Source organism: Molothrus aeneus, chromosome 4 (genome assembly GCF_037042795.1).
Source record: "Molothrus aeneus isolate 106 chromosome 4, BPBGC_Maene_1.0, whole genome shotgun sequence".
In the NCBI taxonomy this organism is placed as follows: Eukaryota; Metazoa; Chordata; class Aves; order Passeriformes; family Icteridae; genus Molothrus; species Molothrus aeneus.
The window spans coordinates 66,057,106-66,179,001 of record NC_089649.1 but is presented as its reverse complement, the minus strand read 5'-3'; the positions used below and the strand labels follow the sequence as shown (position 1 = coordinate 66,179,001).

At 43.1% G+C, this 121,896-nt stretch overlaps 4 protein-coding genes across 11 annotated transcripts; 1 reads left to right on the top strand and 3 right to left on the bottom strand.

Annotated features, from left to right (window-relative positions):
* Positions 1-6,911: 6,911 nt before the first annotated feature.
* On the bottom strand, positions 6,912-14,521 carry SLBP (stem-loop histone mRNA binding protein). The gene is made up of 8 exons (XM_066548740.1): positions 14,262-14,521; positions 13,823-13,954; positions 11,544-11,648; positions 10,953-11,012; positions 10,572-10,703; positions 9,840-9,989; positions 8,597-8,681; positions 6,912-7,884 (listed from the first exon to the last, which is right to left on the bottom strand). The coding sequence occupies exons 1-8, from the start codon at positions 14,303-14,305 to the stop codon at positions 7,768-7,770; spliced, it is 825 nt and encodes a 274-aa protein (XP_066404837.1). The 5' UTR covers positions 14,306-14,521; the 3' UTR covers positions 6,912-7,767.
* A 2,971-nt stretch (positions 14,522-17,492) lies between these two features.
* On the bottom strand, positions 17,493-36,418 carry LOC136555750 (uncharacterized). 8 transcript variants are annotated; one of them, XM_066548732.1, is made up of 19 exons: positions 36,330-36,418; positions 34,721-34,837; positions 33,376-33,480; positions 32,902-33,021; positions 32,021-32,170; positions 31,089-31,226; positions 30,361-30,480; positions 29,854-29,961; positions 26,372-26,488; positions 25,027-25,131; positions 24,553-24,672; positions 23,667-23,816; positions 22,735-22,872; positions 22,007-22,126; positions 21,499-21,606; positions 21,006-21,119; positions 20,576-20,689; positions 19,639-19,830; positions 17,493-18,773 (listed from the first exon to the last, which is right to left on the bottom strand). In XM_066548732.1, exons 1-17 carry the CDS (start codon positions 36,380-36,382, stop codon positions 20,584-20,586), a joined length of 1,989 nt encoding a protein of 662 aa, XP_066404829.1. In that variant the 5' UTR covers positions 36,383-36,418; the 3' UTR covers positions 17,493-18,773; positions 19,639-19,830; positions 20,576-20,583. The 8 variants fall into 8 exon arrangements, with proteins under 8 accessions (XP_066404829.1, XP_066404830.1, XP_066404831.1 ...); XM_066548733.1 differs by having other exon boundaries at positions 19,639-19,813; XM_066548734.1 differs by having other exon boundaries at positions 19,639-19,781.
* Positions 36,419-37,968: 1,550 nt separating this feature from the next.
* TMEM129 (transmembrane protein 129, E3 ubiquitin ligase) lies at positions 37,969-47,902 on the bottom strand. The gene is made up of 4 exons (XM_066549226.1): positions 47,541-47,902; positions 45,980-46,454; positions 43,628-43,787; positions 37,969-41,108 (listed from the first exon to the last, which is right to left on the bottom strand). The coding sequence occupies exons 1-4, from the start codon at positions 47,743-47,745 to the stop codon at positions 40,860-40,862; spliced, it is 1,089 nt and encodes a 362-aa protein (XP_066405323.1). The 5' UTR covers positions 47,746-47,902; the 3' UTR covers positions 37,969-40,859.
* Positions 47,903-49,452: 1,550 nt separating this feature from the next.
* Positions 49,453-69,233, top strand: TACC3 (transforming acidic coiled-coil containing protein 3). Its single transcript, XM_066549225.1, has 16 exons — positions 49,453-49,547; positions 53,091-53,271; positions 53,411-53,556; positions 55,890-56,972; positions 58,103-58,202; positions 58,660-58,852; positions 59,833-59,879; positions 60,743-60,876; positions 61,500-61,611; positions 62,310-62,462; positions 64,754-64,830; positions 64,921-64,964; positions 65,918-66,078; positions 67,399-67,505; positions 67,710-67,830; positions 69,062-69,233. The coding sequence occupies exons 2-16, from the start codon at positions 53,092-53,094 to the stop codon at positions 69,125-69,127; spliced, it is 2,724 nt and encodes a 907-aa protein (XP_066405322.1). The 5' UTR covers positions 49,453-49,547; position 53,091; the 3' UTR covers positions 69,128-69,233.
* The last annotated feature ends 52,663 nt before the right edge of the window (positions 69,234-121,896 follow it).

The window sequence follows — 121,896 nt, the reverse complement described above, 5'->3', positions numbered from 1 at the left end:
GCATGGCTACTCTCACGTCTGTGGAAACAAGAAACTTGTGTCACACTGGGAGCTGCATCTCGGAGCATCCCGAGGCGGGGGGCAGGGAGGGACAGTGTTACCTAGGAGCTCCGGGATTTTCTCCGAGAGACTTGGTTCATTTTCTCTGAAGCTTCTGTGTTCTCTTTTTTTTCCCCTTTCGCCCCACTTCTCTCAATGGTCTGGTGCCCTCAGAGAGTCCAGGAGCAGACACCAGCTGGCCCTAGCAAAGGCCACATCCCCCACTGCCTGTGTTGTTCTCCCCAGCTTGCCTATGTGGATCCCTTAATTGCATGCATGTCTTTCAGGCTATTCTCCATGCATGAGCTGTCAGCAAAACCTTGCTGGAAACACTGGAATTTCACATTTTTCATGGAGATTTTCCATATCAAATGGGCAGTTTCACATTTTCCATGAAATTCCTAATGACTACAAAAAAAATACAGCCCCAGTGTTTGGTAGGGCTTGCTCAGCTTGCCTTCGGGCACCGCTTGCGTGTTAAATGCATGTGTGTGAATTTACTTAGCATATCATTTCAGGGATGGGATTGGAATTTTTTTTTTTTTTTTTTTTTTGTTGCAGATGACAGGAGAGAAGCATGCATTCATCCATTCATTCATAAACCCAACTTGTGGCACGGCATGCTGGGGAAGGGATCTTTCGCATCATTTTTAAAACAGAGAGAGTGCAAAGCCCTGTCAACTGACAATATCCATCCAAGCTGTCATTGCCAATCACTTGAATGGACTGCAGCAGAGAGTATTTTCCACAATGAGATACCAATGGGGGTGACCATTAGGTCAGGAATCTTATTTTCTCAGCTCACCAACCCCTGCAAATAAATTCTCACCAAAAGGAGAGAAAAGCCTCATTGATTTGACAAGCGATCAGACACTGCAGTTGTCATTTTCCCAGCAGTTGCTGGCATATTTTTTTGCCTGGTGTGTGAGATATGAATTTTGTGACTTAACCTATGAAACTCTTAAAGGGATCATCCCTTTTTCATCTGCATCCTCATGAAAAGCAGAACTCACAGCAGCAAGACTCTGAAAGCAAAATACTGTTCTCAGCTTTAATATATTATTAGGTGATTTACAACAAAGTTCATGCAGAGGCTCTACTTTGTTCTTAATAGTCAGACATACTTATTTGACCAGCAAGAATGTGGATTTTTTCCCCATATCAATACCCATTTTAATTTGTAAAACACATTTTCCCAAAGCTGCTGGTATTGTTCCCTTATGAATGCATCACAGCCAAACCAAGAAAGGCTATGAAAGCAAGAAAAACGATATTCTTCAATGAAAGAAGTCCCATTTTCTTGATGTTCTTAGAGACACAAGTTTTCATAACTTTTAAAAATACTGCATTAATGTAAAACAAACAAGCAGCTTTATGCTGAATTCCAGCAAACAGCCTAAATTCTAACTGTGGATCCAGTGAAACAGATTTGTGCTGGCAGACAAAGTGTATCTTCTTCCACGCTGCTCAAATCTACTTCACCTCTTTGAATTAGAGATTGAAAATTCATCTCAGATGAATTTGGAGTTTTTCTGAGGCAATATCTTAGCAGAAATAATTTATTAACTGATGTAAAAACATAGAATTAGTGATGTATTTACAGGCAGCTAATTTACAGGCTTTGGGAATATTTTCTGACCATGAGGAGACCCTGGTCCCCAGCTAAGAACTTAGCTGATTTCCCACAACAGGCACATCAAGGATCTGAATCCAACTTCTGCAGTGATAGTTTTGCTTTTTTCATTAAAATCAGAAGTTTTGTCTGTATATATTTTTTACACCATGAGAAAGTTGTCCCTGCCCAGCTGTAGACACTTTCTGAGGAGCTCACCATCTGCTTGGACATAACTACTTCAACCACACTGGATTATGATTTGCAAAACTTGCAATTCCATCCATCCAGCCCTTCAGTTCCCAACAGCAAAACTGCACTAGATCTCACTTAGCCTATGGCATTATTATAATTCAGAGAAATAATGGGATCCACTCCTAGTGGAAGCACTTCTATCAACAATTCAGAAATTTTAAAATATTACATATATCTGTATCTATAATACATATATATATTTAAATTCCAATAATTGATGTATCTAAATTTACTATTGGCAGGACAATGTGAAATCAGAATGTTTCTTTACAAGTATTCTAAGGAATGGTCAGAATCCATTAAAAATAGATTAAGAATCAGGTTAAGCCTCACCCCTGTGCCTTACTCATGGTTTAGCATCAAGATTGTTGCTGCCAGTTTAGTTTCTCCAGTAAGAATGAGAGGAAGGAGTTTTATTCTCAAATGTCAGAAGAATAATAATTTATTATTTTGGTACATTGACAGGTCACTAAGTATCAAATTCTTCTAGGCACTATCAGGCCATTCTTTGTTAATCAATACTGCACATTTCTTACTAGTCTTATCATTGGAGTACATTGTTCCAGAAATTTTAGCAGCATATTGAGGCCTGAGTCTGCTTCCAGATAAGCCTGGCTGGCTTCATTTTTTGTCTTTTTCATTTCAAGATAAGTGCTGTAGTGCAGGGGCCCACCAAAACGACATTTTATTCCTGATACTCCTATCAATCCTAGCTTTGCCATATCCTTGCAATTCAGCACTCAGCTGCTCAGCTATGGGCAGTCTCTAGGAGGGACTGACTCTCTCTCTGTTCCTTTTTCTGATGTTCTTTCCTGTGCACACACGTGGTAACCTCACCAACAGCTCCTTTCATTGCTGCTAATTCCCTGCTACGATTTCACATCCGACACTCCAGCTACAAGGGGAATTTTAGCTCAGACAGCAATAGTTTCAGAGCAGTGAGGGCTTGGGAGACAAACTCTTTGTAACACATGTCAAGGAATATGGATTCAATATCCAAGAATATTCTGAAACAAGTCAGCTGTGGATAAAATCTTGAAATTAATTTTCCCTGGGAAAATCTTTACTCCTCAGGAAAAAATAGTTTTCTGTTCTTCACAAAAGTGAAGCTCAAACAACTTAAATAAGCATTTTCAGATACTTCCCTGTAGGATTTTAAATGTAAGCAGGCTCATACTGTCTGTCAGGAGAACTTTTTCTCCCCCCCTGAAGTCCATTTTTCCTCTGTCTGCTGTTAAGTTACTATTATCTTCCATTCTTTGTAATAATGGGCTTAAGATCAAGTGAAACTGGAAATGGAAAGAACAGTGAAAGATGACAGACTTGAAGGGGCTTTATTGGGACTATGGGTTGCTCCTGAGGTCAGAATCAGTAAGTATAATTAGATTCCTGGCATTTACAACAAATGTAAAGCAACTCAGAGCTCCCTTTTGTGTGCCTGTAATTAAACATGCACTTTTACTGCCCTCTGCAGTGCTCCAAAGTATCTTTGATTCCAGCACATGAAAGTGGAATGAAAGAGCAGGCCCAAATCTTCATCTCTATATGGCACTCATATTTCTGAAAACAAAGTATTTCTCAGCAGAAATGGAACAGCCCCTTTCTAAAGAAACACAAAAGGGAACGTTGTTTTTGCTAATAATTAGAGGCACTCCTGTACCTCCCAGAAACTTTCTCAATACACTTGGACAGACAGAAAGGTCCCAACACAGAGAGCTGGGCCCCACTCTAACCCACAAAACAAGTTCTAAATTTCCACTCCAAGTGAAGTTATTTCTTGAGTGTATGAATCAGCATTTTCTGGATAAATTACTTTCCTCTTGTGCTTGAACACAATCCAAGAGGTAAGTGACAAGCTCAGAGTGAACAGGACTGGTAATCAAAAAATACAGTGGGGGCCAGCAATGGCAGTTGCTAAATCTTGGTTCCTTGCATGCTTTGCATTTAGGTATTATCCCAATGCCACAAAACTAAACGGTGCACAACTGGAGTAAATTCTGCTTAGCATTATCACTTTCTCTAACTGAAGTGTATATATTACATTCTAACTACACTGTTTTCCTTGAAAGTAAAATGGATTTTTGACACTTCACAAAGTAACTTCAATCTCTTAACTATTTATATAATATTTTGGCAAATTTATCCCTAGTTGTCAGGAAGCACTCAAACTTAGTATTCAACAGCTAGCAAACAATCTTCTCACATTATGAGAAACCATATAGAAGAAAATAGAAGAGCAAGAACTTCTAGTAAGGTCAAAATTCTTTTAAAAGGGGTCTTTTACTTTATCAGTTTTGATAAAGAAGTGCCTGATCCCCCAGGTTTCCATACAGATCCATCCTCAGGTATATGCAGTTACTCTTACTTACACTAGGAACACCATAAAACAGATAATCCTGAAAATAACTCCAGTAAATACCTGCATGAAGAGAAGTTGTTTGAATGGTATTTTGGACTTAAAAATGGATTCATGGAAGAAAGCTGATTTTAGCTTGGCTTCCTTAAGAGCATTAAATTGTTGTACTGGCAAATCTTTTCCAAAATCTCTGTCCTGTCACTTCTAATTTTTGAACTGGCTGTCCAGGTACTGATCAGACAGGTAAATATGTTCCCTTATGGTTTATATGACAACAGCTGAGTGATGAAGGAAGACCCAGTTAATGCCCAAGTGAAGGACAAGCTGGGGCAGCTCAGCTCTTTCATGTTCTGCTTGCCACCCTACCCACACTCGTGTACCAATGGCCCAGCCAAAACAGATGGAGCTTTAAATTAGCCACAGCCAGGGCTGCTGTCAGCCAGGCATGGCATGAGGATGCTGAGAGGGGACAGGGCTTGGTGTGAAGGGAGTAAGAGAAACACAAACCAGAAGGCACAGGTCTATAAAAAGCAGGGTTGACAGGTTCTGCTGCCTACAGAACAACCTGCTCAGTTTTATTTTTAGAGGAATTTAACCTAATAAGGCTAAAATTTGACAGCAGTACTTGCCTGTTCTCCATCTGAAGCAAACTCCACTGCATGCAACTATGCACAACTGAACATATGGACATTGTTTTTCCATTAAGATTCCTCTGTTACCAGATACTGCCCTAAATGGATGGGTTAGCCCACGTTTAACCACTAGAGGGCTTAATTCTATTGCAAAAACTCTGGGTCTTTTTACAATTTGGTGTTCAGGAGCTTTGGAAAAACATCCAAACTGAGTGCTCTCTTTAAATACCAGCCACAAAAACTAAGTGATCTAAGTAACTGAGACAAAGGGGAATTGTTGTAGTGAAGACATTGCTGTGGATGGCCAGCTCCTTCAGGAAAAAGCAAAAATCTGAGCCTGTTTGACAAACAGCTACTGAACACAGACCAGCTACACTTCTAGTCTGGATCATGCCCACCTGGTTCCTGAGTGAGTGTGCTGCACAGAGCTGAAATCTGAACAGCACCTCAGATTGCTTTTAATGAGATCAACACTATTAAGATACCTGTAAGCAAGCTGGAGCACACCACAGGAAAACAAGGGATAAACTAGCCAAAAAAACTCCCCAACACAGTGACATATAATCTTACAGTCTGAAGCAGAAGTGACAGAGCACACTGAAAGGTGACAGAATAGAGCAGAGATGGAACAGAGTGGGCACAGTGAGAGGCAACACCCACCACAGCAGGGCAGGGTCATGCACAGGAGGGCACAGGCAGTGCAGGAGGGTCATGTCCCAAGGCCTGTGCTGGGAACCTTGTCTGAGTAGTAGCAGGTTAGTTGGATTAATCTCCAATTATATACCACATTATGGACTAACCACTGAGAAGTTACTCTGCAGAAATTTAAAAGCACCTTAAGCCATTTGCCAAAGGAGAATTATTTGTTGTGTTCTCCATTATAACAGAGAAGTGCATCCCAGTTGTTTGCCTGAACCCTGCCCAGGGATTAGTGCTCTTCACAAGGTTTTCCCCACATTCCAGCCCAGAGCTGGATGCAGCACTCAAGGTGGGGTCTCACAGAGGGGCAGAGTCCTTGCCCTGGTGGCCAGGCTGCTCTTGGTGCAGCCCAGGACACAGCTGCCTTTCTGGGCTGTGAGTGCACATGGCTGAGTCACTTCAAGTTTCTCATCCACCCACCAACATCCCCAGGTCCTTCCCCTCAGGGCTGCTCTCCATCTGTTCATCCCCCAGCCTGCATTTGTGCTCAAGAGATTGTCCCAAACCATGTCCTTCCTTATTTCAAAACCAGGTGTAAGTAACCTTACCCCTCAGAAGCCTCTAAACAAACTCCTGAATATCCCACTGATCCAACCTGTTTGGGTAGCTACAGGATAGAAAAACTTCTTTTAAATAAACCAATTCTAGTGGCAGTTCTGATACTCATCTACAGACTGACACAGCAAAAATACTTAAAAAGAACCAGGAACAGCATGGCCAGAAAATGTGACATGAGAAAAGCAATCTGGGAAGGACAGAGGGTGCAGAGTGCAGGTAGAAGGCAACTACCATTTTATTGCCTTCTCTGGTAAAAATACATGTTAGGAAGGCTGTCTCCTTAACATCAGAGCTGAGCACCAACCTTATCCCAATGCCACTGCTTCCTTCTGGAAGTTTCCCTGATTTCAAAACAAATCAGACAGATGTAAGCAATATTACTAGCTAAGGTACTCCCTTGAGTTGATGAGTTTAAGGGGTGTAACATCAACACACAGGAAAATTCATTTAAAGAGATAAAACCAGGTGAGGTGACTGTAAAAGATGTCCTGTAAGTGAAGAATTGTTCACCCAGCTCTTCTAGCAGTTTTTCCTAGAGAACAGAACTTGGCAACCAGCTAATGGACATCTACTAAACGAAATTGTCTCCAATTCACTCTGGTAGCCATGTAAATACATTTTAAGGTCTCCTCAAAGTCAGAGGATGGTGCTAACACAAATATATCCTGGCTCAGTTCCAATATCAGACACTTGGTTTTCAGCATTTCCCTGCATTTCATTATGCACAGAGCACTGCTAGCAGGAAATGAAGAGTCATATGTAAAAGTAAAGGCAGTTCTGTTTATTTTCCAGCAACATCCCACACAAAAGCAATAGAAACACGAACTGCTCTCAGCAGAAAATCTGTACAGTTGGTAACATTTACAACGGTTTTACATTTAAAACCAGAAAACTGAAAGAATCAAGCACTTTCCCTAGACATTGTTTTCTTGACTGCATTAATAAATGACTGATGACTATTTACAAATTTCAAGTTAAGGCTACTACTTCTAAAAAAACCCCAACATTACTGCATAGACTTTACCATGCTGACTTCCAATTTCTTGAGGGTATTAAACTTCCAATTGTTTCTGAGACATTTTTGCAAAAAAAAGTGGTTTTTGAAGGTAAGGTAGTTAAACTTCCAGTAACTGCAGCAGATGGGCTTACTAGTACTAATCAGCCACATGCACAGCACCACGTGCATTACTTCAGGTCAGGTGGGTTACAAGAGCCATATGTAAAAACAAGGAAACATAAAAAAAATCCCCCAGCTTGGCTCTTGATCTGCAGGTGGACAACTGAAATCATGTTCACAGTGGGGGACGGAGTGGGGGAAATTGGTAAGATCTTGCTGTGTTATTTATAATTACTAGAGGATAGCACTGCCATTGACTAGTTTTACTATTGAAAAGTTTTATAAAAAAATCTGATATACATAAATTAAAGTTAACAAGAAGTCACACAACTTAATTGCAATTTTACATAAGTTTGGTCTGGAGAATACCTAGACCAATCACAGCTTTGAGAACAGTCTTCAACTTTGCTTAAGCTTTCTTACTATTAACAGGTTATGGATCAAGCTAACCTCTCAAATTTAAAAGAAACTTTCTCTAAAACAGGTTGCACAAGACTATTTAACTCACAGTATCAAATTCTTTCAGTGGCTCACTCAAACACACTTCCAAGTCAAATTCTCCTTCTGCTTGATAGTCAACATGTCTAACTTTGGTGGGAGTGCCAGAACAGGTATCCTGGAAGGAAAAGGCAATTAATAATTACTAGCTAAGTACAAGTTATTAATACAGGTAATTCAATTAGCTTCTGTAATTCATTTAGACCACCCTATACCAAAGGCTTACAAATGCTTTAAAACCCATAAAACCTCAATGCCAGTCTTAATATTAAAGAAATGTAGGCTTCTGCCCATCCAAGCACATTTGGAGATACCTTGCAAGTGTTCCAAGGACCTATACATGCAAACATTAAAACATTATACAGATTTAATATTAGAAAAATAAATCCAGTAAGAAAAGCATTCCTAGATCTTTAATGCTCAGCTGTACCAAGTGCTTTCTGGACATAAAAGGAGCCTACTTCTGTGTGAGAAGGAAATGTTACCCTCTTTTAATATTAGATATTGCAATCTAAAGTAGTATTTCAACTGTACATTACAGTTCATAACTGATTTGCTTTCAACAAATAAATTTTCTTTTGTAAGCTATGAAAAAATGGGATATTTTTAATTTGAGATGATCACTTAAGTTCTAATTCTCTAAACCCAAGACTACAGACAGAATAGCTTTAGCTGGAAAATACCTGAATTTCAAGATTGCTCAGCTTTTTAAACAGTCCCTAAACAAAGCAGATGATGGGATCTGTGAGGTATTCAGGCTGCTCTGGATATAATTCTAAGCAATGAACCAATTATCAACAAGTAGTTATGCAAATGACAGATATACTTACATCATTATCTTGACAGCTCGTTTGAGATTCAGTAGAATTGCTTCCAACAGATTCTGTCTCCATCTCACCAAGGTCAACAGGACAACTGTAAAATCATTTAGAAGAATACAGCATAAAATAAATTGATTTTTTAGTGTTAAGATGAACTTTGTTGTGCAGTCCTGAAAAAAATGGCCAGGAGAGCAAAGAGACCTGCAGAGATCACAGGGACAGTGGTGGCAAACTGGGGAGACAAACAGAACTGCAGGACAGCTCAGTACTGCCAAAATGGCCAAGGACCGAATGAAGTCTTGAGACTGAATACTGCAACTTGTCAAAGACAAAAACCCAGTGCTCAAGAAATGCCTCAATGCAAATGTTACAGGAGAGGAATGAATTTTTTTTTCTCTGTTTTGCAAAGATTTAATATCCATTATACACAGCATCTGAAGGTAGCATTTCAACACCAATGCACACAGCAGGGTTCTGGCTGAAGGACCAACTCCCCTCACACTGATAGCAACTAAAGGGAAGCTGAAAGGAAGGTTTTCTTTTAGATCCTATTGCTCTGCAGTAGTTTTAAAATCAGCATTCCATTAAGGAAAAACAGGACTTTATTAACACAAAACTGCCTGCTGAGGAATTAAGTTCCATCTTTGTCCCCTTCATTCTCTACTGCCAGTTTTATGTCATGTTGCTGATCAGCTGTATTGCTTTCAACAAAGGAAAATAACTAGGGCATCACTCTACATCTTCTAGAGCTTGGGATGAGTTGACAATTCTCCCTCTCTGGAGAAGAAACATTTTACACCACTGTTCTTGAACTAACAAGTGAGAAGAGAGGCAGGTTCCTGTACACTGGATTAGTCCAAGCTCAATATTCAGACCTGCCATTAGTGAGAACACTCCAGCACTGCTCCTACCAGATAATCTGAACACTGGTCTGAAAGAATTGCCTCCTCTTCATGGTGTGGTGATTATTTTACAGAGCAGCACAGAACTGGCTCTGCTTTCACCTCACCTAAAGAGAGGGATATGGATGTTTGCCCTTCCAAGGACACTGGGCAAGGACCAGGAAGCTGTTGGATATTTTGATTGAGAAGGAACTGAGCACCACTAAGTGTGGATAAATAATTAGGGAAAACATTCAGCACTCACTGACTTGTCTCAAAAAGAACCATGCTGGGGGTGGTGTTTATTTCTTAAACATGAGACTTCACATCATAATTTCTGTAACAGCATCTTGAATACTCTGTGTACATACATTTCCTGCAGATCACATCCTCCTTCAGTTGGAGGATCCCAGGAATGCAGTGCAACTTTCCACAGTTTGATCTGCTGGTCCCATGACCTACGGCTGTACTTCTTAAATTTGTTTGGAGTTCTGGGATGAACTCCTGGTATACGATGGCATCTATTCAGATATCAGACATGAAAATTGATCAGTGCTTTATTCACACATACATAACATGCCTTTAAATGTTAACTACTTATTATTTATGAGAAAAGACCAACGTGCAATTCCAGCACTCGAGCAAAGGTTTGCCAGCTCCGTACAAACTTCTCAGTTTTTCTGACTCCAAGTCAAATGCAATAACAATAATAAAGAATTATCATTCATAGGTTTGAAAACTTAATTCCAAACTCAACAGCAACTGTAGCCCATTTTGTCTTGAAGTTAACTCATGTGAAAAATGACTGCAAAAAAAGCAGTTTCATTTCCTCTCATTGACAAGCACATCCAAAAGAACTTTCATTTCCATTTCAGCAGCATGAGGTGTTTCTTTTATACTGACTCATTAAAATAAACCCTAAGCCACATCTCAGTTGATTGTTAGTGTGATCTAACAGTTCAAAAATGTCTTAAAAGTTTACTTTGTAGATGCCTTCTATTTAAATGAGTATTATATACCAAGTTTAGTACATTAATGTGCTTATAAAGAACAGGTATGACTTGGAGGTGGACATTTATTTTCTAGAAAGTCAAGCAGCTTACCTAGGAACTTCTTTAATGTATCTATCATATGCAATCGTGTTTTTTCCATAGTTTATCTGTTTTTGTCTTCTCATCAAAACCACCTCATCTGTCTCAAGTTCTACTGCCACCGTGGACTCCTTTGAATCAGAACTGAAGGAAAAGAACATTGTAGGTTTGGGACTACTAGAAAACCAGTGACACTCAAACAAACCCACTTGTAAAAGGCTATAAATAAACATGTTAAAACTTCTCAAACAAATGCTCAGGGTGTTACTAAACCATGGTGTTGGAACAGACTTGAGATGAAGTATTTTAAACTGTGCGTTTTAAGAAACAACATTGTACAATCAAAATTCTATTTTCAAGATTTTCCTCAGCTAAGCTAGAAATTTAACCTACCTTCCTGAGGAGGACTTCCTTTCTCTGGAAAATTCATTTATCAGGAGTTTTCTTCTGTGTCTGTAAGAATTCAAATCAGTTTTAAGAAATTATATACACAAAAAGGAACATGAAGGCTGCACTGTCACAGCTCATGGGTGAATTAACTTTTCAGAAAAGCAGCAGCACCCCCAGACACTGCAAAGACCTTTTTGCTATGAAATGGATGTTTCAGTTTTCCCTTAAAAACCAATAAAAATACAAGGACTTTCTTTTCCTGACTATTTTTCCCTAAAGCAACTTCTTATAGCAATGATACAAAAAAACCCAGTCATTAGTGAGAGGGTATTTTAAGTAGTTTAACTAAGAGATTCAGGAAAAGCTTCTTCCAAAAGGGAGATATTTAGGGATACACATCCAATCTCCAGAGAGTATCCCATGACATTCCTGCAGGACTGAACCCAAAGCAGATCTGAAAGCAGCAGACAAGAGGCTAAGGTTGGCCTGATTTTACTACAATGGTGAAGTTAAAAATACAAGTTGAAACAGATTCTACAAGATAACTTCCGTTTCTCTTCCTTTTACCACTTCATCTTAGACACCCAGGCATACCTTGCAATTTCTTTGTGAACATTGGTCCTCATTTCATCTTCTTCCACTGCAGTCCCCCAGTCTAAACACCTGGGAAGGGGTCCAGGACCTTCTGGTGTTGTAAAACTAGAAAGAAAAAAAAAAAAATTAAGGCTCTATGTTAAAAGTTTGGGTTATTGTATTTACCACTCACAGCTTGATCCCTTAAACATGATTATTTACAATACTCAAAATGGCTGTGAAAACCTTGTGCTTTATTAAAATTTTATCACTGTAAAATTAAGCATCAGTTGTGACTCCCACCTCGAGGTTGTGTGGTTTGTGTTGGATTAAAATTGATGTAGGTATCTATAAAAACATACCACTGTAGCTTGATAACCCAGCCCATGCTTTCAGTAACTTCCAGCTCGTGTTCTTCAGAAAATGGGACATGAAACACCAACTTTATTCATTTACTCACTTGTTTTCACTCCACTAAATGACTCAGCAATTATTTATACTTTGATGACTGCAGACTCATTAGCTATATAAGAGATAAAAGGCTGGAGCACAGAATTAAGTTGCAAAGCTAATTAATGAAAATCACATGATAGCACCAGGAGTTGCTCCATGTGTGTATATGCCTGGTAGAGAAGGTAAAGGCACAAAACCATCCTATTTTAGCTAGGAAACAGATTTGCTGTGACTTTGCAAACTGGTTTAACAACTTTATTGCAGTCCTTTAGCATCACAAGCAGGTTCAGACTCTTGTGGGGAATAAGCTCATATCCCTTCCCAACTCTCTACTGCTGCCTGCATTATTCAGTGTTTCCCCTGCCTGTCTTCCTGATGACCAATTTCCCCTAAGTAAAACTCAAAACTGTATCCTACAGAGCAGAGCTTTTTCAGCAGATCTGGAAATGCTCTGGAGACTTTCCAGGATTCTGTGCAAACATGTCCCCTGGAGTCAGGGAATTAGGGCCATCTGCACTAAAACCAGCTCCAACTCCCTCCCTGCTCCTAAATTGGTTTGCACAACTTTGAGTGGTTTGTTAAATTCAAACTAAAAGTTATTTTTAGATGAAATCCAGTTACCAACTTGAAAAAAAAAATTAAAAATTCATAGCATACAGTACAGGTCCCTCTGCAAAGATTTGTTCAAGCTCCAAGGATTTTTAACTTTTGCTTATACCAATTTCTAGATTTGCAGAGAATACAGACCATGTTCAGTAATTGCTCTCCCATGGTAGAGAACAAACAGCAGAATCCCAGTTGGTCCCAACTGAATTTCTTCCTCAACACTGTGCTGTGATACCTTTTTATATTTGTTTGATTCTGTACCTGTGCTGTGATTATCAAGATGACCAAGCCTCCACCCTGATCCTCTTTACTTTTGGGAATTTTCATTTGACATGGTTGGATTAGCATAAATAAAGTTTTGGCAGAGGAAGAGAACAATTTCAGAGCTCAATCCAAACTGAAACCAGGAAGTATGTCTGCACAATTCAATACTGGGAGACACACAGAAGTGTCGCTTATTTACTTTGAAACTATCAGTAAAGTTCCATCCTTGTACTGCTGTTCAACTATGCTTCCTGGAATTAGTTTAAGCTACTCTGGATAATGTAACTTGAGCCACTGACCAACATGTTCCCTGCTTACTGTCAGCAAAGGAAAATGGGTGGGCACAACCTAGCCCTGTTCAAGAAACCTTGATTCAATCAACTGGGCTGTGGGGCCAACTCCCATCCAGAGATCAAAGTGATTAAAGAGACCATGGCATGAATAGCTCAGACTGAAAATGTGATATAAAATAAATACTTAAGTCTAGCTGTGCTGACAGACATGGAAGGCAGTGCTATGGGGTGACCTCAAAACTGCATCCCCCCACAAATGTGCTGAAATATAACACAACTTCTCTGTACTCCCTTCAGAAACAGAAAATAGATGATTTCTAAGAATTGAATTTTTGTCATTTACTTCAATTTTACCACAACTGTTTGTACAGCCTGTATTTACAAATATAATGGGCCTGTACAGTATTAATCCTCGATAAGCAGCAGTAAACCAACACGAAATAGGATATAAATTATCAAGGACATATATTTCAAGAGGTAAGAATGAAAAATGCTGACTCTTAAGAACTGACTCCAAGATAAGAGCCCTGCACTCGATCCTTTTCCCTCCTTTAAGACCAGCTATTTGTAGCTGATGAGCGATTGATAAACAGGCAGGGCTAGGAAAGCTGAGCAGAAGGGTCAGTGTAACAGCTCCGGGCGAACAGAAGAGCAGGAAGCCGCTGCCATTGTCACCATGCTCACCTGTCCAGCCGGCTGTCCTCAGGCCTGGCCTTGTTTTCCTCGAACACGGAGGACTCGGGCTCGTTCTGCCTCCGCCGCTTCCCATCGGCGCCGCGTTTCCGCTCCTGGGCCCAGCGGGGCGGGTGCTGCGGGCTGGGGACAGACACAGCGACACAAGAGAGCCCGGGTGGGCTTCAGGGCTTCAACCTCCTTCAGAGACCGCGCTTATTTACCGAGTGCACTGCCACCAAACGCAGGGAGGCGACGCCACTCGCTGCGGGCACCCTGAGGGGGCTCTGCGGGCCCTCTGAGGGGGCTCTGCCCCCCCCACTCCCTCAGAGAGCTCCGCTGCGGGACGGCGGGAGCGAGGCCCGGGGAATAAAGGGGGAATGAGGCCCGGGGAACATAGGGGGGAGCGAGGGCCGGCGCCGCCACCCCCGCCTCAGCCCGGCGGCCCTACCTGCTCTTGGTGCTGCCGTGCGGGCTCCTGTGGCGGAAGGACATGGCGCGGGATATCCTCGGGAGGGAGGGCTGGAGGCAGAGCCGGGCGCGGGGAGCTGAGGAGGCCGGAGGAGGAAGGAGAGCCGGGCGGTGAGGCAGAACTGGGCGGTGAGGCAGAGCCGAAGGAGCGCTGCCTCCTTCCCGCTCAGCCCCTTCGCATCTCCCGCCGGCGCTGAGCGACACGCCCGCTCCGCCTCCCCGCGGGGCGCCTCCACGGGGACAGGTGCGGAGGGGGGGAGAGCGGGAAGGCGCAGCGGCCGCCCCGCGCCCTCAGACGCTCACACACATCCCCCACCCCCCCGCCAGGGCAATGGCTCAGCCCGCTCCGCCCGGCCCCGCCCCCGGGGCGTGTTGGCGGGAGAATCGAGCGCGGCGGCGCGCGGTTTTGGCGCGCTGGGGAGGCGGGACTCCGGTGAAACAACAGGGAAAAACCCAGCCCAAACAAAAAGAAAAATACAAATTCCCGCGATTTAAATATGAAGGATGACGGTCCGCGGTGTGAAAAATGCGTATTTTATGATTGGCTTAAAATGAATATTATATATCTTATAAAGTTAGAAAGTTATGCTGTATTAATTTTCTTAAGTGGTGTGTTAAATACAGTTTTAGGTTATAACATAATGTTAAAATAGAAACTATGCTATGAAAGGTACTTTAAAGAAAGGACTTGCATCGAAATAGCAGCCTAAATCTTCAGAGAAAAAAATTCACTGCTCTCTTATCAGAAGAAACTGATTTCTTCCTGCCTCGCTCTGAAGATGTGATTAGGATTAAGAAGTTGACACTGACCAGACAGAATCCTGTATTTGAATGGAATTTATGCATAATGTATGAGGTGTATGAATATGCAACAGGTTATTGCTTTTAAGGGTTAATCCTCTGGTAACGTGGGTCCTTTTCCGGGCTTATTTTGCCCAGAAAAAGGTACCTGGACTGTCTGTAACTCTTTGTTTTTATTGTCTCGTACTGTCCTAAATCCTAATTGTCCAAATTTAATTATCAATAGTGAAGAAGGCTGGGTAATGGCATGAGGTGGTTATGCCTTGGTTCATGGACCTTTTTACTTGCAGATGCATGCACAGTGAGATCGTGTTGGTCCTGCTATTGGGCATACACTCATTTTAGAACAGTAATTTAGAAACAACCTGGAGAACTCCAGCAGAACACAAGCAGCTTTAAATAATAATAAATTTGCAGCCTGAAGATGGGTGGGACACTTCAGAGAGATGGTTTTCTTCTGGCCTTACAATGGCAGGATTACTAAGGTTGAAAAAGCCTTACAATAACAGGTTCATAAAAGTTGGAAGAGCCCTCTAAGATGATCAAGTACAACCATTGTTAACAAGGCACTGCTAAGTCCATTGCTAAACCATGTCCCCAAGTACCACATCTGGTGAAACAGATGGCAGAAGTAGCAAACAAAAATTTGTTTGGTGGGTTTTTCTAATCAGCTTAAAACACTAAAGCAACTATCCAAGTGCAGCAATGGTTTTGGAGAAATTTTCTGAGCACACAACAACAGGTGGTGTTTGGTTTTGATTTTTTTTTTTTTAATAAAGATACACTTCAGCCTTGCTATGCATGAAGGTATTTACATTGAAAATTCCATTCCTGTTGCCTGGCCTTACTGTGTTAAATTTTGTACAAACTCACACATCTTCTGTGGGGCATCTGCATGAACATCCACATTCCTGCAGAGAAAAGTCTGCTCTGCTGGCACCTCTCCTTTCCCACACACTACAATGGAAAACAGAACTGTGTTCTTGCACCAAGGTCATGCTTGAGGTACAGCAGAGCTTCAAAACATGCACAAACAAACTCCCCTCCCTTCAGCCTGGCTCTGACAAAAGCTAGACCAGCATGTTTACCTGAACACACCCAAGCAAGGCAGACAGAGGACAGCTACAGCCTGGAAGCCACACTGTACTTTTAGCACAACACAATCTACAAAATAAATTCAGTTTATCCAGCAGAACTATCTGCTGGGACACACCTCAGGGCTTAACAGCTGCACTGCATCTTTGTGTCCTTGTCAGCAACAAAAATCCTTCAGAAAAGCTGTTTCACACCACGGTGGGAATTGAAGGGGAGGAGATATCAGGAGATACCCTCAGCTGTGACCTCAAAGGAGTTTTAGAAACAAAATGAAGTACACACAGCCCGTGGTGTTTCAGAACTGGCAGTGAAGGATGGTTTCCACAAACACAGATAATGTATCATCTATAAGGAGATTCTCCCCGTGGAAGCATGCCAACAGAAGATACTTGTTACTGCTAGGGAGAAATTGAAACCTGTCTGCTGAAGTTCAGGGTGTATTTTGGTTTAATTATAAACTGAGCACAGATTTATGCAGGGGAGATTTAATTAAGTTGGGTAAAATTAAAGGAAAAACTGGGGGTGGAGTGCCAGACTTCTGCTTCACTTAGTTGCAAGCTCTGTGTCAGACAGCCTTGGGTAGGTAAACAAGTGCATGGCCAGGTTGCATTCCAGTTTTGACTGCTCTATTTAGACTAATGAGGTTACTAATTAGAACACAGGATGATTCTACATCACTGGCAGCACTGCATGAAATCACTTCAGTAGATCTCAAACTTCATCTGCTGTTTCATTCCTTCCCTTGTGCTACCACAGCTTGTTCAGGCACACAGAATCTGGGTTAGGGAATAAACCTGCCCAAAATTTAACTGCCACAGGCAGACTGGTTATGCTTTGTCTAGTCTAATATCTTCAACCAAGAAATACAAAGATCTTTTAAGGACCGCTGAATTGCAAAATCCTATGGATGTGTCCCTAAATCCATTGCAGGCCCTGTCCATCACAGGCAAAAGCTTAAGGGCTCTTAATACTCATAAAATACTTGAGTTTAAGTATTTCTCAACAGCCCAGTACTCTCACCTAGCAGTTCCACCTTCTCCAGCAGGACCCCCTTCCATGGCAGAATGGGTGCTGGGACTTCAGCTGCTCCCTCCCACCAAGTTACAATGCCTTGAAACTGAGGGGTTGGACAAAACCAGAATTGTAAACTGCCTTCAAGAGTCTAACTTGAATCTCTGAAGACTCCTCTTTTCCACTTTTAGCAAGGACTAAAAATCCAAAATCGCTACCTAAAACAAACAAGAAAGGACTACTGAACCCACATATTCCTTTTATAATCAAACTGACAATACAACTGCAAAAGCAGACTAGCAAGGATTTTTAATTCAAGTCTTTAATTCTTCTGCATAAAGGCAAATTGCCAAAAATGTAACACATCCCCTTATTTACAATCATCATAAATCACAAGGAAACATGCACACTGGAACAACAAGGTTCTAAATATTACCTCTTAGAAAAGTGCTGTACAGATGTGTCCCTTGTACACACACATGCTCTATGGTGTGTGACTGATACACCCTTGTGTTGGGAAAAATGCCTGAGCATGTCTGGAAATTACATTCTGGGAGTGAGAGTAGTTTCTGAGGAAGCAGCTTACTTCAAAATCAGCAGCACAATGGGCTCTTGCCCCTGGGTACTGCCAGCCCCATAGCAAGGGAAAGCAAAACCAAACTCCTGTAGAGAAACAACCCCCAGCTCTAGCAGCCATTGGTATCCCAGTACATGCTACACAAGGACTGTAAAATTCTTGTAACTGGCACGTGGATTTAGTCCAAACCACTGTAGCCACAGCTCTCACTTCAAACTTCTGCACACAGTGCTAGCAGAACAAAAAAAAGAGAGTCTATCCCAACACCATCACAACCCTTAGCCTGGACAAGAGCAGCTCCACACCTGCAAATACTGCTATTTATCCCCAACAGTTGTGTGAACAACAGGCACTGAATGCATCCTCTCCTACCCTTTAACTGTAGACTGGCTCTTTGGGTCAGGCTGCAACACACATAAAAGCAAAATCCAGATATTTGAGCTGTGCTGCTCAGTCACTCAACCCTTTCAAGAAATGGATCTGATTTTGATAAACCATCTACCTTTCCTTTCTCTTCTCTCACCTGGTTTAGGCAAATGCCACCTTAATACATCTCAGAGAACAATAAATATGCCAAATGGGTGATCACCCAATCCAAAAGTTATGAACAGCTTGTCTTTAATGGCTGGAGGAAGGCTGAAATGATCTACATTCTTTTGAAGCAGTTCTTCAGGCTGGATGTCCAGTTCTGGTCCAGGGGAGCAGAGGAGATTCCTTGGTTGGAGGGGTTCATTTTTCAGTCTGACTTGACTCTGGTGAAGCATCAGCACATCCTGAGGAACAAGACCTCCAGAGGAATGGCAGGATCCATCACCTGAAGCAGCTTTTGAAATCTAATGCACATTATATGATGTGTCACCTGCCAATGCAGGCACAGCAGCAATGTCCTCACAAAAGCTTTAAGGAACATCCATTGTCATTGCAGCACAGGTTTCACAAAATCTGGAGTTTTACACTTGAGGCACAGCTTGCAGAAAACAATCTATCCTTATAAAGATCTGGAGAAACCTAAACAAAAAAGCAGGTAACAGCATTTTATAAACGTGCTATATCCAGGCATTAACAACAAAATATTATCCTCTTTTCCTCTTTTAAGCTGTAGTGTTACAGTAGCAGTAAATGGAAGAGAGCATATGTGAGCTTCTAGCACAGTATAAAGGAGAAACCCATACTGCCCATACTAAATACAGTGTTAGAACTAGTATGAACATTTTGAGAACATAAATCACTGAAAAAATACACTACTAGATTCTCTACATTCCTGAAGCATTTGTCAGAGAGAAAAGGAAGCAGCTGAGCCTATTCTTCCCAACCCCCTGCATCATTTTTGTCTAAATGTCATTATTAATTCATAAAACAAACTTTTATCTCAATTCCAATTAACAAATTTCTGCCATATCTTAAGTGTCCTATCGACTAAGGTTTCTTCCCTAGAAATCAACCAGATATATTCACATTTACTGTTTAAGAAAGAAATTTTCTTTTAGCAAAAGGGAAGGTAGTGTGGAATTCTACAATGTAAACCACTATCTGATTTTCAAGCAAGATTAAACTTCCACATATAAAGTTCCTGACACTTGAGAGTTAGAGCCCATCATACCTAAAAGCCAAGGTTAAAGGCAATGCTGCTCTGAATACTGATCTTTCCATCCCAGAAAACCAATGTATTGCTCCACAGAGAAGGCATTCACTTCATATATTCTACACTACAGAGCCTTTTTTCCAATTAGAACAAGTGATTACAAACCCACTGCATATATACACTCCTTAATACAGCCTAATTTACAACAAAGACCACTGCAAAAAAAGCTAGATATCAACTATGTGGAAACCAGACAGGCTCTTAACTGTGACCCAGAGATGCTTCTTTTACCTGAATAATTTCACCTTATGTTGATTGCACTTATGCTGACTGTAAATCTCTTCCCTTTCAGTGCAGGTCTTACATGACAGCACCAGTTTTCCAAGACTTGATCTGCTGATCTCAGAATACATCCCTATTCTTCAAGTCTTTTTCTGTTACAGGAGAAATTCTTTCTTCAATATTTCTATATACAAAGAGAGACTAGATATTTTCAAATATTGAATTAGCACTTTAAAAAAGTGGAAGCATGTTAAATCTTATTAATGTTCAAAGAATTTAAATTAAAAATCAATAAAGTCAAGAGAAAAATGTCATCAGCATAATTTTTAAAAGCTCTAGCTGCCTTTTCCTCACGCTGCTATAATCCAAAATCTAAGAGTAAAACTAATTTTGGCCATATTCTTAATGAGTTTTATAAGGACTAAATTTTCAAAGATCACTGATTAACAGACATTTATATCCTAGTCCATGTTTCAGAGCCTGCACCAAATGTAGATCAAAGACAATCTAATTACACAAAAGACTAACTGCTAATAAAATCTGTTTAACTCAGATTACCACCATCCTATTAATGCACCACAGGAATCTACAGTACAAGAGAAAATTTTCACTAAAATCTACTGCTGCAAATGCCAAGTTGTTACTTCTTCACAAAAATATTAAGAGACAGAAAAGGTGCTACTGAAATACTTTAAAATTGGCACTTTTCATTTGAGAGATAAAAACACATTTTCTGGCTGACAGGTAACACTTTCAATTTAGCAAGTCTGAAGCATTAGGTCTTTTAATTAAGGTGCTGTATTAAGTGCAAGAGGATGGGATAAAACACTAATAAAATAAAAGAGAAACTGATCTGCCTGAACTGAACAGTTGCATTTGGCAGAATGATCCTGTGGATGGGTGACTGAAACAGAAGAGATCAAGTAAGCAGTCAGCACAAACTCACCTTCATATTTAGATTTTTTTCCTCAGTATTGTATCTGCAGCATTTGCACTTTCCCATTTTCTGTCAGGGTATTCTGACTGATGTCCATCCAATAAACTGCTACAAAGTTTAAGCCTACAAATAAAAAAACCAAAAACCAAAGACTAAGTGGCTTTACTATGGTAACTTTTGAATACTGAATACAGCTACAATCCTTTTACATTAACACAGACTATAACATGAAAACATAAAGACAGAATTTTACCATACAACATATAAATATTGGTAAACATATCTCTAGGATAAATATTAAAAAATAGCTAAACAAAAATTAAAAACCATATGTTTATAATAAATGCTTGGATTGAATTACAGCAAGAAAGCAACTAAGCTACTAAAATAATAGGCAAAAATACCCCTCAAACCCCAGCTGATGAGCTGCCTTTGATACCTCTCCAGCCTGAAGTCTGCATCTCTGCAAGTCTTGCTGTCAGGCAGAAAGAAGCTGGATTTCTTCTGTTTTGGATTGTTCCATACTGAAGAACAACTGGCTGGAATCAAGCCACTGCATAAAAATGAACAGCTATCGTTGTTGTCACTACAAAACAATCTCTAGGGAGACAGAGAGGAAACTGCCAGCTCTTAGGCTGAGGAAGTGAGAGGCAAACTTGCAATTCTTGCCACAAGACAGAGTTTGAAAGGGGGTCATCATTTTCCAGCATCACCTGGGATGGCAGAGGCAGCAGAAAGCAACAGATGGAGAGACAGACTGGAAAAAGCCAAGTAAACTCAAAGAACAGAAATAACAACCAAACATACCATGTGCTGGAGGAAATGTAAGAAGGGGAAAAGAAAAGATAGAAGGAAAAGATGAAAAAGAAAAGGAAAGGACACCGCTACAGCATAAGCAATAAACAGAAACAAAAAATCACTGGGGTATTTACCTTGTTATTTCTATACTTTGTTGCACTGCCATGACTTCATCTTTTGCACCAAAGGCTTCCCATTCTGAGCACTTGGAAAAAGCATCCTGATGTCCTGAGGCAGTAAGGCTGGAAAGAAAATGAAAATGCCTGAGTCCATACACTGTGGTAACACAGTTCCTCTTAATTTTTCAGAAGGGGGCTAAGCAGAGAGAAGAAACCATACCTGCAGGAACATTTTCACTAAGGTTAGTGTGAAATGTCTACTAAACTGCCAAAATCCTTAGTGTTGCCGAAATCTACACACAAAACACAAGCTGTGCTGTGTCTTCTGACACTTTGCAATGGAGTACTGTAAATATTTGCTATCATACAGCACAATTATTCTGACACGATCTCCCTTCCTCATTAAATTGTACATATTTAGATAAAATTAAAGCTATTGACTAAGGGAGAGAAAAATAACAGTCATGTTCCAAAAGTCAGTTCATGGTATCAATGATTTCCCACATGGAGAATCACTTCATACCTTTCCAGTGCAGTGTGGTACATGTGCAGATAATGGTTTTTGCTCTCTGAAACCACAGAGGAGTCAGAATTGTTTCTTCTTCTGCGTTTCCATACTGGAGAAGAATTGGGAGAACAGGAACTACAAAAACAGATTTTACACACATAACACTTCTTATCTATGTTTAAATGTTTATCACTGTCCTGCTAAACAAGAGCATATGCTGCTGAGGAAGTTTTCTTTTGGGCTATGATTCCTCAGTCACACAGAGGAACACTGAGGAAATCTCTCACAGTTTGGAAACAAAACCATTTTGGGCTTCACACACATCACCCCAGGACAAGATATTTCACTAAACAGGGAAGTGCCTGTCACGGTCAGCCTCCCTGCTGTGCTCCAGACAGGCACAACTCTAAGAACGATGGGGACTCCTGCTCCTGGAAAAGCTCCTCTACTTTCAGAACATACCAGCAATGGTTAAAGAAACCTCAGTACTCTGCTGTATAAACTGAGAAGCTGAAAAAACACTGCATTTCCTTCTGTTAAATCATGTAATTCAGCAATGCTGGTAAACTTTCCATATTTATTGCTCTGTACCTGTGATGGATTACTTTCAACAGCAAAGGTGTCAAACCCCAGAGCTGAGTATTAACTGCCCTTGCACACTAAACATTTCCTCCAAAAGCCTGACAGCACTGACCTGTACAGAATTATTTCCCTAAGTTAAGCACAGAAGTTTGCTCTGATACCTCTCAGGTGTGTGGGCAGTCTGCCTGCATTCATCTTCACACTCATTTCTCATCTGCTTTTCGTCAAACACAAAGGAGCCAGGAACATCCTCATCTTTGCAGAACCATTCCTGGGAACTACCTGAAGGTTCTGTACTGCTAAACACAGCAGGAAAAGAGAAAAAACTTTTAAAAACTATTAATCTGGCTTACTGCTCCAAACAGAAAACAATTTAGCTGCAGTAAGAAGTAACAGTTAATCCCATATGACACCCAAATGACAGAAAAACTGCAACTTCTACCACAGGTCAATTCCAACACAGGTAAAACTATTTCTAAAGTGCAGTAACACAGGCAAGAGAATTCCATTCACTCTTCTCCTCCCAATTTACTAGTCCAAATCTTGTAAGGAATGACGTGGCACTAAGTAGCAGAACCAGCCTTGATATGGAAAAGATAAAAATATTTCCTTCTTGAACACAGTTGCCACCATCCTGCAGAGAGCACAGAAATCTCTCTCTCAACTACTTAAACATCTCCAATCCTCTCACATATTGTCAGTGTAGGAGACATGTGGTTCCACTGACATCAGAGAAAGGAAAGATGGAAAGTTATTCAAGTCAAGGAACAATAATTGCCAAGTTTCTGCTCGTGTCTGTCGCTTTCCAGAGAAGTAGCATTACCTTGTGCCCAGCAGTGTAAATACAAAGGGGAAGGGAATGTGCTGCTGCAGGCAGACCAAATGCCTTTCTCCCCATAACACCTGACTGCAGAGTAACTTAGACTAAATAACTGCAATACCTTGAAGACTAACAGAATGGAAAACAAAGCATTCAAGGCTACTCCCATTGCTGAGTCTGGCCTTTTCTCTCCCAGTCAGGAATGCTCTAAAGGAAGTACAGAGCCCACCCTAAATTCCTCAAGCCCTGACTTGATTGCCCCACAGAACATACACAGGCTGCAGATCCCAGGTTTCTTCAGCAGGAGGATCCCAGGCATGCAGTGCTATCTTCCACAGCTTGATCTGCCGGTCCCAGGACCTGCGGCTGTACTTCTTGAACTTGTTGGGAGTTGTAGGGTGAACCCCTGGAAGTCGCTGGCTCCTGGAAACACACAGTGACATTTGTTATTTCAGAGCATAAGGAGAGTTTTTCTTAAGAAGAATCCTCAGTCCTTCAGGTCACACAACCATCAGTGTTCTAATAAAGAAACATTCATATTTTTAATCACTTCACTGAAATGTGTTACCAAAACTAAATCACAAAAGCAACAACACACCATAACGTGCTGAGTCAGACTGGAGGCTCATCCAGTCCAGCACTCTGACAGCTGCCAGAAGCAGAGCCCCACTGCCCATGAACAAAGATGAAACAGAAGCATAACTCACTCTGCTTCAATATTATCCTAACCTCCAGCTCCTCCTGCTTTACTTTTCCTAAGTGTAGCTTCTTTTATTTGGTATTGTACTCAGTCTCTCAAGGATGGAGTTACCTTCCTCCCCAGCAGTCTCTGTAGTGCTGTGTTTTGTACTAATCACTAAAACAGTGCTGATAAACACACTGATTTTTGGGCATGACTGAACAGTGCTTGCACAGCTTCAAGGTCTTCTCCTCTCCCCACCAAACACACAATAAGGTGAGAGGGTTGAGAGGGAAAAGTGCTGGGACAGCTGACTCAAATTACCCAGAGATATCACACATCATATAATGTCACACTCAGCTGTAAAAACCACAGGAAGAATTTCAAGAGAGCTAAGGTTGTGTGCTATTCTACACACACAAACACCCACCAGGAACAACTAAGGGTTCAGCTGGAAATCTGCAACACAGAGCAACTTACTTTGGAACTTCTTTAATGTATCTGTCATATGCCAGAGTATTCTTGCCAAAATTGATCTGTTTTTGTCTTCTCCTCAGGACCACCTCATCAGTTTCCCTTTCTGCTGGATTGGCAGAGTTGCTTGTAACAGAATTTGAAAATAAAAATAAAGTTGAAAAGAACCTTAATAGCATTATAGGAAGTTTAATAAACACATATTCCAGAACTGCTCTGTATTCTTAATGACAGACAGCGAGCACAACTCTTACCTCCCTAGTTCACAGAAGTGAAAGCTGTACTAATCAAATCACACAAGTAACTTTTGAGTTAAAACCTCTCAGTGCTACTCCCTCCCTAAAGCATCCTTCAAGCTTGATATGAAACAGCCTGTCTGGGGTTTCAAATCTTCATTACTGCATATGAACGAGTCAGGGACCATCAGATGGTTGTTGCTAAAACCAATACAATAATAAGCAGCAATAGCTCAATACCTACTGGGTCATTTTTTTATTTGAAGTCCTCATTGCTTTGCCTTCTTCAGTTCTACCTTCCCAATTCAGGCAACTGGAAAGTGGCCTAGAATGTTCTGATGTTGCAGAGCTAAAAAATAATGGGAATTCAACACGACTATTGGTTGCATGTTACACAATTAATCAACAGAAACATCAATAATGGACAAAACCAGCTCCACAACTGTAAAACCCTGGGCATGTTCCTTCTCTATTTCAGTTCTAAGTCACCTTCAGCCTGTCCTCTTCTGTCAATTTTAAGGCCTCAACATTCAACAAGTCATGTAAATAATACAGAAGCAGATTTAGCTGACAGTCTTACTTTCCCTAAATGGTTTCACATCAACAGATGAAATTACCATGCAAGCTGACAATCTCATTGTAACACAGGACAAAGACTCCACACTGAAAAGGAACAAACCTACTCAGCAAAAGAAAAACACAAAACACTGCTGGCACATCCACTTAAGTCTCACACTCATGCCCTACTCTCAGTATTTTTTATGACCACATCAAAGACACAGAAAACACTCCTGAATACAAGGCCTTTCCTAAGCTCTTCAAAACATTCATTCCTTAACAAAGCAATATTAAACATGCCATCAAAAATTAAAATCACCTTCATACAGTGGAATACTCAGAAATGCATGAATTACATAGAAAATATTTTCATGTACCCTTAGTAAAACACATCCTCTTACATTCTGTTCAGTTTGCTGCTCATATCTCAGCACTCACTACTTTTCACCCTTGTTATCAGACACTAACTCTCAACCAGTCTCAACCACCTCCTCCACCTTGGGTCTTTAGTCTAGAATATCCAAAAGCCAAGAAAATATTCATAGAATTACCTAAGTATAGAGTTCTAGCTCATCTCAAATTGTCCTCAGGAATGGACTACAGGAAAAAAAAGGTGCTCACTAAAATCTGTAGTACAGCTCAATATACCAAGTGGACTGTGAAGAGACAAAGATGGTCTGCTCACATTTACACAGAAAGATGCAGGAGCAAAGTGTAAGAATAACAGCAAATGGCTTCATTGGGAGTTTTATACTAATATTGAAGACTTCAGCAATAAAAGGCTTCAACTACTGCTTCAGCACACAGCCCTTCTCCCTTTCACTTTGAACACTTGCTAATGCTGTGGCAGGTATTTCCATGAGACACACTGGATGGTCTGCTTTAGGCATGATGCAGGTATCATCTCCTCACTCTGTGCTACTCCATTACAAGAGAACACTCAACCTAAACACATCCAAGCTTTTCTTGGAGTCCTAAAGAACAGCCCAGCAAAGGAGAGATTTAGAAAAAAATGTACACTTGTTCCTTACCTCTCCAGCCAGTGGTCTGAATGGCCACATTGATATTCCTCCAACACCAGAGAATCGGAATCATTGCAGTTTCTGTGTTCCTGCTCCTGATGCCAGCAGTGTGGATGTTGCACAGAACTAGAAAAGAAGAATTTTCATCTGAAATCAAGTCACTGGTAGCCACTGAGCATGGCCTCTAAAAATCAAAGATGGACAATTTGATTTGGCATACAGACACATGATTCATATCAGCTTACTCAGGCAACACATACTTAACAAAGGTGTTGGCGCAATTGCTGAGAAAATAAATAACAGAAAATAAGTACAATTAAGACATCAAAATTATCAATTAAACACTTAATATTTTGATAACAAAAAAATAGACTCTTTTTGCAAACAAATTGGTGGGGAAGAAAAACCTAATTGAGGACTGCCAGCAGCGTTTATGGATTTGTGGCCATGTCCGTCCTCTGTCAGCAGCGTATTATTTGATATTTAATTACTGTTCCATCCAGTAGTAAACTCACAGAAAAGGCAAGTCCAGAAACTACATTTCAACATAATGGCTAGGGAGAAGTAGGTCAAATGTTTATGTGGAAACACTTTTACACAGGAAATTCTGGAGCCCTCACAAGGAAACGTGGGACAGGGAGCTGCCTCTAGTGCTCACAACACACTGGCAGCTCAGCCAGGGATTGCTTAAGGCTTGAGCTGTCTACATTCTCCTCCTTGGTTCTGGAGGCTTTGACACCTTAAATGACAGCTTACTAAACAAAACACAACCGTAGCATCTCCCAACACCTGAGGTGGCTTCTGGGCTGAGGACGGCAGCTGCAGATCCACCCCACACCTGCCTGAGAGAACGCTCTGGCACAGCAGCCTCTGCACTCTAAATCCACCATGTTTCTGTATGTGTGGGTTATAAATAATAAATGTAGTTATTGGCTTTCACAGTTATGTAGTAACTTTTGTTTTGCATGATACTATTGATCAGAAAAATCCTCATACAGTAAAATTTGTAATTACTGCTTTTGATAGAGTATAATCTGTCTGTTTATATATGTACTGTATAGCTTTTATAAATAGTAGTGTAATCTATAATATTTTAGACCATAGCATAACAGAGACTGTGAAATGTTGTAGTGATTTTTCATTTAACTAGCTCAGAAAATGGTGTAAAATGATTAGGTGATTTCCCACATTCGGGGACTGTCTTATCTAAAAGACAAGATAACTGAAACAGAAACCAGAGCACCAAAAAGAAGAAGAATTTATTAAATCTCATTATCAGGGAGTGAAAATACAACAGGATGGAACCACAAGAAGAAATAAAACACATTAGTTTAAGCTACACGATGGCATGAAGACAAGTCAAAATTTAAAACCAAGCAAAAGAACATCTAAACTCAAAACATTGTTTGAATATATATAAACCCTTATCAATACTCATGTACCACCTGCAATGAAACAGAATATAGAGAACATGGTTAAAGTTAACTGTGGCTTTTGTCAAACAGCCAAGCACCCCAGAGCTGGATTTTAACACTCTTATCCCTTAATAAACTTTTAAAAAATTTTAAATAGCGAGCCATGTTACTCACACGATTAAAAAAATATTTTATATATGACACACCATTGCTACAATGCCAGTGCTTCCTTGGAAAAACAAATTTTGAGTCATTGCCCCTGCTGATTTCATGACATCCAGTGTCACCCCTTCCCATCTGGTAGCTGTGAGAAGTATTTGGAGGCTTTTTTCCCCCTGAGGTTCTTATAGAGATTTCATATACACCTTCTTCCATTTATGCAAGCCTCTGCATTCAGGCTGTAGTAGGAAAGGCCATCCAAGGAGGATTTAGCATGAACACCTTTAGGAGAATTTAAGTTCTATTTGTATTTATTCCCATGTTCTCAGGTAAGACACTGCATACAGATAAGCCAGACTGATTTCCACTCATATAAAGTTTTACCTGGTAAACATAACTTTAAAATTAAAGCCAGACGTCTTACAAAGAACTGACTGTATTTTTATTGAGCTCTTCAAAGGGTTTTAACAATAACTGCATGGATTCATTAAGTCTTTTCCCTAAGGGCTATCCAAATAATACTGCTCATTTTAAACAGGCAAGCTATCTAGCAAAAAACCCCACCAACCCCAAAAACCACAAATGAGAAATCCTGCAGGATGTCTTTGGAAGAAAATGTCTTGTAATCCATGTAAGAGCTTGAGTATTTCTATCTCAACTCCTTAAACAGCTCAAAGTCCACAAACATTTAAAATTTAAAAATTTAAAATTTAAAAATGGCACTGAGAACCTCAGTCTTACTGAGGTTTGTCCTGAATGGAATGGTGCTTAGCTGCAGTCTAGCAAGTTTTACAATATCAGAGAAAGGTTTGACTTGGAGGTGACCTTAAAGACCATCCAATTCCCACCCTCTGCCACAGGGACACCTTCCACTAGACCAGGTTGCTCAAAGTTCTGTTCAATCCCTTTAGCACTTCCAAGAATGGGGCAGCCACAACTTCTCTGGGCAATTTAATCCAGTTTACAAAGACACAAAAAGCCCCTCATACTTTAGAGATTACATGATAACTTGGTATGTTGGTTTCAGGCTGTGCTAAACCTCACAGTAGAAAAACTGTACTCATATAATGGATTAAAAATATCTTCTGCTTGGGAAAAAAAGGTTTTTTTGGGTTGACAAATTATGTTAATGTAAAAAAACAACAGGTAAGATATTTCCCCAGTATGCTCTGGAACTACAAACTGTGGAAATAAGTAATATAGCCATAAGCCATGTTTTGAGAAAGACCTGTTGAGCTGCAGCAGACTGGGAAATTTGGGCTATCCATGATACAAACATATGGGGTATTTGCACTGACACAGTCCACCCCACAGACTGTCTTTAGTTTAATTACATCACATTTATATAATATACTTCAGATTACTGACATTGCCCACCCCCAAATCAGTGATGTGGAAAAGGATACACACAGGTGGAAATGCAAAACGAAATCACTCTTAGTGATTTACACACAAAAATAAAAAAAAATAAAATTCTTTAAATAAATATTTTAGTCACTTGTGTTACTTAGGGATTTTTCCTGGCGTTTTTTTCCTTAGTTTTTTCGTTTGTTGGTTTGTTGCAACAACAAAACAACTTAACCTCTAGGGAGACAGATGGAGGAAGCTTCCAGCTCATAGGCTGAGGAAGTGAGAGGCAAACTTTCCACAAGACAGAGTTTGAAAGGGGGTCATCATTTTCCAGCATCACCTGGGAGGGTAGAAGCAGCAGAAAGCAACAGATGGAGAGACAGACTGGAAAAAGCCAAGTAAACTCAAAGAACAGAAATAACAACCAAACATACCATGTGCTGGAAGAAAGGTAGAAAGGGAGGAAAAAAAAAAGTAGAGACCAATGAAGGAAAAGAAGAAAAAGAAAAGGAAAGGACACCGCTACAGCATCAGCAACAAAAACAACAAAATCACTGGGGTATTTACCTTGTTATTTCTATACTTTGTTGCACTGCCATGACTTCATCTTTTTCACCAAAGGCTTCCCACTCTGAGCACTTGGAAAAAGCATCCTGATGTCCTGAGGCAGTAAGGCTGGAAAGAAAATGAAAATGCCTGAGTCCATACACTGTGGTAACACAGTTCCTCTTAATTTTTCAGAAGGGGGCTAAGCAGAGAAAAGAAACCATACCTGCAGGAACATTTTCACTAAGGTTAGTGTGAAATGTCTACTAAACTGCCAAAATCCTTAGTGTTGCCGAAATCTACACACAAAACACAAGCTGTGCTGTGTCTTCTGACACTTTGCAATGGAGTACTGTAAATATTTGCTATCATACAGCACAATTATTCTGACACGATCTCCCTTCCTCATTAAATTGTACATATTTAGATAAATTAAAGCTATTGACTAAGGGAGAGAAAAATACCAGTCATGTTCCAAAAGTCAGTTCATGGTATCAATGATTTCCCACATGGAGAATCACTTCATACCTTTCCAGTGCAGTGTGGTACATGTGCAGATAATGGTTTTTGCTCTCTGAAACCACAGAGGAGTCAGAATTGTTTCTTCTTCTGCGTTTCCAAACTGGAGAAGAATTGGGAGAACAGGAACTACAAAAACAGATTTTACACACATAACACTTCTTATCTATGTTTAAATGTTTATCGCTGTCCTGCTAAACAAGAGCATATGCTGCTGAGGAAGTTTTCTTTTGGGCTATGATTCCTCAGTCACACAGAGGAACACTGAGGAAATCTCTCACAGTTTGGAAACAAAACCATTTTGGGCTTCACACACATCACCCCAGGACAAGATATTTCACTAAACAGGGAAGTGCCTGTCACGGTCAGCCTCCCTGCTGTGCTCCAGACAGGCACAACTCTAAGAACGATGGGGACTCCTGCTCCTGGAAAAGCTCCTCTACTTTCAGAACATACCAGCAATGGTTAAAGAAACCTCAGTACTCTGCTGTATAAACTGAGAAGCTGAAAAAACACTGCATTTCCTTCTGTTAAATCATGTAATTCAGCAATGCTGGTAAACTTTCCATATTTATTGCTCTGTACCTGTGATGGATTACTTTCAACAGCAAAGGTGTCAAACCCCAGAGCTGAGTATTAACTGCCCTTGCACACTAAACATTTCCTCCAAAAGCCTGACAGCACTGACCTGTACAGAATTATTTCCCTAAGTTAAGCACAGAAGTTTGCTCTGATACCTCTCAGGTGTGTGGGCAGTCTGCCTGCATTCATCTTCACACTCATTTCTCATCTGCTTTTCGTCAAACACAAAGGAGCCAGGAACATCCTCATCTTTGCAGAACCATTCCTGGGAACTACCTGAAGGTTCTGTACTGCTAAACACAGCAGGAAAAGAGAAAAAACTTTTAAAAACTATTAATCTGGCTTACTGTTCCAAACAGAAAACAGTTTAGCTGCAGTAAGAAGTAACAGTTAATCCCATATGACACCCAAATGACAGAAAAACTGCAACTTCTACCACAGGTCAATTCCAACACAGGTAAAACTATTTACACAGTGCAGTAACACAGCCAAGAGAATTCCATTCACTCTTCTCCTCCCAATTTACTAGTCCAAATCTTGTAAGGAATGACGTGGCACTAAGTAGCAGAACCAGCCTTGATATGGAAAAGATAAAAATATTTCCTTCTTGAACACAGTTGCCACCATCCTGCAGAGAGCACAGAAATCTCTCTCTCAACTACTTAAACATCTCCAATCCTCTCACATATTGTCAGTGTAGGAGACATGTGGTTCCACTGACATCAGAGAAAGGAAAGATGGAAAGTTATTCAAGTCAAGGAACAATAATTGCCAAGTTTCTGCTCGTGTCTGTCGCTTTCCAGAGAACCAGCATTACCTTGTGCCCAGCAGTGTAAATACAAAGGGGAAGGGAATGTGCTGCTGCAGGCAGACCAAATGCCTTTCTCCTCATAACACCTGACTGCAGAGTAACTTAGACTAAATAACTGCAATACCTTGAAGACTAACAGAATGGAAAACAAAGCATTCAAGGCTACTCCCATTGCTGAGTCTGGCCTTTTCTCTCCCAGTCAGGAATGCTCTAAAGGAAGTACAGAGCCCACCCTAAATTCCTCAAGCCCTGACTTGATTGCCCCACAGAACATACACAGGCTGCAGATCCCAGGTTTCTTCAGCAGGAGGATCCCAGGCATGCAGTGCTATCTTCCACAGCTTGATCTGCCGGTCCCAGGACCTGCGGCTGTACTTCTTGAACTTGTTGGGAGTTGTAGGGTGAACCCCTGGAAGTCGCTGGCTCCTGGAAACACACAGTGACATTTGTTATTTCAGAGCATAAGGAGAGTTTTTCTTAAGAAGAATCCTCAGTCCTTCAGGTCACACTAGCATCAGTGTTCTAATAAAGAAACATTCATATTTTTAATCACTTCACTGAAATGTGTTACCAAAACTAAATCACAAAAGCAACAACACACCATAACGTGCTGAGTCAGACTGGAGGCTCATCCAGTCCAGCACTCTGACAGCTGCCAGAAGCAGAGCCCCACTGCCCATGAACAAAGATGAAACAGAAGCATAACTCACTCTGCTTCAATATTATCCTAACCTCCAGCTCCTCCTGCTTTACTTTTCCTAAGTGTAGCTTCTTTTATTTAGTATTGTACTCAGTCTCTCAAGGATGGAGTTACCTTCCTCCCCAGCAGTCTCTGTAGTGCTGTGTTTTGTACTAATCACTAAAACAGTGCTGATAAACACACTGATTTTTGGGCATGACTGAACAGTGCTTGCACAGCTTCAAGGTCTTCTCCTCTCCCCACCAAACACACAATAAGGTGAGAGGGTTGAGAGGGAAAAGTGCTGGGACACTTAAATTACCCAGAGATATCACACATCATATAATGTCACACTCAGCTGTAAAAACCACAGGAAGAATTTCAAGAGAGCTAAGGCTGTGTGCTATTCTACACACACAAACACCCACCAGGAACAACTAAGGGTTCAGCTGGAAATCTGCAACACAGAGCAACTTACTTTGGAACTTCTTTAATGTATCTGTCATATGCCAGAGTATTCTTGCCAAAATTGATCTGTTTTTGTCTTCTCCTCAGGACCACCTCATCAGTTTCCCTTTCTGCTGGATTGGCAGAGTTGCTTGTAACAGAATTTGAAAATAAAAATAAAGTTGAAAAGAACCTTAATAGCATTATAGGAAGTTTAATAAACACATATTCCAGAACTGCCCTGTATTCTTAATGACAGACAGCGAGCACAACTCTTACCTCCCTAGTTCACAGAAGTGAAAGCTGTACTAATCAAATCACACAAGTAACTTTTGAGTTAAAACCTCTCAGTGCTACTCCCTCCCTAAAGCATCCTTCAGGCTTGATATGAAACAGCCTGTCTGGGGTTTCAAATCTTCATTACTGCATATGAACGAGTCAGGGACCATCAGATGGTTGTTGCTAAAACCAATACAATAATAAGCAGCAATAGCTCAATACCTACTGGGTCATTTTTTTATTTGAAGTCCTCATTGCTTTGCCTTCTTCAGTTCTACCTTCCCAATTCAGGCAACTGGAAAGTGGCCTAGAATGTTCTGATGTTGCAGAGCTAAAAAATAATGGGAATTCAACACGACTATTGGTTGCATGTTACACAATTAATCAACAGAAACATCAATAATGGACAAAACCAGCTCCACAACTGTAAAACCATGGGCATGTTCCTTCTCTATTTCAGTTCTAAGTCACCTTCAGCCTGTCCTCTTCTGTCAATTTTAAGGCCTCAACATTCAACAAGTCATGTAAATAATACAGAAGCAGATTTAGCTGACAGTCTTACTTTCCCTAAATGGTTTCACATCAACAGATGAAATTACCATGCAAGCTGACAATCTCATTGTAACACAGGACAAAGACTCCACACTGAAAAGGAACAAACCTACTCAGCAAAAGAAAAACACAAAACACTGCTGGCACATCCACTTAAGTCTCACACTCATGCCATACTCTCAGTATTTTTTATGACCACATCAAAGACACAGAAAACACTCCTGAATACAAGGCCTTTCCTAAGCTCTTCAAAACATTCATTCCTTAACAAAGCAATATTAAACATGCCATCAAAAATTAAAATCACCTTCATACAGTGGGAATACTCAGAAATGCATGAATTACATAGAAAATATTTTCATGTACCCTTAGTAAAACACATCCTCTTACATTCTGTTCAGTTTGCTGCTCATATCTCAGCACTCACCACTTTTCACCCTTGTTATCAGACACTAACTCTCAACCAGTCTCAACCACCTCCTCCACCTTGGGTCTTTAGTCTAGAATATCCAAAAGCCAAGAAAATATTCATAGAATTACCTAAGTATAGAGTTCTAGCTCATCTCAAATTGTCCTCAGGAATGGACTACAGGAAAAAAAAGGTGCTCACTAAAATCTGTAGTACAGCTCAATATACCAAGTGGACTGTGAAGAGACAAAGATGGTCTGCTCACATTTACACAGAAAGATGCAGGAGCAAAGTGTAAGAATAACAGCAAATGGCTTCATTGGGAGTTTTATACTAATATTGAAGACTTCAGCAATAAAAGGCTTCAACTACTGCTTCAGCACACAGCCCTTCTCCCTTTCACTTTGAACACTTGCTAATGCTGTGGCAGGTATTTCCATGAGACACACTGGATGGTCTGCTTTAGGCATGATGCAGGTATCATCTCCTCACTCTGTGCTACTCCATTACAAGAGAACACTCAACCTAAACACATCCAGGCATTTCTTGGAGTCCTAAAGAACAGCCCAGCAAAGGAGAGATTTAGAAAAAATGTACACTTGTTCCTTACCTCTCCAGCCAGTGGTCTGAATGGCCACATTGATATTCCTCCAACACCAGAGAATCGGAATCATTGCAGTTTCTGTGTTCCTGCTCCTGATGCCAGCAGTGTGGATGTTGCACAGAACTAGAAAAGAAGAATTTTCATCTGAAATCAAGTCACTGGTAGCCACTGAGCATGGCCTCTAAAAATCAAAGATGGACAATTTGATTTGGCATACAGACACATGATTCATATCAGCTTACTCAGGCAACACATACTTAACAAAGGTGTTGGCGCAATTGCTGAGAAAATAAATAACAGAAAATAAGTACAATTAAGACATCAAAATTATCAATTAAACACTTAATATTTTGATAACAAAAAAATAGACTCTTTTTGCAAACAAATTGGTGGGGAAGAAAAACCTAATTGAGGACTGCCACCAGCGTTTATGGATTTGTGGCCATGTCCGTCCTCTGTCAGCAGCGTATTATTTGATATTTAATTACTGTTCCATCCAGTAGTAAACTCACAGAAAAGGCAAGTCCAGAAACTACATTTCAACATAATGGCTAGGGAGACGTAGGTCAAATGTTTATGTGGAAACACTTTTACACAGGAAATTCTGGAGCCCTCACAAGGAAACGTGGGACAGGGAGCTGCCTCTAGTGCTCACAACACACTGGCAGCTCAGCCAGGGATTGCTTAAGGCTTGAGCTGTCTACATTCTCCTCCTTGGTTCTGGAGGCTTTGACACCTTAAATGACAGCTTACTAAACAAAACACAACCGTAGTATCTCCCAACACCTGAGGTGGCTTCTGGGCTGAGGACGGCAGCTGCAGATCCACCCCACACCTGCCTGAGAGATCGTTCTGGCACAGCAGCCTCTGTTACACATTTTTGTATGTGTGACCAACAGCAAACACGCTGCTCTGTACGGGCCAGGTCTCTGCCCTTAACTCAACAAGGAAGAAAAAAGGATTTCTGATGTTTTACTCCTTTGTTAACCGCCCATGTTTTCTTTTCCTTCCTCCCCCACCCTGCCTGGCTTTGGGTATTTCCTGCTCCCAGAGGGCTCGAAGTTACCAGCACCACACAGCACAAACAGCACAAACACCTTCCCCAGAATCACAGACCAGGCAAAGGCTCCACTTTCCAATCCGCTCAGTTTTCAGCAAGGCAATAAACGATTACAACCCATCCCTAACCACCTTAAACAATCACTCGGTTTAACGACTTGAAAGAAAACAATTTTTAAACCAGCTTAGGTACACTACAACACACGCCGTAAGTACGACACTGTTTGTAAAGGGAAATGATGACCGAAAATTCTGTCTTTTAGAAACATTCCCGTATTTGCTTTGCACCGCCCGCCCACTCCAGCCTGACACCAAGCCCCAGTGCTACCAGCCGGGCTGGGGCGTCTCGCCGAGGCCACACGCCCTGCCCGGGGCTGCTGGCGAGTCCCTCACTCGCCACTGACAGAGGAGGCCGCAGGAGACGGGGCCGTTTGCCGGAGGAGCAGGGGCTGCACACCGGCACTGCCTCCGGAGCCGCTCCGGACGGGCAACGCCGCACCCCCGCCCGCCCAGCGCTGCCCGCCCCGCTCTCCCGTGCCCCCGCGGCCGCTCTCACCTGCGCAGCCCGCCCGGCTCCGCTGCACCCGGGCGACGCGGCCCGCCGGACATGGCTGGGGCGGGCGGCGGCCCGACCCGGCCCGGCCCGGCCCAGCCCAGCCCAACACGGCCCCGGCCCGGCCCGGCTGCGGCGGCAGCGCAGGCGCGGCCCGTCCTCCCGCAGGGAGCGCAGGCGCGGCCAGGAGAGCCCAGGACGGCAATGGTGGGGAGGGAGCGCTGCTCGGTCCGGAGGAGAGAAAAGCGTCCGGCGCCCCTGTGAGGGCACCGGCGCAGCTTCCCTCACACCAGGGACACCAGTGCCCTCACACCCTCTCCCTCTGGCTGCATCCTCGGCCCACTCCGCTCGCAAATGCAGGGAAAACCCAGCTCCCACATCACGGCGTTACCTCACGCAATAGCCAAGGGTTCATTTTGGGACAAGTAATGTTTCTCCTAGATGTCGTGAGGGCTTGGTGGCCACCACAGTGTACACGCTATAGGAATGTATTCCACATTTCATACCATTAATGGAATCATAGAACAGTTTGGCTTGAAAAGGACCCTAAAGATAACTTGCTCAAATATTTATATCTCAATTCCTTAAATAGCTCGAAGTCAACAAACATTTCTTAAGAAAGGCACTCTGAACTTTAGTCTTACCATTCTGACTGGAATGGTACTTAGCTGCAGGCTAGCTAGTTTCACAAAATCACAGAATGGTTTGGGTTGGAAGGGACACTGAAGACCATCTCCTTACAACTCGCCTGCTATGGGCAGGGACACCTTCCCCTAGAGCAGGATGCTCAGAGCTCCATCCAGCCTGGCCATGAACAGGATCCCTTCCAGGGATGGGGCATCCACAGCTTCTCTGGTCACCTCTGCCAGTGCCTCACCACCCTCACAGTAAAGAATTTCTTCCCCTGTATCTAATCTGAACCTACTCCCTTTCACTTTAAAGCCATTCCCCCTTGTCCTATCATGCCATGGCCTTGTCAGAAGTCCCTCTCCAGCCCTCCTGGAGACCCTTTAGGTAGTGGAAGGTGCTCCAAGGTCTCCCTGCAGCGTTCTCGTCTCCAGGCTGAACACCTCCTGCTCTCTCAGGCTGTGTCCACAGCAGAGGTGCTCCAGCCCTCTGAACATCTTCATGGTTCTCCTCTGAATGCACTCTAATAGGTCCACTACCACAGGAATGTGATATAGGAATGTGATAGATTCTTTATTGCTGGTGCTCAGTAATAAATCTGAGCAAAGTCACAATGAAATAAGTGTTTTATATATGACACACCATTGCTACAATGCCAGTGCTTCCTTGGAAAGACAAATTTTGAGTCATTGCCCCTGCTGATTTCATGACATCCAGTGTCACCCCTTCCCATCTGGTAGTTGTGAGAAGTATTTGGAGGCTTTTTTCCCCCTGAGGTTCTTATAGAGATTTCATATACACCTTCTTCCATTTATGCAAGCCTCTGCATTCAGGCTGTAGTAGGAAAGGCCATCCAAGGAGGATTTAGCATGAACACCTTTAGGAGAATTTAAGCCCTATTTGTATTTATTCCCATGTTCTCAGGTAAGACACTGCATACAGATAAGCCAGACTGATTTCCACTCATATAAAGTTTTACCTGGTAAACATAACTTTAAAATTAAAGCCAGACGTCTTACAAAGAACTGACTGTATTTTTATTGAGCTCTTCAAAGGGTTTTAACAATAACTGCATGGATTCATTAAGCCTTTTCCCTAAGGGCTATCCAAATAATACTGCTCATTTTAAACAGGCAAGCTATCTAGCAAAAAACCCCACCAACCCCAAAAACCACAAATGAGAAATCCTGCAGGATGTCTTTGGAAGAAAATGTCTTGTAATCCATGTAAGAGCTTGAGTATTTCTATCTCAACTCCTTAAACAGCTCAAAGTCCACAAACATTTAAAATTTAAAAATTTAAAATTTAAAAATGGCACTGAGAACCTCAGTCTTACTGAGGTTTGTCCTGAATGGAATGGTGCTTAGCTGCAGTCTAGCAAGTTTTACAATATCAGAGAAAGGTTTGAGTTGGAAGGGACCTTAAAGAAATGGCCCTGTGGCTCTTTGGATGATAACCTGAAGCTATCACATTGAAAAATGCCTATTTTTGGACTCTATTATTTTCATGTTCATTTGGAGTTTTACCAAGTTGTTTCTCTAACACAGCTTTTAAGAAGCTCACAAATGTCAGAGGCATGTCAGATTACTTTGAGAATTTACTTGGGGAAAACTACTTGTTTTAAGGAATATAAGTCAAGTACTATCATTAACATAAATCATAATTTTGTTTTGGTAATTATTACTAAGTTTTTTAAGAGGCACTTCTGTGCATTAAAAGATGCAAGGGTATAAAACACTAATGACTGTTACTCTGTTGTACTTTTATATTGACAAAAGAGGTAGGATGAACAAAAGCAAAATTCCACTGAAGTGAAAACTTCCAGTCAACTCAGAGTAGATTCCACTGCAGTAGAAATTAGGAATTTAAAGCTTTTATTACATGAGATACTATTGGCAACTGACCTGGCTTTAGTCTATAAAACCATCTGCAACTACCAGCATCTGAGATTCTCAAGGCCTTTATGATTTTAGCCTTACATTCTTTACAACAAATATTTTTATTCTGAACAGGCAAAGTGCTGTAGGAACTGAATGGGGGTGGCAAAACCACAGCTCCAAAATCATACCCTCTCTTCTGCAACTATTTCAAGGACCACATCCCTTGTATTGGTGACACATTATGTAAACTTTTCAGAAGCAAATGTTACAAAATGCTTATTTGTGAAGGCTGTTGTGTAGTGATAGGTGCATGTCAGACACACCACCCTGCCCTGCAAGAACCTTCCAAAGGTTAAAAAATCCTGCAGAGACCATTTTAAATCTGGAAATAACTTTCCCACAGAAGTACTAAGGAAATATTTTAAATTCAATTACTAATTGACTTCTAGATTTTTTTATTAGTTTTCAGACTTAGCAACAAATCTGCCTGAAACTCCAGAACTCCATTTAATTCTATTCAGATGAAGAGTAACATGCCACTGAAGATCTCTTTGGGAAAGAGAGATAAATCCACACAACCTGTCTCAGTGTCAAATTTTCACTCTGTACATCCATAAAATCCAAAACAGCAGGTAATGGAAAACAGAGAAGCCACTGTTATTAACAGGTAATTTACTTAATTGCATAGTAGATGTTGTATATAAAGCAACTGAGATATGCTGAAGCAATAAGTGTTCTTTAGCTCAACCAGTTTGGATTTTTACAAATGAATATTATTTAAAAATTCCAAAGTTAAAATCCAACACCACCAATTAAATGTTAGTTTTCAAGCAATGCTGTTGGACCTGTCTTCAGTTCCTTACCCCTCTATGAATTCTTGCTTGCAGCCACATTTGTAACCATTTCCTGGCTGGTTGCAAGTGCAGGTAGGTGCATTCACCACCTGTAGCTCAGCTAAGACTCATGAAATGTTTCACAGCTGTGCTTCCACTACTTGTACCATTTTTACATCCTGCCATCTGATCCTGCTCAAACCAGTTGCCTGTCATGGTAATCAAGAGGTTGTCATGTAAGCACTGGCATGCCACCTCTGCCCATGATTTACTGGTGAGATCCTTGTGATTATTCAGGTGGAAGGTATTAAGAGCTTTTATTCTTGTAGACCAAAGCTTTAAAGTATTTCTTTCTCTATTTGTCCCACCTGTGATATTAATTTACAAATTAAAGCTCAGATGTTTGCTGCACGCTCTTCAAATGTATGTAAAAAAAAGTCCAATCACCTAAAGAACATTGAAACCCTAAGCAATGTAGCTCCTGGAAACCAACAGATTTTAACCATGTATTAGCAGTGGAGGTAAATGGGTTGACAAATCCTTTCTGTTTTCAATAAAGTCATCCATCAAAAGGTATGCTAGAGGCAAATTATTGGAATAAAAGGTCCATACAGGACTTGTAAATCTTCAGGGATTACATTTCTCAGCCTACAGCAACCCTTTGTGGTAGATGTAGTGAAAGTAGCTCCTTCCAGCTGAAGGAACACAACTGGTGCACTTGTTTGAAAAACAACTGCAAAGATTAATAATAACTTTACAACTGGATTAAAGAATAACAAAAGTATCAATGAAGTCTAACCAAAGCAATTTTCTCAGTTAGCCCTTTATTAAAAAATCAAAACCCAAGTTAAATTTAAAAATAGAAAGAATTTAACCTATGTTAAAACCTGAAAAAACAACGGTACTGCAAATATACGATAACCTTATTCCATCCAAAAGGTAAGAAAGGAAAACAGGGGTTTAAACAAAATTAAAATCCAGAAGCTGACATCGTGTGAGTAAAATCCAGATAAGGTAAAAGTGGAAAGGAACTGAAAAGATTTACGTCCGTTTTCAACACTGTAAAAGAAACGTTTAGAGTTTGTACCCTGGTCGAACATGAAGTCTCAGAAACAGATCTAGCAGGCCTTAAACCAAACCCACTATGAAACACAGTCAAATTTAAAAAAGTTAAAACATACCCAAGTTACTACTCATCGTATTAGGCAAACATCTAGAATGCAAAACTTGGCTCGGCAAGTCGGGCAAGGCACTTGGCTCGACAGCCAGGTCTCTGGGTGCTGCTGGTCCTGCCTGCTGGCAAACCACTTGCCCATGCAGGTGAGGCACCACATGGGCCGGCAGTAGCACTGCTGGCACTCCCCCTCGTTGGGCTCCTGGCAGTTCTTGATGAGCTTGATGTTGGCAATAGTCTGCATACAGCCTATGCATGGCTCCAGCTCCTGAGGGAGGAGAAAAACCATCAAAGTTGTGAACTGCACAGAATGGTTCCTGTTACTGCTTTTCTAAAGGCTTTTAGAAAATCATCTGTGGCAGGACTGCCCCACCACAGGGTATCAAATGGTTTTACTAGAATGCTCTCTAACAAATGACAGCAAAGCTCGTCTCTGAACAGAAAACTCAGAACTGCTGCATGACACTAATGATTAAGCATAAATGACTGAAAAATAAATGTTCTTTCACTCTCTGAAGAGCTTCCAGCAGCCACAGCAAGCTAAGCAGCCAGCTTTGTCATTCAAGCCGTTTTTCGAAAAATGGACCAGTATAAAGTAAGGAAAACAAACCTTAAACACTGAATCAGCAAATGGCTGTTCCTATCTTCCATCTAAGTAAGAGGCATAAATGAGGAAACCAGGGCTGTACTGAACACAAGGATGCTCAACCTGAAGGTCCAGAAATGTACTTAATTTTTTTTGGATAAAATTGGAATAACTGATTTTGCCCACAGTTAATAATGCCACATGAACTTGCAGTTGCCTATGGGGACAACATCTTGCTATGAAGTGTTTTACAATTAATAAACAATTATTAGCATTTCCCACATCTTCCAGCTGTCCAAGAACTTGACAAAGCTCAAAAGACAGCACACTGAATAGGCACAGAGACCTGAATCTGTTCAAAATGCTCCTGGTAGAACAAAAATCAGCTCTCTATGTGGTCTCTAGTTCCCATCTCCAATGACTCTTCCCTTGTCAGCTCAAGTGCCTGCTCAGCTGCCCTGTGAGCTGGGCTGTGGAGCAGATCCAGATGAACAAAAGCTACTCAGATTTAACTTGTGAAATTAGGTCTTAGCTTTTAAGCAGGAAAAATTCTATCACAGAAAAATTCTATCACAGAAAGATTAACTAACTTTAAAAAATATTAATGGAGCTTCAGAATAGGGAAAAATTCAATATTGTATTTTTAACATCCTTATCATCATCTGTGATGTAATTTATCACCCAATGTCAAACCCAAGTTCAGTAGCTCAGCTGCCACTTAAATGTGTCACAAATTAAATGCTCTGCAAGAAAGCAGCTTTAGTATATTCTCTTTACTGTGACCATCTCTTTTTGCTGGCAGTGCAATCACACACACAACATAATGTGCAGACACACCTGATCCAGTTTTATTTTAGCTAGCTCACAAACCATATAAGCTGCACAACACTGCCAAAGATACCAACCCCTCACTCCATGAGCTGAACCAGTGGGCACAGACTCCCTGCAGGGTCACCAGTACTGGTTTAATTGGTTCCCTCTGATACACTGGACAGTGCTGCAGTCACACTTCAGCTGCTGCACAAGTATAATAATGACCAGGTCTCTGTGACTATTACTGGAAGTAGGACTCTGTGCTGTTATAATTAACACTGTATACTAATAGCCATAATAATTATAACCAAAGCAAACCCCAATTAAGAATCAATAGTTTATTTCAGCAGTAGATCCAGCAAAACCTGGCTGTCTAGAAAAGCAAGCTGTATTGGAGCAAACTGCCTAAAGAACAGCAACAGCAGCTGTGGCTCTGGCTCCCCATAAATGATGACCCTGCACTTCTGCAAGTGCAAGGTCATCATTTCCAAATGTGTTCATGTAACATTTTAGTAGCAATTATTACAGGGGACTTTATTTCACAATGTCATTTCTCATGTCTCAAAACCATAATGCTCACAATACAGTTTGTTCCTCGTAGCAGGAACAGAAGTAGCAGCCAGAGTTAAGGTTTATGATGAGTTTACTGACACAGCAGGTGAGCATTTGTGAAGGAAGCATCACCCTGACTGAGCAAAGAGCACTTGGGTTCCTGGCATCATTGACTAGGATGCCTGACTGGAGCCAGCCTTGGCTGTGCACACCCTAAGAAATTGTGCTTGGCTGTATCTTCTCAGAAGTTAAGGAATCTAGGTCATGTCTTCTCAGGGGCTTATCAGTACCACAAGATGAAACTCTAAGTCCTACAGCTGTACCCACAGCCAGGGGCACTTTAACCACCAGTCACACTCTAAGTAAGTGACTGCAGCTCCCAAGCCCATAGAGCTCTCCTGTAGGGCAGCCTCAGGTAGGTAGGAGACCTGACTTAGTATCCCTTACTTGGTATCTGTTATCTACAGAAAGGAGAGTAACAGTTTATATTAGATCTCAAACATATTTTATGCAAGCTAGCTGAATTATTAGAAATGTAGAGAGTAGCAGGGTGTTTAACTGCTGTTCAATTACCATTTAATTACTGACTGAATACTGCTTAATTATTAAATGAGGATTATTAAGCAGTAATCACATGATAAATATAATTTAATCATAATTTGTTATTTAATCCATATTTTTAATAAAACCTTTTTTTTTAACCTCACAACCATGAATTCTCTTAATAATTCACTGGAGATAGCCCTAGGTAAACATTTATCATTTACACAGTAATCACAGGTTCATCTATACTGAAAGTATAATTGTTACAGTCTCACATGGATAGAAAGTTTCACCTGAGTGCTTGGAACGTGGTATGTCTGGTTTATTTCCACCAGAGATGTAAAGGTTTCTAAAAACAAATCACTAAGGCTTTGATGGATCACAACATTAGCTGCATTGCTGATAGGAGCACGGAGCTTCTCCCGGAGCTCCCCATACTCTGTGGAGTTCAACCTGAAGAAGAGAAGATGGAGCAAAATGTTACCATGATTATCCACCCAAATACCTTGATAGTACCTTGCAGAGGTTAACATCTGAAGTGAATCCACAGGAAAGCTGGTACTTATTAGTCAGAATAAATACACAGAATTGTGTTTTCTTGTTTTCTTCTGCTATTTAGTTATTGGTTTTGGCACAACGTGGTCAACAGAACGTGCTGTCCTCATTCATATCTGTGTAAGATTGCCAGCAGGGTATGTCAGAGATCAGCTAAAACATCATACAAAACCAAAGGATTTTGAAGTAATCAGCATCAACAAAAAGCCATGTAGGTATGTAAATCATGCATTAACTGCACAGTGCTGTTTGCACCATTTCTGTCACCTTTTTAATGCCTATTTACTTAGACAATATCTAAATTCTCAATTATAAACTCCTGAGGAATTTAATTAAGAGAAATTAGTTGTATCATGCAGCAGGCATCACAAGGTGATACAGTTCTACACAAGTAGCAGAGGAATGTCAATCTATCAGGTTCTGTGATTTTATGATACAATCTAAATCACAGAAATTTCACAAAGGTCACAAACCACTGCTGATTTAAGGCTGCAGCAAGCTGTGTTTCACACCAGCTGCTTCTGTAAATTAAATTTAAGTGATGTCCACAGCACTCAAGTGGCACCTGAGACCTCACACAAATCCTACAGTGATATATTCCTGTTGTCATCCCTTTTTTAAGAGTTCTGAACTGTAGTGTCAAAACTCTCCAGTTCAATGTTTCCACTCATTAAACAGCTTTCAGGGAGAAGTCCCTGGAAGACTGCCCTCATTTTCCTACCACTCTCTGAATTCCCAGAGACCAGCACAATGCAAGGCTGGCTTAGTTTTTACTGCTACAGGATAATGTCACTTAACAGATGCTGTCCATACAAATCAGAGACATTTATAACCAGAGGAACAATTCACACTGAACATGCAGAGAAATGTGGCCCACCTGCACAAAAGCATTTTTCTTCCAGAAACACCTCACTATATTTGATTCTGGATATATACAATGACCCTGTATGATTCTGCTACATTCTAGCAGAGATTTACTATCACTGACATCTTATTAGAACAGCTTTTAAACACTGTTCTTGATGCTAATCTGTTTAGTCACAAAATACAGTTTGGGCTTAGGACTTTTTTTCCATAAAAGGAATTGTCAAACAAGTCATGTTTTTCTCAGCTGTGGTGTATTCTGGCACTGAAGGGCTTGCAGAAGAAAATCATTAGTTGTTTAATACTAATTTGGTCATCACTGTCACAGGTCTACAAAAGTCTCTTTTCTTAGCATTGTCATGCTTACCTTAACCACCCTCTTGTTCTGAGTTCTGTTCACCTGGATCTCTACTATAATCACCTCTTTGCCTTCCTCGTGCTTGTCCCATTGCACACCTACAAGTCTGGTGATCTGCATGCTTTTAATTACCTAATAAATGCTCCTGACATACAAATTTACAGCAAAAACACACCTTTTCAAATGTAATTTTAGGAGCACTAAGATGGCTTTTAATAACACAACACCAAAGACTTGAGCATCCTTCTACTCAGAGGTTTCTGCCAAACTTGTACTTAAGCCTGGTTACACAGAGACCGATGAGATAAACAGCATGGGCCCTTGCAAAACAAGCCCTCACAGTTCACAATTGTTATGATTTATTGTTATGAGAACACCTAAGTCAGAAAGGGACCAACATTTCTTCCTTGTTTTAGGGGCAGTTGGCTTGCAGTAGCTCAGTGAGAGCTCTTCTGAGCAGTGATGAAATTGTGAGCAGAGGGAAAATCCAAAGTCGTGGATGAACAACAGTTTTAGACAAATAGCTATTTCTCCTCACCCAAAATTTAAAAGACTAAAAAATCTACCTTTCATTCCTGTTCTCCATCTCTCACCTAATTTTATCCAGTTACTTCTTTCTGCATCCAGCACAATCCTCTCCCTAAGAATGGATCAAAGAGGCCAATCCCTTTGTTTATCCGTTGTGTATTCAGTGTTGCACTAAACAACCTTCCCTGCACTGCATGGCAGAAATGCACATACAGCAGCCCTGAACACCAGGCAGGGACCAGAAAGGAAGGGATGAGTCTCCAGATTGGTCACAGAAGTGCTCCCTCAGCACCATCAAAACAGCACCCACGTAACATAACAGGTTTAGCAGTCGTTTTACCGGATATCGAATGCCTTGACGTAGGGATTAACGCTGGCAACGCGGATGGTGAGGAACTGCACGGGCACGTTGGAGTCTGGGGTGAGCTCGTGCTGTCTGGAGTCTGTCACCGTCAAGTGAATGTCCTGCTGCTGGGCAACATGTAAACAGTAGGTGGTCACTTTAATCACCCACGTGTCCGTGACGATCACCCTGGCTCCTGGTGCTCCGGTAGCAAATTTGTCGATTCTCCTGAATTCTGTGTTGATGGAAGAAGCTACTGCCCTCCAGCCTGACTGTGGGAGGGCGTGAACAGCGAGTGTCCGGGCTAGTGGATGATTATTCCAACCTTTCCGTGACCAGTAATATGCCAGGGCACTGGTGATTGCTGGGAGGAGAACGGCGAAGAAGAAGAAAGTTTTCCACTCTTTTGAAGCCAGGTAGAAAAAACAAAGATGTTTTTCAGGTGCAGCAAAGCACATACCAAGGTAATAACCTGCAAGGTAAAAAAGAACTTATTTTCAGAAAACAATTAAATATCTGCAAAAGAGATACCCTTGAATCATATGGTTATCTAACCAGTGAGCTCACCTCCAAGAGAGGTATTGTATTTCTGGATGACTTCAAAGTCAAGCCTCTTGTCTCAAGCAAGCTGAGGTAAATTCTTAGGCATCAATGACTTTTACCAGAATTATATACCTAAAGGAAAGCCATCTGAATTTGGTTGTTAAAAAAAATTACCTGTGAGATGCCACTTAGTTTTAGGAGAATTATATGGCTAAAGGAAGCCGATTTGCATTCCTTGGTTAAATCACAGAAGATGATGCACTGGAAGGGACTCACAAGGATCATCAAGTCCAACACTTAGCCCTGCACAGGACACCCCAGGAGTCACACCATGTGCATGAGAGCATTGTCCAAACACCCCTTGAACTCCATCAGGCTGGAGTCAGTGCCCAGCCACCCTCTGGGGGCAGAACCTTTTCCTGATATCCCACACAAACCTCCCCTGACACAGCTTCAGGCCATTCCCTGGCTCCTGTCACTGTCACCACAGAGCAGAGATCAGTGTCTGTCCCTCCTGTTCCCCTCACGAGGAATTTGTAACTGCACTGAGGTCTCCTCTCTGTCCCCTCCAGGCTGAACAGACCAAGCGCCCTCAGCCTCTCCTCACACGGCTTCCCCTCACGGCCCTTCACCATCCTCGTGCCCTCCTTTGGGCACTCTCTGACAGTTTCATGTTTTTGTTATCTTGTGGCACCCAAAGCTGCCCCAGCACTCGAGGTGAGGCCGCCCCAGCCCCGAGCAGAGCGGGACAATCCCTCCCTTGCCCGGCTGGCCATGCTGGGCCCGATGTCCCCGGCACAGGGATGTCCCTCCTGGCTGCCAGGGCACTGCTGGCTCACCTTCAACTTCCCACTGCCCAGGAGCCCCAGGTGCCTTTCCCTGGCACTGCTCTCCAGCCCCTCATTCCCCAGTCTGTACTCAAACTGCAATTCCTTTGTGAGTGCATGTGCAGCGGTGCAGCCCGCTGGTTACAAAGCTCGGGGGCTCACTCCGGGGAAGCCGGGGCGCTACTCACCGAGGGGCAGCAGGGAGTGCGCCAGCAGCGTGCCGGTGCTGCGCCGCAGGTGGTACTGCACGAAGGCCGCGTCCTCGCTGCCCAGCCAGGCGGACAGCAGGCTCTGCACCGTCAGCCCCGCCGAGCGCACCTCGTCGGGCGGGAACACGAAGCACACGGCGAACACCAGGTAGGCCAGCGTGAAGGTCACCGCGGGGCTCTCCATGCTGCGCCCCGTGGGGCGCCGGGGTCCCCGGGAGCGGTAGTTCCCGCCGCAGCCCCGGATGCTCCAGCGGGGAGCGGTGCTTCCCGCCGCTCCAGCGGTAGTTCCCCCGCAGCCCCGGATGCTCCAGTTGTAGTTCCCCCGCAGGCCCGGATGCTCCAGCGGCAGTTCCCCCCGCTCCAGCGGTAGTTCCCGCCGCACCCCCGGATGCGCGGCGCGGGCGCTGCCGGGCTGGCAGGGCCGCCGTGGCGGGACCCGCCTCTCCTCGCACGGATGGTCCCCGCCCCTCCATCCATCTCCTCCCGCCCCTCCATCCATCTCCTCCCGCCCCTCCACGCCTGCCCGGCCGCCAGCGCCAAGCCACGTCCGCGTTCCAGCCGGGGCCGGACCGAGCCCGCACCCCGCGGCCGCCCAGCCCAGCCCGGCCGGGACGCGCAGCCCCTGCCCGTGGCCCCAGGCATTGTCCATGCTCGAGGTCATGCTCCACAGGCCTGGCAGAAGGAACCGATTCCAGTTCTTTATGCACGTAAAAGAGCTCTGCTGGATGAGGGCAGCGTCTTTCTGAAGCAGGGAAATGGCCTGTTTTATTTAAGCGTCGGGAAAAACTTCTCTTTGCTTTTCCTTGTGTATTTTATGTAATGTTTTCTAATATTTTCTAATAAGACAGGGATGTAGCATCTTAAAATGCCTTAAAGGGAGGTGTGTTTCAAGGTATCTTCGTACACCCCCAAACACAGTAAAGGGAGAGGCCTGACAGGAATATCTTGTTACTATTGAAGTATAAACAATAGCAAATAGCCACAAGATTTGCTGTTTCTTACAGAATGTAGGAAACCCCCTGCACACACCCTGTTATAACCGCAAACTTCCATATTTCTCTCTTTTAGAGAAAGAGGAGATTGTATAACTGGAAAAGCACAGCACAGAAAACAGCATGTGATGTTATGTGCTACTAATGATGGAAAACCAAGTCAATAGTAAATGCTACCCATGGAGTGTGTGACATTCTAATGCTGGCAGATGGCTGATGCGTTGCTGCTGTGATGGAGATCGGGAATTCATGGTGGTTTAGTGACTCTTGAGGATGGTTAAATCAGTAAAAGCATGCTTGGATTCTGTGCATCTTACTTCATTCTAAAAGACATCATTGTTAACTTTATTGTTTTAACAATCACTTCGTTGTTGCTGTTTGATGACTCAACAGTAAGGACTGTTTTAATGTGCTAAATAGACTGTGAAGTCCAGTAATAAAAAACGGCTTGTTGAAGCAGCAAGTTTTCTTTCTGTGATTTCATGCAAAAGAATGAAGCAGAACAGCTGAGACTGTAGAATCATAGAAACTTGTGTGTTGGAAGGAACCTTAAACTCATCTCATTCCAACCTCCCGTCATGGGCAGGGACACCTTCCACTAGCCCAGGTTGCTCAGCGCCCCATCCAGCCCGGCCCTGAACGCTGCCGGGGATGGGGCAGCCTCCGGTGCGGGTCTGTCCGTGGGGACACGGGGACACGGTGCAGCCAGCAGGGTTCGTCCCGGGCGGAGCCGCACCCGCACCGCCCGCTCTGCCCCGCGCGGGGGCGGGCTCGGGGGGACGCAACGGTCACGCGTGGCGCTGGCCCCGCCCCCTCCGCAGGACGCTCTTCTGATTGGCGGGCGCGCCGCGAACGCCGCTCCCTCATTGGCGGGCCGGGGCTTCCGTTGGGTTTGAAATCGTGAGGCGGCGGCGGAGGGGTTGCGGTCGGTGCTGGGTGTACGGTGCTGTCGCGGCTGAGCGCCCTCAGGGCTCGACCTGGGATCTGCCGGCAGGTATGGGCACTTGGGGGACCCCGCTGTAAGGTGGTGTGAGGCTGGGGCGAAGTGTTTGGGTTTCCCTTTGTGAGACTGGGTGCTGCAATCTCGGTGAGCCCTCTGCGAGGGAGGGGGAGGGACAGGCTTGGGGAAGTTCGGGCTCTGTAAGCGCTTGAGGCAATGTGGGGCTGGGAGGGGCTATGTCGGGACCTCTTTGTGAGATTGGAGGGCTCGGGGGCCGCTCTGGGAGCTTGGGGTGCTATAGGGGTGAGCTGTGGGGCCCCTTTGGAAGCTTGGGGTTGGGGGAGGGTTCAGGGGCCTTTCTGTGGCCCTGGAGTGCCGAGGTTGCTCTGTGAGTTTGGGGGAAGGCTTGGTGACCCGTCTGATCTTGGGATGGTTTGAATTTGATGGGGGACTGGCTGAGGGCCCCTCAGTGAGCTTGGGGTGCTGTGGTGTTTGGGGAGTTTAGCGACCCCTTTGTGAAATTCACGCCTGAGGTGCTGTGGGGCCGGGGCTATCCCCTTGTCTGGGGCAGCTCTGTGAGCTTCAGATTAAGATATTTGAGGGTTATTTCTGTCAATTTAAGGATGAAGAGAAGGCAGGAACTTGGGGGTAATGGGTGGAGCTCAGGTGCTCCGCCCCACTGAAGTGGGGGACGAGGTGAGGCTCTTGGGGGCATCTCTGTGTGTTTGCAGGTTGATATGGGGTTGATGGGAAAGCCGGAGTGAGACAGGAATAAAGAGGGACCGAGGCAGGGTTGGGTTTGGGTTTTTGGGATTTTTTTTAGAGCTTGTTTTTTTGACTTGAAACATGTCTCGGTGCCATGATGGGCAGGGGTGGGCCTGCTGCTCCTTCCCTGGCCTTGCTGCTCCTCCCCTGCAGTCAGGAGAAGGTGATTATGAGAGAGTTGCTTCTCAGGAGAGTGTTTATTTGTTCTGAAGTGAGATATTTGCACTAAAATAAATAAATATATACATCAGTCAGCTATGTGTTAGTTTGTATGGAAATATTCACAGCACATACCAATTTGCTTTGCCATCAGCGAGTGCTCTGCATATTGGCTGCTGGAGGAGTTCAGAAGGATAATTAAGTATAAAAATTCCATCTCTGCCCTGCATGTTCAGTGGCTTTTCAGGCATTTGAGACCACGTTGGTGTTTTGGATATTGTGTCCTGGAATTTGTTAAACAACAGGTTAGGTTGAAGCACTTTACAAATAATAGTTATCTGAGGATTAATTACCTGATGTCATGTCACTGAATTTATGTAAATTCTTAACTGTAGAATGGCAGGTTCTGGTATGTGCCACATAAATATCCTTCTAAAATAAGGAGCATTTCCATTTTTGTGAACTTTGATAGATCCATGGAAAAGTTTGGGTTGAAAGGGACCTTGAATATCATCAATGTCCAACCTCCCTCCCAGGAACATGGACACCTTCCAATAGAGCAGGCTGCTCCAAGCCCCATCCAGCCTGGCCTTGAGCTTTGTTTTGCAATGATGGGAAAACTTTCTGCCTTTCATAATACTTATGTGCCTCAGATGCTGATCACTTCAAACAAAGATATGAATAAGGCCACCCTTTCACTTTGTCACAGCTGCTAGCTAATGAACATGTGGAATATTATTTAGATCAAATCTTGACTGCAAATTTTTAAAATAAAATGATTAATTACTTTTAGTATTTTAATCCTAGAAAGAAATTTGGTTTTTAGATTTAATATCTAAAGTGGTATAGGGTGTCAATTTGCAATTAGCAATGGTGCACAAGTAGCTCAATGACAAAGCTGAAAAAGTCTTTAAACAAACCTCCCCTGCTTATGGAGCTTGTTTTAGAAGGTGTTGACAACTTTACCATGTCCTAGGCTTGCTTCTAAAGTAATTACAGTAAAAAATACAATTTGTAAAGATTTGCTTCATCTGTTGTCTCAATTTTAGTTTGGAATAAAGGAAAGCTGTGAAGTTCACTTCAAGTTCTACAAGTGGTTAATATAAAAATGCTTAATACAAAGACCAAGCTGAACTGAAGCATTAATATGATGAATAAAGAAGGAATGAAGAAATAGCTAATACTGGCATACTTTGCATGCCATTGCTTCTGCAGCTATTGTTTGCATTCCATTGCTGATTGAAAGTGCTACTGTCAGGCTTGCAGGCAAAGCAGCTGAATTCTATGGAAAGTAGGAAGCAAATTTTCCCATAAGGATTAATGCCTACATTAATGTGCAGAAATGTTTGCAGGCTTATGTACAGAAATTTAAATACCTAGGGGTGAGGAGATTGAAAACATGACTTAAAATTTTCAGTCCAAGTGTTCTTGTTACCTCTTTATGACACTGAAAACAATTGTATGTATAGCTTAATCCTGAATACGTGAGGGAAAAACAGGCTAAGGATTACATGTTTGGTCAAATCAAGCATTTGAGATCACTTAGAATGGTTACACATTGCAGAAAGTCAAAGTCTCTTCCACTTGATACTGGTGATCTTGCACAGGTGACAAAAGATAATACATCAGCTCACATGAAATAAATTGCTTTGATAGCAGTTTTCCAGGTTAATAACTGCACAGGTGTCATTCTTCATGGACAGTGGTTATGCTTATATCTTCCTTGCCTTCTGTCTAGCTCTTTTTTTTAAAAGCAGCTGTGCATCACTGAGTGCTAGTGTTAAACCTTTAAGAACAGCAGTGGCTCCAATGGGAATAAAAAGCAGGCAGAGTTCAAATACTACATGGTGGCTTGCCTGGTGTGTTTTAAATGTGCTTTCTCTCTAGTTCTAGTTTATTCTCATCCTTAATATTAGTTGCAGCCCAGGCTTTACTTTCAAGTCTTTCACATTAGTACAATTAGATCAGTATTTAACAATCTACTAAAGCTTGTGCATGTCCAGTGTAAGACCAATATTTCAGAAACACCTTTCTAATGATGTCTTTTCTCATTTGCATACCAGTAATGTCTATGCTGCAAAGGATTCCTAAGTACTATCTGCTTTACAAGAGCAGCATACACTCAGTGCAGGAAAAGGCTGATTTGATTCAGGACTCTGATCCCAAACACACCCTAACTAACCACACTTGTTTCTGCTGTTAGCTGGGGTGCAATGTAGTAATGAGAGCATGGGAGTAGAGAGATGATTGTCATCTCTCATGTGGCCCTTGCAGGAGCAGTTGTGCTGCTCAGCTGGATGCCCTGTCACAGGACACACGGCTGAACGTCACTGCCTGAAGGGGCTGGGAAGGAGGAAACACTGCAGGTGACAGAGCTCCCTTTAGAGCACAGGCAGGCTAGAATGTGAGCTGTAGAAGGCATAATATCAACAATTAGCTTCTCAAGCCCTTACCAAAGCAGAGGGGCTGTACAGTGCTGCTTTTAGGTACTTCAGAGTCTCCTGAGATAGACCTTTCCCTGCGAAGCCCTTCCATGCTTCCAACTTTCCCTTTGAAGCTGTTAGTCTTGGCTAGCCAGTGCCAGGCTGCCAACTTCTTCCATTATCTCAAAGTGCATCTGGCTGACCACACCCTCTCATTCATGCTGCGGTGCTGTGTGTGTTGATGTCCTAGAATGAGTCTGCAGATTTTAAATGCAGAAAATGGAGAAAACGGAGGAAGCCTGAAGGATGATTTAACAGCGGAAGACTGCGACTTTTTCTTTGCGCCGCCGGAACCCACAGGGAGACCTTCTATTCTCCGCCTGTCCCAGAAAGAAAACTTGCCACCAAAAAGTGGGGGAAAAGCGATGAAGGTAAACTTCTGGTTCTGTATTCTTTTTATTCTTTCTCTTTCTATGAGAGCTGCCACTGAATGCATGTGCTATTTGGTGCTTGAAAAATACTGTGCTCATGTTTTTCCTTTTTTTCCCCCCCCCCACCCCTTTCTTAAAGGTAACCTTTCAAACTCCTCAAAGAGATCCTCACACTAGAAGAATTCTGAGTCCTGCTATGGCAGACAAACTTCAGACTACTTTTGCACTTGACGACTGCCGTGAAGATGTGGCAGATGATGTTTTATTTGCACCCCCTGATGCTGGGTGAGTTGTGTGTTACCCATATGGGGCATGCTCAAGTTAACTTTCCCTAATTTAATCCTGGATAGTTAAAGTATAATATTCTATAACAAGATGCAAACTGTGCAAGAGGAACAAAATTAGGATTGACCAATGCATGAACTTTTCCAAAGAAAACTGTCATTACTTTTAAGAAAATTTTATCTTGATTGTAATATTAGTTATTGAACTTTATTCCCAACTCCTCTGTAACTGATTTCATTAAGGTAGCTTATGGTATGGGTAAATAGCTTGAGAAGAAATATTGTAAGAAACAGTCTTGTATTCTCTACTTGATGTAAGGTTTCTGTGTGAGAATACAACTATTCTGAAGCTAAGCCTTAAAATATCTTATCTTGTATGTTAAGTACTGTTGTATCTTGAGGAGTAAAATCTAAAGAGATAAATCTTCTGAAGGGTTAGCTTGAATTGACACCTTGAGTCAGGGAGTATGAAGATTTTCTTTAATCTAGCAGCACAAAGTGAATATACCATCAGTCACAAGTGTAAACATGTTTATGTGCCTTTATAGTCTAGCAGCCTTAGTCTCAAAGTGGCTCATAATAGCTGTTTGTAGAAGAGCATAAAATCTGTAATGTTTCAATTTGGTGGTATCATGACAATATTAAATGCAAATTTTGTTACTGCCTTTTAGCCCCTCTTTAAACTAGTATAGACATCTGACATCTGTAATTCCCACCAGCAAGAAGTTTCAGGTCTTAGTTTTGCCTTCTGCAAGCAAATACACCCTTTTATTTGTTTTTAACTACCCAATACTTTCATTTGATCTGTGTTTTTGTTGTTGGGAGGGGGAGAAAGGGAAAAAGGTGGCAACACTTAAATGTTTAAGTGTATACGTTTGCTTCAACTGTTTATTTCCATGTACAGTCTAGCTCAGAAAGCTATTTCTGAACTAATCACCACAACTAAATAATGTTATGGTATTTATGCCCCAAATTCATTGCTTGCACAAATAAACAAAGATTTAGTACTTATGAAGTTCAAGTGAGTTTAAAGGATCAGCACAGAATTGTTTTAGTTAGGGCATGATTGTATCAATGCACTGCTTGTGCTGAACGTGTCCTCTCTAGTTTTAAAATGTGAGGATTCGTTTGTAACAAATCCGTGAAAGGGCTCCGTGTTGCTGAACGGGGTCACTTTGGCCCGGTCACAAGCGATTGGCGTTCCAAGCAGGTGTCTCGCTCCTGACTGGCATTTATTAGGTTAAACGCTGAAGGAGAGTGGGAGGGACCTGAGTAGTCGCAGCCTGGGGCTGAGCTATTGCCGGGAAGAGGTGCTCAAACCGGGTGAGAGCAACTTCTTCAGCTCTTACCTCCCTCCTCTGCTTTCGAGTTTATCAAAGTGGAGTTTTTAGTGAGTGGCTTTTAATCATGTTCTGTTCTGCAGCAGATAAGGATGGCATATAGAAATAATAACTTTATGGAGGGACAAAACAATGGGAGGAAATCCTCTTTCAGGAAGTAATGGCTTAACTCTCTGTAGTCTGAGGCTAAGCTTTCAGAAGTTGTGTGGAGTTTGGGGAAATAAAGTGGGCAGCAATAACTTGTAGAATATTCAACAATAGCGAGTACACAAACTCTTTAACCTTCGTCTTTCACTAGAAAATCTTAACCATTCTCTTACTGGAGAAGTGTTTTCTTGTGTATTGCTCTGCTCTTCACATGTGCTGTTGTACAGAATTTAGAGTGCCTGAAGTTCAGGGTCGGGTTTTGTATGTAGGCCCTCAAAAATCAAATGGTGGTGCATACTTTCAGGAGGTAAAATATTTGCCAGACTGCCCAGACAAAGTAATGACTAGTGTGGGAGGACCTGAATCATGACTTGGTTTGGTCCCAGACTTGAGTCTGTCATGACTCAGATGAATCTGCATGAAGATGGTACCACAAGTTGTGTTTGTTTTCGGGCTGCTGACTGTCAATAACTCCTCCTAAGCAGTGTGTGTTTCACTGCCCGGTGAAAGGGCAGTGTCCAAATGCTGTGCTGAGTACAGCAGTCTCCAGGGATGACTGGCATGAGGTATCAAGGCTGTGTAGAGCAGGTAGCTTAGGAACACTGGCTAACTTCAGGGGTTGATCTCCCTCTGTTTCATAAGTACCAGAGCTCATAAGCCTTGGCTGTTTAGGTGACAACTGAATTTTTGCTGTTATATTTTGCTGTCAGCTGTCATATTGCAAAAAAAAAAAAAAACAACCAAAAACCCGAACTGATTACTCTGACCATGCAAATCTACTTGTGCAAATTTTTCTAATTTCAAACTATGCCTGCAAAGTAACTGTCTTTTTTTTTTTTTAATGCAGCACATGTCAACAAAAGCCTGAAGCTGAAACAAGCAATACACAAATGCCAGAGAAGGTCAGTGTGGCTGCTTACCCAGATGATGAGATGCCAGTGAAGAGTCGAGGTTCCTACAATCTTGATTTTGATAACTTAAATGACATCAATCCTTTTCAAAGTTCAGTACAGTTGCCTCATTCTCCTGGAAATCTGCAAAAGTCTCCTGTAAAAGTATCCAGTAGCCCTGAGAAAACTATTGAAAAAAGTAATGATTCTCTTCTGCGGGACGATGCAGCTCCTTTTGCTTCAACCACAGCAAGTACAGAGTGTTTAAGTGAAGACAAAGCTCTCATCTCTGAAAAACAATCTGCGCTGAGTGAGCTGGAGTCTAACAAATCCAAGCTGTCACCTAAGCAAGCAATTGGTGGCTCTGAGCAGGGTGTGAAGTCTGCTTCCACAGATGCAAGCCAGACTGATAATTCAGTGGTATTAGCAGAGGCACCTGCACCTCCTGTGCAGTCACCTGGCAGCTTAGGTCCCAGTAGTTCTGGGGTGAGCAACTCTTTTAAAACTGAGGAATCAAAACTTCAGAATGTTTCAGTAGCAGAACAAGCCTCTGCACAAGAGTCAAAGCCTCGTGAAGAGCTGAGTGTCTCCAAAGAGAAACCTGCAGAAAAGCCTGATGTCACCAAGGCTGGACCAGTAAAACTGGAATTTGACTTTGATAATACCACTGCTAGAAAACCACCTCCTAAGAAACTAGGTAAAAGACCTGGAATTAAGCCACCTTCCAAAAAAATTCCTATTACCAAAACAAAACCAGAGAATACTGAAGAGCAAAGTAAAAGTAATGTGGAGGATGAAATCCCTATTCCTAAAGCATCTTATCAGTTTGATTGGGACAAACTTGATGATCCAAACTTTAATCCATTTGGAGGAGGCTCTAAAATTTCCACCTCACCCAAGTGCTCTAAACCCAGCCCTCAGAAAGCTCACCTGCCAGAGGAACAGGAGAGTGCCTCACCAGGAAGGGAACCTCTTCCAGTGGAGCAGGATAACAGGCCAAGTAGCTGTGAAACTCTTGAGAAAGAAGAACCCAAAAATGTGTAAGTGAATCTGTAGCTGAATGCAGGAGCACCTTGAATTCATGTGAGCAAAGTTAGATAGTATCTCAAATTAGTCCATTCCTACTTCTTAGACAGCATCCCTCCCAGGCTGGCAGAGTCTGTTGTAATCTGTAACACAGTTAATGTTGCAACAGGAAAGATCATAATTGGGGAAGGAAACTCCTGAGGTGACTAGCTTTAGGCAAAAGGTGTTTTTAAGTCTGGGAGAATGGGAGAGAACAGGCTTGGGTGGAAAGAGCATTGTTCAAGGGGTGCTTTCCCCACTTCTCCAAGATTAAAGTGTGGAGAATCAGGTGACTGCTACTGTCTTTAAATAAAACAGGGAAGTAGGCAGCAGTGTTGTGCATGGTGCAGCATGGGAAGGGATCAGGCAGTTTTGTTCTCTGCTGAACTCTTCTGTTTCTTCCCTGCATGTTCTTTGTATCTAAATGCTATCTCTAGTAAAAAGACCTGGCTCTGAAGCTGCATTTTTCTTGGCAGCACACAGACTTTTTACTGGAGGATGGAATATGTTGTTACCTTTCCTAGAAAGTCTGGTTATTAATGTTACTATAGACGTCAGGTGCTTGCCAGAACTAGACTGGCACAAATTGTTCATTTGACAGAAATGTTTGCACTCTTGCTCCCTGTGTAACATGATCTGTTACTGCTTACCAAGGTGAAAAGTTTACTTACTGCTGACAGCACAAGTGGAGTATTGGACTTCTCTAATGAAGTTCACACCAATAATCACAACATGGCCTTGGAAAGAGGAGCAGGCTGCTTGTAATTCTGTTCTTAATTAAACAAAGAGCCTATCTTTAACTTAAAAAAAGCAATGAGCCTAACAAATGAAAATAAGAGAGCAGTGTTAAGTGGATAGAAATAAATGATGCTGCTGTGACTTTCTGCTTCCCAGGAAACACTGCTTCTCATGATGGGAGAGCTTTCTGTCACCTAAGTTGTCACCAGGCAAGACAGTAAATTTACATCCCCACCCTCTGTAAAGTTTCCTGTGCTGTGGCAGTAGAACTCTCAAGGAAGCTACCTTTGTTCAGTTCATCTGATAATACAGAATTTGAACTGTGTGATGTCAATACTGATTTTTTTATTTTGTTTGTTTTCTTTAGGGAAATTGTTAAGCAGAGTGTGGTAGAAGACATGCCAAAAGCTCAAGAAGAGAAGCCAGGAGTTCAAGCAGAAACTGAACTTCCAGGAAAAAGAGAAGTGGTAAGGTATAGGAAAGACAGACAGATCTTACAAAGTTGTTCCATGAAACAGAGTCCTCTGGCTTAATCTTGTGAAAGCTATTTCTGATATCTTGTCTAAGAATTAGAGGGTTTATGCATCTTCAGCAGCTCTAGAAGGAATGTCAGCTGTGAAGACCTGTGTTTTGAAGGTAACATCAGAGACAGTCAAATTGGTGCCTTGGTGTTTAGTATCTTTTTTGATCAGCATTTGCATATAAGGACAAACATAAAGGTGTGGCTTCTAGAAAAGTGACTCCTGAGCTGTGCTCACTGTTGTTACTGTTGTTAGTTTAATTTTTATGCTTGTGAATTCTTGTTTTATTATATTGGCTGCCCAGTTAGTTCATGACAAACCAATTTGATCATTAAAATGATTTTCATTACATTTAAAAATAAATATTTTAACAATTAAAAGGATTTTGTTTTTTTTTTGTCAGGAGAAGCAAATGAGCCCATCTAAAATGTCTCCAGCTAAGGTTGTCCCCTCTCAAGATAATTTGGTTTCTACTGACAGTGGAAAAATGTCAATGTTTGCAGAAGAAATTAAACCTAGTTCCCCTAGAATTGAAGGAACAGCAAATGAGACAGCTGGTGCTGAACCTGAAGAGCTCTTCAGACCATCATCAGAAGGTAAGGGCATTTCTTTCAAACAGACTGAAAATGTATTGTTTCAGTAATGTGTATAGATATTTTTCTGCTTAAGTTCTATTATGGATAGTTTTTTCTCTCATTCTGCCCTTCTGAAAGGACTCCAGACCCCACAATGACTAGCAGTGCTGGGAAATGTATCTAAGCCTATTTCTAACTTCCTCTGGTTTAAGCTAAGTTCAAAAAGCTGGCTATTAGAATTCAGTGGCCTGTGAGGATGGGAATTTAGGTAGTACAGAAACTGTCTTTCTAGAGTTTCAGTGGCAGTTTCTGGGCTGAAAAATTGCTCCCTTAAAATAATTTCTGGTGTTAAAGGCTTTGTAAACTGAGAGCTTGAGAGCTGTGCAGCTGTGTTTGTGAGCCTTGTAGGTTACTGCAGGCCTTAGCACTACTGGTTTCATATTGTAGTGTGAGTGATCTTCCTGACAAGGATGGTTGTCTTGAGAGCTTCCTACATGGCTGTGATTTAACCACTTGGAAGGGTTACTCCTGGTAGGAGCATGGTGTGGAAGGATGAGCAATTGGTTGGGCTGCAGCTCACTCTGTCATTACCTTCACATTGGAGTGGAATTGCTGTATTGGGAAATGGTTATAACTTCATCCTTCAAATCTGAGCTGTGTGCTAATTTTAATGGTGAGATTGGCAATCTTGCTCTTTCATGGGGCATTGTGTGTAACACAATATCTGAGTGTACTTGTCCCTTCAGCCATAGAACCACACAACTTGTGTGTTAAATCCTACCTATTCTTACAGGTGCCTGGGAACAAATGGAAGTTGTCAGTTTGCGTAGTTTAGAGATATTTGCTTTTTTCAGGTCTGGATAGAAAGATATTTTAACCAATGAAGAGCTAGAAGTCATGAGACTGACAGCAGGGATTTGCTTTATACATGTTTGTTTCTGTCTGTGGTAGGACAATTTGGCAGTATTGCATCTTCATTGTATTGTTTCCTCATTTTCTAGTTTTTGGAATGGGCATAGACTATCTGGAACAGTTTGGGTCTTCATCAGTAAGTATGACATATTAAATATTTTGTTTACCTTCCTGGCAGTGTGGAGAGGAAAGCCAAGATGAAAGTGTCAAGCCTTAAATGTTTTCATGAATTAACTTCACTTTGAGTTGTCCACAGAAATTGTCATTTATTCCAAAGGAATGTGATGACAAGGCTGGGGAGGGGGTGATGGTGCAAGGAAATGTAGTTATAACCAATTTAACCAAAAATCAATGGTCTCTGGCTGTCAGTGTGCAGAGGTGTTAGTTTTCTTTAATAGCACTGAAACTGAGGTGAAGGATGTTTCACTTCTGGCCAAAACTGCTAGAAGATGATGCTTTAAGAGTGCAGATCATTGTTTCAAAAACAGTTTTTCTAATCTCTTTTGCTTTATGGCCAGTTTCAGAAATAATGTCTCTAAGTGGGGCTTGTCATATTTTAATCTGTTCAGTTGTTTAGTTATTCTTACTGTTATTCTGGACCCAAGCGGGAGAATCTCTGAACAGTCAATGCACTGAATTGAAATTGTTTTAGTAATGCTGTGTTTGTCCTTATGATTTTATAAGGGAAGAGAAAATGGCATACACTGGTTTTTCAGCTTATAATACTCTTTCCCTGTGTCTTCTAGTTTGGAATAATAGTTCATTAATGTTTGCTCTTTTGATTCAGTCTGTGAGCAGATTGAGCTCTTCTGATATTACATAAGGACTTAAGTATGTGGGCACAGAGTTCTCTTATGTAATTTTTCCTCCTGAGAACAGTGCTCTGGCCACTGAAGAATAGGCTCACCCACTCTTCAGAGGATTATTTGTGTGTGGGTGGGATGTGTGTGTTGAGCTCTGAAGCAGATCTGTCAGTTTATGCCTCTTTTCCCCCTTCAGTTCAAGGAATCAGCCTTGAGAAAACAGTCACTGTACTTGAAGTTTGACCCCCTGTTGAGAGACAGTCCAAGAAAACCAGTTTATGGTACTATTGAATCAAGTGAGAGTATCATGACAGCTCCATCTCAGCCTGGGTAGGTATTGACTTAGTACATAAAATCAGAGTTGTTTAGCTTAGAAAAGACCTTTCAGATTGTCAACTCCCAACAGTTAGCCCAGCATTGGGAAGTCCACCACTAAACCATGTCCCCAAGTGCAACATCCACACATCTTTTAAATAACTACAGGTCTGGTGACTTGCCTTTTCCAATGCTTGACCACCCTTTCAATGAAGACATTTCCCCTAATATCCAATCTAAACCTCCCCGGTGCAATTTGAGGCTGTTTCATCCAGCCTTGTTCCTTGGGAGACCAACCCCCCTGTCACTACAAACTCCCCTTGGGTGGTAGTGGAGAGTGAGAAGGTCCCCCTGAGCCTCCTTTTCTCCAGGCTGAGCCCCCTCAGTTGCCCCTCATCAGATTTGTGCTCCAGACCCTTCCCCAGCTCTGTGCCCTCCTCTGGACGTGCTCCAGCACCTCAGTGTCCTTATAGTGAGAGGCCTGAAACTGAGCACGGGATTCAAGGTGTGGCTTCACCAGTGCTGGGTACAGGGGGACAGTCACTGCCCTGGCCTCTGGACTGACTGCTGCTGCTACAAGAGCTTTGCAAAGAAAGACGGCACTTGAATTTAATGGTGTTATGTTTGTTCATTTTTAGTCCTGTTGCTGATTTAAGTAATGTGCCTGAGGAAGCTGGGAAGCCTCTAGTGAGTCTTGAGAGTGAAGAGAAACCAAAAGGACTAGATCTTCTGGGGACATTTACAACTTCTGTAAGGGTGTCTGGAATGCTATCAGGTTTCATGTTGATAGTTTAGGAAGGGGATAGACTAGGTTCTGAATTTAAGACTTAGGCAGGTATTTTAGGGATTGCAGAATCTGATAAGTCTTTTCTTAAATGATTGTTTTTAACCAGGTTGGATACTTATTTATATGGAAGTTGAACTTTGTGAGGAACAGTCTCTTAAATGTTACAAGTATTTTATGGAAGCTGATGCCATTGCACACGGTCTAAGGGAATTTGAGCTGTTTTTAAGAATGCTCTAGTCAAGCAGTCTTTTTTTTATGCTAGTCAAGCTACAAAAGGCAAGCTATGTTTTGTAATTGCATTGGTGGGGTGAAAAGCACTTAGGTTAAACTGGATGCTCTTGCATCTATGGTTTATAGTTTGAACAGATCTGCCTGCAGCAGCTCATCCTGAAACTATCTCTTCTGCTTGTGAGGAACAGCCTGGTGTCATCTGCTTTGTTTGATAGCTGTAATTGGTGGGTAGCAGTTTTGGTTCTACCTTATAGGTATTTCTTAGAGCTATGTAGTCAACTTCAAGGTAAGAAAGTTTTATGCTAACAAAGTTGTGGAGGTATCTGGTGTGTTTAAGTGAGATACATTGACTTAAAATAACATGCATGCACCTAATCAGTAGTATGACAATGGAATCTGTTGAAACTTTGCATTTTTCTTTTCTTTATAGGATGCTGGTCCCCTAATTCCAGACTCCCTGAGTAGTCATGTTCCTCCAGTCCATTTTGCTGCTTCTACAAACACTGCAGTGGATGCTATTATAGATGTGCTAAAATATAGCCAAAAAGACATGGATGCAGCTGTTGAACTGGTGAAGAGAGAGGTATGGTGGCCCTTCCAAAGCAGAACTTGGCAGAGCCTTGGAAGGTCCTTTTGTTTGGATTATCTGGGATAAATCTCTACTTTGCAGTTTTTCTCATCGTTCTTGACATAAGTTTGTCATTATGAAAAGCTTGCTGTGGACTTGATGGGTTCTGTAGGTATAGAACTTTTTAGAGCTACCACTTAGGGAAATAGGACAAACTTCATTATTAGTCAGGTTTTGCCTTATATCTGGTCACTATTAAAAGGCACCTGTTATCAGATGGGATAGTTAGGCTTAATATCCATCATCTGGATACTTAACTCAACAAGCAGGAATACATTTTCATGCCAATGGAAGAGAGTGACTTATGTAACTTCCCTAAGACAAGATAAAACTGTAGTGCCAGTTCAGTGCTATGATCAGTTCTTTTCTTGTGGGACCTGAATGCACGAGAGCATGTCCAGCTGATAAAGTGAAGGTGAGGTCTGGAGCTCACTCCAGAGGACAAAGACATTAGTGAAGGAGGGAAGAAGAAGTTGGTAAGATTTTAAGCCTGTGCTATAATTGCAGAAATTGCCTTTAAAAGCCTATCTGCTGACTGATGCAAGAAGACATATATCCACTTACTTCAGCAACTGGAGTACTCAATTCATTATGACTTCTGAGTTATGTTACCTTACAAACACTAAATAATGTAAGAGGAGCATTTAAGCATAAATGTCCTTAAAGCTAATTGTATCACTTCAGCAAAAGATGGAGCTTCCAGAATTGCTGACTGCTGTACTGCAGGCAGTGGCACTAGGGACACCAATCAAGGATGACCTGTGATTATTTGCTGCTTAAGTTCTTCTTTTGTTTTAGAGTACAGAGATAGTGGCTTTTGTAGGAATAACTTTTACTTTCTGTCATTTAGGAGGTGACTTTCACTCAGCATATTGTCTAGTACAGGAAAATAAATGTGGCTTTGACAGGGGACAGCTTCTAGTTCATTGATGTAAAACTAAGAATCTATATAATAGCAGGGGGTTAAGCTTGTAATATCATTAAAATACTGCTCTTTCCTGTTGGAAAGAACTACTTTAAACCTGCAAACACTGTTGTAGGTGTGACTGGGTGACTCCAGCTATGTCACTTAAATAAAAAGGCCTGGAATTGCAATATCAACCTGAAAGGAAGACAGGCTAAACTTCAATTTTTTTTTTTTTCATCTGTGAAACAACTCAGGAGTAGGAGGAAAGTGAAAACCTTTTTTCCTTCTGAGCAAATACAGGACTTAGGGAAGTCTGCTATTTTGGGGTCTACTGAAACCTTTTTGAGCTTGCATGTGCAAGTTTCTGACTTGTTTCCATCTTCACATACCTTTGCTTTTGTAATATTTTTTTCCTAGCTTAGCTATCACTCCTTCTCTTAATAGTACATTCTGTTTTTGCTAGTGTCCTGCTTCCTGTCACCTGAAATACTGCAATATATTTAAAACTAGATTACTCTAAAATACTGAAAAATCAGTGTACTACAGTTTACTATGTAGTTTTGTGACAAAACTAGCAAACAAACAGTAATCATGTGCTTCTACTTTCTCTTTGATATTTTTTAAATTCCAGGTTATTTTATGTGTTTTGAGCCTCTTGTCTTTGAAGGCCTCCCACAGTGCAGTCAGCTCTGTGGTTACAGCTCTTAAATTGTTATGGAGCTTGCACAAAGTGTTTAGCAAAGGGTATTTGTGCTGCTTAATTCTGTTACTGTGAGATCTGCTTTAGTTTAGCTGATGTGAAATAGGTATCATTATTCTCAAATGAATTGAGGTATCTTTTAATCCTCCCCCTTTCCACTTTCCCTAATTTAGTGTTGAGTAAAAGTTACTGCAAAGAGCAATTTGATCTTGAACAGGCTTCTGGTATTTGTTCTCTCATGTGTTAATATTAGCAGGTTTGTGAAGTGCTTTTTTTGTCTGCCCTGTAAATAAGAGGGAAATGTGTGTCACTTGAGAAAATGTTCCTTGGCCCATTGTGTTCTCTAAGGTTATAGTCTACACAGACACTGGGTGAGAGGTTGGTTGGCTGAGTTGACTCTGATCTTGCCACTTGAACAGATACTGGCAATGTGCTGGGAATCATATATGCAAAATCTCTGTATTAATCTAAATTTTATTTGAGTCAAATTTGTAATTAAACAATTTTGATTCTGTTAAGCAATTAGAACTTATTTCTCTCTCTGTATTAAGTTAAAGTTGTCTTTCAGACTGTTTTTAGTATCAAGTCTTTTATCTCTTTTTGTGCAAAAAGTAAAGGCTTACCTTTTCACCCTCAAAGGTTCAAGAGAAAGAGCTGGAGATTGAGAAATGGAACCAGAAGTATAATAAGCTTCATACAGAATACAAAGAAATGGGGTATGAATCTGTCTTAACTTTTATATCTACTTAGTTATTCCAGATACGTTTTCTAACTTATGTTCAACTTTTCTTTTTCATGGTTTTTAGAAAAATAGTTGCTGAGTTTGAACAGACAATAACACAAATTATGGGTAAGTTCCCTATTTACATTTTGAGTGCTTTGGGGGGCTGGGATGTGCTTAGCTCAGAGTTACTAAATGAGGTTAGTACTTCTTCACCTCTGACATTAATATTTCAAGTGCTTCCAGGATAAGTGTAAGGTTTAAGACAAGATAGACTCACAATTTTATGCATATCCATACAGACATGATATCACTTGATAGGTAATGATGACTTCTTGAATCAGGCATGAACACAACTTTTTCTTATTCTTCACTGGAGCTGTTGGTTTTTTAAATCTGGCAGATCCAGTTGTCAGCACTCTGTTTGATTGTTTACTCTCTGGCATCATTTAAGTGGCAAGGTATCACTAGAAGTTCCTGCTGGACAGATTTGGCCTTTTGCCTAAGTCAAGTTTGTGGCTTCAAAACTAGGAAAGGCATCCAGTGAAGCTCTTGTATAGTTGCATTTTCTTAGCTCAAAGCTGAATTAGGCACATCTGAGCCAGCTCTTTTGTGCTCCTCTAAGGCCATGGGAAACATAGCTTGGGTGTACTACCCAAACCTCTTCTGAAAGTCTGCTGTGCTAGTCTGACTTGTTATCCCAGTCTCCTCCAGATCTTCCAGCTGCTGTGTATGTTTAATGAAAAATATTTTTGGATCCTTGCTTCTATCACAACATTCAAGGCTCCTGTAACAGTAAACTCTAGTGGAGTATTTTGACTACAGTGCAGGAGAAAAAATGCTTTTGGCAAGCACATGGTCATGGTGTTTAATGGCTTTAAGTTTGGTGTGAGGAAATATGTAACCAAGATACAAAGACTTCTTAAAAGCACAGACATGGTGTCCTTACAGGTGAGAGGCCATGTTATGGAACCTTTGTAAGGGGAAGAATTGAAGGTGTGGGGATTATCTGTCTGTCTGTACTATGGAACTGGTTTTATGCTAAAGCAATAACTATCATGGGTTAACTCCACTTTCTCTAGAGGATGCTCAGAAGCAAAAGGAAGCCTCAAGGAAAGAAATACAGAAGCTGATGGAAGAGAAGCAGCAGGCTATTTCAGATCTGAACTCTATGGAGAAGTCCTTCTCTGAAATCTTCAAACGACTTGAGAAACAGAAAGAGGTGTTAGAGGGTTACCACAAAGTAAGATGATTTAATGCAAATAATACTCTTCACTAAAGTTCATTTATTTTGGGAGAGGAAATGGTGAAATTTCTAGAGCAGCCATTAATTAGGTAGTATAAGGACTACCTAAAAAGGTGAAACCATGTGCTAAGTTGTTTATTTAAAGATTATTAAAAAACTACTAATTTGTTGTATTTAGTGACTGACTTAAAGCAAGATAATATCTTAGATGGCAAAGTTTCTTCAAACAGAAGTGAGCTGTTTTCTCGCTGCAGCACATCTTTTTTTGCTGATCATAGAGATATTCTCATGTGGCAGCTGCTGCATAAGAGCAGCTTGTTTCCCCTACACCATATTGAATGGATGTGCAATTATAAGTCAGAATAATAGATTATTAGGTGCTCCCTACTAAGATGCTTGTGGCTTTTTTCTAAAGCTAAAGTCAAGCCTTTTTCTGCAGCTTCTTCAGAGGCTGGAGGAAAGAAGTTAATGAGTATAAGCTATGGTTTCTTACTCATGAAATGCCTGAAAATTGATTCAGTTGGTGCTTTAAAAAGTGCCTTCAGATTTTTCATTCAATTATCTTTTAATGTCCCTGTTTACTAAAACTCAGAAACTAGTCCCTTAGAAGTTTCATGCTAGTCTAGGTTTTAGAAACAGGCATAGTGTCTGTTAAAACTTCAGTTTCTTCTTTGCTAACATGTCAGGCTTCCTTCATCTTGTGTCCCTTCCATCTCGACCCTAAGTTCAGGAGCCCTTTCCTTAGCATGGAGATAAACATTGCTTGGAGACACAATTACTAAATTCGAGGCCTACAATTAGTAGAGTCCTAGCAATTGTTTCAAACAGTTCCAACTTCCTACAATGGCTAATAAAATATCTTTGTAGTGTGACTGCCAAGGTAGCTTCCTTGCTCTTAGTGTTGGATTTGTTTACATCAGGGTCCAAAGCCTGAATCTTTCTGTGGGTTCTTTGGAGAAGCTGGATTTCTAGCTATTCTTGTGACATTTGCAACTTAATACAAAGCTGATTTAAAAAAAAATTGGAGCAAACCAAAACCAATTAGTGACTGTTGTTTTAGTGGCCTTCTTTTACTAGAGTTTGCTACTGAATAATTTATTGGGGGCAAATATGGTGAACAAATGTCTGGAAAGTTAAGATAGTTGAAAGGAAGCAGTTTAGTCCATATAGGCCTGTGGGATTTCACAGTTGTTTCTGTAACTGCAGTGAGCAAATACTGTCCCTCAGGTGTAGTCAAATAACCCCTTTGTCAAGTGGGGAAACTCCTCCCTCTACTAGCTTAAACAGCTAACTGAACTTCTTTTGGTTTTGGGACAGAATGAAGAAGTTCTGAAGAAATGTGCAGAAGATTACTTGGCTAGAATTAAAAAAGAGGAGCAGAGATACCAGGCACTGAAAGCACATGCTGAAGAAAAGCTGCAGCAGTAAGTACCATGTAAAAAAGCCAGGTACCAGGAATGGCATACATAGTTTTCACAGTAGCTGCAGAATGTGATTCAATAGTGCCAAAACCTGGCTTAAACATACTTCATTTACTAATTAATCTCAAGTACAAGCATCTAATGTGATTCGGAGAGGTCTGCTTGCTGTCTGAAGGGAATATAAACACCATCTTGTGCCTGTTTCAGAGCCAATGAGGAAATTGCTCAGGTCCGCAGCAAAGCAAAGTCAGAGACTGCAGCACTTCAAGCCACTCTGCGCAAAGAGCAGATGAGGATCCAGTCTTTAGAGAGGAGCCTTGAACAAAAGGTCAGTCACAACACCATGGCTGAGTCTACTCAAGCTATTGCCTTGGACTAATTTAAGAACTCCCTTGCATCAGGGCTAGGAGGAGCCTTGCTAACTGTGCTGGTTTTGATGGCTGCTCTCCTGGCAGGCTTTGGGAAATTAGCGTTGAGACCTGACATAAGTGTCATGTTAGGACTTGTCTGTATGTTTAGATTTTTTTGGAGCACAAGGTTCATTTCCAAACCAGTCTGGGCTCCTGTGTCAGGAGGTTACTGAAGGAGGTGGTGACTAACAGTTACACATGGTGCAGAGCATAATCTGGGAGTAAATTTGAATAACTGTCTGGCTCAGCTTGTTCATGAACATGACATGTAAGCTGTTAGCACATATTTAACTGTATGTGACTCAAGATTTCAATGTTGTTCAGGCCATTAGTCCTTGTACTTTATATTGTTTCATATTCCATAGGTAAAGTCTTAGAATGTTTTGTAAAGGCATATCCTTTGTTGTAACTCTTCAAAGGAATAAGCTTTTTGAAGATTAAAAGTCACTGCTGGAAGTGCATGCTGTTAGTTTTACTGCATCATTGTTGTTGCTGCCAATATTGAAGACTCAAAAATTGATAATGCTGGCAGATTCCTATTATGGAAAAAACCCATATTTGTGAGTCTTCAGGTTTATGGCTGAAGTTTGCATAGCAGAGGAAACAGTAGGCCTGTAACTGGAGAGATGAGACAAGCCATTTAACACAGAACTAGGTTTGGTCTTGTCATAAATACAGTAACATTATAAGAGTTCTTATTAAAATGGCTTAACTGTTCCATAAGGAATTCTACAAACTGGAAATTGTCACATGTCAGTAAAAGTATCAAGGCATCATTTTGCAGAGCCTTTCTTGTGAAGATTAAAATCTAAATTGTCCATGTCCTGAATTTTGGTGTACCTAACAAAGGCTGAGTCCCAAAAGCCTTGTTTCCTTGGATCAGTTGGTCTCCATGTGTTATGGGAATGTCTGTGGAAGAAGCAGAAACAGTGTACTGGATTTCATTTCTCATTTCCTGAGGCTCCTAAGGATGCCATGTGATCTTTGGCATAGTAGACTCTCCTTTACATTAAATTTGCATGAGCCACCATCATGTAAATGGACTTCCTATTGCATATACTGGCAAACAGGACTTAATGCAGTCAGCTCACTACAAGGTTCTAACATAGTTTGGACATACCTGAAACTCACTCTTTTTTTCTTCCACAGACTAAAGAAAATGATGAATTAACGAAAATCTGTGATGACTTGATCTTGAAGATGGAAAAAAATTGATATCTTAACTGTCTTGTAAATATGTTTATTTTCTCTGACTTGCTGTCTTGTGTGTTCATTCACTTTTTTAATGTATGTGGGGAAAAAATAAAATTCTTGATTCACACTTCCATATTGTTGGCTGTATCTTTTGTAGGAAACATCTATTATGTTTAATTGCTGCTTCCAATTAACAATGTCTTTCATAGCATTTTCACACATTGCTCAAAGGAAAAACTTCTAATCAGTGTACCTTCAGTCTGTGCCCTGTGTAAGAACTTCAGAGTTCTATACTCCTGACCTGGCTTTGCTGGGGAGGGTTGCTGTGGGCATTGTCTCTATTTTGCTCTTGCTGCTCTTTCACTTAAGGCACTCCAGAGTTACCAGACTGAAGTAAAACTGAACCTGCACAAATGCTATAAAGTATTTAGTAATGTAAAAAGATTTGGAGCTTTGGCTTTGGTTTGTGGGTTTGGGTTTTTATTATTATTAAGAGGAGCTGGAGTGAATTTGTTTTTGCAGATCAGCTAAGCAGAGGGTTTGATGGCAGGACTGATTGCTGCTCTCCTTCTCTGGGGTTTTCCATGTCATTAGTCTGTCTGACACTCTTGGCTATAAAATGTTCAGTCAATCTCCCTGGCCCTGCCTGTAGTGGAGAGCCTTGAGAGCTGTGGGCTGCAGGTTACAGGCTATGATGAAATCAGCCCTAGGCAATAGCAGACATCTTGGATAAGCTGTTATTACCTGGCAGACAGCAGGACTGTCTCAGTGCAAGCTACAGCTTCTGATTTCTAACATTACTTGGGAGGTTATTCCCCCACTTCCCTGACTTGTAGGTGCATCTCCCTCAGAAGGGCTGTTGCTGCTGACTGTGCTGAGCTGCACTTGGAGCCCTTCCCTTAAATCAGGGTGGTCTGCCTGGGCAGGTGGAAAAATGAGCAGCAGTGCCTTCAAGTCCAGAGTCCACTCCTCTGTGAGGCAGCTCCTGCTCAGTGTAGGTAGCAGGAACTCCCTATAGATCAAAGCTAGTTAATAAACGTGCTTCAGGTTTGTGATTTGTGGGGTTTTCTTTGTGATTCCTGCACTAATGTGAGAGGGGGACAGCAGTGGCAATGATATTAAATGCCTGGCTCTTGTGGAAGTTGTGCTGTACTTTTTAACTTACAGCTTAGGAAAGTGGCAGGTGGAAGAAGAGAAGAAATAGCCATAGAAGAGTACACAAAACCAAAGTTCGCTATCCCCTGCCTCAGCTTCAGACTGCAGGATGCCCTTGGGCTGTTCCTTTGTAAATAACCATATTGATGAGATGGTGAGGTCTCTGGTGTTGAGATGACCCTCAGGTGTTAGAAAGTCTCTTTTTCCCAGCCCCAAGACTGAAGAAGTTGAGATTCCTTGGCTCTTGTTCTCAAGGCTGTGTATTTGCTCATTAGATTGTATCTAATACATTGTCTTTCTGACCTGCTGAGGTCTGTCTGGCAGGTTGGGTTGAAGCACACTGACTGCCATCAGGGCAGTGTTATCGTTTTATACTACGTGTACTTTATTTATAACAATTTTCCAATACCTATCACCTATGTTAAACAGTCTGTCTCTACTCTAAACCAATCCAAAAGTGCCACCATCACAGCAGAAGATGGAGGACCAGAAGGAGAAAGACAGGACACGCCCAGATTCCTCCATCTTTGCCTCTTGGACCCCCATGCTAAAAGCCCCAAAATCCTACTTTTCCACCCTGTGATAAATTCACTAACATTCTACTCAAACTCTTGTGGCTTGTAACTCCTCACACAAAGTTGGTAGTTGTTTCCATGGGCTAAAATTAAAGGCACAGGTGTCTTTGACTCTGTGCCAAAGTCTCTGAGCCCCCTCCCAGTCCTGAGTCCTCCAGGGCAGCCAGAGGAATGTCCTGGGCTCTGACAATGAGAAATATTGTACTTGGTCTAATTTGGAAATGTCTTAGTTATGGAAACAGATTTTCATTAGATTTGCAATGAAATGGTTTGAAAGGGGCATCAAGATCATCTCATTCCAACCCCGGGTCATGGGCAGAGATGCCTTCCATGAGACCAGGTTGCTTGGAGCTCTGTCCAGCCTGGCCTCGAACACTTCCAGGGCTGAATTATCCACGGATTCTCTGGGCAACACACGAGGCTGGCACCGGAGCTGCTGCTTCTATTAGGCTACAATTAGCAAAGGCTCAGCATTCAGCCCCAGAGGCCAGACCTGAGCTTTGCTCCCTGGTGTTGGATCATTGCTGTGGTGTGATGAGCCAGACTGCTCTGGGGGATTGAGCGATTGGCTGCAGCTGCTGTTCTACAATAGATCAAGGTGTGGTGCAGGTTCACTTTGTGCATAAAAAGAGGGCAGCAAAGGGCAGAGCATTTCAGGGATAAATGGGTATTTATTAGGGATAAGCCTGCAATCCTAAATATTTCCACAAGATGTAGCTGCTGCTCTGTGAAATAGAGGCTTTATGGGGTGGTGCTTTATGGTGTCAGAGCTGGAGGTTTCCCCTCTTCTCGAGTTGTGCTTAATGCTAGTAAGACAATTGCTTTTATGCATTTCTGTTGGAATGGATAAAGAGCTGCACAGGGATGTATGATAAATAGTAAACTGTAAATAGTGACAATGCTCTCTGGAGTTTTTGTGATACAGGTGGCAAAGCATTACACCACTTGTGTACCTTTAGGAAACTGCTGCATCAGGGAGCACTGGGCTCTTCCTTACCTTCCTGCATTCTTTCAGGGTAAAATGACTTTCTACTCTTCCCCCTAGCTTTCTGTTATTTATGCAGCATATCTCTGGTCCAGTTTGCTGGGTGGAGAGAGGGGAGACTTAAAATGTATTTTGTTGTTTCTTGAATATAGCAGTTGTAGAGACACCACCACCCCCAGTGTATTGATGGAGGTCAATACAGAAGGCCAGTAGACACCAGGATGCCAGATACAGGTGCAAGTGTTGTTTTGGTGCCTGAAAATTCTTGTCTGATATCAAAAGTTTTCTTAGGAATTGCACCTTGTGTGTCCAGTTACTGCCTGTTGATATTAAATACTGGAAATTGCCACATTCCTACTGTAATCTGTGACCACCTCCCCCCCGGGAAATCTGCCTGGGGCTCTCTTGTTTGCTGCTTGTGTCAGTACCTACAAGAAACCTGACAGTACATGGAAAGCAATGCTTGAATGGAGATGGCTGTAAAATGCCAGGGCACTGAGCAGGATGAGTGAGCAGCTTTTGTATGTATGAGCCCCTGAGGCTTGACTTCAATGCACTGCCTTGGATAATTCTTTTCCTTGCCAGAGGCTGTGGGGCAGGGAAGGCCTCTGCATTTTAAGCTGCTCAGAAAGGATGTTTGATTTTTCTCTGCAGGTGCAATGTGTACCACCAACTTAACACTCCCACCATCTGTAAGAATTTGGTATTCTGTAATTCCTACCTGAAAGCATCATTTAAGTGCTGCCTTCCTTATTTAAAGAATTGTTCATGTTACTATCCTAAAGCTGGACAGTCCCCTCAGAACTCACCTTTATGGTGTACAATGGAGGTGCCTAACACATGTTAGTCAATTTGTGTGAACTGTTGTGTGGAAAATACCCATGGGTTTCAGTAGAATTAATGTTTTCTTACTAAGATAAGATAATAGCTGTCTTGTTTTTTGCATTATTGCCATTTACTTACTGATGAACTGCCTGCTCTGCAAGCAGGTTATAGGACAGAAAAGTGATACTACTTGGTGCCTCTGTCCACTTAGTTTTATTTATAACCTATATGAAAAACTGTCAGGTGCTGTACAAACAGAGGATGACAGTTCCTGCTCCAGACAGCCTGTTCCAGCTGAAGGACTTGGGAGGATGTATTTTATCTCAGAGCTGATTAAGGTGGAACAAAGGTACTGGACCTTCTTCCCAGCCATTTCCACTCCTGTTCCACCAAAACCAATTTTCAGCAGAGCATTCATCATGGTCCAAGAACAGACTTTAGTCTCTTGCACAAGTAAAGACTTCAGTTCAGAAATTGTGGCTGAAACCTCTTTGGAGTCAGGGAATCTCTCCAGATTGATTCTAGCATCAGTGGGTTATATGGTGATCAATTTTCCAGTCCTGTTTTGCAGCTTTGACAGCACAGAGTATGTAAAGAAATGTCACAGTTTGACATGAGGGAATTTCAGGAGTCACCTTGGTATGACATTGAAACCAGGCAAGGGCTCAAACTCTGACTTCAGCTGGACTTCTAAACATACAGCTCTACTTCTTAGGTTGCAAGTTACACCTCTAAATCAAGTATTTTTCTCTTCCCTGATGTAAAAATTAAAACACAGAAGAAAATCAGAAAATTAATTAACAGTCTCCTTTTTTTTACTCAGTTTGGAGGATGAATTTATTAACCAACAGAAATCTTAAAGCAGAAAAGGGGAATTAGTGCTAGTTTTCCATTAGAAAACAAATGGTAAAAGCTTTTAATTTCAGCATGTTATCTTTGGCTGTATGAGGAGCTCTCCATCTCTTTAAAAGTCATTAGATCATGACATGAATAATCCTTTTATGGTTTTGAAAGAATCTGTGTGCTTTGACTTTGACAAATTGATCAGTCACAGTATCTACTTTCTTACAGATTTCTTTTCCTCTCCAGCATATCTAATACAGACAAACTAAATCCTCTGTATTGGTCACAGGGAAGGAAGGTCCTTGTGAATTTTGTCCTATTTTTGATGATAGTGCATGTAAAATTAACAGCAATTTACACCAGCTTTGCTTTTCAGCTCCTGCCACCAGATTTTTGCTGGTGATGTCTTTGCTGTTTGAAAGTCTCTCTTGTACTTTGCAGACAGAACCTGGGTCAAACCCTGGGGTTTTTTTCTCCCTGTTGTGAGAGGGTTTCACAATGAAGTTCTGCTGTCCTCAAGGGGTTTGTGGTGTAACTTTATTCATCTCTCCTGGCTCTGGGCGTGGAAGGGGACAGTCCCTTGGGTGTGCTCCCTGTCAGACCCCTGCAGGAGCTGCTGGGGCTGGGGACCAGTCTGGCTGTGTGTGTGATGGGTCTCAGTGGCCTGACACAGGCTGTGGCACCAGGGGTGCTCACTGGTCTTGTATGGCTTGTTTGGCTTGAGGCAAGAGACACTGGGGACACAAATATGGTGAATCTTCCTCTCTCCTCTTTAAATCCACTTACACTTGCAGCACAAGACTATGTGGGGACATCAAACCCTTCCATACCAACTTCTGTATCACCTCAGCCCCAAACTTGATGACTTTTGTGCAATGCCAGGATCAACTTCAGATTCTTCTGGAGGAAATGGTGCAGGATGGCACTGAATTAGCTAATGAGTAATTTAATTTTTTTTTAATCTCTGTTTTCCTAGCTTGCTAAGCAACACTGCATCCTGGAGCCCAGTTAACTACTGTACTTTTTACTTTTTCATTCCTTCTAATACCTTCTCTCCATGTGCCATATAATTTTTTTCTCTAAATCAAGAGCCTATATCACCCCCTCCCAACACAAGTAAATGTGTGTGTCAAATTCAATGAACCCATTTCCTTTAGAATAAGTTATTCAAACCAGTTATCCATTAATTCCTCTGGGGAATGCACCAACTAAAAAGAGAACAAAGATAACTGAAAGCTTTGGGGATCAAGCAGCCCACATTAGTCAGTATGAACAGGCTGTGCTTCCTGGAGCTCAGGAAGGTGCCAGTCAAGGTGAAGAGGAAATCCAAATGTTTCCCATGCATCTCATGTTTGGGATTTGTCTCAAATTTAATGGACAGGTAGCATTAAAGAAACAAAAACAATGAAACAAACCAGCACTTGATGGTAGATCCAGGAATCGAACATTTTTGGGAGAGTTAGTTATGCAACATTTCAATATGCAGTAAGTTCCATTGGTTGTCTGTCTCTTGGCATTTTAAACACCATTCCCTGCCTTTCTTCCCTTGGCAAAGCCAACTGGCCTGGGAGGCAAGTGACAAGAGCTCCCCTGGCTTACACTGAGGAGTTTTGTGAGAGCCTGTGCCTGACAGCTGATAATTTTATTTATGATCATGGCACCACACTTCACTGTTCTGTTTGAAGGCATTGTTGGTGTTACATAGAACTATGTTTGGGTTGGAAGAGAGGTAGATGTTGGTCTAAAAATACATCCAGCCTGGCTCCTAAACTGAGGAGACTCAGATGCAATGACTGCTTTGTTTTCCCAATCACAGCATCATCTGCTGCTATTCTGATCTTTTTTCATGGTATGCACCCTGGCCCCCAGAGTTTAGATGCAGAAAGTCACAGATATAATCCATAATATCAGTAAATAATGTTGTTTCTTGGATGTTGCAGTGAAGATGGGGTTTAGTTCATTTCAGGGTTTAATGATCTAGATGATAGGAAGTGAATTGGAGCACAGGGATCTGAGTAGTAACATGCTCTGGGAGAAATCACTTTGGTGCTCTGCCCCTCTCTTTTCCATGGAGGTGTCTGGAGATTAACAGTGTCTGCTGCTTGTACACCACACGCTTGAGGTTTCCAGTTCCAAAAGCTGAGAGTGTTGCTAATATTTTCCATCTGAGGGGCAGCCTGGAGTTAGCACTTCAAATTTTAGCTGCCCAGATCTTGTGATAGGAAAGCTGTTGTTTCAATAGATGAACTAATTAACAATGAAGCATCACATCTGGTTGAAAAATCTCTGCTGCAGTTTCTATGGAGATTTCTGTAAATAAATAAAATCCTTTCCAAAGAGTGTTTTGACCAGCAGTTGGTTTCCAAACAATGGAACTCATATCTGGGTCCCAAATCTGAAGTCTCCAGACCAGATCTAGTATGACAGGAATCTGGGACAGCAGGGCTGGTAGATTTGCTGTAGATTTAACTCTTTAATGTTGTTGATGCCCAGAACCCCCCTTCCAAAGAGAAACCTGACCTAAATTTTTTGGGTGCTTTTTGCAGTACCTGTGACAAGCCATGCAGGAGCTATGTCTGTTCTTAGATCATGTGGTAAAACATCATATATTTATAATGAGTTAAATGTGATGTTGCAAAATTAAAGTGGAAACAGCTCCATGTTTTCTGTAAAATGAGTGCTTTTAAGGAGTTTCTAAGGTGTGGCAAATGGCATCCCTTTGCAGAGCCCAGAGCAGCTGGTACTGACAAATCCATGACTCCAGCTCAGGATATTTCAGTGCTTGGAGTGGCTCTTCACAAGCAGTGAGAGTTATTATTAACCTCCTTCTGGAGCCTGAGGTCCCTGCAGTGGCAATTATGCAAAGTGTAGCCTGGAGTCTGTTTGTCTGGCAGGGATGTGTAATTCATTCTTCCAAGTGCTGTTGTCCTGTTGTACCATAAACTCCATTTGAGGAGCCCAGGGAAAGCACTTGGATAATGACAGAGCTCAGAGGCAGGAGGAGGATGCTGGTGGTGACACCAGCTGGTGATGTGGAATGAAGTGACAGAGAAATGTGTGTGTGATAAATATCTGTACCAGGTGTGAACGTACCATGAGCTGTCCTTGGTCTGGACTGAGAAGATTATGTTCATTCAGACCACACACACAAAAAAATAAATTAGGAAGTAACTGTGTACACTTGAGAGTAAACATTGATATTTTTTTGGCTGGCTCCTGAGAGAGGAAGAATCCCATCTGGAAAGAAATTAGTCTTCCAGAGACTTTTGGGGTTAGCAGTACCTAATCCTAATTTCCAGGATTAGATCTAATCTGAACATCTATGATAACTTGGTCAGGAAAAGAACTGCAGCTGGAAATATTGGCAGCATGTTTGCCTTTTTTCTGCTCATCTATGTGTACATATAGATGTACCTGTGTCCATATGTATATGCACATATCTGTAGATTTCACTCCTTGCTGTTTTACCAAAGCTTCCTAGGACATCAGAAGCAGAGGAAGTATGCATCTGTCTGCTAGAAAGTTAAGCATGTTTTTAAAATCCATCTTTTCATTTTTATCCTAGCACTGGCTGGGCAAGATGCCACTTGTGGCAAGTGCAATCAGAGCTGGAGCTGCTGGTCTCTGGTGTTGTTTTTGGGGGATCTCTGAGCAAGAGCCTGGCTGCAGAGAATTGACTACTCCCCTTTGCACAAGAAGAGAGTTTCAAAGCCCTCTGTGAAAAATAGGTGTGCAACTTTTAGTCAGGGTCCAACTGTCTCCTGAGTACAAGTAGCCAAGGTTCTTGACTCTACAAGTGATATCCCAAAATCTTTGTGTGCTGTGGAGGACAGAGGTTCACAGGCAGGTGATGATAAGTTTATCTCAGAGGTCCCACTACAAAACAGCAGTGGTTTTGTCAGGCAGCCTGGTCTCAGCCCCCCATGCCCTGCACTGCCAGGGATCTGAAGTGCCCCTCACAGCCCCACTGGGGCTCAGCAGCTCCCAGAAATCCTGCTGTGGTGCTCAACCCCAGCTGGCTGCTCAGCCCTAGGCAGCTGTTCCCTCATCCCTCCAGTGGGTTTGGGGGCACAATCGGAAGAGTGAAAGTGAGACAATTCATGGGCTGGGATACTGCCAGTGTAATGGGTAAAGCAAAAACTGTGCATGCAACAGAGCAGAGCAAGGAATAAACTCAGCACTTTCCCCAGGCAGGTGTTCAGCCATGCCCAGGACAGCCAGGCTCCATCACATGTAATGGTGACTTGGGAAGACAAATGCCACCACTCCAAACACCCCCCCTTCCTCCTCCCTGCCCCAGCTTTATATCCTGAGCCTGATGCCATCTTTATGGTGTGGAATATCCTTGGGTCATGTGGGGTCAGCTGCCCCAGCTGTGTCCCCTCCCAGCTCCTTGTGCACCCCCGGCCTCCTCCTGCTGGGGTGGGGTGAGGAGCAGGAAAGGCCTTGGCTGTGTGTGAGTCCTGGGCAGCAGCAACAAAAACACCCCTGGGTTATCAGCACTGCTTCAACACCAAACACAGCCCCATTGCAGGTTCTGTGAAGATTAACTCTGTTCCAGCCAAAGCCAGCACACACAGCTGGCCAGAACTCCTGATCCACTGACAGCAAAGCACTTGGCATGTGTGCCAGGTGGTTTGCAGCTGATTTGCATGGATGGACAGGGAGCAAAGCAGGTTGATTGCTCTAGACAAGGCTGGCTGTACTGCCTGTCCAAGTGTGACATTACTGTGTGCTTAATTATTTGCTGTGCTCACAGTAATGTTCAGTTTCTCAGCATTGTAAAGAATATTATTTATAGGAACTTTATTATCCTGGCAACCAACAAAGTAATTACTTCAGACTGCATCTTTCAATTGGATTTTGCTGTGATTTGTAGCTGTGAAATCCAGAAGATGTTAAAGAAATGGATAAAAAGGGATTTACAACTGCAATCTTGCAAGTAAAACCAACTGCAGCTTGTGTTTTGGTTTGATTAACAATCAGTAGAATATAAAGGTAAGGGCTTTAAAGATTATGAAGGTGGCAGGAGAAATTACCTGGATGGGCCAATTTGAGTTCCAGGTCCTCTGATGTAGCCCAGGCAGGGCTGTGTGTCCCTGGATTAGCAGTGAGTGTCTCTCCAGGTCCACACAAGAGTGATCTGAACAGGGAATTTGTGACAATCAAGACAAGACAGAGCACAGTACAAGGCAGCATTTCCACACCATCTGCAGCTGGCTGTGTGAAGGAGCCAGGGGGTTTTGCCTTGACTGTCCAACTGTGCACTGTCAACTTGCTTTATTCCCACTGCAAAGCTTGGGGGACTGGGTTAGCACCACCACAAACCAACATCATCTCAACAATAGTGAGCTCAGTGAGGTGAAGGCTCAATTCTTCCCCTCCATCCTGGTCCAAGTCACATCCATCCTGACAAAAGCAAGGAAGAGCCAACATCTCCTTGCACAGGAATAAGGGGAATCAAACCCACCTTGCTGGGATAAGAGAGCAGCATCTTTATGAGGTACAGAACAAGTCCCTGTGTGCTCTGGCTCATGTCCCTGGCCCAGACACTGCAGGTGCTGGGCTGTCTCTGTCTCCAGGAGTGGAGGAAGCCAAATTGCAGCAGGAAGGGTTTCCAGCCCTTGTGCCCATGTCCCTGAGGCTGCCCAAAATGCAATTTGTCCATGGCCAGAGGCAGCTTCTGGCAGCTCCCAGCTGGGAGCAGGGTGACATTTCTGATGTGCACAGGTAACACAAGGACCTGCTGAGCCAGGGTGGAGTCAAGGTGGGGAAGATGGTCCAGCACAGAAGGCAAACACCTCAGCTCCTTCTTTCTGTTACAGGTGAGAATTCAGATGTTTCCAGAGACCAAGAAATTCTTGCAAATGACCTGAATTTTACTTAGATTTGGAATTTTCAAACTTGGAACTTCTTAAATGAGTTTTAAGAGGCTCTCTCAGATGCAAACTTGCTGAGTGAGAGGGAGAAGCAAAACAGGGATTTTATGTACTCCCTAATCTCCTTTTTGAAGCCACTGGTGAGGAAACAAGAAGCTTGTTTTTTAAGGCCTTTATTGCTGTCAGACTTTTCTGCTGAGAGAGAGGGGTGTTTTTTTCCCTTATTCTTTATTGTGACTCAGGACTGTGCACACTAGCAAGCAACTGCCTCTGCATAATAAATTGGTGACCTGGAAAAAAAAATGGAAAAGCTGCAGTTTCTAGGGAGTTCAAAAACATATGCTCCAAAATCTGTTTGTCCCTATATTGACTATTATTTCCAATTGCCAAGGAACTACATGTACATTTCTGGTTTTTCAAAAGCACATTGTGTGTGTTGTTGACAGGAGGCACTTTGGCTCCAAAATACTGCCAAATAGCCCTGTCAAATGGAGATATTTTTTCTCTCTTTTCTCCTTCTCTCCTTTGTCTGTCTCCCTCCTTTTCCCTCTCTCCTGTCCTCTCTGCACCTCTTCCTCTTGTGAAGAATATGAGGGTGAGGGGCTGTGCTGTGCAAAGGGATGAATTTCAGGCTGTGGATTCAGCAGTGTCTTTGTGTTTCTGACATTTTAACTGCTGAAGGAGCCAGTGCCATGGCAGTGACCTTAGCAAGGTGACAGGGCCCACAGTGTCACTCCCACAGGAGTGATCATTACCTGCAAAAAGACATGGGAATGTGGCAGCACTCATGCAGAAATGCCAAAGTTGGGGACATCAACCCCAGGCATCTAAAGGCATGTGTTGTTGACAGGGGCCTTAATATTTAATTGCTATAGAATTCTGAATTAGTGAAATTATGCTTAAATAATTTAAATATAAAGTTATAAAGTTTTTTTGAGTTGTGTTTAGAAGTGGCAAATGTTACTGGGAAAGGCAAGGAGTTAAAGTTGGTATTTTGGCTCAGGAAGTGTAATATGAAAGAGAAAGGTAGATGGCCTTTTTCTCCTGAATTTTGTGCCTCTGGTTGTAACATTGTGGTTCAGGAATGTCTGTTAATATTAAATTATTCACTTGGGTGACTTTAGTAGGTGGAAACCAGAACTGATTTCAAAGGACTCTGAAGGAGGCCCTTCATAAAGGAAACAAATAATTACACATTGTTTTTTATTTTGTTGTTTTTACCTTATTTGTGTCCAAGAAACTTTTAAATAGGCCTTCTTTGTTTGTCCACACTGGAGCAATATAACCAGGGGATTTGGCAGAGTCCCAGATCCTGGCAGCAGCTGCCAATAAAAGCTCGCTGAGCAAGTACAAAAAATAAAATCACACAATATCATTTTTAACTTTGATTAAGTTGTGCTGAATTGCTCCAAGGGAGGTAATGGCAAGCTCCAAGGGGTTAGGACCAGCCTGGGATGTGAAGGATGTTTATCTTGCAAGTGTTTGCTTTGGGCTGTGTATGTAGTTCCCACTGCTGGGGAAACACTTTGTCAAAAGCCCACTATTAAAAGAGTTTGGGGAATAAACATTGCAACAATGCGAACAAATAAAATCCTTTATACTGTAATGTGCATAGCAAGCCACTGTCAAATCTAAAAGCTGAATATGCTTTAAAACACTCTGAGCCATGCAGCAAGGGGCTGCCTGAGGTGGGCCAGGGCCAGGGGCTGGGGCTGGCGTGTGCCACCAGGGGCAAAGGCAGGGGCACCCTGCTGCAGGGGGAGCACAGCAGTGCTGCTGCCCAGCTGGGGCCCCTGGGAAACTGGCACCTGCTGTTTCGGGCTTGTGTGCTCTGAAATCTGGGGTCTGGGAGGTCTCCTGCAGAAGACACCTCTGGGAAGGGGAGGAGGGGAGCTGAGGAGCAGCTCCTGGGACATTGGGCTCCTTGTGCTGGACAGGATCATCACTGGGGCTTGGAATGGTGAGGAGTTATGAGTTATTCATCAAGCCAAAGTGTTGGGGAAGATGAAACAGGAAAGCCTTATAAATAGGATTGCTTGGCAAAAGATTTTGAGAATATAGAAACTATAAGTGAGATTGAAATGAAAGCGAGCTTTGAGATACCTCAGTTACTGAACAACGGGAAAACAATGGTGTGGCTGGATGAAGGTGATCCCCTTTTGATGAAACAATACCCTGTGCTTGCAGGCAGGTCCAAAGGTCAGAGCAGACCCTACTAGCTTAGCAGAAGGGGTCCAAAGAGTAGTTTTTAGGGTTTAAAATGTAACACATGATGGTAATGTAATGATTCTTATAGGCTGTATGGAAATGCTATGGGATTTATACATTGTACTAGTTTGGTTAGTCAGAATTAGAATATTCAACACAGAAGAAGATTTATTGTATTGTAACGGGAACTCCACTCTCTTACCCTCTCATCCTCTCTACCCCTCTCTTTTCTCAGGCCTGCTCTGAGCTGTGGCTGGCAGCTCCCAGGAGGGCCCTGCACCCAGGCTCTTTGCAATGAGCCCCAAGTTCCACAATCTGGCTCCAGAGATCTCTCATCTCCATCCATCCCAACTGTCCCACCCCCCAACACTCCTACACCAAAGGACTGGAACCATCCAAGGGTTCTTCCCTCACCTGAGTCCCTGGGGGCTGCTGGCTGTTTTATCCTTATGCCTTGTCCCCACTCTGGTCCTTGGTTGCTGTTTCAGTAGTTCGGGGCCTCCTGCTTAGCACATCCTCAGCTGGGTCCAGACTGTCCCTGTGACACCTCTTTGAGATTTACCTCTGAGGATAAGTTCAGAGAGCTGTCAGCCTTCAGGTGCTTCACATTTACTTTTTCTTTAGGGTGCAGGCTCTTCTCCCAGGGGTGCCAGGGACATCAGCTCAGCCTGTCCTGCTCTGCTCTGCTCCATGAGGGAGGCAGCACATCTTCAGAGCCACAGTTCAGGACAGCTTCTCCCCTGACTTATCCTGTCCTGGAATAAGAGCATCTTTACATGGAGGGGAAAATCCTCTAGTCCTGTCTAATTCCACCCAGCCTTGAGCCCTGCTCGAACAGCTGCCATTATACTGGAGGGTTCCAAGGATTCAAAATCTGCTTTTTATTCCTGGCTTGACTTCTGGCAAGTAGGACTAGCTGGGGACACAAAGTACAACTCTTTCCCCCTGCTCTGGTGTCCAAAGTAAGTACATTTTCACTTTTCTACATCCCTGCACTGCCCTGCAATAGATGATTTCCCCACTCCCAGCCTCCCTTCACTTGAAGCTGTGTCCTTGCTCAGCTCCAGTGTTTGTTGATCCCATCCTCTCCCTGGACATTTCTAATGGCCTTCCTGTTTGCAGGTCTAGCTTTGTGCCTGCAGTAATTCCTCCTGAAAATCTTGGGTCCCACAGAGAGCTCTCTCTCAAGTCAGGGAGCATTTGTGTTTCCTGGTTTGTATGCAGATGCCAAAGTTCTCAGCTGTGGAGCAGAAATCTCTATCCTGTCCTCCATTCCTCGGTTTCAATTGAAAAAAAAAACAACACAAAAACCCAAACCCCAACAACAAAAACCAAACTCCAAAGCATTGTATTCTATTGTCATTCTTCCCATTGATGGAGTTTCAGTGTTCATCAAATAACTCTTTAGCTTTTGCATTCCTGGGGACATCATTCTCCAATGCCTCAATTCACATGCTTTTTATCACAGTGAGGCAGTAAAATTCATTGCATTTTGTTTGCTCCCCTTTATCCCATCATCAGCCCATTACATACACTGTGCTTGCTTCCACATTGGTCTGAAACTTGTTTGGTTTGGGTTTTTTCTCCAGAAATCACTCCCAGAAGCTCTGGCACTGGTTTGCTTTGTTGCCAGCACAGTGCCCCAGAGCACCTCTGGTCTGACCCACATCATTATATCTCACAGACACACAGGCTGATGCACCTGGGGGAAGTCAGGAAATGCCCAATGTCCACACAAGTGCACTGAGAGCTCCAGCAAGGCCATCAGTGGATGCACAGCTCCAGGATAGCCCCTGGTGCCTCCACTGAACCTGGCCAGGAGAGCAGAGGAGCTGGGGTGAGTTTATGGCCCAGTAGAGACCCATTGCTCCTGTGTCCAGCAGCAGCTCCTTCAAAACCTTCACCCAGGAATTGTTTGGACAGGACCTGGAGGAAGGTCTGGCTGCTTCCTGTGGCAGCCTGGCTGGACATCTGCCAGCCCAAGGGTGAAAGACACACCTGATGTGAAAAATTTATCCCAAGGCATTGAAAGTGAAATTCTTCTTGTGTGAGAGCACCAAGGAGAGACATTTACTCTCCTTGGTTTTCTTTATGAAAACCCACAGGTTTTCTTTGGCTCCTTCTTTAGCACGTTTGAAAACACAAGAAACCATTTCTTAGGAAGCAGCCAATGAGCCCTCCAACCCCCAGTGTGTTTCCATTGACTTTCACATATTTTTGTCATATTTCTCTTGGCCTGTGCTATAATTTAGGCACTTGCTGCTTTGCCTCTTTGGTAAAGGTTTATATGGAACTAAAATCCCATGGTGCTTTGCTGTGTAGGCTTGGGCCTGGCTAAATTTTTTTAGGATCTTCAGCTCTTTTGAGGTTTTTTTGTATGCTGCATAGTGACATTGGTTAAAAGCTCTGCTTTTGCAGTAAATTAAATGGGAGCCTGTTTGTATTCCTGGTGTGTGGCAGTACCAGTTGTTGGTTTCTCTGGGTCTGGATTGAAGGCACTTGAGATGGTAGTTCATGTTCAGACTCAAGTGTTTATTATTTCTTATCAGTAAAAATCCCAAAACTTCAATTTCTCCCCAAGTGATACACCTACACTACTCTCTATAATCTATTTCACATTTTTTGTGGATTCCAGTCTATCTTGAAGTCTGGGAAACTTTCTCCATGAATGAGGGTCAAAGTCAGTGCTCCCCTAGGGGTCAGGGCAGAGAAATATTCCTGGTGCTCTGGGTTTCCATACTGTTGTTTTCTCTTGCAGAAATGCCAATAGGCATGAGAAAAGCTTCAGCAGCAAAGGCTTATGTGACAATATTTTTGTGTGTTGGTGTTTGAAATGGATGCCAGTTGTGCTAGGGGAGGTTTAGATTGGGTATTAAGAAAAAATTCTTCACTGGAAGGGTGGTCAAGCACTGAAATGGGCTGCCTAGGGAAGTGCTGGAGTCATCATCCCTAGAAATGTCCAAAAAATGTATGGATGTGGCACTTTGGGAGGTGGTTTAGTGGTGGACTTGACAGTGTTACTGGTTTAACTTCATGGTCTTAGAGGCCTTTTCCAACCTTAATTTTCTTCCTTACTGTGCATTTTTAAAAGTATTTCTGTCCTATTGTGATGTCTTAAGACAGAGGGAGAGATTATGCTCTATCAGGAGCTGAGAACTCACCTATGCACTGGACAGCAGGGCTTGCAGCTTGAGGAGCAGAGCCCCACAGCAAGGGCATGCTGATCCAGAGAGAGCTGGAATCAGTGTGTGGCTGTGGAACTGACCATAAACATGCAAGACTCAAGAGCTGGTGTGTTAACCCATCCTGCCATCCCCTTTAGAGCAGTGGCTGACAAAGCTTGAAAGGACATTTTTACTGGAGCCAGTTCCCATTCAGTGAATTCAGCTTCTACCCTCTTCCCTCTGAATCTGGTATCAAAACACCTCAGCAGAATAAATATAACAATCATAAAACAAACTATTTACTTTTGATACTTTCTGTATTTATTTTACAGCACGTGTGCCCAGTTCAACCCCTGGCCACTCACTCCAGCCATGCCTGTGCCAGGGCAAGCTCAGGAAGCCATGGTTAGAGGTGAGGCCCTAATGCTTAATTGCTTTTAATGAACTGAAGTTTTTATTTGGTGAGATATTCAGAACCAGATGCTCTTGGTGAAGCTGAAGCATGGAGAAACCTGCTGATCTCCAGCAGTGATGTGTAAGTCATTATCCCACAGCCCTGTGGGGACTGCTGGGCCTGGGGCAAGCAGCTGGAGACCCTTCCTGGGGCTGAAAACCTTTCCTGGGCTCATGAACTCACCCAGAATTTGGCATATTCCCCCTCCTTGGACATCTCTCCTAGAGGGTCCTTCCATACTCACAGAGGATGAGGGGGGTTTGCTCTTGATGGATGCAGCTCTTTAAAAGTGGGCACATGTGCCTGACATGAGTTTCTTGTCTTGCCTTTGCCTGGTCACTGGGGAGGGAAAGGCATTTCCAGAGGGGGATTCAACCTTCTCAGCATCCTTCTTTAGGATGGGATGGATCAAAACCCCAGAAGGGCTGAGGGGGATTTAAAGCTGGTTTTTGCATTCCCATGGTGTAATGTAGGGCTGACTCCCACAACTGTCTGGAATGCCCCCACAAGGAGTTCCTGAGGGAGGTTGGAGTGGTGGTGGTAAATCCAGAGCCATCCCAACACCACTTATCCTCTGTTCTTTTCCTTCTAATGTCCCTGTGGGGCTGGGTGCCTCGTGCCTGCAGCAGTGTCACTGAGGGCCACTGTCCCTGGGGCCCTGGGGCCTCTCTGCTCCCACCTGGATGTTTCAGCCTCAAGGTTTCTGCGAGAGAAACAAAGCCAGTCTCTGCCTATATCTGTGAAACATGAAACTGCAGAGCAAATTTCATATGCATGCACAGATAGTCAGAGATATCAGGATATTCAGAATAATCAGAAATCAGAATATATTTTCATACACTGACATCAGCAGTGCTATAATTTCCCTGGCTCTCTTGCAGGGCAGAAGGTCTGCAGAGATCTGACTGAGGTGGTTCATGTGCAGCAGCCTCTTCAGACCCCAGTGTTATTACAGCTCATCCTTGAAGAAGAAGATTAGCACTTCACTTAGCAGCTCTTTATATGACAACACACCATAAGTTAAATTCAGTGTAGAAGTTTATGCATTCCTGGCCCTAGTCTCGAGCCTTTCTGTTAGGAGTAGAGCTGTATTCCAGATTAAGATCTAAAATAGCTCTGGGCTTTGTCACAATTAAATCCCTTCAGGTTTGAGCTGTCACCCGAGACTGATTCACTTTCTCCTGAACAAAGACACAGAAAGAAATGAGAACAGGCTACAATGGGGAAATTGGCCAATGTCTTAATTTCCAGGCAAACATTTTGGGGTGGATGAAGGCATGAAGTGTCTGTGACAAACACAGAAAGCCATGAAGAACTGCCATATGTGGGTGGGGGAGGAGGGATTTGGAGGAGCCTCCTAGCAGTGGCATTCTGGAGAGGTCATAAAGAGTAGCTCTGGATGCTGCTCTTCTGCCAGTGAGCTCAGCATCTGCTCCTGGGACTGAGACCTCAGGCAGCCAAGGGATGAAGTGAGGTGCTTTTGGGACCTTCAGAAGGTTGAAAGGAAAGACAATTGAAAAATAGGAAATAGTGAATATTTAAAATTATTTCCAAGGGCTGTCACAGCTTCTCTGTCGCTGGAAATATCTGCAGCTCAAGAACTACTCAACTAATGCAGGTTCAGTTATCATGCATGGGCATAATGCAGATGAGACTCAGGTGGCTTGAGTGGTCTCCAGTGGGGGACACCCTCACTCTGGACCATAACCATAATAAAATAAAGGGGAGGAAAAACCTCCTGGCAGGAGAATGGCCTGACAAGAGAAGGCAGACCGGACACTAGGCTACATTAGATAACCACAGGCTGGGGGTCATTCATACAAAGTAGTGGACTGAGTGACGAGTGCTGGTGCGGCGTTTGGAGCTCACTGCTGCAGGACACCGCGGGGGCTGGCAACTTATTCTGAGGCAGAAAATGAGCAGACCTTGGAATCAGGTGGGGAGGATGCAGAACCTTGTTTCTCACCTCTCCTCCTGCCCTCAGGGGAGTCCTGTGAGACACATTTGACCTTCAAGAGTGCCTATAGATCATCCCCTCCTGAGACAGGCTCCCACCAGGGAGTGGTCTTTGACACTGGTTTACTCACACTGGCTTCAGTGGGGGCAGAGGCAAGGCAAGGACAAGGGCTCTGTGGGTGTGAGGGAATGCTTCAGTTCTTTTAGACTTCATTTAGCCACCTAAAAAGAAAAGAAAGATGTTTAAACCCCATCGTGAAGCCATTCTGGGCTGAGGAAATTGGAATGGGATAACAGGCAACACCCTGACTCCTCTGCACAGGGAGGAATGGTAAGAAATCAGCATACATACACACACTCTCACACACACACACACACTATCTATCTATCTGTCTGTCTGTCTACTATCTATCTATCTATCTATCCACTGATATGTAGGGCTTGTAGTTACAGACACTTCAAGAATATGGTCACTGCACACGGGCATTGAAATTCCAGTTACACATCCCTGCAGGTTGTTCAGCCAAGGAGAAATGGGAACAGAATTGTATTTCTGCCTCTTGTTAAAAAGGCACACTTTCAAATGCTGGGCCCTGTCCTGACCTCAGTTACTTTGAGTGGCCTCTACATTATAAGTGAGGTGCTTTGCTTTGTGCTGTGATGTTGAAATGGGGATCTGTCCTGTTAGCTGACTTTTATTTTAATCTGAATATCAAAGCCACTGAAAGGATGGTTGATCTTTAAAATAGTAGCTGTTTTCATTAATTGTTCCAAGTGCAGTTCAAACTGGGTTGTAGAATTCATAATTTAAAGGAACGTGTAAATTTGAGTCCATCCCAGATTCAGCTGCAATTAGCATCCCATTAATATGCTGATTTATTCCCATGCAGTCCTTTGTTACTCAGGGAGAGAGGCAGTGAAAGACACGTGGTCCTTGCACTTCAGCATCTCCTGGGAAATCTCTGCTCCCTCCTGCCAGGAATTTTTGCAGTTGTGGCTTTGGGACTTGTGTCTTGCTGCTCCTGGGTACCCAAAACTGTGGTGTCCTACTGCATATAACCACGTTCCATACAACCACTTTTTTTTATAACCACTTTTTAAAGTGATTAAAACAATTCCTCAGGAGGAGAAAAGGTTTCCATCCACGTTACCTATTGGAAAACCAGTTCTGGCCCATGCTGCTTTGTTGTGCCCCAGCATCTTGTGGGAGGCCAAGGACACTCCTGGGACTATAGACAGGGTATTTTTCCAGCTAGGATTCTAGGATGGATGTAGCCACAAGATGGAATCTATTCTCCAGGACCCCTGTCCAGTGAATGCTGGTGGGGCCTGGCTCAGCTGCTGCCAGTAGAGCAGGTCCTGCTCTCTGCAGAGGAGAGGGAGAAATCTGTCTGTTCCTTGTGTTCACTACTCCATGGCCTCTGTAGCAGCAAAACAAAACACTGATTGATTGCAAAAACAGAGAGGTTAGGTTAGGACAACTTGTTCCATTTCTTTTTTTTGGTGCACCCAGCTCTTCCTCCCACATTTCTGTGTGTGCCACAGTGCAGATATGCACAGCTGCTGCAACCTCCTCAGTAGTGGCTTTAGCACTGGGGCCATGCAGGACCATCCTTTCCTGTACCAACCTCAGTGTCTGGCTAACCCAGATTTGAGGAAATGACATTTCCAGGTCATTTTGGGGAAGCACACACCATCCCACACTCATGTCTAGGGTACTGAGTTCCCTGTCCAAGTCCTTCAGAAGCCAGCCCAGGGAAGCTGAAGTGATGGGTCCTGAGGCAGGGTTTTCCCCCAGACCAGGAGATAAATATGAATAGTGATTTTCTCACTTTTGCTCTCCTCTGTGAGCATGGGGCAGGCTCTGCTTGCCAGCAATATCTCAGAGATTTGTCTTACAAATCCCTTCCTACTGAATTTCACAGAATATTCTGAGTTGGAGGGCACCCACAAGGATCTTGGAGCCCAACTCTTAAGTGAATGGCCCAGAGACCTGGGTTTCTCAGGCTCTCTTCTGTAGGGGATATTTTTGCTCCCAATGAAGGAGAGGAACGACGAGGAGGACTCCATCTTATCAGAAGGCTAATTGATTACTTTATTATACTATATTATTCTATACTATGTTACATTATATTACATTACATCTAAACTGAAACTGCCAAGCACTCAACTGCACTCCAACTGCAGAGAAACTCCACAGCATCTCGTGACTGCCAGCCCACAGTCCTGACACACACCTGGATTCAATTGGTCAGTGAATCAAAACACTCACACCAGAATCCAATTATCAATTGCCTTCAGGTAAACAATCTTCCACGATGCATTCCACTTGTGAACAACACAGGAGCAGTAAATGAGATAAGAATTGTTTTTTCTCTCTCTGAGGTTCAGAGAATGTGAAACCCAGAAATATTCTTGGGAAGATGTGCCTTGCTTTTCCCTGTGAAGAGAAATGTGGTGACACTGTTCCACTGGCACATCAGAGTGATTTCCCAAGGTGTTCTGCTGCAGGATGTAGGTTGGCCCCTTGAGTGGCCCTTGGAAGCACTGCAGAGCAGCCCTGCATGCCCAGGTGCATGGAGGAACTGTGCCATCTGAGCTGGCTGGGTGTTTTTAGGACACTGGAGGCAGTGACCCTCTCTGTTTGCCTTTGGAAAAGGAGCAGTGACCCCACTGTTGGCTGGGAAACTGTGAGCAGTGAGCACAGGCTGCAGCCCTGGCTCTGTCAGCAGCTGCTTTTACAACTCTGCCCGAGTTGTTTCCCTGTTTTACATCATGGAAGCAGTGTACAAGGATCATACACCCCTGAAGAGCTTTTTTCTCCAAATACATAACAGTGCTACCTGAGAATGAGATTACAGCTACAAATCACCCCCCAACAGTACAAAGCCTACCTCCCTGGTTTTAGTGCAATACACCAGCTGTATATGACTGTACATTAGCTTTACTAGACCCAGAGGTGCTGTTCAGTCTGCCACATTCTCTTTCCCACCCTAACACCTGCACATTATTTTTGTCTCTTGTATTTCTCAGCTGTGGCTGGAAGGTGTTCCCGCAGGCAGACAGGGACTGCACATGCCACAGGAGGCTCTAGATGGTGCTGCTGTCCCGGGAAAGCAAAGCTGGGCTCTTTATTCACCGATGAGAAAAGCGCCAATAAAAGCAGTGTAAAATGAGCAAGTCACAGGGACGGAGAAAACCGGGGTGGTTCAGAGCTGCGGGAGCACCTTGCCAGGTAAATCCTGAGCTCCAGGGCCAAATACTGGTCAGTCAAAAATGGGATGCAGAGAGACTGTGGAGTAACATGGATCACTGTGGGATTCATCAGGGCACTCTCCTTTGGCTGTCCCCTGCAGACCCTGCCTGCCTGAGGTGAAGCTTTGCCCATGCCAGTATTTCCTGGGCACAGGCTGGAGGCTCTGGGAGGAGATGGAGCACACCTCAGGGGCTCAGGAATAGCTGCACTTCAGAGAAACATCTTCCTAATCCCCATTCACTGGTTTAAACACTGAGGAACTTTATTTCATCCAAACATCTTCTTTTCTGTTTGTTTAATTCTGGCTCTTGTGACTAGCTAATCTTGTTAGCCATAAGTGCAAGCCATTCTCTTTTGGATTCCTGCTAGGTTTGTTGTGTATGGGAGGAAAATCACAAGCAGTTGAAGTACCATGGCATAATGAATTACCACTTCTCCACTGGCCATTTGTGAGCTCTTAGCCCTCTGCACAGCAAAGCTCAGCAGTTTTAGCCAAGATCTAGCCTGCATTTACATAAGGGGAGGATGTCCCCAGCACCAGACTGTTTCTAAGGAGCAAGCCATGATCTTTTTATTCCCAGGCTCCTGGTAATGCCCTGTAGCAATGAGTTTCACAGGTCACTTGGATAGCATTTAAAGTATTTCCTGATGCTGGTAACATGTCTCTGGCTGGCCAGGTGCCTCCAGCTTTCCTGCAACCTTCTAGCCCATGCAAAAGAGAGCCAAGATGGCCACACAGAAGCTTGGACTTGACTGCTGTGACTTGCCAGGAGGTTTTCAACCCCAAAATACATGCCTAGCACTGCATACCCTCACCCTTTACACATAAAGCACCCCCCTTTCTGTGTGGAGATGCTTGAGGAGCAGCATTCTGAGCCCTTCATCTGTCCTGTGCACAGTGCTGGAATTTGTACCACCACAGCAGCAGTTTGGGACGGTTCAGATTGGGCATTTTTTGTCACATGGCTGAAGGAATGCTAGGTAATGCTTCAGCTTTAGAGCTGAGTCTTTACTTCAGGGCTGGCAGCACTGCACAAGTCCTGAATAACACCTTCATCAGACCCTTCAAGCAAATCAAGAAGCAAATTTAAACCTGCCTCAACTCCATTTCAGCCTTGCAAAGACTTTTTCTTCTTTGCCTTCCCTCTCTCAGAGGAAGTTTATATCAGAATACTGCTGAAATTCAAGATCCCTCATCTGCCTCCCCCCACAAAAAACAGAGGCACAAAAGAGGCATTAAAGACACCGAACATGCAAATAATCAAATGTTTTCATATGTGGAAGAATGGCTGCTTTTAGTAACTCATCCCAGAACACGACAGCATTAGAGGTTTTGGAATGAGCACCTCCCAACAGCATCAATAAGGGGAAAAGGTCCAAAAAGTAAGCCAAACAGTGCTGCTGCCTGAATATAGCCTTTCATTCAGCTCTCCCCACACCGTTTCAGGCCCATTTTGGAGTTTTTTTTGATAAATGATGGAATTTGTATTTTTTGGCTCCCGTTCAAGAGTTTATATTTTCATTCTATAATTTCCTTAAACATTTAATTTCCTACATTAGCTGACAGTCTCTTGCATCTGTTGGAAAATTAGTTCTGGTACTTCTGTGCCTGTGCTGGGAATTTATTTTTTAAAATATTTGTTGTTGAAGATACAGAGAGAGCAAACCCACCTGTGAGTAGATGCTGTTGCACACTGACCTCCAGTTTTGCAGATTATATATATATATATATAATATAGATATAGACATAAAGAATAAAGAGATATTTGAGTCAAAGGGCTCCACTTTTAAAGTTATTAGAGAATGTTCTGTTCTGCTTGGCTGTAATACCATGGCCATCTCCTACAGATCTGGACCCAGAGGTGATAAATGCACAAGAAACAGAATTTTCTTACAAATGCTGCCATTGACCTGTGCAAGTTGCTGCTTTGAGGTACTGGTGCCACCCTCAACCATCAGGCAGAATTTCTGTGAGGTCTCCCCACTCCTCCTCCATCTGTGCTGTTCTTCCTTCCCAGTGCTGCCTCTGCAAGCAAGGTGCTCCTCATTCCAGACTCACCTTTCCTACACTGGTGGAGCCAGCACCTCTGAAAAGTGGCAGTCCCAAAAAACAATATGAGGAAATACTTTTTTCTAGTGTCCTTTAGGTCTCCAGGGCAAGAATTAATTTAGCATGGAGTACTAAAGAAGGTGCTCAGCATTGTTGGAGGAGAGGTGGTGGCAAGGTCTGGGAGCAGACACAGGAAAAAACTGCATAGAAAACAACTTAGTTATGGGTAGAGTAAAAAATGTGAGAGGCAAAATTACCCTGAAGAAGTGTAGCTAGGGAGCAGACCACAAGAATGATTTTACCTGACTGAAAGCCAGCATGGAACCCTTCTCTGCATGACTGGGTACCAAAGGGCAGCCCCCAAAGCTGGGCCAGCAGCCAGCAGGCAGGGTGGCTCAGGATGCAGTTGTCTCTATCTGTAAGTGTGTGTGGACATTTTTCCTTGGAGTTTGTGATGGCACTTTGCATCTGGAAATTCTGATTCCTACAGTCCTTAGGAATCACATACTTTGAGAAGCATCATTTGACTCTCTGGTGTCTTCTTCAAATAAACTGAGATGAGTTTTTTTGAGACAAAATCCCTGATCCTAATGACACAAGTATATTTTTTTTTGTGCTACTGCAGGAGTCAGAAGTAGTCAATTTGATTTCTCTCACCAGCAAATTATTCTCCATATGGAGTGACTCCTCATCAGCTCCTACTGGGCAGCTCTCAGATGGATTTGAAGATGCAAAATGTCAGGATCTGTCCCAGCTTATCTGAGTTTTGAATTATTAAGGTTCCTGGAAAGTTGCAAATCTGTGATTTCCTTGATGCTTGGCTAGAAAGAAGCCATGTGCTTCAGCTTTTTCCAGGACACAGGACTCAGGGTTCTTGGCACTGAGGCAAGCAAAAGGGTTGAAGTCCTGGACTGAAGTGGGATCAGATATCTGAATGGCAGCTGAAACACCAGTGGGACCATCTATAAACTACCCCATCAATGATTCAGTGCTTTCTGACCAGGTTACATCATCTCTAAGATTTAGGTCTGGTCAGATCAGTCTGGTCTTATGAACACTCCTGGTTCTTGTAGCAGCCTGAGCTTGCCACCATAGTATCAGGAAATCTGCTCTGGTTTGAATTAGTGTAGTGTTATGAGAGATAAAGGCCTTCTCCCAATCAATATCAGCTGATACTTGCTCCAACAGACATCTTGCCCAGTCTTTTCATAGATAAAATCTTCCACAGTCTGGACCTTAAAATTTCTCATATCTCAGTGGAAATGATCTGATGGAACATGTAACAAATTCTCTTTGTTCATTAAGCCCACAACATGCACAGTCCATTCCTTTTGATGGCTGAATTCCTTCTCCTTCCTATCTCCTCCATCCCCTTCTTGTTCTTCAGGCTGGGATGTTAGAAGAGCTGTGTGTGGTCCTGGCCAGCTACTGATCCACACTTGCTCCAGGAGAAACTGAGGTTTGAAAGAAAAAGTGTGTGTGTGGAGTGGGACTTATTTTTCTTGATACCAAAAATGTCTGGAAAAATGAAGTTAGGCAAAGAAATGCCTGCAAAAGCCACACATCACCTGAATTCCCAGAAAGGCAACAGTTGGAGAGCACAAAACAATATGAGAAAGTATCAGAAGTGGAAAATGTACAATAGCTGTTTTTAGGCCAGACATGTTTGAAAAATTAAAGCTCACGATCAGTTCTGCCATCCTTTTGAGGTGAGGGAAAACCTGATGCTGAGACTGGCCATCAGAAAAAGGCACAAGAGCTCTTGTCCTGCTGGACAAGAGTTTTTGTTACAACTCTCTCCTTTCCTCCAAAGATGACTTTCTCCTTGCTGGCCCTACCTGCTGCTCTGACCTTGATCTCCTCTAGAAAACTCTGAGGGCAGGGCTGGGACAAATGACCACCAGAGGAGGACAGACTCAGTGGGAGAGCCTGATGTCTTGAAGATGGTGATAGAGGGAATAGATGGACAGATCCAGTCCCCAGAATGGATCCAGGCCCAGGAAATGCTGATGTGGACAGACATTCCCAACCCTGGCCACCACAGCCCCACTCTCCCCCCATCTGTGCCCCAGGGAAGACAACAGGGGTGCAGTGTGAGGTGGGGATGTCCCTGGAGTGCTGACAGACCAATAAACTGATACAGCTGGCTAAAAATTGTCCATCATTTATGCTAAAAAATAAACAAGGCCAACAATGCTGAAATGAAACATTTGGGCTCAGCTGTGTTGAGTATTTCTGTCTGCTCAGCTCTCACAGAATGAGATCTGATGGCCCCTTCTCCTATACAGACCAGGCCATTGGCTGGATTAGGAATTCTGTGCTGCACTACTGCTTTCTGCCTTGTTGGATTTCTGTGTGGTGCCATGGGACCTGGTGATGAATGCTGGGTGGGAAGCCCTGGATATTCTGAGCTGGTCAAAAAAGGAGCCTGGTACCACAAGGCACTAGCATGGGGATGGCTGGGCAGCTCAGCCAGGTGCAAGTTCAAGCCTGAAACACGTTAAAATGACGTGAAAAACGCTGCTTCCCAGAACACTTCATCCCATGAAAATGCTTTGATATTTCAACATTTTGTCCCCAGTCATAACGGAAACAAATACTGAAATATTGGAAATTCCTGTGGGATGAAATTCCTGTGAAGTTCGTTTTTGCACTTAGTGAAAGTAAGTACAAAAATGCCTTGTGGGTGGTTTTTTGTTTTTGCTCCCTTAATTAAAGTTTCCTGGTTTTTCCACAGTGTCAGGGATGGTTTAAAGAGCTTTCTTCCTTCAAGAGTCATTGCACACAAATAGGCCTTGAGATTTCCCCGTGGTGGGGAGGGAGATGTGTGTGGAAATCCAGATTGTCAGAGAGCAGAGTCCAAGGTTGGGGAACAAAACCTCCTCCTTGTGTGGTTACAGGCACCTCTTTGCAGAGTGCTGATTGTTGCTCACTGCTCTGCTCACTGCTTTGAATCAATGTGATACTGTCAGGAAGAAACAAAGATATGCATTTTTAATTCATTTTCTTCCTGGCATATATAAAATGTGGTGCTTTGTTGGAAACCTTTTTGGTTTATTTTTAATAGGAGCGTGGGACGTCAGGAAACATTGAGATTTCAACCCTTGCACAGTGGCAGAATTCACATTCAGTGAGGTCTGAGGGCCAGCAAGGTGCTCCCCAGCCCTGGCACTCATCTGTGGGCCTCCTCCTTCTCCTCCCTGATGCCCAGCTCCAGTAACATGGCTGGTAAATTTATTGCTACCTTGTTTGGCAAGAGATTAACACCAGGCTGGGCTTTACAAGCAATGGGCATTTTTGGCAGGTTTAGTCTGTCTGCCTCCTGAGATTCCCAGTCTGAGGTCCAAACTTTGATTCTTATTCTGCCTCAATGTCCACAAATATTAGTAAGTTGAGATGTGACCTTTTGCTCCAGCATATGCCTTTCCCATCAGCCAGGGACACTGAAACTCAGCAGCAGAAACTCCTTTTACTCCATACACAAATAGCAGGAGTGTAACAGGGCCATGGTATCTCCAGCTCTTATATCCCACTCAAACTTCTGCATCTTTGCTGTGTTTGGACTGTGCAGGTGTTCTTACCTCTTAAGGGGGTAAGTCTGGGGGTGTCTGTGGGATTAGGGTGCATTGATGTTACCTAGGGAAGCAGGAAAAGCAGTTTCCCTGCTTTTGCCACTTTTCCAGGATTAGAGCTGTCCAGTGCCAGTGAGTGTTTCCCAGCCCAGAGCCAAGGGAGCAATTTAGGATGGCTGGCCCTCAACACAAGAGGACTGTTATCTTGAGCACAGACTATTCCCTAGCATTTCCAGCACATTAGAAACCTGCTTGTTATGTTTGTCCTTGGGAAGGAAAATGTTATGTATCAGGACGAGTCCCAGGTAGTGGCAAGGTATAAGCACAGTATTTACAATGTGGTGAGCGTGGGGAGACACAGAGGGACATGAATTTAAGGATCTTTGTATGTTTGAGGGGCTGTGGCCCCACACCACCCCAAGTCCAGAGAGGTGACATTTCCAAGTGACTTTGATTCCACTTGCACATGAAGATTCTGTTGAAAATTGCTGTGCTTCCTGTGTGTCTAATTTGGGATTTGTGGGTGAATCCTGCTGTGGTCATCTGAGCAAGTGGTTTTGGGCGTGGGCCCTGTGAAGGGACTGGGGTGGCTGCAGAAGGCACAGCTGGTGTGGGCCCTCCCCTGCAGGCTGATGGGGAACAGCCTCTCCTCAGGTTCCTGAGGAATTGACCACTGCAAGGGCAGCTTATGTGGGGGAAAAGCTGGGAAAGTGATGTGTCCAAGTCAAGGAGACAAGCCAGAGGGTCTCTTTTGGAGGGGCAATGGCTGCTGCAAAGCCAGGGTCTCTGCCCCTAGTGCAGGCTCATGGTGACACCTTCCATGCAGGTCTCCTCAGCATCCCCTGTCCCCAGCTAACTGCAGCCTGCTTTCCTGAAGTGCTCAGAGCAGCGTCCCTCAGGACCATGGTGCCAGCAGGTGACAAAGCTCTTTGGCTGCAGACAAGCCATTTGTCTTGTCTCTGCAGAGGAGCAGGCTAACACAGTTTCCACAAACGCCATTGTGGGCAGGGGAGGTGCTGGCTGGCTTGGGAGCTGCACATCACACAGGAACACTGCAAATCTGACAACAACTGAAGTGAAGCTTCAGCTCTTTTATTAGCCAGAACAGCAAATTCAGTAGAAATGCCCTCTTCCTCCAGCCACTTCAGCTTACTAGAATAATCCTTTCCATCTACACCAGGGATGAGCTGTCTGTTCCAATCCCTTTGGTTCTCGGGACCATTTTACTGTAGGAAATGTCAGACAGAAAAAATATGGAGTCCTGTGGGATTGTTTCACTGCATGGCAAAATATTCACTTGAGGCACAGAATTACCAAAGTGTTAAAACTTTTTTCAGCCTTGGTCCCCATTAAAATGCACCATGTGATGTTATTTTAATGCAATATGTACTACAGTGCCTACGTAGCCATGCTGTCAATATTATTGTACAAAAGTACCTTAATGCTAGAATAAGCACAAAATAACTAAAACTTCGATGTATAATAATCGAATTTCTTCAAAATCCCCTGTGCATGGGGAAATTTCATCCTCAGCTCAGGTGTGGTAGGGCCAGGAGGGTGGATGTGATCAATGAGTGATCCTGAGGACCTTGTGTCTGCTGACAGCAGCTTCCCACACATCCTGAGCCCATTGCTGCCATGATGCAGCCAGTGAGAAAAGTGGTTGTGACAAGTCCCTTTCAAGTAATTTCCCTTCTTTTTTTTTCCTACATTTTTCTATTCAGTACCCAAGAACTAGTTGCTCTTTTGTGCAAAAATAAGTATTAAGATGATAAGACTCTAATCTTGATTGACTTCTGGACAGTTAATGGTAACTAATGGTCCAGAGAAGGGAGACATTTCAGAGGAGATTAATAGAAGTCACTGATACACTGCTGGAGATTGGTTTTCTTGCTACAATTTGAGTTTCAGTGTGCTCCCCAGACACAAAAATATTAAATAGTTCAAGCAGCAGAGCAACATAGATGTTACAAGGACAAGAGGAATGGAGAGCTGGATGCAAGTGGTGAGCTATTGGTATGCTGAGCACGAAAAATTTGTCAACAAATTCAAAGAGCCCAGGGGTGGGGGATGACTGACATGGCCAGCACAGCCTTGGGAACACACTTCAAAAGGTGAGTGCCTGGGATGCTGCCAGGCATGGTGAGAGGAGACAAGTAGTAGCAGCTACTGCTGTCTGTGAGGTTTTCCTAAGGGAACCAGATGGCTGGGGGATGAATGGTGAGTCCCCAAAATCTTGCTCACACAAGCCTTCCCCAGGACAGCCCCTCTGCTCCCCCCACTCTCACAGGCTCTGGGTGTGCATGTTGAAGGCTGTGCTCAAATGCTTTGCCCTGACAATGTGTTTTCATCCTCTGTGTATGGGCAAGCTCAGCTGAACAGTGTTTGGAGCTGTATAAAGTCACTAAAATAAACAAGAGTGGAGAAACCAAAGCTGACACTGATGGCTGTGAAAGAGACTTTAAAAAAAGGTGTTTTAATATAGCTGTTCCTCCCTCAGGCATTGAGGAATCTGCTCCCTGTTCCTGTAGCTTCCCCAGTGTGATCTGGTGCATTCAGAGCAGACCTGTTCCTCCATGTACACCTCATCCTACTCCAGCCTGACAGCCTGAGCAGTCCCCAGGGCGATGGAAACAACTCCAGAAGAGACTGTCCCACCTGGGGAGCTGCTCCTGCTGCACTCTGCAGCATTCCTTGTATTAGATTTGGCTTTGAGAAGCCACCCACTGCCTCTTGGAGGTTTCACTGACTATCCACGTGCATCCTTCAGCTGGAGAGCCTTCCCAAATATCTCACACATCCCCCTGTGAGAAACCTCCATGAGAATCCACACCTGGAGCATGCCTGACCCTACAGTCAGTGTGCATCCCTGTTCCTCCCTCATCTTCTCCTGCTGCTGGGCTTTAAGCTACTGGGACCCATCCTGAGGGAGCTGAAGTTATTCTTTATTCACAGTGCAAGGAGCTTTGCAAATGCAGAACACATCAGAGAGTGAGCAGAGGTCAGCTGGCACTGAGCTGGGTGAATCAGTCACCATGCACATTTTTCTTTGTGGTTTGTGTTTCTTTTTATCACAGAGAAGGTGCTTTTTGTTCCTGGAGTAGGGGGAGACTGTCTACAGTACTGCTGGTATTTGCTTAACTACCTTCCTGCGAGTGTAAATCTTCCCTCTTCCTTTCTCTCTATGGGGGTAAAACATTCAGCAAATCCCCTTTTTCAAGCCAGGGATCAGGTATATCAGCAGGCACAAAATGAATTTCCCATTGAGCTTGGATCTTCTCCTCTGCAGGGGTCTCTGGGTCTGCTAAACTTTCACACTTGATAGCTGAAGTCTGCTTGTGATTAAAGGGGAAAATGAAAAGCAGAGGGCTGAGGTGAAAGGTGCAGATTGCTCTGTTTTACTGCCCTGGGAGTGAAGTGGGTTGGTATGCAGGCCACTGCAGAGAAGCTCAAAAATTTCTTTCTTATTTCAAAGACTGGAGGGAGCATCACATCTTCCAGACAGTGCTGGTGAAGGGCCAGGTTCATAGAGCCCAGTCTCAGGATGCAGCTTTAGCAGCACAGCAGCTTCTCTGTAGAGGGAGCTGGGGCAGAAAACCTGGCTAATAAGTGCCCCAAATTGCCCATCACTCTCAGTATTGGCCAGGGGGAGAGACAGGCACCTGCTGGGGCAGGGAACCCAATCTGTACCCTGCCCAAACTCCTTTCATGGGTGGAAGTATCAAAGGAAGAGTGAAGCAGAGGAATCAATAAAGCACTGAGTGATGCTTGCCCAGGGTGCTGTCTCTTCTTCCAGAGGAGATATCTCACACACTGTGGAAAGGTGGGACAACATCTTGCTATTTTAGCAGTCCTGGCAGGAGCTGGAGGGAAAAACTGGCTGGTGCACTTGTCCATGGTGATGGAGTGGGAGGAGCAGACACTAGAGAGATGCTCTGGTACCTGAAGAATCAACTGAAGTGTCAACATCTGTAAACAGAGGTGAAGAACTGGTTCCATCCTTCACTTACTCCTTTCCAAACCCTCCTGGTTCACTTCTCCCAGCCTGGCTGTGTGCTGAGGTCGAGCTGGGACTCGTGCTTTGTCTGGACTCAGTGACTGCTGACTTCAGCCCAAGAGCTGAGTGAACCCACCCCATCTGACCAACACAGCCACATCCTCGCAGCCCTGGGGCCATTGTCACCATTTCAAGTCTTACTGCATTCCTGAAGAAGCATTCCCAGCTTGGAGGATGAAGCAGAGGCCAAAATACAAGGGGGAAGTTGAGAAGTTTGGATTACACAAGCAGAGCAAACTTTGCCTTGACTTTTGGGCTGGGCATCCATCACCAAAACAGAGGAATGTTTTTGTGTGATTAGAAATCATCACCAAACCATCCCAGACAGGCACAGCCACCACTTTTGTCTCCTTCAATATAGATGGGGCTGATGATGGCATGGGATATCTCTCTGACTCTCTCTCTCTCTCTTCAGCCTGGGAGTGGGGTTTTAAGCAGGCTAGCCCAGTGTGTTTTCACAGGCTCTCTGAAGTGCACAGCCTGAGGGATCCTACCCTGGTGACCACACAGACACTCTGCTTGCATCAGTAAATGAAGTGGTGAGAAATTATTACAAGGATTGGCTGCTGGTCCAAAAGCTCTCTGCTGGGGCAGCCAAAATGCCTCTGCTGGTTCCTGAGCTTCCTCTTGTAGTGTCTGTGATTTCATAATTTGGGGGTTCACAGTCCATAGGGGAGTTGAACTGGTGAAGCAGCAAAAGGGCAGATTTCTCAACAAGACCTCAGAAAGAAGCTAAAGTTAGGAATGCTATCAAAATGTCATTTGCTGTCATTATCCATGGAGCCAAATCATAGAACAGACAGAGAAGGGCCAGGCCAGGGCTCTGCCAGAGGCAGCTGAACAGAGCAGCCTCTCTTCCCACCCCTGCTCCACTCTGTTTATAGAGGACTAAACAGGTATCTCACCTTTTCTGGGGCCCTGAAATATTTGCCAAAAGGATATTCTGGCTGAATTGGGAGAAGTCCCAGGCCTCATAGAGAGGCTTCAGTACCTCACCTGCCCACCTCTCCTTCCTGCCAGCAATGTCTTTTTTGAGGACCTGGGATATATTTGCTAAGGACTTTGTCCCTTCAATTGAAGCCTTTTACTTCTGAGCCAGTCTATATTTCTTGCTCTCTTAGGCAATATAAAACCAAAGGTGCAGTTTACTCACATTTCCACAGTAGTTTCTGCCAGAATAAAAGGAAGTAAAATTTGCTCTGTTGCTTGACTGCTTGCTCCCAGCCTGAGATCCTGGATCTGCATTCCCTTGAGGGCAAGTGGTGACATTTAGATCCCCTGTTTAGCTTGTTTAGCTTCACTTGTGGCTCCCAAAAAAAAAAAAAAAATCAGATCTAGGCTGTCTGGCACTCCAGAATTCAGGACTGTGAAGACCTCAGGGTTTGGTTTCTTAATTATATATTGTCTATATATGAAGCTAAGACAGGAAGCATATGAGGAATAAATTAGAGGAGAAAAACAATTTAGACATTAGGAATAGCAAAAGGTAGTGAAAGGCAGTGAAGCATGGACAGCATTAGCTGTGGGATCTGCCATGGAGATCTGTGGGAACAGATTAAATCTTGTCTTCATAGAACTATGCAATGCTTTGGGTTGGCAGGGACCTTTAAAGGTGATCTAGTGCAAACCCCTTGCAATGAGCAGGGATACCTTCACCTGGATCATACTGCCTGGAACCCTGTTCAACCTGATGTTGAATATTTTCAGAAATTAGTCATCGGCTAACTCTGTGGGCAACATGTTCCAGTGTTTCACCAGCCTCACAGTAAAAATGTCATCCCTGTGTCTAGTCTAAATCTGCCCTCTGTCAGATTAAAACCACAACCTCTTGTGCTACTGCAACAGGCCATGCTGAAACTTCTGTGCCCACCTTTCTTATAAGCTCCTTTTAAGAACTGGAAGGTCACAATAAAGGGTCCTTGGAGCCTTCTCTGCTCCAGCCTGAACTACCCCAACACTTTGAGCCTTTCCTTATGGGAAAGTTCTCCAGCCACCTGATAATCTTCCTGGCATTCCTGTGGACCTGTTCTAGCAGGTACCTGTTATGCTGGGGAGCCCAGGGCTGGAGCAGCACTGCAGGTGAGCTCTCACCAGAGCAGAGCAGAGCAGAGGGGCAGGATCCCCTCCCTCCCCTGCTGCCCATGGGGCTTTTGATGCAGCCCAGGACATGTTTGGCTTTCTGGGCTCCCAGTGCACATTGCTGGGTCATGTCCAGCATCTCCTCCACCAGCAAGCCAAGTCCTCCTCCACAGGGCTGAATGTGGGACATGACTCCTGGGATTGTTTTCAGCCCTTTTCAATGATTTGGTAGCAAGGTTTTCCCTAGTTTCAGCTGGGTGCAATTTTTTTCTCTACTTCTGGTCCCAGTCATTCTCTTATTCTCTCTTGTAATGCAAGCTGAGGAAGGTGGAAATATCTCCACATGTAATCTGCAGTCCTTATTTCCTTTGGAATTACCAAAATGATATAAGTACACCTATGATTTATTATCTTCAGTGCCCAACACCTAAATGTTCCTGTGTACCCTTTGTTTGGATTTCATTCATGCCATGCATCTCTTGTCCCCAGTAAACTCCTTGATTCTTGATTTTGATTTGCAGTGCTCAAGGAGATCTGCTGCCTTGGCAGACTTGCACAGTTTTCTCCATCAGCCATTTGACTTCCTCTGGATTAATTTTATGGGCATAAACAAAGGTTATTCTGCAGTTCTTTTAGGTGTGCTAACCAAAAGCAGGGAGGACAACACACATAGAAGCAATAGAGAGTAGAATGAAAAACCTCTCATTGTATTGTCAGGACTACAATGGCTTTTTATACCAAAGCTCTGCTTGTCTGAACTTACAGCCATTACCCAGATCTAGATGTGAGGAGAAGGCACATTTTCCATGTTGACCAGAGCTGATGAACATCTGCTGGATGGACAATATTTCTAAGTCTTTACCTGGCTGATGCAACATTGTTTTCCAGCTTGAGGGAGGTTTTTATGAGTCTGTGACTATTTTGATATCTACCAGAATGATTTATGTTAGTGTTATTAATTGCAGCTACCCAAATGCCATTTTAAGTGATGAGATCCTTGATGAGATATTGACAGGTATGGAAAGCTGAAGGAAAAAAGCTCTCTAAGGAAAAAACCCAGTAGGATTAATCCTGATCTGCCTGAAATCCACTTATCACTGATTGAAAATGATCTGGTGCCCATGCAGGCCTTTCTTTAGGCCCATAGGACCTTCTTACAAACCTACATTTGTTCTACAAATGGGTCTACAAACATTCATTAGTTAGTATAGAGCTATAATAAATTCTCAAGTGTCCAGGAATAGACTTTGCAAGACAATAATTACTTGACAATGGCATTTGGGATTTCCTCTTTATGCTGGAAAATAAACTGTTTAATTAAAAGGAAGAGTGGAATTAAAATGATAGAGATGAAAAGACCCTTCAGTAGGTCAGACTGTAATTGGTTCCTTAGCTCAGTGTGGTTCAATGAACTGTCCTGCACTTAGTGGCTCAATTATCTCTATCTAGGGCACTTTTGCAGCATTTCCTAGCTAGTGTAGTGAAAAGGTTTAAAATAGAAATATCTAGAAATATCAGAGGCTTTATGTTTAGCTTTTCCTACTCAGAATCATGGGAGGGCTATAAAGAAGAAGGAGAAGACAAACTCTGGCATTTTGGTGTATCTCTTGGAATGAAGATGTTTAGACATTTGCTCAGTCTTATCAGGCCAGCCAGGATGTCTGTTGTGTCTGTGTTCCCTCACACAATTACACAGAACAGCCTGGGCACTGGAAATTCCAGGAGGATCCCAGCAGGGCAGTCACAGGCAGAGCTGGCTGTCAAAGACCATCCTACACCTCCCCTCTGCCTGGCTTCTGGCTTCCACCTCCAAATGCAGGTGGGATTTCAAGGGGATCCTCATTCTCTAGGAGCCCCCAAAGGGGAAGATTTTGGCTTTCTCTGACTTCAGTGGGGGCCTGTGGAACCACTGTCAGGAGCACAACTTTGGGCTCCACTCACATCCAGGACTCTCACAAAATATGGCAATTCTGTGTTTCCCGGAATTGGATCTCCATCAAAGCATGAAAAACAAAATGAGAAATCCTCAGGTATTTCTGGATGTGCCAGTTCTTTCTTGCTGGACTGAAGATCTGTCAGCAGAGGGAAAAATCCAAGCCTGCATGCAGTGAAGTGTCCCAACCTGCAACAGCTTTAATCAAGGTCCCTCTGTGCTGGAAGTTTGAGAGGTCATAGTCAAGGTGTCAAAAGAAGAGACAAGTTCATAGAGCGAAAAGACACTTTTTAGATTCCTTTATCTAGACAGAAATATTTCAACAGCTGTTTGGACACACAGAGCAAATCTGAAGGACTTAAATTCCTCCAAAACATGTCAGGTCAGCTGCACAAGAAGGGCAGCTGTGCCCTGCAAGCTGATGTTTAATTCCAGCTCTACCTGTCAGAGGTTTGCCCATGGCAGACTTGCACTGATCACCAGGGAGGGGCCCGTGCTCACAGCAGGGAATTAAAGCAGGCAGAGACCTTGGGGAAAGCCCAAGTGGGACAGGAAGAATAGCAGCATTCATTGCTTTGAGGGAACCTGGCAGGATGGGCAGCTCCCCCTGTATCTTGGCACTCCTGCTTCTGATCCAGAGACCCTGAAAAAAAATGAAGGGAAAAGAAAGACAGGAGAAGAAAAAAAAAACAAAACCAAAACAAGCCCAAACCTCTTTTATTCAGACTTTTAAAAACCTCCATCAAAGGGTTGGTTTGTGTTTTGGACATGTCTCAATGTAGGTTGTCATTAGTGACTGGCTAGCTATATTTGAATAGATGCAAGTGACAATCCAGAGCCTTTTCCCAGCCTTTTTTTTTTCCTCACTCCAGCTTGTAGTTAAAAAAAAGCTTCACTGCAGTCTAAAATACATCTGCAGATGGTGTGTGCTCTCCTTGGCTCCTGCTGGGGCTCAGAGTGAAACACCACAAAATGCCTCTTGTTACCAGCACTTTCTGCCCTGCTATGGTAAGAAACCCTGCTTGGTCTCAGCAGATTTGGATCCCAGCTCCTGGCCCTAATGTTTCATGTGAACTTTTTGGATGGCACACTAGCCTCTTGGGGTTTGCCAGTTTCTGATTATAGGCTGGCCCTTGGGAACCAGAAACAGAGCAATTGTCATCCTACCCCAAATGTGGGCTGCATCCCAGGACCCCTGAGGTCAGCAGATCAGCAGCAATGGATGTTAGAGGGAGCATGAAACCACAACAACTCTGCTGAAGCCCTTGAAAGGTGAGCAAAGTTCATTGCCCTTCCACTTCCAGTAAGTCTGGAATTTGGATCTTGATCCACAGAGGCATTTAGGTCCCTGACTCTCAGTGGTTTCCCTGCCATGGAGCAGGTTAGGAGCTGAGCCCCTAAATAACTGATGGCTGTGAGCCCAGTCTCTCAGTGTGTTCAGATGTATCTAACATTACTTGTGTTATTGTTGTATATTGAGATCCTGACTGGAATCTGGGCTCCTTGAAATAGAGACAGGGACACACAGGCTGGGATTAAGGTGGCCAAGTTTTGAAGTTCATGGTGTGGGTGCCACATCAGAGCTGTAGACAATGGAAGCAGTACAGAAAATACAGGTTCTGTAGAGTGGGATATCATGAAGTAGTCACCTAAAGCTGATCTTTGAGAAAGCCTCTTTCTCTTCATCAGCTGCAAGGGAAGTTGGAGTTACATCTGTGTTACTGGTCTATAAATTTAGATATGAGGTGTCCCATTCAGAAAGGAAGGCAATTCCTTCTCCAAAGAGGTCATGATGCTGTATCATTGAGGCAGCTTGAGCTGGGCTCTGAAAAGCAGAGGCAGTGAATTTTAGATTAGTGAATTTTAGGCAGTGAATTTTAGTTAAGGTCCAGCCAGCAGAGCCAGGAGTTGGCACAAGCTGTGGCAGTCAAAGTTGTTAGCCACTCCTGGAATCTTGGTCTGCATGGTTTTCTCTCTGATCCTCTTCCCCTCTCTCCTCTTGCTCTCTGGCTGAGTTGTTTGGATTTTGTGAAGTGCCAACTCTTCTTTCTTGCAGCCTTTGCCCAAAACTCCAGCAGGGCACTTTATATCTGGTTTCCAACATCTTTGGAGCAGATGAACAAGTTTTAGAAATGTAATTCTCCAGTGGTAGCAAATAGGAACATTTTACCTGACCTCAGTAAGTTTTTAGATCAGCTGAGGCTGAAGCATTTTATCTTCTGTTATGTACTTCAAGAAAGGTGGCAAAACATGAAAATGTTTGCTGAGTTTTGTTTTATGGATTATGGGAAACTTTTTGATAATTTCTGAGTTTTCTGGGGTAAACCCTAAACCACCAGCTCTTCACATGTTCTGCTCAGATGATGTCAGAGCAGATGGTGAGAGAATATTTTCACTTCAGCCTCTCCATGTGTACTCAGGCAGTTCAGCTCCACAGACCTTGATCCCAGCCCGGGCCTGTGGCCATTCCTGCAGGACACATGCTGGATGATAGCATGTTTTCTTTTCTCACATCATATGCTGGGTGTGTTTCCATCCCTTAGATAAACTTTATAGTGTTTCTATTTCCCTTTCCCCCATGGTACTGATTATCCCAGAAATAGATAGGCACTGGAAAGCTATGTTCTGGATCTGAACTATTTCTGCATTGCATCTGGCATTGTGACTGGATCCATTTTTGGGAATGCGATAATTCTGTGTTTGCCCTTGTGCCAAATTTTCTGTCTTTAAGTCTTATTTTTTTTCCCTACAGGCATGGATTGATTTTTCTTTTTTGTCACTTCAAGCACTTCTTGTTTGAATTGTTTTGTTTTCATCTTCATCTTTCCACTTGTGCATCTTTCTGCTTCTTGTTTTTGTTAACTTGTGCTGTGTCAGTCTCACAACAGGGACTAACAGCTGCACCTTCTGCAGTTAAAACACAGTGGGACACCATGTTCTAAAGGGGGAAAAAAAAGACAAAGGCTACCTTTAAGTTTAGCCCTGCCTGCAGAGAATCTCAAACCCTGGGTGAGATGCTCACCTGCTGGTCAGACTGAGATTTCAGCACTCTGCAGTTATTCTGGAAGGATGCGAAACTTCCCCAGGAGGAATTTGATACAGAAAACTTTGGTATCCTTTTGGGAAGAGCAATGCTTCAGTGTTGGGTTTTCCTCCCAGATGAGTGTGGGATGGGGTTATCTAATGCCTGTGGAGAGGATGGCACACATGTTTCATGTGTATTGTTTGTTTCAGGGAAGATGTGTCTGTGTCTGGGACAGAGCCAAACACCAGACAAGACAAGACACAACCAAAATGAGAGCCCAGTGGCAAGAATGGGCTGGAAAATGAGTGATCACACAGGGGCAACACAAAGTGCCACCAGAGTCCTTTTCTGCAGGGATTTACTGTCCCTTCCCTGCACAGCACACAGCCATCACCAGAGTGACACTGCCTGCACTGCTCACCCAAACCCAGCCTATCACCTCTCCAGATTCATTTTGGAGTTGTTTTCCCCAGTCTGGCATTTCTCAGGGTTACAAGCAAACTGGGCAAAAAAAAATAATGTTCCAAGATGCAAAAGATGTGACATGGTCCATGGGGAGGGGAGCTAGGTCTCCTTGCTCCTCTCCAATTGCTGCACAAAAGGGATACCAGGGAGAAAAGAGCTCCTGCCTGAGGCAGGAGAGTGACCCCTCTGAACAGATAATACCATCACAAACACAGACCTGCAGTCTTTGGAACAGGCCAGGCTGCTCCAGATTTTCTTATTGAGATGTTTTCCTTCTCCAGAACATGCAACAGAAAAGGAAGACAACCCTTTGCCATATTCCCAAACAATCTGCTAAAGTTCAGGAAACTGAATCAAGAGGTGAACAGTGCTGAGCTGTGTCTGCCACTGCTTTGGCTTCATAAATGACCTGGAACCACAGCCTGCAAGTGTTTGGTGTGGGGCAGGGAATCCCACAGGACTGTAGAGAAATGACACTAACAGGAGTGGAAAAGTAATGGTTTGCTTCTTCAGGATGGTGGTCCAGGGATTTCTGGTGTATCTTCCCACCTATGAGCTGATATTGACTTTACTTCCCATGGAAAGGTAACTTCAGTCTCCAAGATCACTGCAGCTTTGGAGGCTCCAGAATGAACTTGGGGCATCTCCTGACAAGGGAGACAGGATTTTGTCCATGGCTTGCAAACCTCTTTCAGATCCTTGAGACGCAATTATTATTTCAACACTATTGTGAAATCTTGAGGGTCGTGACTGAAGAAATAATTGGCTGTATGGGAAAAAGGATGAGATATTTCAGCAGAAGACAGGACTATCCAGCATTATAATAATAACATTTTAAAGACTACATAAACAATGGCTATGGGAAAGACATAAACTCTTATGTTTCAGGGCATAATGCTTGTGTGTCAGGAAGCAATTCTCCTTTTAGGCCATTTGTTCTGTAACTGGTGGCTGCAACTGGAGTTGGACACCATCAGAATCAATAACCCATGGCAGAGGCACCTCTGATTGTTTGTTACTTCCATGTTTTGCAATTAATTCATTGGGATAAACAAGCTTTTGTTTTCTTCTTGCAAATTTGACCACCTCCCCACTCCTTGTATTCCCATACTTTATATTCTTCTTGGCACTAACTCTGTGCTTTCAGTCAGCATGTTTTAGCTTTCCAAGACCGTAAGCCATGACTTGGGGGCACAGTTACATTTATATCCCTTTGCAGATGGCCTGTTTCTAGCACTGTCAGCCCTTGGGTTTTATTTTTTGCTGTCTTTATGCTGAGGGACAGAAACTGTTCAGTGGGTCTTTGTGATTCTAATCTTTTTCATACAGTTTGAGGAGCAATGAACTTGAAAAAACAAGATCCTTTTTTTCCCGGGAGAGAAGGCACCTGAATTTAGGCCTGTCTTTACCACCCACTAAGGATGTGTGTGACACTTTAGGGAGGGCTGAGAGCAGAGTGTTAGTGGTTGCTGTAATGCCCTTTGTTGTCTCCATATAACTCCCATTTCTGTGGGCACCATCTGTTTGTTGGGAAGTTTGGTTTTTTTTTTGCCTCGTCACTGCAGGCTTCAGGAAATGCCATCTTGCCAGGTGGCACCTCTATTTGCTGCTGATACAGCAGCTCCAGAAGCAGGTGCAGCTTGTGGGATAATGTAGCTTTGTGCCAGCCCATTACAAGGCATGGCCCATTCAGGGACTTGGATGGGGTTGTTGCTTTAGCTCAGCCCCATTTGAGACGTGGGCATTGCTTCTGAAGTGCCCCTGGCAGCTGACTTCTCACTTTGATTTATGCTAACCTTAGAGCTGCTGGTAATTACATGCATGTTCTTCTATTCAGGGAGTTTTTGCAGTCACCAAGGAGCGGGGACTTCTTCATGCAACACCAGGAGAATGAATTGTTCATTTTAATGGGCATCTCAGACACTTTGGGACACATGAAAAGGCCTGCCTGTGTGTTCCTTCTTGTCATGGAGGAAGGGCTGGTGGAAGAAGAATTGATAATAACACTGCAGCTCTGATGTCTAAGAGTTTCAGCACTAATTTGCTGGTATTTTGTCAGCCAAAATACTGTGTGCAGAACAATGGGTTTGCATAGTGTGATTCTGTGGCTCATTAGCCTAGTTGGATGACTGGCTGGGATTTGTTGTCTTCTTGACATCCCTTACAAATAGTGCAAGGAAAAGAGTGCCCAATGCACATTTTCCGTGGCACTTTATTTACCTGAACTGAATCCAAAGGGTCACATCAGAGAAATGGTCAAAAATCCTTTTCATACTGGTGTGTCCTCTGTGAGTGCCCTAAAGATATCATTTAGCTGGTGTTTTACACAGGAAGACTTGCTCTGATCTGGGCAGTGACCACTAACGTTTCTCTCCTAAGCTGCCAAGCATTTAATATTTTAGGTAACTTATTCAAGTAGACTCATATTGACTTTTTTCATTTTCATGCACTGCTGAAAAAGACCAGATGCAGTCAGATGACTGAAAGAGAAGAAGAAGAACAAGGAAAAGAAGAATGAGAAGAAGAAGAAGAAGGAGAAGGAGGAAAAGGAGGAAGAGGAAGGGTTTTTCTAGCAGAAGCAGCACAGGGAAGCCTGGAAAGCTTTGGATTAGGTCCTTTATGTATTTTCATTTCTCCACAGTGTTTAGATACACATTAATACACAGAATATATATTAAATGGGCTGTAAGCAGAATTGGTAATACCACTAATAAAAGTCCAATAAAGATATTAACCTATGTGAAAAGAAGGATCATTGTTTTGCTGCGAAAAGATGTGATCATTCCCTCTGCCCATCTATGTTCATTTTTTAAAATCACTTGGCTAATTGCAAACTGATTTTGAGAGAAGAAAGAGGGAAGAACTCCAGTACAATAAAGGTCCTGCAAGTTCTTCGAAACTTCATGGCTGAGTAAAGAATTGAGATGCATGTGAGTGTTCTGAAAAAGGTGAGAAGAGGCCAGATTTTGCCATGGCCAGTCTGTCCACAGGCAGGTGGCTCAGGACAGCCCTGGTGTGCTTTGCTCATTGTCCAGGGGCGCAGGTCAGAGGGCATGGGGGGAACAAGGGGACTTGCAGGGGGGTTGAGTTTCCAGCCCAGCCTGCACGTTGAAGTGAAACCACATTTTCTCAGTCCCTCTCTTTGTGAAACAGCTTCCTGAACGTGGGCAAATGAATGTATTTTTCCCTTGTCTTGTGCACGAAATCTCCTGAAATGTTTTGTCTCAAATTGGCTCGAAACTTTTAGTGTGCAGCAGATATTCAGAGCATAACATTTCAGCCCACACAGTTAAATCTGGCACAATGGGAAGGGACTGAAAGTAGGGTCTGTCCAAGATCACTCAGGAGGGGACTGAGCTGAAAGAGACAAACCCTGCTGCATGTTTCACCCATGTGTGGCTACTTCTGCAAAATGTCACTGAATTTCTGGCTATTATGGCCATCCTCCACTCTGGGTAGAAAATAGTCTGAGTTTAAGTAACAGAAGTTGTTTACCAAAGCAGAAGCTGCACAGAGGCCCTTCAGAAACCCAGATGTACTGCCTGTGGTGTTTCACTGGCAGCAGAAGGCAAACCTGGAGTCAGGGTATTGTTTTGGCTGAATTCTGAGTGTGTAAAAGCAAATGTGCCAGAAACACCAGAAAAGGAGAGAGGAGATAGTAACAGAAAGCCCCAAGCTGCCAGAATCAGCTATGCACATAACCCCAGCTGACCACAAAGAGGATGTTTTGGGTGTAGACATGACCAGAAGAAGAGACCAAGAAGACAGGGAGAGGCTCTTCTTTACTTTTTGATTCCCATTATGCCCAGGGAAAAATAGGAACATGACCTTACTCTGCTGATAAACAGGACTGAGTCAAAAACACTCAACTTAATTGCCATCTTTCATAATGGAAACAGTTTCCATGATCACAACTATCAGCTCTCTACTGTGGCCAAATATTGAAGTGGAAATTACACTGCATTTACATACACATGAAATACATACATACATATATATATATATATCACATAAAGCCACTTTGGACTAAGCATCACTTCACAGGTTTTTGAAAGAATTCTACTTCAATTTTAGTTTATTCCCATTTTTCATGCTGGGTGAGATACATGGGATCAAAATTAGATGCATGGACATAGATATTTTCATCTATGCCAGACTCTGGGGCTGTGTTTTCTGGGTTTTTTTTTAATATCCAGGTTATAACTCAAAATAGAGCTTTAGAGTAGGTCAGACAAGTGTCTCCTTAAAGATCATCTATTGAATAACCTGTGGGTGGCCAGCTCTGCCTTGTAGGCATCTGAATTGGGATTAATTCCTTCCCCACTGATCACCAGGTACATGGCACATAACTCCTGCGCTCGAGTGGGTGGTCTGATCTTTCAGGCCCTGAGCTGAATGACAGGGCTGTTTGCAAGTGGTTTCCATGAGCTCCCTGTAGTTTTCTTTGCAGCCAGACATTAGTTTTTTATGCCTTAGATGGTGGTGGGAAGCTCCAGCCATGACCATGTGCTTGTCTTTCTGCAGGGGATGTGTGTGATGTGTCTCACTTCTGCATTTTAGCAATCCAGACGCTGACCCTGGGCACTGTTTTTCTCTCTGTGGGATGGCTGGTGCCACGGGGTTTGGAGTGTTGTCCCTTAACCCAGCTCAAGCAGGCTTGCAAAGGAAGGAAGGAAGGTGGTGTGGTGGTGAAAGTACCCCCACTGCATGGCAGGAGATCTGAGCTTGACTCTTCACTCTGCCACAAAAAAATATCATTGTTGATCTTGGGTGCGTTTCTTACACTCTCTGCTCCACCACAGTTCCCCCATCTGTAAAAATGTGAAGCATTTTTACCTACCTGGCTGAAAACTGAGGACTTCATAACTGGAACTCGAGGAACCTAGAGGGAAACTCTGGTCTGGATTTGCTCATGACAAAGCATCTACTAACATATTTTCAGCCAGCGCCTGGCAGAGCAGCAATGTTCAGATTTCTGTTTAAATAAGCTCTTTCATCAGATGAAAGAACATACCAGGAACTGGTCAGCAATATTCTCTGCAGAGTGGCCCCTGGAAGGGGAGAGCAGACCTGGGAGTTAATGGCTTCCAGGTAAGGAGAAGGTGCAGAGCTGCAGTGAGATGGAGCTGGGAACAGAGGGCTGAGCCAGGGATTGCTCCTCAGCCCTGAGCAATCCCAGTCACCTCTGCAGGGGGAGGACAAGTTGAATGCAGCCATTGCTCTTCACTCTGCTGGTGAATATGGAACAATAACTGGTGACTTTTTTTGTTTTACTTTAACTGGCATGGATCAAAGGCTTTGGTCAGGTTGGCCTTGAAATTGTTTAGGATGAAATTGATTCCTTTCAGCCTTTGAGAGGGTCCAATTTAAGCTGTTTAGCTGAGCAGTGTGGAAAATAGAGCAGTTTAGCTATTATGTGGTCACACTGGAGAGCATTTACGGATATTGCTGGATCCATAACCTCACATCCTCCTGGAAACACCGTTCTTGTTACACTTTCTACGGCTGTTGTTGTGGCCACCAGCGATGAAAATCCAGCCTGTTTTATCCATCATGTTTCTTGGCTTCCATATTTCTTGTATGTCTTATTCACCCCTCAGAACTTTTGGTGCACATGTTCATTGCTGGGCTTCCACTGCAAGCAGAAATGTGTGAGATTTGAGACAGCAGGGCAGGAAATGCTTTTGGAAGGTGTCAATGGCCTTGTAGTTTGTAAAGATTAATGTGGCTACAAAAGCTGTCACGACAAAACCCCACATTTCTGAGAGACTGATTGCTTGTGCTTTTAACCTAGAGCTTTTTAGGCTGGATACAGTAGCATCTTGTTTTACTGCAGATGTGTAAAGATTATATGAATATTTACAAGTGTTTTCTGCACTGGAAAGTCTCTTTGCTCATCCTACCTGAGGGATGGTTTCTTCCAGCAATAATGGAAATGACTGCTTTGTGAAGCCGGGACAGTCTGAAAACAGAGGCTTATTTTTTTCCTTAGATGCATCTTACATCAATTCTCAGCTGCCATAAGATTATAGAGAGTATGAATTTGTGAGCTTTATACTGGCTGAGAATCTGAACTAAATTTTGGAAAATGGATTATATAGACAAAAGGGAAATGTTAATTTGGACTGCTTTCTGGGAGGAAAAGAATGTTTCTCTCTTTACAGCTTGTACCTCTTGTGGAGGTACATGGAGGAGCAATGAGATAAAATTGAGAAAGGAAAATTTGGGGTGACTGCTAGTAAAGCGAGGTGTTAATCTTTCCCCATGAGGACATGATGATAATTTCCCAGCAATATGCAGAGGGAAAAGAAAAGGGATGGAAATGGTGAAATAATAGAAAAGGCATCTTGGTTCAATAGGCACTGGTTTCATTTGGGTATAAAATGAAGAAGAACATGAGAAAACTAATAAAACATGAGTCCTTTTCCAGAAGAAAATAACCATGTGATGTGATTCTGAGCCTGGGCTGCCAGCACTAATTGCTGCCTCAAAGGCATAAAACCCCTGCTTTGAGCAGCTGCCCTCCTTGACAGGATGAGGACTTCTCCTGCCTTACCAAAATGAGCAGGTTGGTTCCTTGGCAAGAAATTTTATACCAGGACTGGACGGAGGGGAGAAGAAGCATAACCCTATCCTGGCAGACAAATGAGCATGGGTGATCTTAGAGGCCGTTTCCATCCCTGTTTTCCCCATTTTTCTCCAGAGTGGTTAAACCTCAAAGCAGTCAGTATTTATCCAAACACTTCCATTCTGAGAAAACTGGGCTTCTGGCAAGATTTCCTGCCCTCCCTTGTGCTGATGGCTGGAAGTGCTCTGAGGGCACCGGTGTATGAAATGTCCCCTTTCTCCCACTTCTGGCACAACTCTTAGGAAGTGCCCAACCATGCAAAGAAATAAAAATAAAAGGCCTTGTGGCTAGATAAATCAGGTAAACTCAATCTGAGAGTCTGCAGGAGGACCTGCTTGAAGTTTTTTATCCTTGATATTGAAGCCAGACCCTGTCCCTGGTTTGGATGTTGCTGGTACAGTGCCCATGACTCTTACTCCTGGGGGAGACCATGCCCCTGGCTAAATATGGGTGACATGAGGGACATTGCCTTCTCCATGCCTTCTGCCCCTGCTGATGGAGGAAGGCTGTCCTCCACAGCCCAACACACTGTCCCTAAAGTCACAAGAAACACAAATGAATGTAGAATTTTCAAAACAATCACCTAATTTCCTGAAAACGTATATGAGGTTTTGTATTTAGACTGCTGGAGAATCTGGAAAGAAACCATGTTTGACTATTAATTAATATGGATGGGGTTAAAATTAGCAGCCTCTCCTGCAAGAAAAACTTGGTTAAATCATCAACATGATCAAGTACTCATAACACCCATGTCTGTCTTTATTTATTACAGGGTTGGGAGACATCAGCTTAATCTCTGGCTCTGCCAAAGCAGGTCTCCACTGGAGATTGATGCTGCTACACTTCACTTTGGATGAGCTGGGTGTGCCCATACCAGAGTCATCTCCAACCTGGCAAAGGCAGCTTGTCTGTCCCAATCACAAATAGCTCTTTCTTCCAAGAATGATGGTTTGGTGCCATGGGGAGTTGTCTCCTCCTGCCCAAAAATGATGACTTGTGTGAACAGCAGCTGCTCATCCACTGCCAAGGACGTGCCGTACGTAAATCTGGTTATGTGTCAACTGCTTTAGAAGAGTTTTCACTTTATGCAATGGTTCATTTTATCAAAATGTAATTTAGGTGATGTTTAAAACAACCATGCCTCCATCTTGGCTGGGACCTTTGATGTCAGTGGGGCACCATGACAATGACATGGTGCTCTGAGGGATGGAGCTGCAAACCAACGATGGCCACGCTGATTGGGCAGGTGCCAAGGAATGGCTGACAGGGATGATGTGCCATGGAAAAAGAGCAGGTATAGCCTGAACATGTGTATTTGTTTGGACAAAAAAAAAAAAAAAAAAACAAACTATGGAGGGAAAAAGGGGTATTATTGATAAAACATTGGCCAGGGACAAAGAGCTGGGTTAAATACCGTTGCTGGCACAGGCTTTGGGTGTGCGCCCAAGAATAAGTCATGGCACCTCCTGCCCTGGTTCTCAGCCCAAAAAATGGAGATGTGGCAGAGGATAATAACAGTCCCTTTCCTTTATCCTGGCTTTGTGTGTCAAACCAGCAATCCTGGGGGAAGGGGCTGCATCAGGCACAATAGAGGCTTGTTCCCTTTTCATCATGGCTGTGCAGCAGACACAGGTTGTGCTGTACCAAGGCTTCTTTCAAGGTTGTTTTGTTGAGGCCAGTATTTAACTCTAGGCTTTAGAAACAGAAAATGAAAAGACCCAACTGTTTAAAAGGTCAAATTGTCCACCTGTTCAGGGCAGGCTGAGTTTGGAGTGTGCACTGTATGACAGTGACAATTTTGTCTGAGGTCAGAGATGTGAGTTCAATGGCAATTTGCAGAGCAAAGCAGTGATTGCAGCAAAACTCAATTGGCAAATCTCTGAAAGTTTGAGCTTAGCAAAACTTAACTTTCCTTCTGGGACAGCATTTAATTTTAAGGTTAGGTCATTTTTGTCCAGGACTTACTTTCATGAGAAATTCTCTCCCAACTGGGAAGGTAACTTATACCTGGTGACATAATTAAAATGGAGAGGATGAGTTCTGATTCTTGATTTTGTATTTAATTTTGATTTTGTGTACGACCACTAAGGTAGAGACAAATACTGAGTTCACTCTTTTCTCCACCATACTTTTTTCAATAGGAATAATATTTATTTTCTTTAGTCCTCAAATGGAAGCAGCTGCCACAGTGAGAAAGAATATTGTCTTTAAATTTTGAAAGGGAAAATATCCAAAGACGTTTTCTTCTTATTATTTTTTCCTTTTCCTTAAACATTATGTTTTTGAAATAAAGAGACGTCAAAAAAATTTTAGCAGTTTGTTGCAATACCTTTTTTTCCTGCATTTGTGGGTGGATCCATTGCATAGATCCATTACAGAATCATAAAGAGCATGAGCTGTTCTAGAATACCTCTGTAGAATGACTGTACTCGTGTTTGGAAGAAAACCCATAAAAATGTAAAATAGTTCACTAACACTTATTTTAGAAATACTGATAATAGGCAAAACAAGTGTTACACTCTGATCACAACCTGAAGTAAGCTTTCTGAAAACTTCTGAGAGGATAAAAAGATCATATAGAAGAAGAAAAAAAGAGTAACACAAGTAGAAAATTTGAGAAAACTCCAGAAAAACTTATTTTCAGTTTACCAAGATCAATGCACAAAGTCTAAAAAAGCACTGCATATGGCTGATAAATTTCAATGTTATTTTGTTTCCATTTTGAAATATTATGGAGTTGGGCTAAGCAGAATTCCTGAGGCTGAAAGAAAACTCAGGTACTCCAAACAAATACCATTTGAAGTGAATGTTTTTTGGCAAAGTGTTTCACAGTATGCATTGAAAAATTCCATCCAAGATATTTTGATACCTTGTTTTAGGAAAAGAAAATGCTGAGGATTCAAAGTAAAATAAGACTGCGGGGGAAAGAAAATTAATCTGTTTCCTTGGAACTTCTCTCAGAATGTTACAAATCCTGCAGAAATTTATGGGTAGCCAGAAGCATCAACTGAAGGCCTCACCATTCACCAGCCTCTTACCAAAAGTGAACATGAGAGAACATTTCCATGTTGTGGAATATTCATGATGATTTTATGATCGAGAGAGGTCAAGCTCAGACAAGCTCCTTAGGAATGCAGCTCTCCAAACTTCCCCAAAAATCCTCAGCATCCGGTGTGTTTTGTAATATCTACTCATTAATCACTACCTTAGACTATTAATTAATCCTGGCAACACCTTTGTCAGATGGGGAAAATTAAGGCAAGATGAAGTTAAATTCCAAATCACAAGGGGTTTCCTAGCTGGCTGTCAAGAAAACAACACAGAAATCACAGGCATTTCTAAACAATAGGTGAAGCTGGAATTTTAGAGATATTCAGACACATACCACTAAAACCAGGAGATGATGAGGAGATGTTTCTATTTCTGCTACAGTCAGCATTTTGAGAATTTTCTCTCTTCTGTACCACAGAAAAGATTTATGTGTTTGTGTCATATATTACAGAGCTGCAGGAAACATTGAAGCCCATTCAACACTTGGAATGAGCACACTGAAAGTTGTCACACATTATCTGGGATTAGAGCTGAGTACTTCTAGCCAGACCCTCCACTACTGAAAGTTAATTGGTGAAACTTGATTTTATAGGCTGGCAAGATGCCAGTGTACCTCAGCTGGAGGTCAGGAGTTCCGTCCTGCTCCCTGGCTAGGCAGAGGCAGGGTGGGAGAATTTCAAGGCTGCTTCCATCCTTCATTTTGGGTGACAAGCCGTGATGGGTCTTTAGAGTTGGAGGGAAGAAAATTGAGAAAAAGCACATTATTTCTTCCAATTGCCTGATTTAGAGGAGTTTGTGGAAAGAGCTGTAGAAGCCCTGGATGATCAAAAGGACTGGCATGGCCAGGAGAATCTCCTCCCCTCCTCCAGACATGGGCTGTGTGCAAGGTTTGGCTGTGGACAAGTAAGAGGTACTTGGTCACGTCTGCATGCTCGTAGGATGTTTAAAATTTAATTTTAAAAAAGAAACTCAAATTAGTACAAAGAAACCCAAAGTAATAGTTCCCAAAGGTGCCTATTTTGCTCCACTGGCTGGCTTGAGTTCAATGGGATGAAACCCAGCCCAGGTGCTTCATCAGGTTCTGCTTCAGGCTTGTTCCTCTGTGAGTTATTGACCTTCAATCAGCACTGATGGTCCAGCCTTAGGGTGGCTTTGCCTGAATCAGCAGCAAAAGCAGAAATCCGAGGTTTATTTCCCAGCTGTGGACAGCTTTCTCCTCGCCTTGTCTGCAAATAGGAAGTGACAGGTCATAAGGCTCCTCCCTGGGGTCTTGTGGGACCACCAGGTATGGGGCTGCCCTCAGCATTGTGCCACCCTGTGCCTGCAGGGATGGCATTGAGCATGATGAGGATGCAGCTGCAGCTGAAGCATTTCTTGCCCAGACACCAGGTCCACACAAATCCTCCCATTTCTGTGTCACACCAGGACCAGGAGAAAGCCTTGAAAAATGAAGCTGCCAGCATGAGAGCAGCAGGGGAAGGCTCATGAGGACCTTTCTGGAAAGCTGAAAACAGGAAATGTTTAATCAAGCTCTGAGGGGAAAAAAATACTTTAAAAAAAAAAGGAGAAGAAAAGTCAGTCTCTTTCTGAGCAGCCAGGATGTTTGTGAAATCCCTGCTCCGTTTATTATGATGCTGAGTTTCAGCTGGCTGTTTTATTGAAGGCAGCTGGGACAATTACTTGCGCATTAACACTGAGCCAGCTTTCATTTTAAAACTCACCCATTGCTGGGAGCTTTCCTTAATGCCTTCCTGCTGCTGCCAGCTCCATAATCCACACCAGCAGCCTCAGGGGAAGATCACCTCTCCTCACCACGATTCTTATTTCCGGGGAAAGGCCTCATCAAAATCAGCCTGGCTGCTCAGGAGCGGGGCTGGCGCTCTCCCGGCCGCCTCTCCGAGGTGGAGCACAGAGGTCGGTGGTGTCCCTGCCAAGAGGACATCTGCTTGTGGAGCAAACCCCTTCACACTCATCTGCAGCTCTCCCTCAACTGCTTTCCAGGGATGTATTAGAGCTTTCTGCAATGTAAACTGCGTTTCAGTCCATCACAAATCACTGAGTGATGGCTCCAGTGGATGGGGTGGAGGCTGGCACGCCTGGTTGGGAGGGTGGTGGGGAAGGAGCATCAGGGGTTTGTCCCTGCAGGGGTGCTGGGGTTTGGCACCACAGTCTCTGTCCCTCAAGGACAAGGCCAAAATGTTCTTCTCAGGGATCTGAGGAGTTACTGAAGTCCCTTATCTTCAAATTGTTCCGGTTAAAGAATCACTCATGTGCAAAAGGAGAGAGGGAATGTGTCTCTCTTGTTCCCCCAGCCCTGTAGCTTGGGACATCAGAAGCTGTCTGGGCCCTGCCTGCCATCCTGGTCCTGGTCCTGAGCACGGCTCTGAATGCATTCTGGGAACCCAGGGGTAAAATGCTGCTGTGAATTTGGGTCACAGTGTTGGGAAGGGGTCAAAGGATCCCTTCTTCACACCCCTTCTTAGCTTGGTGTCAGAACAAGACTGGTGCCATCACACAGCACATTGGGTGGTGCACATGTGTGGTTTTTTCCCTAACTAGTGTTTTTTTTGCAGGTTTTTTCCCTAACTAGTTTATAACTCACAAGCTGACTTCAACTAAACATAACTGAAAGGCAGAAATTTCAAAAGTATTGAGCCCTTACAAGTGAGAATACGCTGTGGGCTGGAGAAAAGCAGTTCTGTGAATGCCCTTGCTGACAGGCTGCACTGGGACCTCAGGCTTCATTAGGCACTTGAGAACACAAACATGCTCCATTAGGTGGTTTAAGTGCAGAGGACAGTTCCATTCCTTATGCCTTACTTGCTCACCCTTCTCCCATGTCCAGGAAAAGCTCTTTTACATGGGACTGCCCCATGGAACAAGCTGCCCTGACAATATGTTTCTTCCTGACATATCTTAGCTGGTAATTAGCTGAAACCATTTCATTTCACAGAATGCTAGATGCTTCCTCATGCCATAAAAATATCAGAATCCTTTTTCCCCACCTCAAATCTCTTTGTGCCTTAATTTATAAAATCACACAAAAGGTTCCTCAGGTTATTAACAGCCATACAGAAAAAGAAGGGGTTTCTTCCTGTAAAAGCATTTGTTTTGTCTTATTCTCATGCATTTGCACTTCTAGAGAGGATATTCATTATTTTATACCATATTTCTTTATGCTTTTTCTCCACAGAAAAAGGGCTTTAGGTTTAGTGCAGCAACACTCTACAGAGAGGCTAGATGCAAGGAAAAGCCAGAGGTAGTAATCAGAGCCCTCCACAAGTTCTTCTTGGAAGGGAAACCACTGAACTGCTGCAAAATGTTTATTAGGTTCATTAAATATTAGGCTTAGTAGTGTAGAGCTGTAAGCCAAAATGTGGCTGATACGCATACAGAGACTCAGAAGGAGATGTTTGTTTGTATGTAGCTGTGTAATATTTCTGAAAACTTTCCTCACCAGGTCAAAAATCATGGATTGAGAATCCTTACAATTTTGGTTTCACTGTATTAATACTGCTCAAAGGGAAACCAGCTCTGTGGAAAATTTTTGAGGGTCCCCAAAGACTTTGACATGGAGCAAGATGGAAGAGGAAGGAGGTATGTTCCCAACCCTCCCAGGGAGTCACCTAAGGATGTTTGTGTTCCCTCTCAGAGGCCACTGGGCAGCTGACCTGAGCTTTAATGACATGTCTCACCAGCTCTGGGAAATGCAGAGAGGTGAAGGAGCTACCCTGCTGTTTCTTTTTGGGTAAAATTTCCCTTTGCTTGGGTGCTGCTCAAGTAAAGGAGTGGGTTGTGCTATGATCATCAGCTTTCATACAGAGATTATCTTTTGCAATACTCCTTCAATTCCAGTGCCTTGAAACACCTTGTCTTCCTCAGCTGCTCCATGACAATGTCATAATACTCTGAATAAATGTGAAGTTTCTGTTGTACACCATGTCTCCCGTGTTAGCAGGGAATTAATTACTGGAGCTCAATACAGGAAGGAGCTCTGCACTTCATTCATTGCAGTTTGCTGTAATGAATTCAAGAGCAATTGTGTCAGGGCCCTGAGCTCAAGTAAATCTACATAACTGCACTAGACCAGGTGATGATCTGCCCTATTATTTTTCTTACAGTGTTGCAATTTGCCTGGGACACTTGGTTTAACATTTACATCCTGAGTCTTGCAAAAAGTGCCAGGGGAAATTTATAACCACGAGTTAATTAACCATGAATCAGTTAATATTTGGGCATGTGAAGTGCTATATACATGCAAGGGATTAAGCTGTCAGAAGGAACTTTGGTTTTAAATCTCTTAGGAAAGTTGTCACTTCTGGCAGCCTGCTGGTCTCCAGGTTAATGCTGTGCAGGGCAACTGCAGGAGCATTGATTCAGGGACAAAGTTCCTCTTGCTTTTTTTTATATTTTCTGGGTTTACTCTATGGGACTCCCATCCAAATCATTCTGACCTTGGGAACCTACTCAAGGCTTTGGTTAGGGGAGAAACTGGTGCACAATGGCTGGGTGAGATTCATGCTTTTGTGCTGTACAGATCACAGTGTTCTGTCAGCTCTGGAAGACAGACAGACACACACCTGTAAGGTCTGCACAGCCCCTGGTGTCTGTGGGGATCTTGGCAGCAACT

Coding starts and splice junctions, on each gene's coding strand:
- SLBP (XM_066548740.1), bottom strand. CDS start 14,305: ATGTCCTTCCGCCACAGGAGCCCGCACGGCAGCACCAAGAGCAG. Junction 13,955..14,261: donor CACGGCAGCACCAAGAGCAG/GTAGGGCCGCCG, acceptor GTCTGTCCCCAG/CCCGCAGCACCCGCCCCGCT. Junction 8,682..9,839: donor GGATGTGATCTGCAGGAAAT/GTATGTACACAG, acceptor ATGATTTTACAG/TTGTCCTGTTGACCTTGGTG.
- TMEM129 (XM_066549226.1), bottom strand. CDS start 47,745: ATGGAGAGCCCCGCGGTGACCTTCACGCTGGCCTACCTGGTGTTCGCC. Junction 43,788..45,979: donor GTCAAGGCATTCGATATCCG/GTAAAACGACTG, acceptor TCTCTTCTTCAG/GTTGAACTCCACAGAGTATG. Junction 41,109..43,627: donor ACCACGTTCCAAGCACTCAG/GTGAAACTTTCT, acceptor CTCCTCCCTCAG/GAGCTGGAGCCATGCATAGG.
- TACC3 (XM_066549225.1), top strand. CDS start 53,092: ATGAGTCTGCAGATTTTAAATGCAGAAAATGGAGAAAACGGAGGAAGC. Junction 56,973..58,102: donor AAAGAAGAACCCAAAAATGT/GTAAGTGAATCT, acceptor TGTTTTCTTTAG/GGAAATTGTTAAGCAGAGTG. Junction 61,612..62,309: donor TGGGGACATTTACAACTTCT/GTAAGGGTGTCT, acceptor TTTTCTTTATAG/GATGCTGGTCCCCTAATTCC.
- LOC136555750 (XM_066548732.1), bottom strand. CDS start 36,382: ATGTCCGGCGGGCCGCGTCGCCCGGGTGCAGCGGAGCCGGGCGGGCTG. Junction 29,962..30,360: donor TACCACACTGCACTGGAAAG/GTATGAAGTGAT, acceptor TTTTCTTTCCAG/CCTTACTGCCTCAGGACATC. Junction 22,873..23,666: donor ACCTGGGATCTGCAGCCTGT/GTATGTTCTGTG, acceptor TGCTGTGTTTAG/CAGTACAGAACCTTCAGGTA.